At 40.1% G+C, this 144,179-nt stretch overlaps 1 protein-coding gene across 9 annotated transcripts; it reads left to right on the top strand.

The window, feature by feature from the left end:
- The first annotated feature begins 36,386 nt into the window (after window positions 1–36,386).
- Window positions 36,387–138,526, top strand: FGFR2 (fibroblast growth factor receptor 2). 9 transcript variants are annotated; one of them, XM_030569801.1, is made up of 18 exons: window positions 36,387–36,863; window positions 41,777–42,034; window positions 56,440–56,700; window positions 57,432–57,506; window positions 65,156–65,325; window positions 74,371–74,494; window positions 94,656–94,846; window positions 97,456–97,600; window positions 100,247–100,443; window positions 117,420–117,571; window positions 121,840–121,961; window positions 122,607–122,717; window positions 123,523–123,713; window positions 128,000–128,122; window positions 129,678–129,748; window positions 132,119–132,256; window positions 134,100–134,205; window positions 136,829–138,526. In XM_030569801.1, exons 2-18 carry the CDS (start codon window positions 41,860–41,862, stop codon window positions 136,991–136,993), a joined length of 2,517 nt encoding a protein of 838 aa, XP_030425661.1. In that variant the 5' UTR covers window positions 36,387–36,863; window positions 41,777–41,859; the 3' UTR covers window positions 136,994–138,526. The 9 variants fall into 9 exon arrangements, with proteins under 9 accessions (XP_030425661.1, XP_030425658.1, XP_030425664.1 ...); XM_030569798.1 differs by having other exon boundaries at window positions 100,247–100,449; XM_030569804.1 differs by lacking the exon at window positions 97,456–97,600 and adding an exon at window positions 95,709–95,847.
- The last annotated feature ends 5,653 nt before the right edge of the window (window positions 138,527–144,179 follow it).

Genomic DNA, 144,179 nt, shown 5'->3' with positions numbered 1-144,179 from the left:
CAGACAGAGTGGAAATACTTCTGAATAGCATTCGGGGGAATTTGCATGTTCATAATTCAACTTTTACAACTCTCCTGCAGGAAGACCATTCTATGTTATGTTTGTGTTCGAGGCTTTGTAGCATTAGCTCTCTCTGTGTGATGTACCTAGACTGAGATTACATCAGATCTCACAAGCTAAGCAGAGATAATCATGATCAGTAGGTGGAAAATCCAGGGTGTTGGTGATTCAGTAGGTGCACTCTTCCTCCTTAGTCAGTTTTGAGATAAAGTCCATCATTTTGCTAGACAGCAAGTAGCTGGTGGAGGTGCCATCTCTCAGATAAGACCATAGCTTATCTCTTATGGTCATTAAAATCCCCCTAGAAGAAGTTAGCTCCATTCTCCTGGCTGAACTCCCAAGAAGGATCATGGCATTTTACTTCCCTACATTATTCCCACTTGTTGACGATGTTTGCTCATAGTGTACTGACCTGAACTCCTGAGCCGTAGTGTTGTGCACTATTAAACAGCCCAGAGGTGCCACATGGCAGTGGGTGGAGGAAGTGGCAGACCCTGTATAAAGGGAAAGCTGTTATTTATACAAAGGACATTTTCATGACACTGCAATTCCTAGCCCAGCATGTCAAGGCCAAAATAATAGTGGGTCTCTTTAGAAAAGCATGTTTTATTTGGCACATTTTGGAGAATATCAGTACAAAGGAAGAAAATAAAGTTAGGTTTATGGCAACTGCTTCCGTGATCATTGGTAACTGCTTGCCACAAATAACTGCTTGTTGGTGCCTACGCATGATATTTGAAGAGATGAGTAGAAAAAAATGATACGGCATCGGCAATATTTAGTGCTATATACTGTCTAGCCACCACAAAATTAATGTAGTCGTGGCAAGTATTTATTGAAAATGAAGCTTAGTATGTTCTGGTCTTTGCTTTACAACTTTCCATGATTCAGCATATTCAGAAAATATTCTCTGCCTCCATATTCCTCACCCCTATTCTGCCTTGTCAGCCTTGGTGCCCCCTTTGTTGCCTTCTTCCTTGCTGCCTCCTCATCATGAAAACATCCTTTTCAAATCCGTTCACCAGCCCTCCTCCCCCTCACATCTGAATCAAGTCCCTCTAGTCCATGAAAAGTGAGATGGCTGAAAATAATTACGTGGCTCATCAAGATGTGTATGTGACTTACTGAGTAACTAGGTGACCCTAGCACTGTAACCCTTCTCATAGACTCATAGACTTTAAGGTCAGAAGGGATCATTATGATCATCTAGTCTGACCTCCTGCACAATGCAGGCCACAGAATCTCACCCATCCACTCCTGTAACAAACCCCCAACCTATGTCTGAGTTATTGAAGTCCTCAAATTGTGGTTTGAAGACCTCAAGCTGCAGAGAATCCTCCAGCAAGTGACCTGTGCCCCATGCTGCAGAGGAAGACGAAAAACCTCCAGGGCCTCTGCAATCTGCCCTGGAGGAAAATTCCTTCCCAACCCCAAATATGGCGATCAGTTAAACCCTGAGCATGTGGACAAGACTCACCAGCCAGCACCCAGGAAAGATCCCACCCCATCTAACATCCCATCTCTTTCACTTCACCCGCCCTCTTTTCTATTTAGCGTGACACTCCCTAATCTGCCAAGCTGAATTTCAGTTGTATGCTCTTTAGGAAATTGACTATGATTTTGTTTTTGTGAGGTGCCTTAGTGGTCTTTTGAGTACTTGAAAATAATAAATAATAGTGAATAGATATTTACTTTTCTTGATGCTTTCTAGAATGTGGGACTCTGTAACCCTTTAGTCTCCATCTCTGGTAACTGACATGAAGTGCCACAAAATTCCTTCTTTTGTGGCTGACAAAGGAGTGTGCACTGATTAAAAAACGGAAGCGGGATTTTTCAAGAGTGTGCTCTTGTGGAAATTGATGATAAAACTTCTGTGGGTGCAGTTTGGCAAATGCTGAGTGCTTTTAAAAAATCTGAAACTGGGGCTACTGTTAAAATTCAGAGCCAGTGCTGGAGTTTAGATTTTGAATGCCTGTAGAACTTTGGGGTGTGTTTTCAGTAGTCCATCTCTTCTCTGCTATATAGCAGACATAAGAACATCAATTTTGGAAAGAAAAGCCAAGGATGTACGATAGCTATTAGATTACTATTGGATGCCTTGACACCTTCTTACATTCAGAGAAACTTAGATTGTGTGTGTAACAGTCAGCTAAACTTTTTGCATCTGAGTCTGTTTTCTTTAATATCCAAGATTACGCTATTGTAAAGAAAATGAGAGAAAAAACTGACCATTGCTTCAGAAACCTCATTTATCTTGTTCATTCTACCACTTTCTTTTCAGAGTGTTCATATACAAAGAGGCACTGCTGAGCTGTTTGTGTCAATCCCTTATTGAAGATGGCAAGCATTTCAATGATGCTTAGTATCACCAGATGTCATGATGCTGCAGAATTCTAACACTTCCATGGTAAACAAGCAGTGACAATGACAAGTCTGAGATGGGGTGCATTTGTACCAGGGCTAGTGGTTGTACCTGAAGTAACAAAGCGATAATTGAACTCCTTGGGATGACATACTGCAACACAGTGGCAAAAGGATGGAAAAGGAGAGATTAGCAGGACTTGGCTTGTGTAGGATGACATATGATAACGTTATTGGTTCTGTCATTTGATGCTGGATAGACAATGCAGAAAGAAAGCTATTTTAATGGTCCACTTTAGCATATGATATTGGTAAGCTCATTTTCTCGTATTTTCTGTTCCATTCTTTCTTGCCCTTCATGTGTTCATTCCTCTTCCTTTTTCATTGCTCTTTTGCTGTTGAGCAGATGGTACAGTCTCTGTTCGCAGGCAGCAACATGACTGCAGGATTCTTTACACAGCAGAATCAGATGAGAGCAATAAATACAGTAATTCATCATGTGTGTTGTCAGACTCATGGGTGGGCTTTGAACAGGAAGGGAACTAGGACCTTGGGATTTTCTGGGATGTAATGACAACTTGAAAAGCTGCTTCTAAAGCTGAGTGAATAATTTGCAACAAATAATTTAGGTGATGAATTTAGCCTGTATTCCCACTATCACAAATTATGCCAGCTATATTTAGGTGCTGAAATATGCATTTAGGAGCCTAACAGTAGTCAGATTTGAAGGTGTTGATCTTCAGAGTATATATTCCTTACACATGCACTCATTGGCATAGGAATGTCTATGTAGATAATGGATTTTAAATGCACTCCATTGGCATAATGGAAAGGGGTGGGGGAAGCAACAAAAATAGCATCAAATGTGGTTGAAAGAATGAAAGGTCTGATAGTTCAGAGTGCACATAGTTAATCCATCTCTGAGGGCTAGAAGTGGTATGCCATTTTAAAAAGCTTACTATTTATTGACACACTTCCATCAGTCTGGAACAGCTTGAGTTTTTCCTGTCTTCTCATCAGTCTGGTAAAATGACTAATTTGAATCCTGGAGAATGCGCTTTACCTTCTCCCCTCTTGGTTACACTTGGTCCTGATTTCTGTCTATCTTATGCTTTCCAGTCTCAATTCTACCTGATTTATAGCTGGACTGTTTGTAACAGGGTGGTCTGTCCCCTTTAAGGACATGGGAGAAAGCTCATAAAGTTTACTATTTATGATCTCTTCCAGATTAATCATTGGCCAATTGTTTTTCGTCCAGATTCTGTGTGTGTTGGACATTTGCAAACCACAGGATGGCTGCATCCAGGTGAGATGAAAAAAGACAGAGCTGGGTGTCAACATATTGATGGCACTATCATTCTTATTACCTCCCAATCTCCCCTAGTGGCTTCCCAGGGACCCAAAAGGTCTAACAGGATAGTTCAGGGCTGGGAGGAGCAGTTTCCAAAATGTACTCTATGGGATTGCATTGGAAGGAAGGTACGGAATCTTTCCAAGGGTCAGCACTGGCATAGTCCTCAGTAATCTTAATAGTACTGTATGATTAGTGGAACTTCAGGCTACTGAAATGTCAGCAAGAATTGGTGTCAATCTATCACTTTGAGGGAAATGTTGAAGCCTGTAGTTAATGCTCTTTCCATGCCATAATTTGGTGAAGTCTGACTGGAAAATGAGGCAGACAGATGCTTTAATAGCTGATCTGGCATTGGGAAGGTAGATGCCTGCTGTCTAGTTTTATCATTAAGAGCCAGATTCTGACACCCTTATGCCAAAAGATTAACACTTTGTTCTACATGCAGTGCCATTGAAATCAATGGGACTATGCATGGGTAAACTGCTATGCAGTGCAAGTAAGGGTACTATAATGTCTTTCTAAGGGTATATTGACTGAAAAATAAGATTGCTGGGGAGACAGGAAGAGCAGACAGCTGATCTTTGAATGCTCCATGTATTTGTCTAATGAGAGTAATAAAGTGGGATGAGCCCGTCAGTTCAGGGTTGATGACTGCAGCGATTTCCAGGTATTCTGTTTTCTTTTGTGAGTCAATGTAAGTTGATGGCACATTGAAATTACTTTTTAAAGTGGATGAGTTGGGTGTGCAGTCTCATCAGCTATCTAACATATCAGGCAAAGACATCACAGGTTTAACTGAAGCCTCAGTCAAGTTGTGATTCTTGCAGTAGACTATTTTGTTTCTTCTAAACCTGTTAATATGCTTGTTTTTAGATTTAGATGAAGGCTACTATTTATTTTATTTTATTTTTATTTTATTTTTCTGGTGATGCCTGAAATATGTTAGGTGTGTTTCAGACCAAAATGAAGGCATGGTCCCTGCCCTGAGGATCTTACAATAAAGAGGCAAAGGTTAGGATGAAGGAGTACAACGTAAAGTAGAGTGTCCATGTAGTGCTTGGCTGTATCTTCAACTAGTAATGGTTAGTTGGCTAAATTTCCTTTGCAGCCCAGCAAATGTGGATCTTTGAGAGGGACTTAAATACAGCGATGGTAGGGGCCTAGTTGATGAACTCAAGCCTCAGGGAGCAACATAAAGGAATTAATGAAGTGAGAAGTTGACAGATGGATGGATGAGGCAGGTGAAGGAATGGACGAGGAGAGGGATGTGGTTGTAGAGTATGAATCTATTAATATGTGAAAGGGCTTGAATGTAAATGTTGATATGAAAAACAAGTAATTTCAAATCTATTTACCATTAGGATGTCAAAATCTTAAGGGGTTGTGTTCAACATTCCATCCCAAAAGACCAGTTATTCTTACCTGACTGTAATGTATAGTCAGAGGGAGCTTTAGACATAGCTCTGATAGGTGAGCACATGGAGTATCACATTTCTGGAAGGAGCTCTGCTGAAAGGAGAAGCCATTAAATACTCAGAAGATGTTTGTACTCTGAGCAGCCTTATCCAGTTCTCACTGAAGTGAATAGAAACTCTCCCCTGTACTTTAATGGGAGTTGGATCAGTTTTGTATTCCCAGAAGCAGTGGCAGGATGGTGGCAGTTGGAAGACTGATTTCTTGTTCTTACAGGGTGGAGGAGAAAACTGTGGGAAGAGAGAGAGAGAAGGGAAAGTCAAAGGGGTGAGTTGGAGAGGATGGAGATGGTGTCCATGACCTAGCAAATGGGGAAGGGTCCAAGATGGGTGGATCTGCTTGGTTGGCTTGATGGGGCATAATGGTAGCCAAGAAAAGTCACCATATAAAGCTGGTCTTCCTGATCACATTTTTACAATGTTACTTCAACTGTGATGTTTAGTTCTGCTGCTAGTGGTCTTGAATTTTCTGGATGTTATTTCTGCTAAAATCTGAATGGTTCCTCTAGCTGCTGTAATGGATGTGTCATATACTTGAAGGAATAGTATTGTCTTCCAGTGGAGCTATTAAAAAGAGTAACAAAATGACACCAGTTTTGATGTGTGTGTGAATTGCAGATAGCAACAAAGAGGTGGGCTGACAGGTGAAAATCCTTCTCCTTGATCTCACTGAGCTTGTCTTCAGTGCTTTTGGGTTTAAGATACCAAAATAGTTAATTTTGATGACATTTCTGTGGTCAAACTGAGAGTACTGACACCTAGCAGTTGCTCATATGATGTGTAAGCAAGCATCTTTTTGCGGTGCATGTGTGGAATGGTGCAGTCCTGTTAATTAACTGTTGGCGTTTATTTTGGAAACTGTTAATGGCTTTGTCTGCACACTTATTCCCTACACTCAGAAATACTGCAAACTGTTATTGTGACCTTTTGTACTGAGTCACTACGACATGAAGCTGTTTCAGAAGGAGGTAGCATTTGGTACTCTGCCAAATTCCTCTGGATACCCAGCAGCTTCTGCCAAAGCCTCCAGACCATCTGCTCAGAGATGAGATGATGTTACTTGATGGCTGGAATCAGTAAGATGAGTAATTGGCATGCAGAAATATTTGAATTTGCCTATAACTACAGTGAGTACTAGTTACAACAAAGTAGGTGAGCTGCTTCGGTCCGTTGTGACATTTCTATAATAGAATCCTAAAAGTTAGAGATGGAGAAGACTTGTTAATTCATCCAGTCATTTCTCTGAAAATGCAGGACTTGTCCCTACAATTCATTTTCTAGACTTTGGCGCAGTCTCGTTTTAAAAGCCACGAGAAATAGGGCTTCCATCATTGCACTTGGAAGATTGTTTCACAGGCTAACAGTTTTCACTGGAACTCCTTCCCCCCTACTTTTTTCTTAATTTTTTTCTCATTACTCTTATCTAGTCCTCAATGACATTTTTAAGGAAGTCACCCACTGTCGAACTACCTCTGGTGTAGCTCTACTGGTGGTAGCTCTGCTGGAAATGCCAGTGAAGATGGTTTCACTGCCATGTTTTGTGGACTGGCTGAGAAGAAGTGGAAAGATTTAGAGATAGTGTGGGGGTAGTGGAAGAGAAGTCAGAGATGGCTCCCAGTTTAATGGTCTAAGAAACTGGAAAGATGGTGGTATTGTCATCAGTGACAGGACTGACCAGTTTAGGAGGGATAGTCAGGAATTCAGTTTTGTCCATTTCAGGTTGAAGTTAACAGTGGATGCTGGAGAAACATCTGAGATGTGGTAGGGGGTGGTGGGAGACAGTTCAGGGTGGAGATGTGGGATTTGGTAGAAAGGTGAGTCATCTGCAATACAGATAGTAGCTGATGCTGTATGACCAAATGAGATAACCCAGAGAGAGTAAAGGGAAAAGAGGGAAGGGATGAGGGTTGGATCCCTCTTGGGAAAGGAAGGAGGAGGATTCCCTGAAAGAGATGCTGAAGGAACAATCAGAGGTAATAGGGAGAATAAAGGACAGAATCACTGATGTGGGTTGCCAGTGCAAGTGCCCCCTTCTGCAGTGTTGGGAAGGCAGGTTGCAATCCTGCCCTTAGAGATTTATGCCTGTTCTACAGTTGTGTACTCTAAAATGAGCCATATGTACTGCACAGTAAAAATAAAATACCAGAAAGAATAATGAAAATTTCTTCAAATCATGAGGTTCTGAAATGCAGCGTAGTTCGAGTACCATCTTGTTGAGGTTAGCTCAGAGACTGACTAGTCATTAAAACACGAGTTTCTCTGTTGGATGATGTAGCATATGAGTTGAAGATACTAATTTAGTAGAAAGAGTTAGGTGTGTGGTTCTAAATGAGTGTGGCTGCTCGTTTGTCATGGAAAGTGTGAATTCCATGCTCCTTTGTGTCAACTCTCAACTTTTACTGTAGACTCTATTTTTTAACTATAGTTTCATGATTTATGTCATTTTCATTGACGATTCTATGCCTTTTCTTAAAAATAATCATAACAAAATCACAGACCTATATTCCTAAAGGTTACACATAATGAACTATACATGTAGTTGCTGGAGATTACTGTTCCTGAGTCTCCAGTCACGGAAGCGTCATAACCACACCATTCCTAGAAATATGCTAAGTCAGTTTATAGTGGAACACAGACATTTTGTTCTGGGACAGTTTGCCTTCCTCTCGTAGTACGTATGGAACTGGAAAAACATAAGATGCCAAAAGGAGATGGGGCACAGGGTTCATAAAAAGGAGAAACCACCACGAAGAAGGAGCAGCAATGGAAGACCTCACACTGTTTTTGCACTTTTTAGATTCTTTTAAACAAAGCTGCTAAAAATTAAATGTTAAATATTAATTTTCCTATGCAAAACAAACTATGTAAACTGCCTTTTGTTCTTTACTTTGGCACTGAGCTTCAAATAGAGCATACCATGCTGCCTTCTTAAACTAACCCAAAACAATTAGCTCTAATTGACTTTTAGGCTTTCGTAGCATTGGATTCTGTGCAAGTTCCCTGCTTCCAGTAATAAGAAAAGCTTAGTTATATGAAATATAATTTGAGAGGAAAACCAAAATATGAAGACACACTTACTGAAGGTCCTACGTGGTTTTCACTTGGTAAAATATGTAATCTTAAACCAGCCGTTAAAAGAGAGGGGAAAATAGTATTTGTGGCTTTCATGATATGTCTTTTTGGATCTTGCATATTATAATGTATAAAAGTAACTCATATTTCAATGAGGAGCCATTTTAGAATGAATTAAGTTTATTATTAGCTGTCTAGTCTAGTTTGTTTGATTTGAACTGCAATTAGGGGGATGAGGGCATACTTGACATTTCTATTGAGGTAGGATGTCTAAAGCAATGCCAGTTTGGGATCCATTATAGGAAGCTGGTAAAATCCTCTCGGTATGCTTATGAACAAGAATAGCAACTTTTCATAAACTTAGCATGTAACCGCGTTGGCCACATGTGCTCCATTTCTTTTTAATAATTCTTGTTGTAAAAATGCAATTTTAGGTTGTCATAGGTATGAGAAAATGCAATTTCCACATTCACGTTACACAGCATGTCCATTTGTATTCTCTCTCCTAAGGATTATCTGTTCACATGTATACAAAAGAGAGAGAGAATCCTATCTTCAGTTGACTCAGAGCCATGTTGGTAGCAGCATGATACTGAGAGGTTTTTTATTTCTGTGCCTGAATACATAATAAGGGAGAATGGAAGAGGAGGCTCACAGTGAGTGATTTTGCCCTGTGTGATCTTGGACAAGTCACTTAGACCCTGATCCAGCCCAGTATTTGTACACATGCATATGTCTATCCCTGTTCAAAAATAGAACAAGCGTACTTAGAGACTAACAAATTTATTTGAGCATAAGCTTTTGTGGTATGCAAGCTTCTTCAGATGCATAGAATGGAACATAGTAAAGAGATTATATACACATACAGAATGTGAAAAGGTGAAAGTAGCCATATCAACTTTAAGAGGCTAATTAATTAAGATGAGCAATTATCTGCAGGAGAAAAAAAGCTTTTGTAGTGATAATCAAGATGGCCCATTTCAGACAGTTGGCAAGAGATGTGAGGCAATGACTTCAGTTGGACTTAAGCATGTACTTAATGATAATGTTAATCTTAATCTTAAATAAGTGCTCTGTTGAACTGAGGCCTTAACTTCTCAGGGCTTTCATTTCCTCATATGTAAAACATGGATAATGATCCCTGCTCACCTTTCTGGAGTGCTTTGAAGTCTAAAGGTAAAAACTGTCTCCAGGTATAAAGTATTATTAATTATATGCAACAAACAAATTGTATTTCTCCTCCTGGATTTCCCAGTGTCTCCTGTCTTCTATGAATGAGATTTTGCCATCCTTGCCTATGTTGAGTAGCATCTTTTTAGTAGTCCCAATGAAGTCAGTGGGACTAGGCATGGAGTAATGTACGACTCAAAGGGTTTCAGACGATGTCCCTGTGACAGGTGCTGGCTAAGGAAATCAGAGCCAGGCCACTGTCATGCCAGCTCCAATCAAGAAAGGGGATTGGAGCTGGCTGAGTAAGCCCGGGCCTGATTGGTGAACGGGGAACTGGCAGGAAAGAAGCCAGGGGGAAGAAGGAAAAGGAGGAGCATGGGGGGCGGGTATAGTAGGCACAGGAAAGCATTGCCTTCCCAAAGAGCCTGACATGTGCCCCCATGCTCCACCCCTAAGCCCCATCCTGCCTGCTGTTCCCTGCAGTGCACCCCTGCGGCCATGCCACCCAGCCTCCCGGTGCTGGGGCCACACCGCCTGCCCAGCGCTGGGGCCGGGGCTGCTCCAGCTGGGCCACCTGCCTGGGGCTGGAGGCGCTCTGGCCAAGCCACCTGTCCAACACTAGGGCTGGCATCTCGGTCGGGGGATGCCTTCAGGGGAAACTGGGGAATGCTGGCTGGGGTTTGGGCCCAGTGGCATGGTCCGGGGAGGCTAGGGGTAAGGGGTGAGGGTTGGGGGCACTAACCTGGGGCAGGGGCCAGTGGTCCCAGTGGGGGCTGGGCTCTGGTGGGTGTGGAAGGGGTGGGGCTGGGGGGGGCTAGCTTCCCCAAGCCAGGGGTTGACCCACTGGCCATGGGGAGAAGCCAGAGAATTAGAGGGAGTTGTGAGCTCTTCTCTGTTGGCTGCAGGCGCAGTCCTTGAGGCTGTAATACTGAAGCTGTTTGTAGCTAGAAGGTGGTGGGAAAGTGTATTGTGAATAAAGAGCATGGGTGACTGCACCAATGCAGATGGCTCTGTCTGGTTTGTGGGTGCAGCAGGGGCAGAAGCCTGGGGGCCACGCAATGCTCTCTGGCAGACCCAAATGTCCCTTTCTTTTATATTGTAAGATCTTTGGGGCAGGGACTATTTATTTCCAAGTTTTATGATATGGACACCTGTCCACTAGGAACTGGGATTTCACACAGAAGCAATCAAATGGCGGCTAAGCATCTATGTAGCATAAAGTAATACCTCATGGAAACATGAAGCAATTTTTCCTGCTAATTTAACACTAAATTAAAGTAGGAGGCATCTCTTCATACAACAGGGCAACACAGTGAAAGAAATAAAGTGGCCCAGATTTTCTAGTTAGTTGCTGGCCTCTATGTACCTTTGTGACCCAGCCACAAATATCCAGCAGAGGATTATTGTGGCATAGGGGAACTCCCTCTTTGTGCACCTGTGCTGGGTCTCCTAGCATATAGGGCAGAGAGAGGGTGTGGTGGAGCTCTCATGCACCATGGCAATTCTCAATCGCCAGGGGTCCATTAGGGATTCTCAGCTGCTGGCGGAAGTTAAAGCTATCAGGCAGTAGCTCTAAAAGACTTTGGGCCAGGGATTGTGCAGAAGAGAACCCAGCCCAATATTTGAAAAGATGAATATGTGACTAGGATGTTATTCTGTAAGTTAGTGATTCGATGGCTGTATCTATTGCTCATTCATCAGTATTAGTCAGACTCTTTCTATGTTGCTGCCCATCCTCGTTTCTGGATTGATATGAGCTACAAGGTGTTTAGGGCATATAGCTGAGCAAACTAGATATAGGCTGAATCTTAAGGCATGGCTGAATTGCAGAGAGATGTGTCCAAAGATGGCCTGAAGCTCGCTCACCTATGCAAACTTCTGGTCCTACTATAGCTCTGTCCCCATGCTGTGTTTGAAGTAGCCCTCAGCCTTCTCTAACTTACACTGGCTGCAAACAGCCACAAGGGACTGAACATTCAGCCAAGGATTAGTGTGGCAGGGGTTGTCTTGTCCACCCCCTTTTCCCTTGCTGTGCTGACAGCAGGAGTGGTATTAGAGCTCCTTCAGGGGCTCCATGCTAGAAGATCACACTTTCACCTGGGTATTCAAGTAGTGGGCACCCCATGTTAGGACAGATTTGGACAATTGGAGAGAGGAGAGCAACAAACATGATAAAAGGTTTTAAAAACCTGACCTATGAGAAAAGGTTTAAAAAAAGGCCTTGGCATGTTTAGTCTTGAGAAAAGAAGCCTGACAGGGGACCAGATAAGAGTCTCCAGATATATTAAGGGCTGTTATAAAGAGAAATGTGTTCAATTGATCCCCATGTCCACTGAAGTAGGACAAAAAATTAATGGGCTTAACGTGCAGCAAAGGAGGTTTAGGTAGATAGCAGGAAAAACTTTTAACTAAGCACTGGAATGGACTTCCTAGGGAGGTTGTGGAATCCCCATCATTGGAGATTTTTAAGAAAAGATTGGACAAACACCTGTCAGGAATGGTCTAGATTTACTTGGTCCTGCCTCGGCCTAGACTAAATGACCTCTTGGGGGTCCCTGCCAGCCCTACATTTCTATGATTGTGATTAGGGCTGGCTCCAGCTTTTTTGCCACCCCAAGCGGCGGAAGAAAAAAACCAAAACCAAACAAACCCGATTAAGCTCCCGCTGAAGTGCCACCGAAGAAGAAGAGTATATGTGCCACCTGTGTATGTTGAAGAATGAGGAGTTGAAACATACTTTCCTATAGGACAATGGACAAAGCTGGTAAGCTGAGAACATTTATAAAGTGGCCACAGTGTTGTATTAAAGTCTTAATTTTGAATATGAAATTTAAGCGAACTGGTCTGACTTCAGAACACAAATAGCAAGAATTATCTGAATTTTTGTAGCACACCCAATAAATTAGGGTTCTTAAGCACTGTTAATTATTTTCCTGTTGTTTAGCAACTATCAGTTTGTTCCCCAGCTGACTGGAGAATCCCAAAAGTATTCCTACTTTCTATAGCCACACAATTTTGTTGGAAAAAGGACCGAATACTCCCATGCACAATCACTGTAAATTCCTGCTTGCATTCCTTCACCTAAGTCCACACCGTCAAGTCTGTCTGGTATTTTTAAGGTACCTGCTGTCACTCTTATCTCAATGCCAAGAGAGGCTGGAAGTATTTGGGTCTTCATATAAAACCTCATTCTTAATGCATGCTGCTAGCTGTACTTTTTCTTGGTCCTGAACTTCAGATGGGATGACCAATATTTTACTATTTATTAATTGGTTTGCTATCTGGAGGGAAACCAGACCATCCAGAATATGCAGCCCAGGTAATTTGGGGATTCAATCTTCCATAAACAGAATTATGTTTGGGTTGCTACTTCAAGAGTATTCCCAGCTTTGCTTTGCCTTGCTTTTCTTTATTCCTTTTCCTGGGTTTTCTAAATGACTGAATCCTTCCCCTAAGGGCTTCAGAAATTTTAGCTTGTATGTCACTTTCAGTCTCCATTTCACTACTATCTACTCATTTTCAGTTTGCAAGTTTTAGTCTGTGTTCAATTTTCCTCAAGTGCAGGAAGCTTTCCAGAGCCCATCTGGTTCTCTTGAGATATTATTTATTATTTATAATCCTGTAGTGCCTAGTTGTTCTGGTCTTGGACCAGTACCCAATTTGGACTAGGAGCTGTGCAAATACAGAACAAAAAATTCTCTGCCCCAAAGAGCTTACAATCTAACTATAAGGTATTGCAGTTCATCTGTAGCCATTCCTTAAGAACGGCTTGTCTGCTTGATTTTGAGTCAGAGTTTTCCAAACAACTGAAGATAAATGCTTGGAATGGAGGTGCCAAACTGGCCTTCACTATAGCATTGATTCACTGCCAGAGCTCTCTTTAGTAAGTGTCCAATGAGGTTAAGAGTGAAGAAATGGTGTGAAATCATGGTCCTATTGAAGTTACTTGCAAAACTCCTACTGAATTCAACAGAGCCAGGATTTCATTCGCAGTATTTTAACAGTACAGAAATGCTACATGGGGGATAGTTTTTAATATAGAGCAGCAGTGGTGGGTCCTTGCCCTTCAAATGTGTTCAGTTTTAAGTATTTTTTCCAGTATCTTTAGGGCATTTGGGGAGATGGCATAGGATTTCTTTTTATGTCTGGAAAATGCCTCGCCTTTGTGGGCACTATGAGAAATAAAAAATCATCTCTCTTCAGTTGCTGTTTGGGAAAAGGCAACACGATGCAAACAGGATCAGACCCACAGTGAAGTCAGTGGCAAAACTCCCTTTGACTTCACGAGGGGGCTGGACTGTGTCCTGTATCATCCTGGGAGACATTTGTCTTCTGTTTTAAAAATAAAATAAAAAAAAATGAATGACAAGAATGATGAATAGCATGAGTTTTAAAAATGCTTTGTGGTTCAAATGGGGCCTGCTCAAAACCCCACTAAAGTCAATGGAAAGCACATGTTCAGCTTTTCCTTGGTTTGTCTAAAATTGTGTATATATTTAATTTTTTAGCAGTTTTTATACCAGTTCATTAATTAGTGGCCTTGGAATGCGTTTTCAGCCAAAGGCAATACTGGTGCTATAATTTAGCACTATCTCTCATGTATTCTGCTCTTTGTTACTAATATACTGAGAGCACATAGCAACTAGGAAAACTTTTATTCATATCCCACTAATGTGTCTGTATTTTCTTCCACAACACCCTCCCTGAACTAATTCATACAGCTACTACCCCTCTTGGCCTTCAGACACTGCTGCTATGTTGTCCACAATAAATAGACAACAAATTATGAAAGCACTTCAGGGCCAGGACTGTCTTTCTGTGGCTTGAGAATCAAGCATAACAGAGCCCTGAGCCTGAAGAGGATATCTGGGTGTTACTGCTCTACAAAGAAAATAGTATGGGTGATATATAACTTTACCGGTTCTTTGATCCTTTCAGAAATTCAAATCTGTGCTTTTACAGCCCGTAGCAGAGCGAGAGGGAATTCTGTAACTGATAAAATATGTTGTGGATATGAAATGTAATGGAGGAAAAGGTGACTATTATAAAACATTTGCCCCAAACGAAAGAAAATGGAGGGCCTGAGCATTAGGTGTTGGAGCACAAAAACCCTTTATGTGAATGGTTCAAATCCAGCCCAAGGTCAGAAATGACTTTTCATTTGTTTCTACCTGATGGCCATTTGGTAGCTCATGTGAACTGACTTTGATGACCTCCTTCCAGTTCCCAGTAGGCAAGGGTCTAATACACAACAGTGGGCTGTTGAAAGGCTAAGGACTGACTGAATATGGTGGGTTAGCTACCCTCTTACACTGAGAGGTGTCTCGATCTGTGTTGAGAGAGGTTGGTATGGCAATGTGGAGAGGTTGGTCCTTTCTGCTGTCCAAGTTGTATCAGATCTCTGGATAACAAGAAAATAAAAACAACAAGTTTCTAGGGCTTTCAAAAAAGCAGCTTTCACAAGCATTAAAACTCTTGTGAAATTATAAGGAAACCCCTTCAAATCCCCCAGAAACATTATGAGTAGCATTGAAAAAGAAAAAGGGATGATTAATATGCCCATCATAATGCAAAAGGCATAGAGAATACAGCCTCCTGAGAAACTGATTGCTTACAATTTTCAAAAGAACTTGCTAGAAGCCACAATGTGTTTTGGAAGGAACAGGGATCATATTTCAGCCTTGGATTTTAGACACACATTGTGACACCCTGTGGCAGACATGCCAGGAACTTCATTCCATAAATCACATTTCTTGAAAAGGAGGCCTCTGTGCTCACTAGTAGCAGCAGCAGTATTTGTTTCTTCTTTTTCTTGGCTGTCTCACTTGGAAGTGATGTAAAGTTTTAACCCTCGTCAGGAGAACCTGTAGAGACATAATGTAGTATGTGAGAGCTCCAACTTTTGCCTTGTTAAATGAATCTTAGTCCATATAAACACCCCCTGGAAAAAAAATAAACGCTGATGGTGCTACAAAATGGGTGTGCTGTTTTCATTTAGTTTTTTGGCAGCATTTTTAACAAGAACATTTTTGTGACTCTCAAACCAGACCCATCATCTTGGATGGACGACAGTGGCAATAAAAACATCACACATTTTATTCCAAATGCAGGTTTTGTTAGAAACATCTTACCAGATAAGGAGAAATAATGGACAAGAATATTTATTCCTTTGCTCAGAAATGAGTGAGTTCTAAATCAGGATTCAGTCTTTACCTGCACCCTTGTTTAAGTTCTTGGGTTCCTGGGTTTGTTTTTCACTGTATGCCCCTTTCCTCAAAGTGGTGCTTTTCCTTTTCTTTAATTGTGTTATAGAACTCTTTGGAACTAGACACATTCTTTACCTGGCCTTTTCATTCTGAAGTGTCTGAAGTTTAGTATGTTGTTTCCTCACAAGCTGAAAATGTTTCTCCATTCTTTGTGTTTGTATTTAAACCATGTGAGCTGTGGCAACCAATGGAATACTCCTGTGTTTAAAGTTACACATGTGCTTAATTAAGTGCTATGCTGGAATAGGGGATATATGCCCCGTTAACCTAATGTAGAGCATTGCCACATCACTGGTTCTTTTATGAAAGAGAATGATGATCTCACCACAGGGTGGCATCTAGGATGGCAGTTATAGTATAGTGTCTGCAGAGGAAAGTGCTTTCAGTCAGCTACTGAGAATTAAAAAAGCTCTTTGCTGTCAGATAAGTTTTGGATCAAAGTTCATTTTGAATCACATTCTTCAAGTATTTTAGAGAAATCAAGTACAACTGCTGACGACATTGCTTATTAAATAAAGCGGAATCCTTTAAATGCATCATTCAAATGTATAGTGAAGTGAGAGATCATGTAAGATGCTGGATTGGCAGTCTGACAATTGAAAGCCTCTGTTTATTTGTGGAACAGGTACAGCACAGGCAGCTGCAGGTTAAACTGCCCTGCATTTCTGCAGCCATGTGTTTCACCTGGGACTGGAGATCCATCATATAGGAGAGTGCAGCCATTCAGTTTCCGTACCTATTCATTCCCTGGCCGCCCTTGAGAAAGATCATCAGGGGAGTCAATTTGTACCAATTTTGCTGCCCCACGATGTTGCTATCTGTCCACTAGAAACTGCAATGAGACTGCAAACTTATTGAATGATGTAGGCATGACCTGGAATATAACATCGTTTGACTATTGACCTGGACTGGATTCAAAGGGTATGTCTATGCAGTAACTGGGAGGTGTCATTCCCTCTGTGGGAACAACATACAAGTGCTAGCTCTGCTTGAGAGAACACCTAAAAATAGCGATACACAGTGGTGTCCAGATTTTGGGCAGCTCTTCGGCCCATAGGGCAGTCTTGGGAGGCTGCTAAAGTATGCCACAGGCCTCCTCTTCCCCTGGGGAAGCCCAGGAACAGGAGGGCATAAAGATGTGCCCCTCTCCCCAGGTGCTGGGACTTCTGTGCTGCACCACTTAGAGGTACAACACATCATATCACCTAGTATCTCTACCAATCCCTACAACCATTTGGTCTCTTGAATTATGTCTCATTTCCCCCACAAATGGCTGTCTTCACGCTCTGCGACATCAGGCCAAGAAATACATCTTTTTAACGTTTAAAGTAACATCGACCAGAAATTGTGCAAATCTTGATGTTGTAGCTGCCTCAGGCAGACCCAAACCATGTTTGTGTTATATTGTTTGATAACAAAGACCAGAGCATGGAAATGAAAGGCAGCTTCCATGCAACAGGTGTGCTTACAACCTTGTCCCCCACTTTCTGTGTTTTAAACACAAGTATGCCGGCACTAAGACCCTGGCCACATTGGGGCTAATTTCCCTTTCCAGCAATCAGTAGCCTGCCATTATTGTAGCGTAATTGGTATATAATACTAGTGCAGACAAGGAAAGATGCAATTTGTGCTTAAGACAGCTTCAGCAAGAAATTATCTCTGTGGGTACAAATCTCATCTCTCTTTGTCCGCATTAGGATTTTGCGCTAGTACATCTGCATGGTGGCTGGAATTGAAGCAAATACCTTGTTATAGGAGACTTAACCCTCCAAATTCTACCTCTTTCTGCACAGAAACCCCGAGGTCAGCCCTTCCGAAAGCCATCCCAATAATATTTTGCACTTCTCACCATTCACCCATTTCTTCATATGTTAATGACTGAATAACTGTGTTGTAAATTTGATTGCTATGACAAACAAAAGGAAAGAAATGAAAAGTGTTGTTTTGCTGAGCATTACTTGGTGACGTGCAGTCTCAAGGCACTCAGTGAGTTAACTCTGCATTATGATATCATTTCTGAGCTACAAGTCTGCCTCTTTGTGAATGCCACCCAGACAAAAAGAGAGAACTGGCAAGCAGCAACATGTATAAGACACCTAGACACACCTATTGAAGCAATGCTTTGCCTGATATAGTATTTGACATTCATTTAGCCTTTGCCTATTCAGTGGAAAAAAGCAAACAGGTATTGTAGAGTTTGTTTTCAAATTTTATTTGTGAAACACCATAGACATTCTGTGAATTGCAATGCATGCACTATCATGGAAAGAGCATCTTCGTAGCACATTTTCCTGCAGGTTCCTAACTGCGTACAATACATCATTCTGCATACTAGGCTTCTGGTGGAAACAGCTGTTGCATGTATATGCTATGCTGAGCTGCTTGCAGCATTTGTGTTTTGCCCAAGTGTTTTGATTTAATGTTTCTTTACTTATACTATGCTTCATTTTATTTGCTGAGCAGTGGAAGATGCAAGGAAGATGTGACAGTGGTTTTCAATGCAAGTTCCAGATGGAAGGATCTTATAGCAAAGGCTGGTATGAGCACAGTACTGGGAGCCAGGAACTACCAAATTCTAGTTCTGACACTGTAGCCAATTTGCTGCATGGCCTCAGAAAAATCACAGCCCCAGTGTCTGTTTCCTGATCTGTCAAATAGGAATAAGGGCTGGTCTATGCTGGAATTTTGCATTGCCATAGCTAGGTCTCTCAGGAGTGGAAAAATCAGCCTAACTTCCAGTGTAGACAGTGCTAGGGCGATGGAAGAATTTTTCTGTTGACCTGGCTACCACCTCGTGGGAGGAGTTCTCCCATTGCTGTTGTTAATCCACCTCTCCATTGCTGTACTGCGCGTCTACACCGAAGTGTTGCAGCGGCACAGCTGCAGCTCTGCCACGTTTAGTGGTTGAAGTGCAGACATACCCTAAGACTAACCTACCTCACAAGGATGTTGGATGATGTAACGGAAGAAGAAAAGTACTCCAGAAGTGCTAAGTGCTATAGTTATATTATTCTGTAGACATCACAATGTAGAGGGTGAGCAGTATTTTGGAAAGCAATGACTGGGATATAGAGTCATGGTAGATAACCAGCTGAACATGAGCTACAATTGTGATGCGGTAACTAAGAGAGCTAATGCAGTTCTTGGGTGTATAAGCAGGGGAATATCAATCAGAAGTAGAGAGGAGATATTTCTTCTTTATATAGTCTTAGTGAGACCACTACTGGAATACTGTGTCCAGCTCTGGTGTCCACATTTTAAAAGGGTATTGAGAAATTGGAAAGGATTCAGAAAAGAGCTACAAGGATGATTTGGCGTCTGCAAGCCTACCTTACAATGAGAACTAAAGAAGTTCAGTACATTTAACTTACTTGAGACAAAGTTGATTTGATCATGGTCAATGAGTCTACACAGGGAAGAGATTTCTGATTATAATGGGATCTTTAATCAAGCAGACTGAGGCATAACAAGATCCAAAGGCCGAAGCTAGACAAGTACAAACCAAACATGCCAAACCCATGAACAATGCAGAAATTGGGATTATTTTTGGCTTAATTGGCTTATGAGTTGCTTGTTGGCTAGTTTTTGGCTTGTAGCTTGTTCCTTCTTTGGCTTGTTGCTTGTTGTAACTTGTTGCTGTTTTTTTTGTTTTTGATCGGCTCCCGGCAAGCAGGGGTAAGGAGGGGGAGAGAGTCAGGGGTACACAGCCGGGGGGATCTAGTCACGTAGAGTGTTGGAGTTCCTAGAGACTGGCTTGTTTTGGCCTTGTTTTGAAATGAGATTAGCTTGATTTTTGGCTTATTGTGAAAGTCAGGCTGCTTATTTACTGCGTGAAAGTTGGCAACTGTGGTACGGACTAAAAATAAGGTGCACATTTTTAACAGTAAGGTTAATTAACCAGTGGGACAATTTTCCTAGCCATGTTGTGGATTCTCCGTTGCTTGAAGTGTTTAAATTGAGACTAGATATCTTTCTAAAAGATCTTTCCTACCTCACCCAGAAGTTATGGGCTGAATTCAGTAGTTAATGTGAAAATCTATGGCTTGGGTTATGCTGGAGGACGCACTACATGACCAAAATGGCCCTTCTGACTTCAGTGGTTTAGATAATGGCATAGAGAGTTCACTTATAAAGTTTGTGGATGATACCGAGCTGGGAGGGATTGCGAGTGCTTTGGAGGATAGGATTAAAATTCAAAATGATCTGGACAAACTGGAGAAATGATCTGAAGTAAATAGGATGAAATTAAATAAGGACAATTGCAAAGTGCTCCACTTTGGGAAGGAACAATAAATTGCACACACACAAAATGGGAAATGACTTCCTAGGAAGGAGTACTGCAGAAAGGGAACTGGGGGTCATAGTGGATCACAAGTTAAATATGAGTGAACAGTGTAACACTGTTGCAAAAAAAAGCAAATATCATTCTGAGATGTATTAGCAGGAGTAATGTAAGTAAGACACGAGAAATAATTCTTCCACTCTACTCCACGCTGATTAGGCCTCAACTGGAGTATTGTGTCCAGTTCTTGGCACCACATTTCAGGAAAGATGTGGACAAATTGGAGAAAGTCCAGATAAGAGCACCAAAAATAATTAAAGGTCTAGAAAACAAGACCTATGAGAGAAGATTGAAAAAACTGGGTTTGTTTAGTCTGGAGAAGAGAAGACTGAGAGGGGACATAACAGTTTTCAAGTACATAAAAGGTTGTTACAAGGAGGAGGGAGAAGTATTGTTCTCCTTAACCTCTGATGATAGAACAAGAAGGAATGGACTTAAATTGTAGGAAGGCAGTTCAGGTTGGACCTTAGGAAAAACTTCCTACCATCAGGGTGGTTAAGCATTGGAATAAATTACCTAGGGAGGTTGTCCATCTCCATCATTGGAATCTCCATCATTGGAATCTCCATCATTGGAGATTTTTAAGAGCAGGTTGGACAAACACCTGTCAGGGATGGTCTAAATAATACTTAGTCCTCCCATTGGTGCAGGGGACTGGACTATGAAAATCGATGGAATAGTATGTTTTAGATGTTATACTGAAATACCATCTACCATAGTGGTTTGATTATTTTTGGGGGGTCTAATTAAATCCCCCTACATGTAGAAAATGTGTAAATCAGTGTTTAGGGTGAAAAATAAAATAAACTTTTCAAATTATCTGTGGTGATCTTCCTTCCCTACCCATTTCCCCCAACAAACTTGCTGTGTACTTAAATTGCCTCAATTTAGAAGGCATTAAATACAAGCTTTTCTAGACTTTTTTGCAATCCTTTGGTTCCATCTTTTACATGTCAGGTTGGGTGTCTTTATGGTATCATGCCAGGTGGTAGTTTGCCAGGGAATACCATAGATGAAATTGTATAGTGTAATATACTCCAGAACTTCATTATACTCACTTTCTGCTCACTTAAAATAGTATTTGCAGTCACGGAAAGTGGAGTTTTATTATGAAAATGAGAAAAATTATCCATGTGTTTAAGTATTTGAAGAAAGCAAAATGATTTAATGATTGCTACTGCAGGTTCTTTAGGGGGAAAATGTTTTATTTCCCCAACTGTCTATGTAGTGCCATGTCATATACAATTCTTTTAAAGGCCAGATCTTGGCCTCCACCATGGCTGCTATAACGTATGCTTCACTGACCCGTACAGGCTTCTCTTAGCATGAGGGAATTCTCCAGGTGGCACAGGAGCTCCTTCACTGCTTACCACCTCATTCTCCAGCAATCACTAGCTACCAGAATGGCCTTCTGGAGGTACAAACAGCTTAAGGATTGGTTAGGGTAGCTCTGAGCAGGATTGGAAATGTCTAAAAGTATCATTCTGTAGATTGTTGACTGAAAATCATGACTCGTTCATTATAGAAATCTAGCTATTATATTAACCTTTGATATAATCACTGTTCGTTCTGTTGGTTTCCCTCTTCTAGGGGTGATTACCACCTTGATGAGCCTTGGTCTATATTTTTGGTTTTCCTATAGGAAACCCTCCCCCAAAAGAAAATGCTATTTAAAATGGGTCACTTTTCTCTGTTACTAATGACAGCGATGAGTGAATGTATACATGAGCTGTGAATTGTCACACTTAATTGGGTTGTAAATGAATGATCTGTGTTTTAATACTCTGGCAGATAAGAAATTGCTTTCTGGAAATCTATATGGTGGTTCTTGCATTTCCCAGGATGAAGATTCTTAAGTTTATTTCTTCTCCCAAATGGTACTGAGTAATTCTTCAACACTTTTCCCCTCTCACTAGACTAGTCAGACTTACTCTTGCTAAATTGGAGAGGGTCCAGAGAAGAGCAACAAGAATGATTAAAGGTCTTGAGAACATGACCTATGAAGGAAGGCTGAAGGAATTGGGTTTGTTTAGTTTGGAAAAGAGAAGACTGAGAGGGGACATGATAGCAGTTTTCAGGTATCTAAAAGGGTGTCATCAGGAGGAGGGAGAAAACTTGTTAATCTGAGCCTCCAATGATAGAACAAGAAGCAATGGGCTTAAACTGCAGCAAGGGAGGTTTAGGTTGGACATTAGGAAAAAGTTCTTAACTGTCAGGGTGGTTAAACACTGGAATAAATTGCCTAAGGAGGTTGTGGAATCTCCATCTCTGGAGATATTTAAGAGTAGGTTAGATAAATGTCTATCAGGGATGGTCTAGACAGTATTTGGTCCTGCCATGAGTGCAGGGGACTGGACTCGATGACCTCTCAAGGTCTCTTCCAGTCCTGGAGTCTATGAGTCTATGCTTAAAACATATTATTGAACATATTATAGGGGACATTGCTATTTGCTAACTGTAAATGTCAAACAAGTATTTGTCTCAAGTATTTTGACTTAAACTTGGGGGGGAGGGAGAAAGGGGAGGGATCAATACGATCAAGTCAAAAGCAAGTTCTCACAGATAATGAACTAGTACACTGGTAGTGAATATATGAAAATGAGTCTCTGACTTAGAATCAGGCTTAAAAGCCAAGGTCTTAGAAGGTTATCTAATCCAATGCTGGATTGTTCCTCACTGCATAGAGAAGAACCTCAGAAATGCACCCTATATTATGAAGTCATGAGCCAAATCCTACTGAAGAAGACGACAGACTTTCAAAAACTGACAAAGTTTGAAATAAATTAAAATTTTCTACCAAAAAAAAATCATTTTGGGAAAGAGAGGCCATTTTCTGCTGAGAAGTGTTTGAAGGAATTTTTTTTCTCCTGCTCTACCTCTACCTCCCAAAGGAATGAGCTGCACAGTTGTGAGAGAAGAATTTACCTTGAAGAATCTTTCTTGAGGATGTGCAAGCCAGCAAGGCTTGACTCTGATCACAGGTCGATGTTCAGAGTTGGCAACTGGAACAAGGCATCTTTCTATTTTGTCAACAAAGCACATTTGATATGGAAGCCCATAATGGCGTTGTTAGAGTGAGATCTCAGGAAAGAGCTACATATTGAGCAGGGAGGATAGCTATTGGAGCAGATGGGCACTGAGGTACATGAGGAATCTCAAAATGTACATTTAGGAATGTACAGCTTTTTTGTTTTGCTAGAGCAGATATTATATTTGTCTTATACAAGTATAGGCCATTTTAAAAATTGCTTTTTGCTAACCTGCTTCGCTGAGTATACCCAGTAAATTATTTAATAAAACAAGCCTTTATTTTGTTATTCTTATACCCACTGTCCCTCCTCCATTTTTCAAGCTTATACTCACTGCAAAATGAGTTTGCAAATTGAGCAGTGTCTTCCATTTCTGCTGACAAACAGTACAACAGTTCTTGAGCACTGCAGTTTCCTCATTACTTTTTTTTGTAGGTCAGCACTGTAACTTTTTACATATAAAAAAAAATGACAGTCCAATGTAATATATTGATAGCTGACTTTGCCTTACAAACTTAAATCTTCCCTTGCAGGGACAATACCAACTTGAATGGTTTGAAATTGACTAATTAAAAAACAAAACAAACTGGGAGTGCTCTATAAATAGTGGTATATCCTGATTTTTTGTTAAATGATATTCTTTTAAATATTTTTTCCTGCTCCCTTCTTAATGTTTATGGGGGGTGGGATGGTTTCAGCAGGGGAAGAACTAACTAAAATCTGGATCCTGCACAGAAAAACACACAGGAATAACCTTAGTCACATGCTTAAATATTGGTAGGACTAGACCTTTAGCTCATTGGAGAATCTGTGCAGGTGAGGTACACTACAGAGTATCTACACCTGCAATCCTGGCATAGTACAGTCCTTGCAGGGTCCCAGAGCTCAGGCTCCAGCCTGAGCCTGAACTCTACACAGCAATTTTCCAGCCTGAGTCCCGTTAGCCTGAGTCAGCTGACCTCGGTCAGCTGCAGGTCTTTTATCCCTGTGTAGACATACCCTGAGTGCCTCAGTTCCCCACCTGTACAATGAGGTAACAGAACTTTCCAACCTAACAGGGAGAGTTTTAAAGATTGTTGATTGCTCTGATACTGCAGTGATGGGGTACTATACATACCGTATCTAGAGATAATTGAATTCTAACTACCCCTCTTCAAACACATACATGACTGGCATTATTTACTGCACAACCAGGCCCTTCAGATCTGTGGGTGAACCAAAGTCAAATGTTACAATTTGAACAGCAGTTAATTATACTTGACGACTTTGGACTGTCTTGGGCCCCAAAAAGGCAAGTGCGTCTATTTCATCTAATCTAAACCACCAGCACCATCCCTCCCCCCTCTCTGCCCCACTGCTACCTGCGCCTAAACATGCTGTACATTACTCTTCTGCAGAAATTAATTTCAGATTGTTTTAACCTCTCTGGGACTTCAAAGGGATTTCTATCTGTGTTCACTCCAGCAAGCAGGGTGTGTCCTCGCAAACTTCATGTGACAGCAGAGCATAGGTAGGTGGGAATTTGTCAGGGGGCTGCAGGTGCCTCACCGTTCTGTCTGAAAACTGAGACATCGTACAGCTAGTGAGATCTCCAGAATATCGTTGCAAAAGCCTGCAAATGAAGGGCAAGATTCTGGAGCTGTTGCTTGTATTTTGCCTTTTTAATTCTTGAGTATTAAGACACTACTCAGTGTCAGCAACAGTAGCATAATCTGGACCCAAAATCTTTAAAATAGGGGTTCTCAAGGTTTTTCACTGCATGGACCACATCTTAATATATCATGTCTTGTGGACCTGCCTCCACTCCCACTCATGAACATCACAGAGAGGAGCAGCTCTTATTGCCTCACTCACATCGGGGCACCTTGTGTACCTCATTTAATAGGAGAGCATGGGAATCTAGCTGTAGAAAGAAGGTGAGATTATCTGGGTTGCCAGCACAACCCAGTGGAGTTCTGGAGTGTTTGGATCTCAGAATTACTCCCAGAATTTCTGGTGTTCCAGTGCATTCCCTTTTATAACCCCAGCACTGGCGATGACACAGCAATGGCTTACATGGAAAAAGGACACTAGGAAAGTACTGAATGGATTTGTAGCTGTTTTTAAATGCAATTTAGCAGCTGGAAACAAGGAGAGGCAGCACCATGTGGCCAGCCAGTTCTCCACAGAGCATCAGCAAGCACTTTGCCGGCCAGTCCACAGGCTATAGTCTGAGAATGGATGATTTGGGGGGGACCCTCTGCAGACACCCTCACAACAGAAAGCCTCCCTCCACTCGGACCCTCTCTGTCCCCACTGAAGATGTCAGAGGGCATGTCTGCACTAGAAACGTAAGTTGGCCCATGTCCATGCTACCCCCTACAGGAGCTCTTCCACTGACTTAAGAGGAGTAGTGTGGGGGGCTGAAACCTGGGCTCTGAGCTCCACACACAACTCCCCACCAGGAGCCTGGCTGCCCCCCCAGACTCTCAGCTCCCTGCTGCCGGGAGCCCAGCTGTCCCCCTGAGCTGTCGACCCCCTGCTCCCCACCGCAGGCTCCCGGCTGTGAGCTCTATACCTGGAGTCTGGGAGCCTCCGAGCAGCCTCCAGACTGCACCTGCTCAGCTTCCCACTCCCAGCTCTGAGCTGGGCTGCACCTGCCTGGCTCACCATTTCCAGCCAGGCTGTGCCCTGGGCTCCCTGCTCCCCACAGTTTGCCGACTGGCTGCATCGAGGCTCTCACTCACCGCAGGGAGCCTGGTGGCTGCACTGATGGTCCCTGATGGGAGCACAGGAGCTGCCTGGACTCTGGACACGGAGCTTTCTGCCAGGAGCCAGCTGCAGCAGGGAGTCAGGAGCCTCTTGGCAGCAGCTCGGCTGGGAGCAGCTGGGCTGGGAGCCAGGAATAGGAAGCTAGGGGGCAGCCAGGCTCTGAGTGGGGAGGAGGGCAGGCACAGCCCGGCTGGGAATGGGGAACCAAGGGGTAGCCGGGCTTTAGCTGGAGCCTCCCACCTGCCCCAGTGACAGCCTGGCTTTCTTGTCAATTTCACAGCATCAGCAGGAGCAAGGCTGTAGTGTGTACACGGACATAAACCAGTAGACATTAGCTGCCTTATGTCAATCTAAATCTGTAGTGTAGACCAACCAAAGTGTCTTTCCCTGGGCAAATCACCTAGCCTCTTTGTGCTTCAGTTCCCAATCTGTAAAATGGGCATAATAATGCTTCCCTACCTCACAGGGATCCTATTGGGTTCCAGGTCATACCTCACAAGGGTGTTGGGAGGATAAATATGTTGCTTTCCCCCTTCTACCCTCAAGTCCCCATGTCACAGCCACTATGCTGCAGAGAGTGTCTCTATTTACTGGAAATCAGAGGTGCTTTTTAACAAGCTGGAAGGGGATCTGTCACAGTTTAAAAAAAAAAAAGAAGAAGAAGAGAGAGCGAGAGAGAGAGAAAATGTGACTTCAATCCATTCTTTTGAAAAGGGGACTTTATAGATTTAAGACTACTCTTGTTCCATTCTTTAAGTTACTGAAGTCACTTTATTTTGAAGTTGGAGCTTGAAGCATTTTAGGCTAATTTTAAGATTTGCTGCACTTAACTCTTCCACCCCAACTAAATTTGTAAAAATTCGTGTCAGTGTTAGAAACCTTAATCTGCTTTTTCTCTAGACATCTCTTAATCCAAAAATGAAACAGTCACAATTGTTCTTCAGGAACTGAAATGTCTGGGGGGAGAGGGAGAAGCAAGAATTTTTCATCTGCTGAAAAGCTTGTGGCTTGTGACACTGAAGTTGAGTTCTGGTGGGGGGGAGGATTCAGTCAAGCAGCACTCCTTGTGTTTATTTGTAAAATGTTTGAGTGAATGTGTGTCTCTGGATGTTTAGAGATTGGCAGCACTGCAAAATTAAGTTTGTTTATTCACAAGATATGCATCATACAAACAGCTGCAAATGACTTCCCCTCACCACTCTGCTAATGTGTACAACTTTGATAGGGACCACCCTATCTGTGGCTAAGAGGTAGTGGAGTCTCTTTGCAGGTTTGTTTACTGGTTTATATTGAGAAGACAATACCAGTTATAATGGCTTTTTGTGCTGACTGCTATCTAGCAAGAATCATATTGCTATGCTTATTAGTTCTATAAAGCAACAGGGAAAGTATGTACTTGTAGCCACGCAGTAGTAAGAAGCTTCCTAAGAATGACGGACTGATACCAGATGCTCAGCTGCTGTGAATTGGTGAACAAATCAATGGAGCTATGTTGATTTACACCAGCTGAGGATCTGGCCATCAGGCTTTTCTGCAGCACCTGTCACAGTAATAGCTAAGCAGTAGTAGGAAATCTGGTCATGTGCTACACTGAATAAAACATAGTGGTAGCTATCATTCAATGTACTGAAAAGATTCCTCAATGAATGTATTAGCAATGGTGTTACTTGTGACTGGACACCTGGATTTTGGAAGAGATCTACAAATGTTTTCCTTTGGCAGTTTTGTTCCCATCCCAACCCCACTTCTCTTAAAGGAGGATCTCAGACAGGTAGTGGATCTGTCAGTTTTTTAGATGTGAAAGATTGTGGGGATTTTTCTCTGGAATTCTCTCTGTTCTTGGTACCCGAGAAATGGAGAAGTTTTTTTGCCTACATCCTAGGTATAAAATATCAGTGGGCCCTATTTTCTTGTTCTCCAGTAAAACCTGTCAGAGAGCTCAAAAGAGATGGAAGTCACAGCAAGATTTTCCTTTGGGAATTTTCCCTAATTGCTTCATCGGGAAGATGAGGTTTGCCCCATTCCCTCACTTCCCCTGCAGAACAAGCTGTTGAGCTGGCCTGACTCCAAACCCAATGGATCCCGCAGGAAGCCCTCAGGAGACCTGAATTATTGTTGCAGAAGCCCATGTTTCAATGCAACATGCTGGCTTCATTACGGCTTTGATGCGAGCACCTCCAGGTGTGTCCTTTTGTTATTTGTTACCATTCACCCCAGCCCACCTGCTCCTTCCCAGACTGCCCACTTTTTCTGTGACCTATGCTCAGACCAGCACATAGCCCCCTGCTTGGGAAGTGTGTGGTTGCTGAGACTCCTTCTTGCCTGGGGGTGAGGAGTTCCATCTGTTGAGGGTCCTCTCTCTGTGTGGATTTTGGACCCTGTGTTACTATTTTTCCTGTTTCAGAATAATAAAGAATAATAGGGAACCTGTCCTGTCCTGGAGTTGAAGGAAGCATTTTTCCATTTTACAGTGAATCCTCTAGCAGACATTTTATCTGATCCTTGATGTGAAGGGTCAAATACTGTCCCTTGTAGCCTCCAAACAAGAGGAGCCAAACCTGTCATTCCTTCCTGCCAACCCCTCCTTCTCTCCCACCCTGAGAATCTCACTTCTGAGATCTCAAGGCAATTTGTACACAATGACAGCTAAATTGCAAAGCAAAGGGACACCACCACCACAGTGACTGACATCAGGGCTTTATGTCTTTGTAAATACATTTTCTAAAGTGCAAATGAATTGGTTGTTGCTGACTGGTGCTTGCCGTTACTATTCTCTATTTGATTTGGGGACATAGGCTAGGATAGTGTCACTTCTTACCAGTAAATTATATTTTTCCTCCAGAGGCTTAGAATCACCAATACAGCTACCCTGCTTTAATCTGTATTTTCTTCTACAGTTGCCCCCCCCGCCCCCTAGTTTTCTCTTCTGTTGTACAGAGAGTTTGTCTTTCTGGAGATTGCAGCAGTTTTTGATGAAGAGGTGTCAGCTTCTCTGTTCTCCAGAATTTAATTGGTAACGGGTTTCTGCATACTGAATGGGTGGGAGAGCTGATTTTTCAGGGAATAGCTTGGTGCCTGTAAGGCTTCAAGGGAATATAATTTACCAGCCCTTTTCCTTGCTTCAGTTCCTACTCCTGTATAAATGCTTAGTTAGACCATCATGTTTTGATCCTCTGTGCACCGTGAAGAACTCTTATTAGCTGAAGTAGTCTCTGCAGTCCAAAGTTTGTTATTTCTCTCTGCTTCTCTAGTTCTTGACTTAACATCTGTTTATTTTTATGGATCTCTAGTCCTTCACTTTCCTGGATGGCTAAAAACACAAATTAACCACTCTATATTTTTTGTTTCCCTTATTTAGATTTAATTGGAATAAATATCCCATTAAATATTGGCAGGATAATTTAAAACATTTACTTATTTTCTTCAGTAGATTTTCTGTCTGTCTGTGGGCTAGCAGTTGGATGGGCTCTTCATACTACTGGTCTGCAGCATAAAATATTTTGAGAAGCATAGAGACTGGAGGAGACTGGGATGTTGGGAGGGGAGCTGGTTCATGAGATGATTTCCCACTTACGCAGTGGTCCAATGACTGAAACAACTGGAGAACTCTTGACACAGGATACTGCTGAACTTCCAACTGAGTGCCACGCTGGCAAGTTACCAAGAGTCTGAGGGTTGTCCTTGGAGCTAGTCTGAGAGGCACTCTGTGTTGAGTGTCTAATTTGTCTAGGCCCACCTTACATGTCTCAGCATGTTCTTCTTCATCTTAATTAGATTGATTTTATCTGTTGACAGCTCTTGGTGTGATCTGTGATTGATGGCTGAAGGCAAAATACTCAATGGCAAAGAGAGTAGCGCAAGTTGGGATAAGCCACTGCTATGCTCCACAACTTCATTCTAAAGTTGGCACTGACTGGATCCTTCTGACAACTTTCTGTTATAGGATTCCAATCAGAATTCCTTAGGGTTTCCACATACTCTTAATAGATTTCTCAAAGTCAACAGCTTGTGTGCTACTTACTGTTGTTCTTAGCATTGATGATTATTTCAGATCTAATGATCGCCAGGTCTGAGGCTTGCCTTCCCAGGCATGAGATGGAAGGCATGGGCACACACCAGGCTCTGCCATCCCTGTCTGTCATGCTTTTTGCTGGAATGCATACCTTGATCTGTTTCTGTAACTTTGCTTTCTAAGAGGATAGGTAGTTGGCTGATCGCTGCCCCCCTCTGATCTGGAGGACCAGTGGGCCACTTGCATTTGGTCCCTACTCTTTGACCTGGCCAGCCTGGGTGGCACTTCCAGGAGTTAAAACTCCCACCAGTATACTTCTCAGGGTCACTAGAACATATTAGCCTTCCTGCCATGACAAAGTGCAGCCCCTAGGGAAGGAAAAGCTTGCCATATTGAACTGAATTTATAAAATTCCCTTAATTGAGGATTAAGCCCAAAGTACACTCTGACAGCCCTGCCCTTGTTAATCTAGTGTTGCGTACTGTGGTCATCAGATAACTCCATACTTGCAGTGTTGGATGTAGAATCTTTGGCTCCAAAAACACAGGCCTGAACTTGGTGAGCTAAAAAAGAAGTGGCTGTATCTCAAAGGAATGTCTGTATATGTGAGCTAATCTGAAATATTCCTTCCACTAGAGGGCAGTGTTACACACCTACCAACATCCATACCTTTTACTACAAAAGCAGTGGTAAAAGAGTCCTGCCCTTCCTGCAGCAACACATACACCTCTAATTTTTTTTTTGCATAACTGTCATTCCAATGAATATCTAATTACATTCCCCTGAAATCAAGCTTCTAGCCTGCTTACTTGTATCTACTATGTGAAACATTTCCTGGTCTATTTTACTTTGCGGTCATGGAATCTGTTGAACTATTCGTCTGTCTATCGGGCCCTCATAGCCAGAGTTTTAGCACCTCACAACTGTTATTAAATTGTAACCCCTCTGAATCACTGAATGTACCAGTATTATTCATTAAAAGATTGAGAAGATGGTTAGGTCCTAAAGTTACCTGCTGTCTCATAAGTGGGCTCCTCAGAGTATTGCATCAGTAACAGAATATTTATTGGTGTTTACACTGAGCTTTGGTGCAACTTTAAAATATAAACTGCAATGACCTTGTAGTCAGTACTGAAGGACCGTAGTGCATGTGCCCTATGAGAGGAGACTGTGTATATTTGTTTACACAAGATTCCATAATAAAGTGAGGATTTTATTTTATTGAATATTTGTACTATGGGTAGTGCCTAGAAGCTCCATTGTGCTAGGTAGTGTATAAACACATAATAAAAGTTGAAGTGTTTCCAATCTAAACAGACTAGACAGACAAAGGGTGGGAGAAAAGAAGGCTCTATTCTCTATTATCCCCATTAGCCAGGTGAGGACCTGAGTCACAGAGAGATTCAGGCCATGTCTAAAGCAGTACCGCTACAGTAGCGCCATAGTAAAGATGCTTCCTATATTGATGGAAGGGGATTTTCCATTGATGTAGGTAATCCACCTATTTCAAGAGGCAGTAGCTAGGTCGATGGACGAATTCTTCCACTGACCTAGCTGTTTCTATGCCCAGGGCACAACATTTTTCACAGCCCTGAGCAACATAGGTTGGTCAAGCTAATTTTTAATTCTAGACCAGGCCTAAATCCAAGGTCGCATAAGACACCTGAGACCTCTAGTTTCTTAATGTAGATCTAGACTACAGCAACAGAAGGGGCTTTTCCATAAGAGTAGGCAAGCCACATTCCCAAATGACAGTAGCTAGATTAATGGAAGCATCCTTTCATCAGCCTAGCGGTGTCTATACCAGGAGTTAGGCTGGCATAGCTATGGCACTTTTATACCTCGGAGCACAGCTATATTGACCTAAATTTTTAGTGTAAATCACTACACCCATCTTCCTCTTTAAATTTGTCATGCAACAAAGTTATACAAATAATTTTTTAAAATAATTCTGGAATCCTTTAGGTAAAATAAATATACAATATTCAGCAGTTGTCAAGGAAGGTTACATGATTTACAATCTAAAGAATGGATAGCCAGACAGCATCTAGCACAATGGAGCTCTGATCCTTGGCTGAGGTCAGTTGGCATTACAGTGAATGCAGATAAGAGATGATCATTTGTTTTTGTCCAAACTGTCTTAATGCATTAGCTAAAATAATTGTATTTCTCTTAGTAGACTCTGCTGTGGCATAATGAAAAGGGGTAGACCAAAAATTGAAAGGTATAAGCAATTACATTGCCACAAACCGTAGTTTAAAGAAAAAAGGGTCTTACTGTTGCTAGATGCTTAGTATAGCTTTATCTTCTTGTGAATGGCAAGCTGGAAAACTCTGACTATGCTCTTGGCATAACCTGCTATTGCACGATAATTTGATACCCAGTCCATTTCATGCTTTGATGTGTAATGACTGGTTCTGCTGGCATTAAAATAAAGAAATTCTTACCACAATTTTTCAGCTGTCCAGCATCTTTATTGATGTTACAGTCTAATAATTTCAGCCTTATGATGGGCATTGTCATTTAAAGAACAGCTTTAATGATAATCATTTATATCATTTGAAGTGACTTCCATCCCAAAGTATCTTAGAAAATATATATAGCAATCACTTCACTTACCATTGGAAAAAGAAGGCTGAAGAATGCTGAGGCCAAGATATTAAAAAATGGATGCTTGAGGTTGGGTTCTCAAATCCATACTTAGGCATCTAAAGAAGCTGCTATATTTGCAAAGGTGCTGAGCACCAAAAATGTCCATAGATGTCAGTGGAAGATGCAACTCTCACTGAAATCGATGGAAGTTGTAGGTGCTTTGAAAAACAGGCATATTATTTAGGTGCTTAAATATGGATTTCGGGGCCTAATTTTAGGTTATATTTAAAACAAATCTTGACCCAAATGTCTAATAGTGCACAGCATTATTAGACAACATTTTAAGACAAGACGTGAACAACTTACCCAAATTGGAGAAATGGTATGTGGGCAGGTTGTAATAGCTGGAGTTGGCCCAGGATACTCACTTAACTGGAACTAACATTCCTACTCATTTGAAAACTGCCACGGGAACTTTTAGGATTAAAGTGGTCCATTTTTAGGTCCTAAGGGCTGTAGTTAGACCACATTTGATGATAGATAGCTTGTAGAGTGTAACTGCATTACATTTCAAAGTTGGGGTGAGATTTTCAAAGGATCTGAGGGAGTTAGGTGCCCAATTCACATTAGCCTTCAATGGAAGTTGGGCACCAACTGCCTTTTGGCCTTTGAATGTGAAGGTGTATGGAACCTGTGTTTTGGCTCATCCCGTTATGAACGGTGGAAACCAGGACCAGGTACAAGTTTAAGTTCAGATCCTAGTTTCCCCAAAGTCTGAGTGGCGTTCAGATCTAGAGCTTGGACTCAACTCATCTCTAATTACAGTTGTGCTTTCATCTGGAATTTGAATCTGAATGTTAATTATATCAATGTCTATTTATGAAGTGGAGAAACAGGGAGGTGGATGACTGAAGTGACAAAGATTTCAGAACACTGAAAGATTCAATTTAACTTTCTGCCCCCTCCCTCCTTCCCCCATCTCTCCCTCCCTCCCGCTCCCCTACTCTGCAACTTCCTTCAGTCCATATGCTAGGAGACAGTACAGTTCATGCTTTTGAAACTTATGGTGCAAAGGAGTATTGATGTCCTCATTTTCCTCCTTTTCTATTGAGGTATCATTACCAGGATGTAAGAGCTTTTGAAAAACCGGGTGACTACTCAAGACACTTTCTAAAGGGGGAAGAAAAGGAAAGAAAATAGAACTCGGCAGGGGGTAGAAAGATTCTGAATGTGTGCCTCTTCTGACTTTTCTTTTGCTGGAAACCTGGAGCTGTTGTTCCTATTTCAGCTCAAACTGTCTTTTAGTTGTTGATGGCTTTACTGCTCTTGCTCCTGAACCTCAACAGATTGGGGCTTATTTACCTATTCACACTCCACTGAGGAACCTCGTTAATATGCTTATTAGCCACATCATTCTCCTGCCACAGGGTTGACAAAAAAGATTCCAGCCACTTTGAGAGAGAGAGAGGGGTGTGTGTGTGTGGGAGGAGAATTGTAAGGAGATTATGCTTCCATTCAGCAGCCTAACTGGTGTGAAAGGCTCCCTGGGCCCACTGAAATCACTTGAAGCCTAAATATGATGACAGAATTGATTTTTTTTTTAATTTTACACATGCTTTTGCTTTTCTCAGGTTGAAAAGTTTTGCCATAGTGGGCCAGCTTGCAAATTGACTCATTTAAGAGAATAGGGTGCTGTTGATAGATAGCTGCCGTCTTTTCATCCCTCCCCAAAATAAATTCTGAGACCTGTTTCCAGACATAAAAACAGATGTCCTTATCTGTCATTTTCAGTGGAATGCTTCCTTTTCGTTCTTTCAGAATATGCAAAGGTATTGATGAATGGCGAAACTGCCGTTTCCTGTGTTGCCCAATAATTTATGTGAGAATGCGCTGAGTGTTTTCAATGGGCAATGGACATGCTTGGAGCTGGAGAAATTGGATCTTGACTGTGACATCTCGGCTTCTCAATTAGATCATTCCAATGTCCATTACATTAGGGAGAAAATTAAGAATTCCAATCAATTACAAACTTGTCACCATCCCTTCCATAGCTTGTCTTAATGATGGTGACAAGGTAAAAATACTTCCTGGGAGACCTGTACATATAGTTGTGAACATCTGAAAATGAGTTTCTGATGTCTCAAAGTATGTGAACAGAGAGATACTGTGTTGTGTGTTCACAGTCTTCAAAGAGCCCATTTGTCAACATTGCATGCAGCTTAGAAAATGTGCGGTAGCGCTGTGCTTAAATAAGCTAATATTAAATTGATCAACACTCTAATTTAATTTGAGGCAATTACTGCATATTGATCTTGTTGTCAAGCTGATTCCACAGAACAGGCATTACAGAGAATCCATATGAATAACCTTTTTGTTATTAGTATTTATTTTAGTAGCAGTTTAAGATGTTTGAATTATGCATTGTTGTTAAATCTGTGTGTCCAGGCAAATAACTTCTGCTGAACTATTTGATCAGACTCTTCTTTTTTAGAAATCAGGAGTGCATTTCTTAAAGGGGCACTGTCAGTGAAAACCAGATACTAATGTTATGTTTCATACAACAAGGCTTTGCAAAACCTAAGGTTGATTATTTATTTATTTTATTGTGGTCGCTCCCAAAGGCCCCAGTCAGGATTTAGGAGCCCATTATGGGAGAGGCTATACACACAGGTAGATGCAGTTCCTGTCCCCCAAACTTTCTCAGTATAAAGTTTTCCATTTATTTTCCTAATTCGTTTTTTTGTTTGAATTTAAACCTTCCTCTGCAGTGTTAGCAACCCAGACTTTTCACACTGTGCTAGTGCATGACAGCCAGAAAGTGAAAGTGACAAAAAGTAGGACTGAAATTAACAGGTCTGTTTTCCTTGGCCAGACTGAGCAAACGAAGTTCATAAAAAAACAGCACCAATGGTGGAAAAATACATTTATTTTTTTTTACCATTTTCAGTTTTAACGATCAGAAGTGTTCTTGAAAACATAAGTAATGATATTTTTTCAGTGTTATTTTAATGGATGATGCTAAAAAGTGCTGAAATTGCAAGGGTTGATTGTCCTATGCAAGCTACCTATTTTACTGCTTATTTAGAATACCCCTCAAAGCTCAAATCATGACATTTAATATGGCTGTTTTTGTGCAAGATTGTTTTCCCATGAAAAGTTAGGGTCCGAAGGTCAGCAAAACCCTTCAGCACGTGCTTAGCTTGAAACAGGTGTCACTGCCCATCGCCTTCAATGAGAGAAGGAGAGCACGTGATACAGTGCGTTGCTGAATCGGGACCTAGCTGGATATTTTTTTTTTTAAATCAGCTTTTACCCATAAGCTTTCACCTGTGTCTTTTTCACTCTCTTCTTCCCAAGGGCATACATTCTCCCAGGAATATTATACATTATGATGGATAGTCCCGGTGCAATTCAGTACTATTTAGAGCTTGATCTAATTGTCAACTTTCTGTGGACTTCACTGGGTCAGGATCAGTCCCTGTATGAAACAATTAGAAGAGGTTAGGTAGTTTTAAAAAATATCCTGGTATTTTAAACGCGATCGGTTTCCAGCATGAGCTGGGGGAGGACTCGCCTAGCAGACAGTGAGCAGCAGCACAGGAGCCTGTAAGTTTCTTTCAGTGCAGATTTTTAAGGGGGATTTTCTCCCTGCTCATTTATTTGTGCCACTTGGAGGCGTTTTCAGAGAGAATGCTCTAAAAGAGAGAGGGAGGCAGAGAAATCCCCGCTCCGAGTCCCTGTGCATCGAAGGGGGAAGAGTCTGCAGAGTTAAACATTGCCTGGGACGGCTGTGATTGGCAGAGGAAAGTAGAACTGTCCAGGAAATGGCTCGAGTTTCAACGAGGGGGGAGTGACCAAGGGAGGGAGGAAGGGGAGAGAGAGGAGTGTGTAGGGGGAGGAAAAAAAAAAGGTTTGTAGACTTGACAAAGCTTTAGAGATTACAACCGGAATTCTGAATGGAGTGGACCTGGACCTAGGACTTTTTTAAAAATCCCAGCTATGCCGTTCTGTTGGATGGAAGTTACTCTTCCCTTTCCCCAAGGCTGGATCTCCTCTCTGAGCCCCTAACTGGAGAAGTGAAGGAAAGAAAAGTTTTGCTGATGATTAAATCGAAGCTTATTTCGTTTTAATCTTTTTTTTTTAAATCTCTTTTCTCCCGGCAACTTGCGTGCGAATTGCGCGGCTCAGGCGCTCCTGTCCCACAGCCTGGGTTTGCCACCGAAGGTCCGAGCGCCTGAATGTGGAATAACCAAGGCACGATTGTTTTTCTTTGGAGAAGTTTCCCCCCCAAGGGAGCCTGTCTTCGTTACTTTGATTCATCCTGCGCGCACGCCTGCTGCAGGGGGAAAGCAGATCGCTTACTCGGAGCCTTTTCATTCAAGGTAATTGCACCAGCGGTGGGTGGAGGAAATAGCGCCTTAACGGAGAGGGATTGGGGTCGCAAGGACTCGAAACGCAGCAAGGACGGACTCCGTGGCTCCGGATCCCTTTTCCATCTCTAGCGTGTCCCCTCCCCTTTTATTTTTACTTACAAACGGTCCATGGGCCCCATCCACTCCTGCCTTGCACCCTGTGCAGTCCTGTCCACACCAGCGCAAACCGCTGCGCCGTTCCCACTGACAATAGCTCTGCGCTGGTGACAAGCCGGGCAGCGGCGAATCTGGCTCTGCCCTAGACTCGCAGGAACGTGGAGTTCTGGGGGTATCTGCAGACACCCCCCCCCATCTTAGCCAGCCTGATCTCAGCCCTGCGGGTTTATTTAACGAGGGTGGCTTTTGTTTTGGATTGAGGGAACTGAGGCCAAGCACCTAGAGAAAAAGTCCAGTGGAGGGACACCCCCCCCCGCGCCCGAAGAAGAGGCTTGATTTTGAATGTTTGATCATTTTCGTACAGTGGCCTTTGGCTGTGAGCGCCCGGTAGAGCGTCAGTGAAAATGCGCATCCCTCATGTATCATTTCTGCTACTACAAGTAAAATAAAAGAGATTACCTCATCCACTCCAAGGCTGCATTTTTTGTCTTTATTGCATGTGGACCTGGTCATCTTTGCTGTTAATTACAGGGAAGCCTGACAAACGTTAACACTCCCTTATTTTTTCTATACAGGCTTTATCCCTTGCAATTGAATGCCATTTTTCACACCCAGTTCATAGAAATCCACTTCTTAGTATTCAGCGGTTACAACAGGATCTAAATTGGCAGGCCTATCAGTAAATCATTATCATACTGTTAATTAAAGGGGAGCTAATCTTGGGGGGGGAGGGCAAAATAGAGTACTGGCTTGCAGTAAAAGTGGGGCTAAGTCTTCCAGACCCCTAACAAGTTAAAGCTTGTGTGGCAGTTTTTTAAACCTGTCTGGCTGTAGAAGGCCACAGTGTAAAATCAACACATGGAATCTTTTAGCAATAGTTGCAACAATCTGTGTCAATGGAGAGAAGAATTTTGCATGGAGCTTAGTGAAAATGTGGAGCAAAAGTTATTAAAATCAAAAGTACAAGACGTTCCTCATCTAGCCTGGCATGATTTAGCTACTTTTTCGTGTTTTTTTTAAGCGATACATAATTTCCCCTTCTTAATGAAATATATATTTAAATGTAAAACTGCCTTTTCAAACAGTGCCCTATTATGAGTTTGGTGTGAAACGCTATCAAACATTTAAAACCTCATTGTCTCCTTTGTACCAAATCCCTGTAAATCTTCCACTAGCCTTTACTCATTTTCATCTGAAAAGCCTGTCTGAGCTGAATAGACAGCAATCAGTAGCCTCGGTACCTCTCTCCCTCTCTGGAATGTCAATTAAAATGCAGCTTCCCCCCACCCCCGGTGGCAAAAGACTCGAGGAAAAACAGGATAGTCCAGGAAAGTAAATGAAAAGTTCAAACAATGAAGAGTACCACCGAAACTGCTAGCCAATTCCCATTAGTCCTCTGGGATTCATGTTTAATAGCTGTGATACTCAGATTTACTTACAGCCTGAATTGAGATGAGTCTTATTTCTATATAATGTATATGACATTAGCTCAATTATACTGTCACTTTTTAACTGCTATACAGCTCATTCCCAGCTGATAGTCATATGATTTTCTGGAAGGAGAGATCCATACTTGATTCAGATTTTGGTATCCCCTGATGCCTAGCTGTTATAGTGTGCAATGTATTGATTTGGATAACATGCTCTGTACAAATTGCAATCTCTCTGGGAAGTGATAAACATCATATACACAACAATGGGACGAGATTAAAAAGAGCTCCGGCAATGGAATTTAATTAAAGCCACTGGTGTGTGTGTGTGTGTGTGTGTTTAAAGTTGAACTACAGCTTGGAGGAATTTGGTTGTGCTCCCAACCCAGGTTGTTTTCCCATGCTTGTCAGTTGGGCAAAGAAATTTGGGCAGGTATGTGACGAGGTGAAAATTGACCTGATGAGCGGGTGGCAAGGAGAGCGATCAATCATTGGAGGCTGACAACTCCTCCCCAAAGTGTAGGCTGAGAAGAGAGACAGAGTTCCCTTTCAAGGGGAAAAATAAACACTACGTGTGGCTTTCACTGAGTCTGAGACTCCAGGAGGGATTATGGTATTGTAGTCAGGAAGCCAGAATTGTAGAGGCCAAAAGCATGCTGGGGCTGTGTTCCAAACATTGAGCTAGAGGTACATAATTATCCAAAGTAGGAGGTCTTTCCAAATTCTGAAGAATTGTCCACCAGCAACAGTGGCAATTAAAGTATGAAAAGAATTTGGTTTCATTTCATTTTTTTCAGGCGGGGAGGACTGCTTTGAGATGGGGGATTCTTGAACTGCTTTAACATTTTTTGGTACCTGACATGTTGCAATGCAGATTGCTTAATGCCTGGATGCAAATCTCTGATTTCAGCTTTGCTGTTAAATTGTAAGCAGAGATCTGCTGCATTTTAAACCTGCTTTGCACCACAGATTAAGAGAGCCTATTGTCTACTGGCAAATGTTCAGATGCAGAGACCATGCTAATACTCAGGTGTGAAGGAGTCTTGACAGAAGCCTAGTGTTGCTGGACCGAAGAATGTTTATGATGAGAGCAGGAATAATTTATACACTTTAAAACCTTTTCAGGGGTTTAATGTAGCCTAAAAATCTGTAATGATTAAAATGTGACCAGAGTTAAATTATATTCCAGACCTGTTTTAAATACATTTAACATTTTAATGTGATATGTTTTCTTTCTTGCAATGATAGTTTACTTGCCTGTGATTATAGTTTACATTTCTATATACCCTTTAATCAAGTTCAAATAAGTCTTTATAGAAATTTAGTAAATTAGCCTCACAACCATCCTGTTAAGTCATTAAGTATTGTACCCATTTTACATATGGGTAAACTCACAAAAAGTGAGTCAAATGGCAGAGTTAGGAAGAGAGCCAAGGTACAGTATTCTGGTTCCTGTGCTCTAATTGCTAGACAGTCAGAGACAAAAGTTACTTAAGCTGGTAGCAAATTCACTCCTGCTTTGCTAGTACTTATTTAAACATTTTTTTCAGATCCTCTTTACAATCATTCCTTGCAGTGATCTAGTGTTTGTTTCATTGAAGGTTTAATGACAGCTGTTACAATATACATTATGAAAACTCATGCAATGTTTAAATTTCATTTCACAGAGTATGGATGTGCATGAGATAAGGAGAAAAAAAGCTGTGGCTTGAAACATCATGTGTTAATTAGCAAAAAGTATTCTGCAATTACATTTTTAAAACATTTAATACATTTCTGCATCTGAAACCTGAATTACTCTGTGTAGTATCTGAAGGGGCAGAAAATATGATATCAACATTTTCCCCATTTAAGGCAGGATGGTTGGTTTTATGCATTATATAGCTGAAACAGGATATCTGAAGACTGACAGACTCTGAATGAACCCAGTAATACTTATTAAAGGATGAATCCATGTGTCAAACTGTTTAAATGCTGAAGAACCAGGGTGCTGAATTTGTTATGGATAGATGTTTTGGAGAAAGTTCCATTTAAAAAAAAAATATTGGAGGATGGGAATGGGGAGAAGAGAGAGAGGGACAATGAAAAAGGAATTTCTACCTTTTTCATTGTCCCTACCACCACTGAAATTTCAGTTAGGACTTAATACAACTAAGATTAGTCATTAGCCAGGTCACACAGATCAGAATTAATGATGCAGTTACTTGATTTATTCATTCCCTGAGGAGTAGTCTTTGTGTGTTTGGGGGCAGGGGATGGAGGGAGAAGAGAGAAGTTTGTGTCTGGTCCAGTTGTTAAACAACTCTGTGTTGGTGCCGGCATTTTGATCCATGCCTCCGGATATGTCATTGTGGTGATTACCAGGTCCATTGTGGGAGCTGCAAGTTTCCTTGGTACTCCATTTTTTCCAGTACATTGGTGTTTCATAAAGGGTGCTCTTCATCCTTTTAAGTGGCTTGTTTTAAAAAGATTGAAATAAGCTTATTTTTCTTGCCTGTATAACGTCTACTAATGCACATCTATATTCTGTCTCAAGGAAGTCTTTCTAGATACCTGTGTATATATGTACAGTCTGTGTATATATGTGTATTTATATGTATACTTTGGGTGTAAATAAATAGAAATGGTAGATCATGTGTGATCTCTAGCAGAAATGTATTTTTGTGGCAAACATTATTCAGATTTTTATTTTCCAAAACACAGTGAAGTTAGCAAGTGCAGCTGCAAAAACTGGACCATTTTAATTGTCCCAGTCATGCAGACATTTGCACTGACAGTGAAGTTAATGCAGAAGAATGTAAATATACAGGAGAGTTGGAATCCCAAACATAAAATAAAATCTCAAGGAAGATCTAAGTAGAAATACAGTATTTTAAAACTTTTTGCCATTATTGGTTTGTTTTAAAACTTAGCTGACCCAACAGCTATATAGGTGGGGGACCAAAAGGCCATGCAAACTCAAACATATGTTCAAACAATAGCAAGAATAGAATTTGTATAATTGTGGTAATTTTGTAGCATTAAGGGTTATGCGTCTGCACATGTGTGCCTTTTGTATTTCTTAGCAAGCTGTATGTTTTTCTGTGATTAAAATAGTTCTTTAAATATGTGCTGAGAAACAATTTTGTGAAATCAAGAAGGGCTTGGTTATGCCCGAGGTGATGATGGAAACTGTTAACAGAAAATGAAAAATCACTCACTTTTCTCATGCTTTCAAAGCTGTAAAACTATTTCCCCTCCCCACATCCCTCCACACCCCTTGGGTTTTTGTGAAGATTTTCAACTGGCATTCAAGATGATTTCACTGACACTGCTAAATCTCTCTCTTCCCTACAGCAGCAGCAACAGTTTCAAGTGAGAAGCTTTTTATCAAGGCTGAAGGCACTGCTTTCAGCCCATGCTTGTGTAGAAGTGTTCAGATGGGATTAAAGTCCACATGGATATATGGAAAAGGACCCGGAACTGGCACTAAAAAGATGGTCAGCTGCAACTCGGGTTGCCTTATATGCCTGGTGGTGGTCGCCATGGCCGGACTGTCTGTGGCTCGGCCATCATACAATTCAGTTGTTCAAGACACCACTTTGGAACCTGAAGGTAAGGCACTCTAGAATACTTCAGCTTCAAAATAAGTTAACGGTAATTTGAAATGGTGCCTGAAATATAACTACATTAGTTTATTTGCCCAGATAAACATAGAGAAAGTGTCAGGTTAGTCCAGAAATAGTTTCATGTATTCTAATTCTCTCCCTTCCAAATATGGGCTCCGATCTGGCAAACCTGCATATACTAAACTTTATGTAGGTGAGTTGTGTCAGTGACTTCACTGGGACCTTCACTCGTGTGTAGTGTTAAGCACGTGAGTATATGATTGCAGGAATGGGTCTGTGGTTTCCTTTATGAGAATTCATCTCCTAGCTGAATGGAGCCACTGTGTTTGTACACATCTGTTACACATTCTGAGCTTTAGCTTTTATTTATATGTATATATAAAAGAAGCATAAATGTTTTTTAAAAATCCCATTTATTTTTCATCATTTCTGCTGATTATGTAATTTTCCATTCACTCTGCTAGGAGAATGAAAACGGGTTACTCAGTTTTATTTTTGTTTATGGTCAGTTTCCGTTATTGTTTCTAATGCCCCAATACAAACTCTGGAGTGTCTGGTTTGCAAATCCTACGGGGGAATGATTAAATCCAGAGTGTGTGTGTGTGTGTGTGTGATTTGCAAACCAGACACTCCAGAGTTTGTGCTAATATATTTAGTTTGTGTTATAGTGTTATATAGTTATTTAGTTATATATAGTCTGGATTTAAGCATTCCCCTGTAGGACTTGCAAACTACACACTCCAGAGTTTGCGCTAATATATTTAGTTTGTGTTCATATATTAATTCCAGTGAAAACAAAGAGTAATGGGAACATTTCTATTGATAGTATGTTTGATACAAACAAGTTCTTATAAAATCTAATATTTTCAGTCTAAATGTATCAGATACTATTTCTTTAGGGATATCCTTGTGCCAAACTGCTTTATTTGTTGAATTTTAAGAAGGTGTTTTTATTATAACATGTTTATTGTATTTTAAGTATATTTTTGTTATGCTGTACAGCACCCTCAGTGGCCCCCTAAGCACCTCAATAGGGATGGTTCTTTCTTAATAAAGTTATCTTGTAATACACTGCACTGATACATTTCTAATAACTGGGCAGTCAAAGCAGTCTTTTCAAAATAATTGTGTATTGGCCACTTCCTATTCCACAAGCATTGTTTAAATAATTTGGCCTCTGTCTGTTATATTGTTCACATACAAGAATACAGCTTTGGTTTTCTTCAATGTATTTTAGTGCTGAACTTATTTGTTTCAACCCATTATGTCTAAAAATAGGTTTCACCAGTTAGTGAATTTTAAAAATAAATTCCTAGTACATTCTTATAGAAAAGTGAGGTTGAATTATTTAGATCTAAGTGCTCTCCCCTTGTGTACATTCATAAAATATTAACAAAGTATTGTAATATTATAGTCTGTCATCAATAGAGATTATTGGTAGCAAAGTAATTTTGCTCACGGTAATATGAAAATTAAAAAAAAAAAAAGGGCCAGACTCTCATCACTGCTTAATGGACCTGTTTGTTTAATAGCCCATTAGGTGCTTTCTTGATTTTTTGGGAGCATGACAAAATCATGAATGATTCTGCTTTCACGTCTGCTGTTTATGGCAAGGCCTTATGGTTTTAGGGTTAATGCAGCAGGAATGTGATTTCATTGCAGGGCAGTATAGGAAGAAGACAAATGTTTTCATCTTACGGTCGTCATCATTTTTCAGTTTTCTAGGGAAGAAATAACCATTATTTTTATTTTAAACTTTCAAATCTAAAATATGATGCCTACAAAATGAGTATCCACTGGGTGAAATCTGGATCTTATCAGAGTGTAAATTATTGAAAAGAATATCACTTACAATAAAACAATTTCAGATGTGAGAACACTGAATTACTTCCAGCAAAGCAAAAATAGGCTTTTGAATTAATGGCATAATAGCTTTCATGTTGCAGAATAGAGGGAACTGTGTGAGATTATATTGGAGATTTGAGAAACAAAAACTCCTATTTGCTTATTTCCAATATATCTTGGCACTTTGGGAGCTATCTTGGTTCGTTTATAAAGCAACTGGCTCACTGGGGCTCGATTCTGACTGTGGCCTCTAGGCAGTACTGTAATAAATAATATTTACACAGTAGACTACATCTATCAAAAGCAAGCCATTTTATCTTACAGTGTCATATATACACACTAAGGGCCCGATCCTGCCAGCAGAGTGCTGGAACTATTTGGTAGTGGGGGTGCTGAGAGCTATTGAACCGAACAGTAAACCATGTATATGAGGTAAGCCACTTCAGGCTAGGGGATGCGGCCGTACTCCCAGCAGACCTAGTTCCAGCACCTCTGCCTGCCAACACTTACTGCTGATTGGAGTGCGTCCTACCGCAAGTCCTAGTAAGAACTAACATTAGCAGTGTTTGCAGCAGCAGAATGTTAAGGACTCATTTTAAGCCTGCTTGTGTGTCTATAGAATTATACCCAGCACTAAACGTTACAGGGGAGAGTAGTTCTGAGCAGGGGGGGTAACACAATCTCCACTTTCGAATGATTGTGATATTTAGAAATAAGTATATTCGACAGCATATAATGGAGTTCTTCTGTTATTGCACACTCACACTATGCAGTCTTTTGATTGTAGCCAGCACTTAAAATGCAGGGGTGGGGTGTGGGGGGAAGTTGACCGCACACACAGGGTTACTTTGTGAACTGAATAATTAGTTTAGACACAATTTGATAAAGGGCAAGCTAACCCTTGACCTTCCCTCACCCAAGTTGTCTGTTATGAAGCCTGCTGGCTAGCTAATTTAGTCCCCGCCATGCAGGACTTTAACACTGCGCTCTGTATAGCCAGACTCACTATTTCCACCTTTTCCTCACAAATTCAGGAACAATTGTTTTTAATTTTGCTCTGTTTTTAAAGCCCTAGTTTAAACTCTCCATAAGGCACAGCCCAGTTCCAAGCCCTGTGAAAAACACAATAGTTTAAAATGAGTCTTAAAGTATACTCAAGAGAGTCAAGGGAGTAGCAGGGTATACCCATCTGAAGAGATTGTATCACCTGGGGTTATTATCCTTATGTTAGACACACAAGTGACTAATAATTCGTCATTTGATATTTAACTCAGTAACAGGTATTCACTGATAGTAAATGAATGTAAATACCAGCTGGTGCAATTAAATACCTAAAGCCGTTCATTAATATCTGTAAAGTGTTTCATAATGCACTGGCAAAGAACTGTGCTTAATGTTACTGTCACTTGATTAATACAGTCCAATCACAATTAAATCAAGTAGCACAATCCAATCTAAGTCAGAATTCTTTTAATCACTGCTACCCAACCTTGATTCGCCTGTGGAGGGACCGAAATCGGAAATGAAAAGAAGAACAAATAAAAATAAAAAATGAGTTTAAGTCCCCTATTATGCAGGTTGTGAGGGGAATCCAGCAGAAGAACATATTTTAACGTAGCTTTTATTTTTTTCCCTGTTGAAATCCTCTTCTTATGCTCAGGATTGCAGGAGGTATTCCAGAATGCATAATTTTGTGACACTACAAATACTATTAGTAGCACTGACACTTTTGGTATGAGTCAAGTCACAGAATGATGCATTTTGGGATGCTTTCTTATCTAAAGAAATAAGAGAATTTCAGAGGGAAGAAAATGAGTTCCAGTTTTTCCCTTTTAAATTTTATGCCTGATAGGTGCAAATAAATCTCTGTTTTAAACTCAGTTTTCACCTGAGTCGTGCATAGTGTAACTATAGCACGTTAGAGCAAAATTGCATCCATTTCACTCAGCCCCAATGGTATGGAAGCTCACTGGGTAAGAAGCACTTGTCAGCATGAATAAACTATAATTAAGAGAAAAAAAGGCAATTGGTATTTCTGAGACGAGTGTGCAAGTGGCCATGTTGTGTTTATGTGACACCTTCTGAAACACTCACAGTCATGAAAATGAGCTCCAATATTTAAAGAACAGGTTTAATTTTTAAATATAAGCCATTAGCTTTGACTTCTGTTAAACTATACTAAAGCAGTTTAGAAAATGGTCTGATGGCCTCTTACACTCGAACTCTATGAAAGTCTCACACATATTGTCTAATCACCATGGGTTCTATTGCTCTGGGAACCCCGGGCACCCTGAGTCTTGATTCATACCCTGGGATCTAGTAAGATGATCCTCAGACTCCATGTGTGTGTGTGCCAGCTTGCCACTCCTGAAGTATTGTATTTTTTGGTTGGTTATGGTTACATGGTTCCTGCTCCCAATTTAAAGGCATTGTGGAATGGCATGAAGCATCAGAATCCTCCTTCCTACTCCTCCTCAACACAGAGAAAGGAGACCAGCTACATGATGTACAGAGATGTGCCCTGTTTATGAATAGTACTGGGGGATTCCTTTAGGTCCCTGTGCTAGGGATTATGGGACGGCCTAGCATCTTCTCTAAAGGTTATCTTATTTCACTGCAACCTTTGGACCTTTAAAAAGACCAACTTAGTTTTAGTTTTAATCTGCTTCTCTGAGCTCAAAGAAGGATAGTTAAAATTACACTTCAGCATGGCTACAAAGATTTTCTCATCTGCCAGTGAATTCAGATTGGTGGTCGGTAGGTGATAGGACAATACAAAATACTTCAGTTTGGTCTGCATGCTTTGTAAAAGGCAAGGCACTATAGATACGTGAACAAAAATAATTTTGACTTGATAAAACTTTGAGCCATTTATAGTGAAAGTCATGGACATTGAGGCCTTGTCCCCATTAAAGGATTAAACGGTGGTAATAACAGCCCATGGATTCTTTTTAGTATGGCTCCAAGAAAATCCAATGGCTGGAAGCTGAGCTCAGAAAAATTCAAATTGAAATTAAGATGCAAATTTTTAACTGTGGTAATGAACTACTGGAAAAGATTTATCAAGGGATGTGGTAAATTCTCTATCAGAAGTATTCTTTACAGCAAGATTTAGCTATGCTCTAGTTCAACAGCAAGTTCTGAAGCAAGAATTGCTGAGTGAAGTTCTATGGCCTGTTATACAAGAAGTCACACTAGATGATCATGAACATCCATTTTGGACTTAAATCTATGAACCTTTAGCATGGACAAGGCCTAAATCTACAGGCATGTGCGTATTAAACTGCTGTATTGATCACACACTAGCATGTGTTAAAACTTCAGCACATCAGCTATATTTGCATTTTTTTCAAAGTATCGGAAACAATTGCACATCGTAGGCTAATTTGCTACATTTTAAATCCTGTCCCTTTTTTATAATCTTGGGGTTTACTTTTTGGTTTTTAGTTTTTTCTGGGCCAAAACCATTTCAGACTGGTTGAGTTCTTTTTTTTCTCTTTAACATATGACTAAAAAACTAAAACAATTCAATGGATGTGCATTTTTCTAATTTTAAAATAGTTACTCCTCAGTAGAGAACTTGTAACTACATTTTAGCCCATACTTAAATTTGTACAGGCAAGATACAAACTCATTAAGACAGAGTTTGCAGTTGTGTCAGGATTTTTATTGTAACTATGTGAGGTTGTAATATATATGAGACAATGGGCTATTATAGCACTGCAATAATAAATGTGGCATGATTCGTAATGAATATTTTCTACATCTAGGTTTCCAGCGTCAGTAGAAGTAGATGAATCCCCTGCCTTCTATATACAAATACACAAAGATTAATATTTGCTTAAAATAAATGTTTAGTTTGGAAACAGACGGAAATATAAAGAAAATACTTAACTGTACTCTAGTGCCTTAGTGAATCACCACTCCCTTCTGGTCAGGCTGAGCCTTGCACTGTGTCCCCTCAGCCCAGCTGGGTGTTTAGTCGGCCCTTTTGGTTTGAATCTATACAGTAGCACATCCTTGGGATAAGGACGTTAACTACTATACCTCTGTGCAAGGGCCTCCCCTTATATATAGTGGGGGGCACGCTGGCTGGTCCTTGCCTTCAAGGCTCTTGGAGGCCCCCTTTGATCCTAACTTTCTGTTAAAGGGGAGTTAAGGTGACCCAGGCCCATCCACTGCACTATCTGCAGCTCAGGGCCCTTAAACCAGGCAGGCAGAATCAATCCTCAGCAATTCTCCTGCTGTGCCCATAGCTCCTGCTTACCTCTAGGCTTCTTCAAATACATCTGCAAGTCTTCACTCACCACTGAAATGCAGATATTTCTGTAATACATTCAGGATTAACATGCAGGTCTTGTTGTAAATCTATAGCACATCACTTATAGGTGGTAGATACAGCATCTTAAGTTAGCAATTAAAGAAAAAATTGACCCAATTCACTAATATTACCTACTGCCAAGGAGAGAGTTCTGAGACAGAGAATCACTTTGATATTTATTTATATTGTATTAAAAATATCCATGCCTTTTAAAATAACTCTGGGACAATCAAGCTGTGCAGATATCTAGACTGTGTAACTGCCTCCTCCTGTTACCTCATCTTCCCTTCCCCCAAGTGCTATTGTTTGTTACTCTCACTGGTTGCATCTTGTTTCAAATTCAGTCCTGACCCTGCTTTGAGAGCTGCAAAGACAGATCCCTATGCTCAGAGCCCCATTGAAGCCAGTGGGGCTGTGCACAGGTGGAGGTGTCTGATCACATGCAGTACATTGCAGGATCAGAATGTGGACTATAAGTTCTCTGGATAAGGAACTATCTTCCTGTGTGCTAATACAGTTCTAGCGCATTGGGACCCTGATCCTGACTGGGTCCTCTAGGTACTACAGCACTATGAATACAGATATATGATACCAGGCTTTAATGCTGATTAACCAAAGTAGTTATATTTGATTAAAAGGCCTATGCTGACAACCTTAGGTAGCATGTCAGGAAAGGGAATGCTCTGAAAAAACAGCCCATCTGGGAGTAAAGTGGGAGGTAGAAAGACTAGTTTACAGATGCTGCGGCTTAAAATACTTAAAGCAGTGGTTCTCAAACTTTTTTTTTCGCAGACCACTTGAAAATTGCTGAGGGTCTCGGCGAACCACTTAATGATCTTTCCAAATGTTGTTTGTACTGTTAGCTAACTATTGTAAAACACTTCGGATAAAAGTGCTATCTAAAAAAATTAATAGTTAAATTTTTTTTGTTCTACAAATAAATAGCACACAACTCATATTTTAATGTCAGTAGTGTTACCTTTCTGATGTGATCGATGTGCCCTCTCTCCCCCACCGCAGCAGCCCCCGAGCTGGAGCTGGGAAGGAAGAGGGTCTCTGCCCTGCCACAGCAGCCACAGAGCTGGGGCCAGGAAGGAGGGCTGGAATTGGAAAGGGTTCAGAAAAGGGCCACAAAAATTATTAGGGATATAGAACGGCTTCCATATGGGAAGAGATTAATAAGACTGGGACTTTTCAGCTTGGAAAAGAGGTGCCTGGGGGGGGATATGATAGAAATCTATAAAATCATGAGTGGTATAAAGAAAGCAAATAAGAAAGTGTTATTTACTCCTTCTCATAATACAAGAACAAGGTGCCACCAAATGAAATTAATAGGTAGCAGGTTTAAAACAAACAGAAGAAAGTATTTTTTCATGCAACGCACTGTCAACCTCTGGAACTCCTTGCCAGAGGGTGTTGTGAAGGCCAATACTATAACGAGGTTCAAAAGGGAGCTAGATAGATTCATGGAAGAAGGTCCATCAACAGCTATTAGCCAGGATGGGCGGGAATGGTGTAACTAGCCTCTGTTTGCCAGAAGCTGGGATTGGTTGACAGGGCATGGATCACTTGATGATAACCTGTCTGTTCATTCCCTTTGGGGCACCTGCCATTGGCCACTGTTAGAGGGCAGGGTACTGGGCTTGATGGACCTTTGGTCTGACCCAGTATGGCCATTCTTATGTTAGGATAACAATCTACTAGTGTGTCTAGCTACTGGAGTTATTACTTTGGCTCCAATGATAGGGATCTGTACTTTGGAGCTGAAGGTCATAGGTTCAAGTCCTGCTGATGACATGTTGTTTGGTCACCATAACTGCAGTATAATTAAAGGATACTTAATAATGTAACTGTTGTGACTCACAAGAACACGCAGTGCATAGCTAAACCCAGGAACATGTAAGACTTGGCATTTCCCATGTGTATGGTGTACTCTTGCAGCCATAACTCAAGGCTCACTTCTGTGGTAAGGTTCTTTCTACTGCAGTAAGGTGGACTATGAATGCTGGGTGAAATTCTCACTCCCTGTGCAAAGCCTGAACAAATAAGCTTTCTCAGGGGACCAACACAGAGGTTCTGTGAGATGCAGCCATCACTCTCCAACCTGAAGGCAGGACAATGTGACACTGAGGCAGCCACTTTGCAACCACCAGTCCAGTGCCTGAAATAGTTTCTGTGTCCCACTATGCCCTCCCTCATCCTTTTGTAGGGTTTGTAGCTAGATACTCTGTGTAGTTTGGCCACACTCCATTACTTCATTGCCTCCCCAAGAGCCTGCTAGGGCATCCTGTGCAGTGGGCCACCCTGTACCGTAATGCCATCACCTGCAGAGCGCTCTGGAGTTCCTTTGCAATACACTTCATGTTGTCTCGAGCAGTGGAATGGTGTCATTTCTGTTCTATTCTGTTCCCTCCTTAGCCGCGTCGGGAGAAATGTGACTTTCACACATGGTGAATAAGAATCCTTGGTAATCAGCTCTTTTACAGAAATTGCAGTTATTTATTTTAAATGCTCTATTCTGCCACGCACGATCTACATCCTGGTATTCACTGCCACGACTAAATAGAGCTGAAAGTAGCTGTCTGCAGGAGTATGCAGCATTACTTCCAACCAGTATTACTTGAAATCGAAGTAATCACACAGGGATTCATTTTAGGTGTGTTTCTGAGGCTTTCCTCTTTGCTAGTAGGATCTTCAAATGTTGGAACACTTTGCTATTTCTCCATCATTTTTTTTTTTTAAAGTCCTCAGTGCTTAGGAAAACAAGTCAGTGCCGGGTAATATTTTCCCCTTCCCATGATGATGATGGGAAATCTTTCTATTGGAGGAGATTCATTTTTTTTTCTCCCTGTCCTAGTGTGTGTAGCATGTGAGAGACATTATTATGGTCCTGTAGGCTCATACTATAATTACTCACTGTTGCTGTAAAGCATGCACTCATTGGAGTATGAGGCATACCGAACATGACATCATAACTTAACTTGTTTTGCAAGTTTCCTCCACAAGGGCAGAGTAACTTTCCCTTTTGAAATGGCTTCCTACTGTGTATTTTTCATCTCAGAGCTACAGCTTGTTTCATCTTATCTCATTGGTGGTACAGCCCTGCACACCTCAGACTAGCTGAGAAGCCCACTTCTTTATAGACTAAAGATCAAAGAGTTAAAGGATGCCAGAAAAAAATCCCTCAATTTATGGGAATCTGTTTCTTAACATATTTTGTAAATGAGGCTATGATTTGAAATACAGTAGTACAAGTAATTTTGTTCAGTAGTTTCTTTGAAAGAGAACTGGAATTTGTCACACTTTTCTTCCGTCTGTAACTATCAGAATGAAGTCCAGTTCCCACTCTTTGGTGCTATTTATTTTTTAAAAACTTTTGCTTCTGATTGTACTGACATTTTAATAATTTCTTTTTGAGGAAAAAATTACTCTTTGTGGCGGAGGTGGGGAAGAGAGAGAGAGACACAGACAGGATAGGGTGGGATAGCTCAATGGTTTGAGCATTGGCCTGCTAAACCCAAGGTTGTGAGTTCAGTCCTTAAGGGGGCCATTTAGGGATCTGGGGCAAAAATCTGTCTGGGGATTGATTCTGCTTTGAGCAGGGGGTTGGACTAGATGACCTTCTGAGGTCCCCTCCAACCCCGATATTCTATGACTGCAATGTATTTGGAAAATAAAATATGGCAACAGAACAGCTGGAGAAGTCTAGCTGGTGCCTGGCCTAAGGTTTTGAAAAAAGACTGGGACATGGATGAGAGCTAGCTGGCTGAAGCTCAATCCAGACAAGACTGAAGAAGTTCTGGTAGGTTAGGGGAGGCAAGTGGAAGATGTGGCAAGAATGATCCCCGCACTATTAAGTGAGGGGTGGTGGTAGTGCCCGCCCTTTGTGAACTGTGCTTCTTGATCTTTACCTGCTGCCTGTTGGTTTCCGGAGTGCTAAAGTTTTGTTTTTGACTTACGAAGCCCAAATGGTTTGGGACTTTCAATGCCTTATTAGTGACATAGATTCCAAGGCCAGAAGGGATTACTGTGGTCATCTAGACTGACCTCCATAGAGCCTGGACAATTCCTAGAGCTTATCTTTTAGAAAAACATCTAATCTTGATTTTAAAATTGCCAGTGTTGGCGAATCCATCATGACCCTTGGTTAAGTTCTTCCAATGGTTACTTACTCTGTTAAAAATGTGCACGTTATTTCCAGTTTGAACTCGCCTAGTTTCAACTTCCAGCCAAGTTGGCTCTTTATATCTTTCTCTGTTAGATTAGCCTTAGGATAGCCACTCTTCCCATCCCATAATGACACAGCCCCCCTCTCCCCAGTTTAAAAGAGAGGGGGCTGGCAGCAGAGTCTTCTCTGTGAGGGCCTGTCAACCTTGCAACCAGCCTCTCTGATTCATCACTGCAGGCTGGGTCTTTGTGCTGCAGAGAGTGTTTGGTTATTTACTAAGGCTTTTGAAGTGGAAGAGTCTTGACTGGGGGGGAGGGGGATAAGGCTTTTGTGAAGGTGGAGAGCTTTTGGGGAATCTTTGCTGGGACTTATTTATTTATTTTTTTTTGGGGTGGGATCTGTTGTTAGCTAATGATTAGCTTGTTTGACTCTAAGTAGGATATCCACATTCTTAGCTTGTTAATATTTTAATAGATTTAGAAAACATAATAAAATGGATATATAAATCTCTTGTTTAGATTGGTCATGCCATAAATGGAAATGCTGTTTAGAATATAATTGAATTCATAGTAGTATGAAAATGAGCTGTGGGAATTTCCATAGTCCTCTCTTCTGGCCACTTGGCTCTTAAGCAGACAGCATTTACACCATTTGTTCAGGATGGTTGGTTGGCATAAACCATGCTGAGAGACATGGGGAGGGCGGGGTTAGGGGGAAAGACACCCAAGCCTGTTTGTCAAACATGTATCCCAGAGGTGCCCTGTTTTGCAAGGGACTCCCCCTTGCTTTTTCCCCAGCTATGTTGTCATGGATGTGTTCACGCACAGGTCCTTCTTTTCACGTCTGACCTTAAAATATTGATGTAACTGTCAGTAGATGAGTGACGTGAATGTAAAAGAAAAGGAGTCTCTTTTTCAAGAATTGAGAATTGAACTGCACTTCAAAATCCTTAAAAAAATTTTTTTTTTCGAGGGTGGAAGGACAGATAGTTACATTGCTTAATGCAGCACTGGAGGTGCTCAGATACCACGGTGATAGGGGTGATATAAGAACCCGAGTACTATAAGATACAAAGAGTGTTTGGCTGCCTCCGTCTTCCACACCCGATTGAGTAAATTGTCAACTTACAAACTTGGCCTTAGGGGCCAAATTGGGCCTATATACTATGGAGCTGTGTCGGAGGGAGGTGCCACCCTCTGCAATTGTGAAGATTTCCTTGATGGTGGGGAGTCATAGCCTTGCCTTTTCCTCACCCCTTTTGGGGTGCCAAATGTCTGGTAGTATTGAGCCAGCCTTGTGCTTGAGGGAACTATAAAGGCTGCAGCTGAGGCAAACTCCAGGATGCAGGCACAAGAGAAGCCAAAGTTCCTTATGCCCTTGTGCACCCATATGAGGTTGGGTTGCAGGAACAGCCCCAATGTGGGCCTAAGGGCCAGCATTAATGGGGTTACACAATGTGTGAGTGCAGAAATTGGCCCTGTATTCCTCGCTCTAAATCTCATCTGAGTGTAAAAATATTTATTAACTGGGTGCAGAGTACTTGGAGAGGAGGGTAATTTTGTAGACTACTGTAGTTGGCGGGAGCAGTTGAAACCTGTTGACCTTTCACTATGAAACTATTGGACAGGATAGTGCTTCAGTGTCCCACCTATTCCCTGTTTGCATTTGGGCACCAATTCAACACCCAAACTGGAAAAGTTTTATAGGCAAACATTATAAAAAGTGGCAGTCTTAAGTGCTGCTATAAACACAAAGCCTTACCTGAAATAGCTCACTCCTTCCAAACACTGCTTATTTCATGACAACTCTTGCTGCTTTACCTTCCTGCAGATGATATTAATAGAGAATAATGCACTAGGTCAAGGATTACTAATTTGTACAGCTCAGTATATGAGCTGTCCATTCTTTGTTGGCTTATTAGTAATTTTTCTTTTAGAGCTGTGGTTAAATATGACTTTTGACTTGTGCTGAAAGATTAAGTAGGATAGCCATTTAAAAAGAATTCATTTAAGGATGGAGTTTGAATATGGTTTATCTTTCATGGCATGCAATCACAGTTGGAGTAATCTGTATGGGGAGACATTGCAATGGGATCCAGAGAGCCCAGACTGTTTGCTATCTTGAACTGTTCAGTAAAAAAAAAGGGAAGGCTGAATAATGTTATCAACACCTATATTGGCATTTTAAAAATTTAAACAAAGTCATTTTTAAAGACGTCTGTAAATTGTTGGCAAAGAGTAATTCGGTAAAAGAAATTTACTGTGAAGATAGAGCCCACTACAGAAGCTACAGAGAAGTCCGTCAACTCTTGTACTGCAGAATAAATTTGTCATCTTGTTTGTTTTGCAATTTCAGGTAACGTATAAAAAATCTTTGGCACTAGGATGTGAGTTTTCTAGTTTTCTTGGGTTTAATCTTTACTGATATGAAATATATGTAGAAACCACTTGTCCTCCATCTGGAGATCACTTTAGTAATAGCACTATTTGGTGCACTATGTTTAACCTGTATAGTGGATCCGTGGAATTGTTAGTATGCTAGCAAGACTAAAGTGGGTGAGATAAAATGAGTTTGTAAAAAGTGTCAAGCGGTATTATAGCTCTTTGAAGACTTTGGCTAAAGACTGTTGTTCCCAGAAGTAAGAGTTGACATCACCTGTTTTAAGATGATGCTTGGCTCCCAACTACAAAGTATGTATATTTTATGTATACATATAGGCATACTGCATACTTGGTGTTTGCATGTTGAAGGATATTTGTTGGGGTTCTTAGGAGCTGGAGAGCAGCTGCTCCACATGACACACCCTCCTCAGTATCCATGATGCTCCCCTTCTTTGCTTGCGATTCCGCTCTGGAGAAAGGGAGGAGGAGTACAAGTGTGGAGGAGAGTAGACTGTGGCTACATAACTGCTTCTGGGAGGAGCCCATGGGTACAGAGGGACCAACTCCCTATGCAAATTCCTCCATACAATGAAGCCTTAGGCTTTGTGGGTTTCTAATTCTCATGCTCTAGGTCTCACAAGAACAGGAATCTGTCCCACTTGAGGGGGAAATACTGATGTAACTGTGAAGTGAATTTTCAGTGTTCTTTTGGGTTTTATTTTGGGAGAAGATGATTTCTCTCATAAATACAGAAAAACAATTTGCATATCAAATTTGTTTTAAGAAAACAGCTGCTGAAGTTCTTGTGAATATCCTGGTACAGTAAGGGAACAGAAGGGTGAACTGTCTGATCTTGAGTTTGAAAGCTTCACTCACATGTCACTAGGTGTCCACATTCTACTCAGGAGAGAGCGTGAAATAAGAACTGGAGAGAACCAATTCAATGGAAAAAAATGACTGTAAGCTGGAGCAGAGAATGGGCAGTATGGAAAACAAATATAGAAAGTCTGAAAAAGGAGCAGAGAGGTGCCAGAGAGAGGGGATAAATTAGTCATGTATGCTGTGTATAAGCAACGGATTTATGCCAGCTTAGATTTTGTTCTTGTATCACCTTATCACTATTCAGAACCTCTCAGGTAGAAAAATGTTTTGTTTCTATTTCTAAAATGAATTTCTCTTGGGGAAAATATTGATTCATTTAAGTACAGGGATGAAGTAAATGTCCTCAATTTTGAATTAGTTTTGAGAGTCACCTCCCCTCCCCAAAATTGCCTTGAGATCTTCAGAATCTCAGACTCTGAGACATTCACCTGTCCAGAATTAGAATAGTTTGTAGGCAGCTTTTGGTTAACACACAATAAGAATGTTACAGGATTAACATACAATAAGAAACAGTTGTGTGATGTGCCTCTTCATAATCACACGCAAAGCTGTCCCAATGAAGAGAGGAAGGACCACTGCTGCTTTGGCAGGGACTTCCTTTGTGGTTTACTGTTCACAAGTAAAATGTGCTCCATAACTGCATGCCTTTCAATTTTATGAAACAGCTTGCTGGGAGAAACTGATAATCAAACATTTTCTTAACTTAATTTCTGTGGATGAAAGGGGCCTTCACTGACTTTTGTTGGCAATTCTCTCCTTTCCCTTTTTTTTCCTCCTTCCTTCCACTTTTGCAGAGCCACCAACCAAATACCAAATCTCTCAGCCAGATGTGTACTCAGCACTTCCAGGCGATCCGCTTAAGTTACGTTGTCAGTTGAAAGATGCCATCATTTGGACTAAAGATGGGGTCCAGTTGGGGCCTAATAATAGAACAGTGATTAGTGGGGAATACTTGCAAATTAAAGATGCTGCACCCAGAGATTCGGGCCTCTATGCTTGCACTGCTGTTAGGACTACAGAAAGTGATACTCTATACTTCATTGTAAATATTACAGGTGAGTGAGCTGAACACAGATCTTTCATGTAGTAGTAATTTTCAGTATTAAAACTATATGAAACTATATTCTGTTCTAATTTGAAGAAGTCCAGTGAGACACAGAGTAGGATACACAGAATAGCCTTTCATATAGTGAAGTTTCTAATATTTTCCCCTTGAGCCAGATCCTGAAAAGGTGTAAATTGGCATAATACTTCATTTACTTCAATGGCCCTATGCTGATTTACACCAGCTGAAGATGTGACCCTTTGCTTTATGTGTAAATTAGTGGATTAGATTACACAGAGTGACCACAATGATAAAACTGGCTGTGTAATGTATTTAAATGATATGATTTTATAATAGAAGTATAAGCATATCCTAGAACAAACCACGCAGTTCTGCATGTTGCTGTGTTACCTGCATCCTATAATCTGTCTAGTGACAAATCATTCCTGAGACAATTAGAGATTTTAAGAAGAAAAGAATCATAATTGGAAAGAAAGAGATTTTCTGTAATTAGCAGCCTTGCTTTGAAATCTTTACAGCAATTTCAGGATTATTACTCAGTTTTAATAGATTTTGCAAGAATAATACATATTTTATGATAGGGTTTGCTGCTCATTTAACTTCTGCACATTTAAAGAAAATCTAATCCAGATGTACCTTGTTTAGGTGTTCTAAAGTGTAGGAAATTGTGTGTGCTACAAAATGCATCATATAAAAGATATGGTCATCTTTAATATGCAGATACTCTTTCATCTGGAGATGATGAAGATGACAATGATGGCTCAGAGGATTTTGTGAATGACAACAACCATATGAGTAAGTAACAACTGGCTGCTGGAGGTGACTGGCAGGATTCACGTGGAAAGTAGTTGCTTTCTAACCTTTTGCACTGTCAACTACTTGGCTTCTTGGCTCTTCAATGCATGTGATATCAAATAGCAATAACTTTTCCCAACTGTTTTCTCTGTATAACGTATTTCATGACTCTGAAACATGAAAATAAACTAACATCGTTGCATACCCAGTTTGTTTTACTGGTCTGTTCTTTCTATCTTAGCTTATCATTAACTTTTTAGTAGTTTTCCTTCTTCCTAAATTAAAGTTAACCATTTTTGTGTTATGGAGTCCAATTTATAAACTATCATCCTCTTTCACTTTCTGCTCTTGTGTCTGATTTGAAGTTTAAAGAAAAATAATCTGTTTGAGAATGAGTTTATTAAAAGGTGGTTTGGAACTATTTTTAACTGAACCTTAATGGACCAAATCCTGCAGCCTTTACTCAGGCAGAAGTTCTACTGGAAATAATTAATGGACTTGGAGACAATGGGATTTATTCCTGGAGTGAGGACTGCAGGATTTGATCCCATGGAAAGCACTTTCTCTAATTAGTCCAACTAAACTTGAACATTTATGCTACTCAGTTAATGTGAAAGTGGGTTAAGAGAATCTGAAACCTATGTGGACATTAAACTTCCTTCCCTTTTGGTCATTTAGAGAGTTATTAATATGGCCTAAATGGATCAATCACTAGGAGCAAAAATATATTCATATTGATATCTTATGTGGCTTCACGGAATTATTATCAAAGCCTTGTGGATTACTGGTAGTGTGCCATTGTGCACACTTTTGTAATATCACTGACTTAAAGAACAAACACTGTTACATTTCACATTAACTTACTTAAAGATCATGCATTAGAGGTGTCATATTGTTACAGTATGAAGCAGTCAAGCAGTACATTCATTCTTCAGGCTGCTTTGTAATTAGCTCTCCCTTGGCATATAATACACTGTGAAACGTTAGATGCTATTTAAATTATATAATTTCTTAGCTGACTGTTTGGCCCCTGCCATCTGTCAGTGCGATTAACCCAGTCTGATTCACAGGTGCATCTTACAGTGGCCGAGATTAAGCAGCTCTAGGCTGCATTGACAAAGGAATGTGGTGGCAAGGATAACTGACAAGTTTGGAAAAGAGACATTTCCTTTAAAAACAGAGTTTCATAGTCAAAGCTGGTGAATATAGCAAATGCATGAGAGCATAATTCTGTGTTGCGTGTTTTAGGGAACGTCCATATTTAAACTACCATCTTCAAGTTTGTTTTACACTTGCTGAAAAGATTTTTGTGGCATTTTTTAACAAGTTAGTCAGTACAGTGGAGCTTCTGAACCACACTAATAACTGTGGGAGAGACATTTGATGGAATGAATTTCGTGAATGACTAAAGTCAGCAAAGAGGCAAAGTCCAGACTGCTTCCTCACAAAAGTGCTTTGTTTGCTTATTTAACAAGTTTAATTTACTACTATTATTTATATGTTCTGTAGTGTATTTTGCCACAGTAGTGACATTCTTGTAATATGAATCTTCATTGTAGGCCACTGCTAACTCTGCTGAGAAGAGGGAGAAAGACCGATGATTTTAGGATGTCCAGATTAGCAAGGTTCATTTGCATTCTTGCTGCTCAAAATGACACCGATGATGTAACCTTAGACTTTGCATATTAAAAACTCATTTTGTGTAGCAAAATAAAAGTTTTTTTTTAATTTTTAGGTGTAAACACAAAGAAACAGAATATGTGATAAAACAGACAACTGTTAGAGTTCTCTTTAATAAGGCTTTCACAGACTGCTCTGCCGGCCTGCAAATGGAAGCTCTAGAAAGACACTTCTTCTAGGTCGTCTTCCTGGTTCTTGCAAGGGTGGGGAAGGAAATGGCTGCAGTGCCTTCTCAGGAAACCAAACCATGGCATTCTCAATCCTGGATGCTTAGAAATAAAGCAAACATTTTATGTGGTTTTATTCACTACTTTTAAAAAATGTCTTTTAAAATACTATTTATACGTTTCTTTGGTTACAAATATATTTTATATGGCCAAAGTTTTCAAATGAAGCCACCTAAATCTGTAGATAAATGCAGTCTTATTTCAAAGGTGCCAAGAACACACAACTCCCCTTGCTGTTCGTGGGTGCTGCAAGTGCTCAGCAGCTTTGAAACCAGGCTGCTTTTATGTAGGTGACTAAACATGGATTTAGGAGCATAAATGTAGGCAACTAAGTTTGATCATTTTGGCCTATGTGCATTTTTTTAAGTGAAGGGCATGCGTAGCGTATATCATTCTGTGTTTGGTATCCTTACATGTTGACAGATTGTTGAACTGTCAGAAAACAGTGGGGTAGATTTGTCCCAGACAGTCTCCTGAATGGGTTTCTATTGCTTCCAGCATTTGTTTAAGTGATTAGTGGCGCTGGGCTGAATGTACTAGAAAATAAAATCCTCTCTCCACGGAATAGCTTTGGTGGCAGTTCAAGCTTCCCCATCACTGACCTGATAGTCTGCCTCCATCCTGGTTTTGAGGGCCACCTCTAAGGGCTACAAGGCTATTGGTCACAAATGCTGATTCCGGGCCCAGTCTTGCAAGTCATAAAATGCCTCCTACATGGTGCTGAGCATCCTCAGCTTCTCTTGGCCTCAATGGGAGTGCATTGCCACCATTTGCTGCTTGGTCACATCATGTTTTAGCTCTTTGTGCTCATTGCTGAGAATGCTGACATGAGTATCAGTTGGAATGATTTGTGTGATGTGGATGCTTGTCCACAAATAACTGGACTGAGGCCCCCAACTGTCATTTCACATGGGCCACTGAACGACCATCAGGCAGGTCACTTCTAACTTGGACTGAATTCTAATATATGAAAGGCATCATATCCCAACGTAGTCCTGTGAACATCCAGTTCCTCCCTCTCCATCTCCTTTTAAACCATTTCCCTTCAGTTAAATAGTAATATATTGGCATTATGAGCGTTTGTTTTAAAACAACCTGTATTTAAACCTGAAGTCTTCCTTTTGAAACTTGAAGAATATCCAGAAGCATAAGCCATATAGTTATAAGCTATGTCTGTCTATAGGGTGATAAGTGATAAAAAGGTGCAAACAATCAAACTGCAGAGAATAGAAACCCTCTCAAGGGAGCAGCGAAAATTGGATGTCTAGTAGAAGTGGTCTTTAAGTAAAGCTCAAATTCAATTGCGCTGGAAACCTTCGGGATACTTTGAGGTGGTCACTTAAACGGGGTGTTGCCTGCTGGAGGTAGTTTTTAGTCAAGCTTCAGTGCAGTTGACGTCTTTTATATTTGTGTTTATTGGATGCTTTTTGTAGGACTTTGCAAATCCTGAAGCAAAAGGGTCCTCTACATTGTCTAATTTCAGGTTTGCATGTTCGAGATTTGCCTGATTAGCTTTAATATGTCTGTAATCAAGGGAAGAGCAGGTCAGCAGAATATTTTCTTAGCTAACATGACTTCTAAAAGTAATCAGTAATTCTCACCAGTTCATCTGTGAACTTTAAACTGATGTACTGTAACTACCTGTATGCATTTAAGTGTCTAGTTAGCAAAGATCATATGTGATCAGTATCGCTCATAAAAAGATCCTGCGGAAGTATTAACATGTATTGAGTCTTGGTTTTAGTAGATCTGTGTAGAAGTGTGGACTCACCCCTGCAGCGCCTCCTGCTGGTGACTTCCGGGAATTAGCTCGATTTCCAGCCCAGAGCACCCTCTGCAGGCCGGTGATCCACTACTGCTTAGACCCCCGTGTCCCTCTTTGGACTCTGGTGCCCTGTTAGCTGGGATGCTGCCTCATGGCAGTAAGCCCTTTCTCTCAGGTCTCCCCTCCCCAGGAAACCCCCACCCACTATCCCATCCTCACCTCAGTATATAGCTACTGCCATTCACTGTCTAGCCCCCACGCCCTGGGGCAGACTGCAGCATCAGCCTATTCATCACTGGCAAGGTTGGGTTTGGACCTGCTGACTTTGCCTACCCCTGAGCTGCCCTCTGCAACCCCCAGTACCTGTTGGCCTTATGCTAGGCCAGGCTTTTCAGGCTGGAGCTCCCCAGCTCTTCTGCCTTTCCCTAGCCCTGCTCCACTCAGGTACCCTGTCTCTAGCTCCTTGCAGCCAGACCCTTCTCCTTTTACAGGCAGAGGGAGACTGCCTGGACTTCTGGCTCACAGCCTTTTATAGGGGCCAGATGGGCCTGATTGGGGCATGGCCCCAGCTTAGCCTATTTTCCCTCAATCAGCCCAGGCTTCTTGCTCCCAGCCACAGCCCTCCCCTGGACTGTTTTAAGCCCCAAAGGGCAGGAGCGGGTAACCACTCTGCTACAATCTGGTAAAAATTATTTTTCCGTAAGCTAGTAAAAAGCACAATTGGTCAGAAGTTAATCTAGAAAGGAAGAAAAGCGGCCTTTTTCTTTGATAATTTCTTCTCCTTAATAAACCAAAACAAAATGAAGATGGATATTACAGGTCTGTAAATGCTTCTGTCTCTTTCTTTTTATTTCTGGTTTAAAAAAAAATTGGCATGTTGCTAAAATATTTCTCAATGATTGTCTAAGGAAATACCATAAAACCCTTTGAAGGATTGATTATTAACACGAAAACATATGTCTTAGTGCAGTAGAAATATGCTAATTAACTAGAAATCTAATTGCCCAAACTGGCATTGTTTTTGGGACCCTTCTTCCAACTAAGGTCTGGATCCTGATTGTCTTGGTTCCACTGTGCTGGGAGAAATATTCTGCAGACAAGCCTCCCAGGAGGACTCAGTCCAGCCCAGTAAATTGTGGAAGTTTCCTTCATGACAATATGGAAGGGGGAGGAGAGTCTGCAATTATGGGGTTCCACTGGGTAGCTGCAAACCTTGTGCGCACATGAACATGCACCCGCTCTCTCATGTTCTGTGCTTGAGTCAGTGCAGGCCGTGGACTTGACCACAGCCCATGTGTTATCATTAGGCTTGGCAGAATTTGATTTTTATTTTTGATAATTTCGATGGATCATATTAATGTTTATTTTGAAGCTTTTTCCTTTTTATTGATTTTAAAATTTTCACAGTTGCAGAAATTATGGGGAGGTTAGACAATAATTATTTAATGACAGTAGATGCTGTGGTTCAAACATTCAAAGCTTTACAACTGTTAAAACACAAATTTTGAACATCACATAAAAAAAAACAAAGTAAATATCCTTAAAACAAACTCTGATAAACTCTCAAGCAGATGCTTATTTTTAAAAGTTGATTATTTTCGATGGAAATATTTTTTCATTGGTTTATGTGTATGAAATAAATGTTTCCTGACATTTACCAGTAAAAATTGAATCCTTCCAAGTCTAGTTATAGTATTGGCTGTGAAGCTGCTGGGTTGGTGCTACACACATGGTAGGAAGGACTGCACGCACTCAGCTCTGTAGGTACTCAGATATCTCAGTGAGGGGCCCAGAATAAATAAATGGCCAGGTAGGTAAATGGATTGCTTGTAAAAATCAAGTTTAATCTGACTTCAGGAATCATGGATTTGGCCCAGTGAGCATATCTGTTTGATCACATTGTGCAGCCTTGTTGAATATGTTTAATGGTGTGGAGAAAATATTCTTTTTATGTATTAGTACTTTAATGTAATTCTCCTTTTGCTTGATGTAGTTTTAATGTAATTCACTTTTTGCTAAATGAAGTAAATTCCTTTAGTCTTACGTCTTCAATTTGTTGAAGGAGCCTTTGGTGTATAAGGTAATACTGTTTTTAGCGGATAATTTTAATGGTTTTTTCCTCTGCATCTTTATTCACTTTGGATCATTTAGCAATTTCTTGGTCCTGCAGTTTAATTCCAAATACTTATATGTTACCTGATCTTATGTTTCAACTACATGTGCAAATTTACTTTGCTTTTCTAGTTCATTAATTTTAATGCTAATTGCTTCTGCAGGCTAAAAAAACCCCACTTATCGTATCTAGCATCATTTTAAGACTTGCTTTTGGAATGTTTTTCTTTATGGAGGAGAGGTGTTAAATAAATTATTTCTCTATTTCTGTCTAGTTGTATTTTTATTTTGACGGGGGCGGGGAGGTCACAGGATTTCTGAGCTTTTACCAATTGTAAAACGTGCTATAAATATTTGAAGAACGGAAGAGTTTATTTATAGTGGAGTGCTAGACTGTTAATGAAGGAAATGAAGCAGGGCTGTGAGAAGTAGAATTATTTTTCTAGACCCCTTTAGTCCTAAAAATTCCATGCTAATCTGATTGATTTCAGGAAGAAGCCATTGTAAAATAAATTAATATTTCCTACTGTTAAACAGATATTGATTTTTTTTTAAACAGGTAAGGTGGCTTAATTAAAACTGTGTTATGAAACCACTATGCAGTTTAGCCCAAGTGGTACACACTCTGCTTGCGACAACTAGATCTAGTGTAATAGAGATGTTAGGGCAGTTCAAAATTGAGTTGAACTGACAGTGTGTGGCAAACTGGTACTGTGCATGGCTTATATAGACAGTGCTAATAGACCTCCATGAGTCATGGGCATCAGCTATTATCTATTTATCTATGCGTGTGTGTGTGTGTGTGTGTGTGTGTGTGTATATATATAAAAAACATGTAATTTTTTTTCCAAACTCCGCATTCACAGGGTAAAAACAGACTGGTTTCAATTTTTTTTATCACATTTATGATTTTGGTACATGATATATTAAGGGCCCACTTTTTAGACACCAGAAGCCCTCTTGCACATATTCACATATGACATTTATTTATGTGTGTGAGCACTGACTGTAACTACAGATGGAAGTGAGTATCTGGAGGTCTAAACATCCATTTGAGTGCAGTAATGATAGTCATCCATGTAAATGTAGGCTTGCAGATATGTGAGCATTTTTGTACAACCACATTGGGCTTTTCTATCCACTGAAGTTTTGGTCTGAAGGATCTTGACAAACTCATGATAGTGAAGAAATCCAAAGGTTGCAACTTTGTCCTTGTATCATCCATTTTTTAAAAATCAGGTAACCTTTAATACAGTTGCTGCCAAATTGTGGCTGAATGCTGCACACTCTTCTTCCCACCTCCCCCCGCCCCCCCCCCCCAAAAAAAAAAAGGCCATGTCCTGATGAGAAAGCAATTTTGCTGACTTGAGTCTGGCTCTCCTCCAAATCCATACTGAGACCACCACTCTGCAAACCCTACACAGCAGAGTGTTCTTGGACAGGGTCTGCCTCTTGCTATTGGTGTACTTAACTGATTTGGCCACCCGCATCTTCTCAGATAATTCATTTTCCTGACATGGGAAGTTCTGTTAACTGAGCTGTGGCCAGTCAAAATACATATGCAAAAATGAATTGAGTCCAAATTTTCCCTTTGGCATGTAATGTCTCCCACTTTTAGATCCTTGTAACTTCTGAGACTTGGTGAAGTAAATTAGAGGTATAGTTCTCTTAATCATAGTGAGTCAGCAGCAGAACTGTGATTAGAAGTCAGAAGCATGTGACCCCCACTCATGTGCTAATTCTAAACGACACTGTCTCCCACGGACAATTTTTGCAAAGCCAGAAGTGAAAACTTCTGGCAGTGGGAAGGGAGCTCAGAACAGTTTGTAGATACTTATTGTTGAATATTTAATTTTTGGAAACAGGAGCGCCCTACTGGACACACACTGACAAAATGGAGAAAAGATTACATGCAGTCCCAGCAGCTAACACTGTCAAATTTCGTTGCCCGGCTATGGGAAACCCAACACCAAGCATGCGATGGTTAAAGAATGGAAAAGAATTTAAACAAGAGCATCGCATTGGTGGATACAAGGTAAGATTGCATTTTATTATATTGCCATTTCTCATCTGCAGTATGGGTCTGATCCAAAGCCTGTTAAAGTCAATAGAAAATCTTTCAAAGGACTTTAGATCAGGCTTTGAATCACAAAAAGTGTTCTAAAGAAAATTAGTTCATCTTGCCTTTCTTCTGTCTATTTTGGCCATTATTGAGCTTGCAAGCTCAGTTTTAAAACTTTTTTTTTTTTTTAACAGATTCAGTCTCAGAGAATATAAATATATTTGAAGATACTTTTGAGGGCTTATTTGGAAAATTAAGAGAAAAATAACTTTGCAGAACATGTTTTTTACAGATCAGATCTTAGCAGCCCAAGCTTTCACCTCTAGTATCCTGGAATATTCAGCGGCCTTGTTAAATACAACAAACTACATTGGTGATTACAGAGAGTTTAATGAACGAAGGGTCGGAAGTCAAAAGTTATTATTTTCTGTGGAGTTTATGGTCTGTGAAACTGAAATGGGAAGCAGAGTTTGAGGGAAAGTAACAGCAATTAGTTACTTACTTACAAGGCTTTGTTTGAATTTTAAATAGTTTAAGATAAGAAGTTTCAGTCTCAACTAGTAGTTACTGATTAAAAGGGAGGTTTAAGGGGGCCAGGTAGTGCACTGGTATAGTGCACTAACCTTTAACCTCTGGAGCAGGTCAGATCAGAAGTCAGAATTTGGTCAGTGTATCCTAGCCTTTGTTGAACATGAATTTGTTCATACACCAGATTGAATGTGTTTGAGGGGAAGTGTCTGCGCAAGAATCATAATTTCCACCTTGCCCCACAGCCCCAGGCCAGCTCTAATCCAGCATGGCATCTGCCACAGCCATGCTGCCACTGACTTCCTTAGACGCTTCTAGAAATCCCACCCCAGCAGAAGAGTTTCCAGACATGCGCAGGAGGCAGTAGTCTACATTATGGCAGAATCCTTGTCTCCTCCCACTCCCACCAAATCTATATACTGGGACTGCACAGTAGGGTCTTTAACGAATGGGGGGATCATGGCATTTGCCTTTAGCTAGTCTCTTCTCCCCTGCCTTCAAAAAAAAAAAAAAAAAAAAAAGCAAAGAAAAAAAGTTGTGATCTGCACACATAAGCAGATGGGAGCATAGAGGAAGTCTTCATTATGGGTGTATTTACAGGTAGACTTATGTAAGGAGTTTCCTCATCCTTAGCACAGTCTGTATCCAATTCATGTCAGCATCTCCAGAAAAGCTTCTGAAAATTGCTTTGATAAGGAAATGTCTTCATGGATGCAGAGACTTTCTTGAGCATCTAATTAGATTGTTTCATATTTCTTGAGTTGAGAAGTGAATATATTGATTTTGAGTTGTAAAACTTCTGAATTCAGTTTGATTTATGAAATTTAGTGTAAGTAAGTGTACAGCATAACAATGCCAAGGAATGTGGTAAATACTTGTTTCACTTTCTCAGGTTTTTTCCTCCTTTTGTCCTCTGGATTCATCATTTAAGGTATTTTTTCCTAAGAATTGGGAGAGATTAGCTTAGCTTTTTGTCCTGGCATTTCATCCTTCTCCTACTTTGTACCTAACACTGTAGCACTTTTTATTTGAGGATCTCAAAGCACTTTCACACATATGAAATAGCTGAGAGAAATTAAATTACTTACTCAAGGTGACACACTGAGATAGGGCTCGTATACATTACCCACAGGATCAGATATTCTAGACATGATAAATTGACCACTGAGCACTCTCCTCTTGACTCTGGTACTCCACCAGAGTGAGAGGCGCGGGCGGAGTCAATGGGGGAGCATCAACTGTCAACTCACTGCAGTGAAGACACTGTGATGAGTAGATCTAAGTATGTCGACGTCATCTCTGTTATTCACTTAGCTGAAGTTGCGTAACTTAGATCGATTCCCCCCGCCCCCATGTAGACCAGACATTAGAGGCAGAGCCTAGACTAGACAACAAGAGCCCAGATGCCCAGCTCCCTGCTCTAACCACAATGTACTTCTTCCCTACTCAGATTGATGTAATCTTATTATTGCTTTACAGGCTAAAAGATTAAGGTGCTTTGTCTTGAAATGCCCTGCTGTAGCAAGCACGCATATTGCCTCACGTGCTGTTGAGTCAGATCATCCCTATTGCAAAAATTTGTTTCCCAGGGCTAAGGAAGTCAGATTCTAGGCTCCCCTTTTTCTTTTCTACCCAGATACCCATAGAAGGTATCAGTTTTTCCAGTATTTGCATTTCCACAGAGTTAACTCCTAGAAAATTTCCCTAAACAAACATTATTTCTTCAAGAGTTTTCAATCTGATTTGCTTACTCCATAAATTACTGTTCCTTATTAGTGTACACTTGGCAACACCTTCTGTCTTTCACAGTACTATAGTGTGTTAATGAATAGGCTATAATTCGGTGGTTTACACCTTTCTTAGAGTTGTTAGAAACTGAAGCCAACTAAGAAACAATTAATCCTGTCTTGGAGCATAACAGTAGCCGTTTTTCAGTACTAACATTGCCATTGTTTGAACACTTTGCACCATGTGGGGCGGGGGGGAACATAGATATCTAGCCTAAAAATATTAAGTGGGGTTAATTAAATTTTGATCGTGTGTACAAAAATATATGTAAAAAATGCATATATACCACCCACCCACACAAATCACAAACACGTATTTTTGAAGCTGATATAAGACAAAATAAAGTATATTCCTATAAGCTTAAATCATAAAATATCCTACCCATTTTAAGATTAACAGAAGGAAAAAGAGGGCAGTATTATGATTTCTCATAGCAAGCATATATTAAATAAATGCCTCCAGATCATTTCGTATTCATCATTGTCCTTCAGTAAGCAGTCTTCCTACTTGCCATAATTATCTTTAGCCTAGATTATGACAGTGGTCTTAGTAAGCAGAGTAAATTGTGCTGCAAGATTGTGTTACAGAATGAAGTCAAAGCAGATTTTTGGGAGGTATTACACATTTATTCAAAATAATTCCTCGAATCAGAAAAACTTTGTGCTCTACCAACAAATAAAGCTTGGTATGCACTTTGCAACCTCAGTATGAATAATTAAGTAGGGCAGGAAGACATTTAAGACATGACTTTTTTTTTTTTTAATATATATATTGCTCCATATTCAACCAGGTATGACAGCATCTTATGCTGACGTTAGTAAATTGGATTGTATGTAAAGTCTTTCAGGGGCTAAAGTACATAAAAGCTTACTGCTGTAGAATTTCATACGCCAAGGTATCCAGAAAGACTTAACTGATCTAGAATGGTTAGAAGAGAACTTCCGCATCCACCATTGCTACTTGACATGACAGTCTGTGCTTTTTTTCTTCTGGCAGAGCCAAATAATCTGCACAGATATAAAGAGCAGACAAGAGGAAGGAAAATGTAAAATTGTTTACTGGTCCTCCATTCCTCCCCACATGCTTCTTTTTCCTCCCCTCTTGAACTAAGGAAACTATTATCTTTTCTTTTTGTTCTCGTTATCGCAATCAGATAGCAGTACCTAGTACTTTGTTCATCTGAGGTGTGTGGTGAGTCAATTTTCACTCAAGCCTGATAGCAGAATGGGTATCTGTGTGAAGGGAGGTAGGCTCCAGAAGGGAATTCCTCCACAGTGAGTAACTTTGCTTTTAAACACCTGGAAATATAACCTTTTATGGTTTTCATGATATCCTCAGAGTTCATATATCAAAGAAAAATGGCCCCTTACTTTTCCAAGCCTTTTTGATCCCCTCTGCCCCTCTGAAATGACTATGGTATTTGCTAGGTCATTTGAAGAGATTTTGTAATTTCTCAGTGTGTACTTTAAAAAGAAAATATACTCTGTGTGAGATCACAAGACCCTTTACTTTTCTGTACACCACCCAGAAAGCAAATTTACTTCTATCTGTTGTTACTGTTTAAGTATTAACAGGTGTTTGTTTTCACCACTGCGTTTTGATAAACTACATCACCACAGCCCTTTTCACACATTTAAGTTCAGCTTGGGTAAATATAGGATAAACAAATAGTTTTAAAACTGTAAGAACTGAAAGAGTATATAGTTTTTGCATGTACCTTTTTGCATTAGCTCTGTGGAACTGAGTATCAGTAGCACAGAAATTGTAAAATACTTTCATGCTATACTATTGATGCATGACTCATTGATCGGTTTCTGATACAGAGCCATGCTAGTTTCAGGGGTTTGGTTCAGACTCTCCTTTAATATTTACATTGTATTTTATTTTTAATCTGTGTATCTGAAACCCCATAAATTTTGGAAGGGTTTAGAATCCCAGTCCAAAACCTAAGTTGCTGACTGGACATCATCTTTATAATGGGGGCAAACCAAATCCCCAGATCTGAACACTAGGGAGGGGTTAAGTGCTTTGAAATCTGGATCTGAATTTTGTGGCTTTGGTATTAGTCTGAATTCACATCCTGTATGAGGAGGTAAAGAAACACAATATGTTTCAGCAATTTAGCTGATCCCTGGAACTCATTGAGGGGCTAAAAAAATTTTATGCTAATGAGTCATCTCAGTTATGTGTCAGCTCTAGTCATGGAAGGGGTTGTTATTAGAACATGGCAAAAACCTATTGAGGGAGCAAGTTTACTCTAAAAAAAAACAACAAACCAAAAGAACATTTGCCTGTTTTCGCAGTCTGGCAAGCATAGTGCAAGTGTAATGAAGAATATAGGGCTTGTCTTTGTGAACAATTTAATTGTGTAGTCACCACTATTGTCTTTTCTCTCCTCTATTTAGTTTCTCTGCCCAATACTTTCAGGGGAAGATAAGCAACTTAAATGATGCTGTCATCTTTTTAGGGCTCAATGCTCATTTTTCTACCCCTCTGTTTCCCTCCGACACACAGCTGTCTGCTCTCATTTTCACCATGTTACAGCAAACTTCGTCTTAATGTTAAATATTTCTCTCAATTTTGTTTTTCAGTGGAAAATTGGATTTTTGACTAACCATTTTTTTCTGTGAAATGACTGCATTTTGCAGATGATTTTGACTTTTTTGTTCAATAAACTAAATACCCCCCAAACTGAAAAGCTTTTGATTCAGAAAGCCTGCCCCAGTGCCTCATGGGAGTTGTAGTTCAGTTGGCTCATGCCTCCTATTTAATTTATGGGCTGGATTCATCAGCCAGACTACATCCCTTATGATGCACCATGGCTAGGATCTCCCATGAGGCACATTAGCAGCATGGCTGAATAGAAGTTTTTTATTTTAATTTTTTTTGCTGAAAACTCAATATTTTCTGTGTATTTATGAGTGTGTGTGTGTGGGGGGGGAGGCTCATTTTCTGACCAGCTCTACTTAATATTACTTTTGGTTCTATCAGCATTGAAACAGTTTAGATTTCCTATTAGAATAAAGGTGAATTTGTATGGTTTTGATATGGTGCCTTGTGAGATTCTATTTAAAAAAATTGAACTGGCTGTAATAGGACTAGGACATGAATCAAAAACTTGCTGACAGACTAAGCAAAAATAGTACTTCACTGATTTGGTTAGAGTGCTATTGGGGGTCATGCAAGGGTCACTGTTGGATCCTATTTTCATTAATGGTATTGTAAAGAAAATAGAAAAAAATTGATGTTAAGGTAAGGGGAGCTGTAAACACTTGAGCATAGAAAGAAAGTAAATGCAACCTGAAAAAATGCAAGGTGGTGTATGTGGGAGGAAAATACTGCAAAAGATGGCTATAAAATGAATAGATGATGCTTGGAAAGCAAAAATACCAAGATAAAACTAAACTGAGTGATGGATCATAAATTATAGACATCGGCTCGCAATGAGGTCTGGTTTCAAAACATTACAGGCCAGGATGTGATAATCCTTCTGTATACAGCTGCAATTCCAGAGTGTTTGTTTGGAATATTGGGGTACCCCAGGTCAAGAAAAGGCCTTGATAAACTGGATAAAGTGAAGGACAGTAAAGCTGGTATGCTGAAATAACTTGAAGGGACTCAAAGAGAGCTTTATGTTGGCATCACTAGAAATAGTAGGGTGATAATGGACAAGGAAATATTGAGGGTGGACAGTGTAAAAAAAAAAAAAGTTTCCCTAGCTAAAGATTAATAAACAGTGTATGGAATGTTCTTCCAAAGAGAGTTACTGAATCTTTGTCGCTGGAGTTATTCATATTCAGTGGTACAATTCACCCCTGTGAAGGCCAGCACAAGGCTTGTGTCCTACATAAGACCCACATAGGCCCGATTTTAAGTGGAAATTAAGTGCTGTTTAGATCTTGATCTGGCCTCCTCCACAGGGGCCAGTTTCATTCCCTGGTCGCCTTAGCTCTCAGGTTAAGATAGGTTACCTAAGAGTGTGTCAAATTTTCTCACCTTCTAGTGTAACAGTGTACAGCACTCAGTAACAAAGTGGGACCACCTCAGAAACATGGCTGACCTGTTAGATTCTAGGGATGATTATAGTTAACCATTCAGGTCAGTAATCTTCATCAGGAGAAATGTCCATCAATGCAGGAGAATAGCTTTCCCCATTCCATTTACAACATGGAAGCAGTGAGCCAACAAGATAAATCAAGTTAGCAGCCAAAAATTTGATTCTGTGACAAGATGTCATAAATGCTTTGGGCATCTACAGCAACTGATTAGTTTAACTTAGAGGCTTGAATTGTGTGTCTAATCTGGAGATACAATATCTCTACCCTCTGGGATATGAGAGGATATTTCCACTGTTGCTTTTTTATACTGACATCAGTTACATTCACGTTGTAGCTATAAGCCTGATTTTCCTATCAAAAGTTACATAATTGATGGTATTTTCTTCCCAAATTAATTATTTGAATAGGTGTTTGTTTTGTGGACCCACAATCTGTTTGTCCTGTTTTGATATCATCTAGGCTAAAAATTCTTGGTCTATTCTGGGAAATAATCCTAAAAATATAACTTGGAAAGGCAAAAAGCAACGTTTCATGTTTCTTCCTCCTAATAGAGGCCATGAAGTAGTAAAGCATCCAGGATAAATGGCAATTGCCAACATTATTTATTGGCAATATGACAGTAATATTCTTCCGACCCCAAAAACGTAATGTGCAAACTGCTAAGCAGCATAAAAATAGAATATAATATTTATTATAAACTCTTGATACTATGAAAAATTTGTAAATACTTAAGAGAACATTATTCATATAGAACAAATTAACAATTTTGCATAGAGCCAGCACAGAACCTATAGCAAAGTAACTGTTGTAGGTGTAGCAGCGTGTCTGCAAAGGTTTGAATTTCACTTGTAGGGGCAAATACTGAGCAGGCTTCATTGCCCATGGTAGTAGGCTCTAAGTACTTTTCCACTGCACTGGCAGATTAAACCAGCAGAGAACCAGTACGTGGGCACTCCATGTTCCCTGAACCCTGTGGAGCAGAGCTCCAAGGTAGTTCTGCGCACAGCACAGGTTGTAGGGGGAAATCTGGGCAGGCCTAGCATGTGATCACTATATCTATAAGTTTTATGAATCCAGAGACCTCAACCCCCACCTGTTTGGGAGCAGCAACAGCTTTCCAGATGCATGCTGGTCACTGTAAGCTAGGACTGAAGATTCTGGTCCCATACTCTGTGGCGTTTCTGAGTGGTTTGGTTAGTGTTCAGGCCATTCACATAGACTTGGACTTTCTTCCAGGATTTGGCCTTTTTAAAGCACATAACCAAAGTGACTATTTCCTGGTAGATAATAAGTAGCTGTGAAGGTACAAGGCAAGACAAAGAGTCCTTGACTGAGCTGATAGTTCACTTATATAAAATGCCTGAACCCTGGAGGCCATTGGTGCTGTCACCAACTTGAAAGAGCAGAAAGATATAAAGAAAACAAAATACCTTTTCATGTGCTTTAAAGGGCAAAGCTAAACTGTATGGCACCATGGGTACAGTATTGACAACACTAATCTCTTCCTGACAGATGAAGACCAGTATAATAACCAAAAGGAAAGTAGGATTTCATACCTACATATTTTCACTTGAGTCCTTACTAAGCTTCTTTTCTGCTGTATAGTATCTGACAGTATCGCTGTAACCCTTAAAAGTTATTCTAGAACACAAAATTGTGGAAGGGAGAATTCACTGTTTTCCATTTTGCATGATTAAAATTACTCAAATTCATGTTTACAGCACTTGACTTTTCTAAACATGGCAGGTGAGACAGGTGGAGGTTGTTGGGGATCCTGGGTAGTGAAGGGCAGACCTTGGATATAATTTTCATGATATATTTATAGTTCATAGAATTGAACAGAAATGTAATGACTCAATCTAAAAGTTAGAAAGTTTTTGAGTTTATCTAACTATATGGTAATTTCACAATACCATTTTGAGGTTTTTTTTTAATTCCGGCGTAATTTCCTTTTTTACCTTCCAAAAGTTGTCATTGCAACATTCAGATGGATTTATATTTTATATCAGACAGGAATTTTTAGAACTGTTTTCTTGAAAAGATTCTCTGTTGATATAAATTAGATTCCTAGAATAATAGATCTGCTTGAGTATGAATGTTGCACTTTGGTTTTTTGTTTTGCTCTATAACAACTCTGTATATGTAATGCTATGATCAGTGGGCTATAGAGCCTTTGATATCACTGGAAAAATCCAGCCCGGGCTGCTAAAGTGAGACATCCAATACCATCAGATAATTGTTGGAGGCAGATGTGAAAATGTCTTGGTAATCTAAATTCAGTTTCTAGTGGACTGGTGTCTATGTCATAAAACCATAATCTGAACTGGTACTAATTGTTGAACCCTTGTTGTCAGTTGAAATAGAATGGCTGAGGACTGAATGTGCATTGAAGACTATTTTTCCAACTTAAGGGTGAAGTATCTTGGTAAAGGAGGATGTGGCAGCATTCACTGCTATTGCCTATGCTGAAGCTGCTCTGTGCATAAATAAAGGATTTTGGTCTCCAGAAATGTCAATCCAGCACTGCCGTGGCTTTTTAAAACATTTGTGTAATGGAAACAAATATCTTCCTTTTATGTGGGAAAGACAAGTACAAAATTGTGCTATCAACTTTTAAAACACTCTCTTATTGAAATCCTATCAGGTACGAAACCAGCACTGGAGTCTCATTATGGAGAGTGTAGTCCCATCTGACAAAGGAAATTATACTTGTATAGTGGAAAATGAATATGGATCCATCAATCACACGTATCACCTAGATGTTGTCGGTGAGTAAAATTCTGTCAGCTACAAGAATTTTTTTTAAAGTAATGGCTTAATTTTATTTCTTTATTTAAAACTAAATGTAATGGATTTTTTTTATTAATTTTAAGGATGGTTTTAGGGTTGGATATAAGAATGTAACTTCTGTTCTTTGAGGCTATTTCTACTGCCTTGCAACTACAGCAAAACCTCACTGATCACACACCTTATACACAAATTCTCTCGCACACACTTACACTCACACAATAGTTTCCTTGCGTCTCAGCAAAGATGTGGTACCCAAGTGTATGAGATCTTATATTATGAATTTATTATTGTTATACAATATGCTACAGTAGACTTACAAGTGCATTATAAAGTGTAAATAATTCAAATCTCACTGCATTTGTCAGAATTGTCACATGGTTCTCTGAACTACTGTAATTATAGCTGAAAAACAATCTTCCTGTAAAGGGTCAGATCCTAATCTCTGTTACACCTGTGTAACTCTAGAGTGTTGGACCTGAAGTCAGTATAATTAATCTGGATTTACACTTGTGTAATGAGATCAGAATTTGGTCTGTGAAGTGCTGATATCATTTATTGAAACATAAAGGATAAATGTTGTGAAATCATTTAGCTGATGGAGAATTTTTTTTTTTTTGAAAATTCTTGTCAGTACTAAGGCCTTCATTTAGGAGAGCACTTAGGCACATGCTTCACTTTAATCATGTGCTTACGGCTTACTGACTTCAATAGGATCGAAGCACATGCTTAAGTGCTTTGTTTAATTAGGGCCTAGAATCTCAGGACCCAATTCCGCCACACATACTCATTCTGAGCAGTACATACTTAAGTAAGTAATGGTACTCAACATGACTATGGTGATAGAACTGGGTCCTTAGTTTCTAACATATGTGAAAGTAGCTCATGCTAACACCAGATGGTGAAAATGATGTGGCCATCTGAAGCTTAGTGAATAAAACCACTGAGCATTCAGCACTGAAAAGTAACTTTGGGCAATTGCAGGCCAGTTCTGACTAGAGACAGGTGGTCCGTTCCATCTCCTGTTAAATCAACAGGAGTCTTAGCATTGACTTCGGATAGGGATCAGACCAGCAGTGACCCATTTTTGTCATTTCTATATTCATTCATTGTATTTATACAAATAATAGTGCACCCATCACATTTTCTCTGGTTACCTGTAAGTGAATTAATAAAAAGCAATGCTGCGTTTAGATCACAACTGTCCAAATCTGCAAAAAATTCAACCCTGCATTCAGCTGTGAATACAAATACTTTCCAAGAATACTTAGAGGGTGAGATTTTCTAAAGCATCACGAGGGTTTAGGAACATATCCTGTTGATGTGGGGACTTTTGAATTTCCCACCCTGAGAGAACAGAGGAGCTTCACATCTCTTCAACAAACTTGACCTATCTGACCAATAGAGACAGAGAATGCCCTCGAAGGAAGATGTCCTTCTCCCAGACATTTAAATTTAAAAAATTAGTTAATCTGAGCTGTTTAGCAGATCACTGCTGTAGCTTTGGTTCATATGAAGGGAGATGCAGTTTCTTATGGAGCTAAGACCCAAACAAATGTTGGGCCTTTTACAGCACTAGCAACACTTCGTAGTCTGCATAGAGAGCACATTCATACAGTTGAGGTGAGCTAACTTAGTGACAAAGCCATTTTTGTTTGAACACTTGTTTAAACAAAGTTTATTGAGGGTGCAGCACCAACGGCTGCCAGGAATTGTAGTAAATTGTATTACACATGGCTCCATCCTTTGCAGACCAGCTGGTGAAAGGGTGCAGTCGAACCACATTAGCTCACCAGGGAATGCTAGCAAAGTAAGAACAGAGTGGTACTGATTTCTGTAGTGATTTTCTTTTCCCTTCAAGTCCTGGCTTTGTTCCACTTTGCTTGAGGTTACAAAATGTTTGTAGCAAGTCAAGGGGGGAAAAAAAGGACCCTTTTAAAATGCCTGGAATTTTCTTAGCTGAAGTGAAACTGATTAAAAGGCGCCAAAACTGGCCAGTTTCACATTGACTGTGAACCCTTTCACCCAGTTCTCTAGCAAATGTGTTCACCATGGATAATGCTGTCACTTGAGTAAATATTTGCCAGAAACCCCTTACCTCCTCTCCCCTTTAAGCCTTTTCTGAATGTCATGCATTCAGGAATATTATGCAGAAGTTTATTTTTCCTGGCAGTAAATCACAGTGGCCTGCATGAATGAATGGAATGGTAACAAGGATTATGTCATTTATATAAATGTCTATTCCTTTCCTATAGAGAAGCAGAAAAGTAAATAATGAAGCCAAGATTTCAAAAAGTGATTAGTGATTTTTTGGTGCCTCCATGTTTACGTATTCACTTGAGACACCTCATTTCAGATGATGGGGGCTCAGCACTTTCCAAACACCAGGTCCCTTTCATGTGACTCGGATTGGGCACCCAAAATCAGTAGTTACTTTTGAAAGTGGCAGTTCATGTTTTTTGGAAGCTAGACATTTTAGCATTTAAAGTGTGCATAATCATGTTAGTCCCCTGTGTGTGTGTGTGTGTGTGTGTGTGTGTGTGTGTGTGTGTGTGTGTGTGTGTGAAATGTTTTTTGGGGGATGCATGTAACTGCTGCATTTCTAGTTTGACATAAAGTCCTATATGTGCATGTACAGACAGACGTTTGATTCAATGTCTGCTGAAGCCACTATGAGTCTTTGAATTGATTAGGACATTGGATTAGGACCCTTGGTTGAATGCATGTGGATGGGATTGCTGGAAGGGGGGTCAGGCAGATTTCTGTGGCTGCTGAGGTACTGAAAGCCACCGCTGAGTGTGGTGGTTGGGCAGGAGGCAGAGTGGAGGACTGAATTAAGCCAAGCATAGAAGGTGACCTCTGTCAGCCCTTTTCTATTGTATTGGAGTATTTCTACGGAAGTTTGGTTTGTTCTATTCTGCTGTATACATTTTCAGCTCTCATAGAGTTAAGGAGGGTTGTGGATGTGTGTTGAGAGTCAGTCATACTCCTTGGTATGTTTAGCCATTGGTGATCACCTCTCACAAACTTCAGACCATAATTTTCAGCCAGGTTGTAAGCTCAGAATGTTTGAAAACTGTCAGCTGAAACTCTTTTGAAATAGATTTTCCTAAATGGTTGAACTGGTTCCAGAGTTGATTTTTGGTGTAAGTCATAAGGAATAGTATTAAACATGGCACTCTATCGTAATAAAACGAGCAGCTGACTGTACGATGTACTGTAGAGAAACCTCTGATTATGTCACACTTTTTTGGGAGGTATCCCAGCAAAATTCATGCCAAATAATGACACAATGCTAATTGGGAATATCCATTATTACTCGAATCAAATAACTTTCCAAACCCTGAACCCTTTTCACACATAGAAGTCCAGAGCCAGCAGAGCATGAGAGGTTTTCAGTCAAAATGTAGGTGTGAAGTATAGTCATTTTTACTTGTAATTACTTGGAAGAACGTTATAAAATAAGGACTCAGTTGGCTCAGACATTCTCATTCAAATTTACAAACCTGGCACACAGTCAGACTGAATTTCTTACAGCAAGTGGGAATAGAAATAAAAGTAGCAAATTATTAGCCATCCATATATCGCAAAAGACTTGGCCATATTTACAATGATAACTTCTAACTGTACAGTAGAGCTGGTCAGGAAACTTTGATGGACAATGTGATTCTTGAAATGTTTTGTGATGCCCCACCTCCACAAATTTTTGACCAGCTCTAATGCAATTCACATCACTGCAGAGAGTCGAGCAAACAGAATAGACACCACATTAGCTTTCACAATGGGACTTAAGTGGTCCCTGGGCTTTGGGTTGGTCTTTTGCCAGTGGGTGAATTTCACCCTGAGAAAATTAGGTTGCAGTATCAGCAGATCATGAGGATTTATTACAGGCCTGACACATTTTTTAAAAGTTCTAGTATAGCTCAGTTGTTTTACACACACACCTTTTCAACCATCCATCTCACCTTGTAAACCAGGAAGTGTGTTTTCTGGAAACCAATGCTCTTTCATCTCTGTGTCTCCCACTCTACTCTCCAGAGCACCAGGAAAACATCAGTGAAAGAGTTAGTTGTATTGTCAAAGGGCTATCATCTTTTATGATCTTCAAGCATTAAATAAAACCCTACATGGTACTTAATGTTACCACAGAGGCGGGAGAAGGCGTTAACATCATGTAAAATGTGACTGTGCTTATTTTTGTTGATGGCAACAAAAAGTTGAGTCCTGAGGTTTGATAGTGGACACAGAGCTGTATGTCTGGGACTCCATGGCCTGTGGGAAGGATTCCATGCCCCTAGAGATCTCGCAAAACTCCCTGTATAAATCACTATGTTGAGCTTTATCTAGAGGAGAATAATTATATTCTTATTTATTATGGTAATGCCGAGAGCTCCAAACAAGATCAAAGACTCACTGTGCTAGGCATCGTATGTACAAATAGTAAGAGTTGACAACTGAAATACGTAAAGGATGGAAGAAAGGAAGTATTATCATCCCAGTTTTATAGATTGAGAACTGAGGCACAGAGAGAAATTAATTTACCCTAGGTCTCACAGGAAGCCTGTGGGAAGCCAGGAATTGAATCCAGTTCCAAGTCTCCTAGTCCAGTGCCTTCAATTATAAGACTATCCTTCATTCTTGTAAATTTTAGCTCATCAGCTGTTACTAGAGTTCAGATGAATTACCTTTTTATTCTGCTGCATTTAATTGCAGGTAGAAACTTTTATTTATAGGAAGCTCACAAAACAGATGCCTTCCATGTATAAAGTCATTCAGTCTAAAGGGAGAATGATTGGAAATTACAGTTATCATATACCAGTTGTATGTAGCAAATTCAGACTATAGAAAGCAACATGGGAACACAGCAGCGCTGGGGCTTTTATATAATTACATTGTCATTATCACCAGGGTGTAGCTTGGGTAGCAGTTACTCTCTTTAAGCATGGAAATAATTTTACAACTAATTGAATTTATATTTTAACAGAAAAAAAGAGAGATTCACTGAACATTCAGGCTGTAGGTTGCAATTTGTCCTATGTAATGTAATTATCTAGGGAACCAAAGATTGGTTAGGTTTCAGTTTAAGTGCTTGACATTATCTCATCTACCAGGTGTTATAAGCAGCTAACAACTGATCAACATCCTCAAAGAATGTGTAGGAAGACTATGCCGTTTACTATAAAATTAATAGAATTTGTCAAAAACACCTTTTGTCTTTTTTTAAAGGTACTATTGCAACCTGTTTAGCTGGTTATTAATCAGTCCTAAATTATCCAGTTGGCTCATACTTGTGGTTCAGTTTTTGTTTAATAGAATATAAACAGAAATGCAGTTGAGTACCTTTAGCTCTACTCTATTACCATAATTACTATTTTCAGATGAAAATGGTGGCAGAATAACTTCTCCATGAGGAGCCATTTAAAGTGTTCTGTTAAACACTGTTCTGCTTAAAACCCTTTGCCCTGATCCTGCAAAGACTTATGCCTGTGAGTAGTCCCATTGTCTGATGTGTGTAAAGTTACATACTGAAGTCTTTGCGGGATTAGACCGCTTATTTTTTGAAGCAAATTTTCTTAACTATGTTACGTTATTAGACCATCGAAGATTCTAAACAGCCAATCTGCTTTTCACTATTGATGATTGTTTTCTTTTTTGTATGTCTCTTTGGGAATGAGAATGAACTTCACTTTTGTTTATAGTCAGGTTCACTTTCAGGTTCTAGTGTGCTGTAATGTTGCAAAAAACACTGCAAGGGTGTTTTTTTTGTTCCTTTTTAAAGAGGCATATTTCCATTTTGTTGTTTCTAAATTCAGGGAAACCTATCCATTGATCTTAGATTTTGTAAACACCTACTTTTCAGAACCTAAGGGCCTATATCCCTTCAATTTTTATTTTTTTTAAATATAGTATTCAGTTTATATGTAGGAGCAATAATGACTTAAATTGTCTAAATTTATAGCTTCCCCTCTGTATCATCCATGTCTGGCAGGAGTTAAATGTATTACAACCAAGGTAAAGGTATTACAACCCAAGCCCAAACTTGCATTTCTGGCAGACATGAATGAAAGTTGTTGACTAGATCTTTACATGAGCATGCTTCAGCTTGACATATTCACCTGAGTGCATGCAGCCTGGGACATGATGGGACAGAGACTGAAAGAATGAAGGAATACATACTGCCCTCCGGTATTTGGTTAAAATGAGAAGGAAAGAAGGTTTTATTCACTGTACTCATAAGCCTGACTGTGGACTTGTTATTATTATACTGCAGTTTATCCATGCCTTCATAATTAAAGCTATCAGGAGAAAGTGTTGGTGCTCCATCTTTCTAAGGCAGATGAGTTAAGTACCATGCAGTTTAATGGGTGAGATCTCTTGGATGAGATGTGGAATTCTGTGGGCACTGCAAAGACACTAAAGATATAAAAGGAGGTTTTCCCTGGCAGCCTTCATGCAAATAGCACTCTGCACAACAGGGAGTAGAGGGGACATGTGCCTTTTACTCCAGATGTGGCTGCATTTCAAAAGTGTTGAGGATTTAAAGTCATTAGATTAGATCATCATTGGATTGCTACCATTCCCAAGGTGCTTTAGTAGCAGGTGCTGCATTTTAAGCATGGAAGTACAGTTAAAGCTGATTTAATTAAACTTTTAAAGCCCCATTTTAATAGCCCTATTAAAAACCATAGTTTGTGAAGAATTTTGGGATATTTTAGGAGGAGAAATGCTCTATAAATAAAAATTGATTTTTCCCCCAGATTGTTCTTTGAAATATTTCATCCATTCAGGTCTACTGAAGAACAACATTGTTAGTGTTAGAAGTAGAGCTGAATGGAAAACTTGTAATGACTGACTACTTGTATGTTTTTCTTTTTGCACAATGTTGGCAAGCAGATTGCAAAGTTCTCAAATGTATTAGTTATTGGAAATTATTTCTCACCTTCACAAATTATTCTGTCATAACAATAGCCCATGAACAGCTTGCTACAAATAGTCTTGTCATAAACAGATAAGAAAAGTTAATAGCACAGAAGTACTTTATATCTCTTTGACTATAGAGGGTTAACAAGTTCAGTGAGCCTGGCTGTCACCTGACCAGAGGACCAATCAGGGGACAGGATACTTTCAAATCTTGAGGGAGGGAAGTTTTTGTGTGTGCTGTTAGAATTTGGTTGTTGTTCACTCTGGGGCTCAGAGGGACCAGACGTGCAACCAGGTTTCTCTCCAGTCTCTCCAATACAGGCTCTTTATAGTTCAGACTAGTGAGTACTAGGTAGATAAAGCGAGTTAGGCTTATGGTTGTTTTCTTTATTTGCAAATGTGTATTTGGCTGAAAGGAGTTCAAATTGGTATTTTTGCTGAAAAGATTTTAATTTGTACTTGTATACTTAGGCTGGGAGGGTGTTCCCAGTGTCTATAGCTGAAAGACCCTGTACCTATTCCATTTTAAATTTACAAAGATAATTTTTACAGTTTTTCCTTCTTCAATTAAAAGCTTTTCTTGTTTAAGAACCTGATTGTTTTTTTTATTCTGGTGAGACCCCAGGGAACTGGGTCTGGATTCACCAGGGAATTGGTGGGGAGAAAGGAGGGAAGAGGGAGAGAGAGGCTGATTTCTCTCTGTGCCAGGATTACATTCTCTCAGGAAGAGTCTGGGAGGGGGAAAGAGAAGGAGGGAGGAAGGTGAATTGTCCTCTCTGTTTTGTGATTCAAGGAGTTTGACTCACACAGTGATCTTCCAAGGTAACCCAGGGAGGGGAAGCCTGGGAGAGGCAAGGGTGGGGGAAAGGGTTTACTTTCCTTGTGTTGAGATCCAGAGGGTCTGGGTCTTGGAGGTCCCCGGGCAAGGTTTTGGGGGGACCAGAGTGTACCAGGCACTGGAATTCCTGGTTGGTGGCAGCGCTACAGGTTCTAAGCTGGTATTGAGCTTAGAGGAATTCATGCTGGTACCCCATCTTTTGGACGCTAAGGTTCAGAGTAGGGAATTGTACCATGACAAGTCTCTATTTAAATTTTAAAATTCACACTGTTGGTTAGTGTTGTGAGCTAGCTGGTATTGTTTCTCTTCTCTGGTTGGATGAGGCACATTAATAACCAACGCAACTTAAATTTCAAATGTCAGTTTCAAGTATAAATTTGTTTTCAGTGACTATTTGAGCATTTGATCTTAACTTTTTTTTTGGCTGGGTATTTGTGCTAATAGAGGTACTTGGGTTTGAATATATGCAGAATACTTCCATGTCCACATTCACTTTCAAATTCAAACAACTTTTTTCTGCTCTTCACTCAGCTCTACTGAGATGGCATTTCCATCAAATACACTTGGCTCGGAGGATGGAGATGATGCTTCTGAACCTCAGGGGAGGAACGTGTACATCTGTCAATTAATGTGCACCTCTAGCATGAGGAATGTAGTTTGTTTGGGTTATTTTTTAGTAAACTCGTAAACAATTGATAGATGTTCAGGTGACTGGAAATAGCTCTGGTGCTTTTTCATGCAGCTGGTTACCTGTGAAAGCTATGCTGTCCTGCCCATTAGAATGCTTATGTTAAAAGTCAGACAAATCTAGAAGGGAGATTAATAGCTGAAGAAGATTACATGGGAGATTTGTCTTTGGTACATCTATAGATGTAACAAAGACTTTGTATTTCTTTGGTACATGCTTTGTCTTTGGTACATCTATAGTATGTTTGGGCCCAGACACGGCCAGCTTAAATGTTTTCTATTAAAGCTGCTTCAGTTTTGTTTGTTGAAGCAGTGGAGTTAAGTTAAAGGTGATGAAAAAATACATGTTTGCAGTTGGCCCATCTAGGAGCTGCTGTGCCTTCCCTGATGAGCCACTAGGAACTGTGGACATTTCACACTTTTCGGGATCTGATCCAATATTTGGAACAGACTATAGATTCCATAGTGCAGTACAGTAAGAAGCGGGAGAAATGTGGAAACATAAAAGAACTCAAAGAGTTTTAGTGGTATTTTCCTGTCTACTTTGAAGGCAGTCACATTTCAGGGAAGGGAGAGTGTGGAGATAGAAAACATGGTGGAGCCACACTAATAATAATTAATACTTTGCATTAAATCTCACAATACCTATGTGAGTTAGGAAAATACTATTATCATCATTTTACTGATGGGGAAACTGAGTCACAGAAAGGTGGTGGTTTGCCAGAGTTCTACAGCAAACCTTTGACAGAGTCATATATAGAACCCAGCCCTGTGCTTTCTCCACAAGACACTCCCTTCATCTCCACCATCATTGCCATTATTAAGTGGTTGCGTGCTGACTGGGGGCTCACTGCTACCCACAACACAGAACACAAGGAGCTCCCCCAAGGAGCTTTATGAAACATCTGGAAATGGTCTGGACAGTAACATTTTCCCCACTTTCCAGCCTTGTCCAGGAGAAGTTACATGCTGCTTTTCACATTCTCTTGAAGTTTTTTAGAAGAAGCAAATCAGAAGTAATTTCAGTGGAAAGCTTTTCATTGTTCTGCTTCCCATGTTTTTTTCAGACCAAAATGAGGCATTTCTCCTTTGCTCAGATGTGTATAAAGCTGTTGCTTATACATATAGCCTATCAGGGATACCACACGTGAACTCCTAGGCGTAGTAGGGCAGATGTGAGTCTTTTTCCAGCTAAGACACTTCCTCACTCTGGCAAGGCTGATGAAATGCGTACTGTGGCAGACTAACAATAGGGTGTTGCACTAAGGATAGTCTAGTATTAAGTATTACCTTGTGTTGACAACTTAGCATTTCAAACAAGAACATTCATGTTGCATGCTTCAGTTCTTGACTGTGTCTTGACCTGTCTTTTTTTTTTTTAAACCCTCTGTTACACTCATGATTTTAAAGAACAGATTTTATTTAATTTTGATATGACTTTTATAAGGCCCTGATCCAAAGCCTGTTGAAATCAGTGAGAATCTTTCCCCTGACTTCACTCAGCCCTTATAAAAGTGACATTTTTCCATGTAGTGTCAAGTTCCACTTTATTTTGCTACAGCTGTCTTATCCCCACCCTGCAGGGAGCTAGTGAAGTTTTAGGGCTTAATCCTGAAAAAGTTTAGGCACATGGTTAATTGTATGCACCTGAGCAGTCCTTTAGGAGTCAATGGGAGTACTCAGGTGCATACAACTAAGCACATGCATAAGGATTTGCATGACTGAGTCCTTAGTCTTAATTCCCCTTCATGCCCTTACATGTCAGGGCTCCCACCTGGAATAAATCTTGAGAGTTGCAAGCACTGACCAGAGTCTTACATTTTAAAAAAAAAAAAAGCTTCACTGCTTGAAAAAACACAGCAAGGTGCTGGAAGGTCTATGGTAAGTGTTGCTATTTACACTGAGCCACTACAATTAAATCTAAACACACAGGGTGACATCAGTGGGAGTTTTGTCCACATAGAGAGTGCCAAAGAGGGATCAATATTTCAAGTCTGAGGCGAAAAGTAAAAGGAAGAACAAAAGAGTTGAACACATGAGTCATTTTTGTAAAGGGTAGAAAGGTATTGTCATTTTCTCAACTGACCTGGATGTGATTACTTTTAAACCAGGAAGACAGTTTTCAGATGGCACAAAGAAACACGGTGATAAATACTTTACTGCATACAGTATATCAAGTGCTCCAAGTTTTTGTAATGACATTATATATTTTAAAACTATCATTGTTTAAAAATCACAGGTAACCCCAGTGAAGCCATTCAAGCTTTTCTTAAAGTTGTGAGTCTCATAATGTTACCTAGAACTCTTATTCAGTAATCAACTTTAGAGGAACAGTATTGCCCCTAACTCTCCAGTGTGGTATTCCAGTTTTATGCCAGTGTTAACTCCATTAGCTAGTGTCAAACCAGAGTACTTCAGTGGATGGTTAGGCCCTGAAATTAGAAATGTCAAAGCAGTGAAACAGCAGCAGAAAGAAACACCCCAGTCTTACAAAACTGGAGCCACTAAACTTTTGCTAGGTTGGAGGAACAAAGAAGATGGCGAAGAAAACGTAGGATAAAGACTTTAGTCCCTGTCAGCACCTACATGGGTAGACCTCTGTGCCTGCATGAAGCCTCTGACTTCATTAGGGCTTCTCGAAGCACAGGGGTCCTCCCACATGGAAACAGTTGTGGGATTGGGGTCTTAGGTATTACCTCTTAAAGGAGTGTTGAGCTGATCAGAAATGTTGTATACAGAGAAAAGAGAAGAATATGATCAAAGGATGGAGGGCACATGTTTCTCTAAAAACTTAACAAAACAATAATTACATAATAAAAACATCTTCTAACAAGTCCATACTTATCGTAACTCATAAGAAACTGTTGCTGAACAGTTAAGCTGTTTGAATAATTAGTAAAAATGCATTGAGGAACAATTATTTTATCATAGATGCCAACACTGGTAACAAATTATATGACCAGCTCCGATTAACTAAATTGGTCCAAACCAAAATCCATTGTGCAAAATCCGTAGTCCATTCTGCTTATGAGTTGCCTGTGAGTAAACAGCTCTATGGCAGGGATATTCTTTCCAGTGTTGGTAATATTTTCTTTAGTTTACCATGTGATTCTCTCCAGTTTAAATTACAGAGTGAATGATTATTTTATATATAAAAATAGAGCATTACAGTTCATCAAAGCTTCTGAATTGGGTATAAACAGAATGCAGTGCTTTGTGAAACGAGAGAAACCAAACTGATACGCTGCTGGTCGAAGCTACTCAATCCCTGGTTCAGTATATATATATAATATATGACATTAAGTACTAGAAGTACTTGCCTACACCTGCTTAGTTGTCGCTAGTCTCCTGAAGCAGCAGCCATCCCTCAGCTTTACTTCTGCACATTATTGAGCAAGTGCAATGGAATGAATAGTGTTTTCCTTCTAGCATTTCAGTGACACAGGTCCCCATAAAGCATTGCTTAGTTCTGGAGTAAGGAAATTTAGGCATGGATTGCCACCGTATGAGCATACACTGAGGGAGGAAATCTCTGTGGACAATCTGGCCTGGTCTACACTACGCATTTATACCGAATTTAGCAGCGTTAAACCGAATTAACCCTGCACCCGTCCACACAACGAAGCCCTTTATTTCGATATAAAGGGCTCTTAATATCAATATCTGTACTCCTCCTCAATGAGGAGAGTAGCACTCAAATTGGTATTGCCATTTTGGATTAGGGTTAGTGTGGCTGCAATTCGACGGTATTGGCTTCCGGGAGCTATCCCACAGTGCACCATTGTGACCGCTCTGGACAGCAATCTAGAGTCGCATGCACTGACCAGGTAGACATGAAAAGCCCCGTGGACTTTGAATTTCATTTCCTGTTTGCTCAGCAAGGAGCACTGATCAGCGTGGGCTCTACGGGAGATACTGGATCTGATCGCTTTATGGGGAGACAAATCTGTTCTATCAGAGCTCTGTTCAAGAAGTCAAAATGCCAAAGCATTTGAAAAAATCTCCAGAGAGAGGCCACAGCAGGGACTCAACACAGGGCTGCGTGACAAGCATAACAGAAAGCCAAAGAATCAAATGGATGCTCATGGAGGGAGGGAGGAAGAAGGGGACTGAGGACTCCAGCTATCCACAGTCCCCGCAGTCTCCAAAAAGCATTTGCATTCTTGGCTGAGCCCCCAATGCCTGAAGGGTCAAAAGCATTGTCCCGGGTGGTTCACGGTATATGTCGTCAATTTACCCCACTCCGCCCATGAAAGAAAAGGCAAACAAATCATTTCTTGCCTTTTTTCATTGTCTCCGTATGTCTACTGCATGCTGCTGGTAGACGCGGTGCTGAACAGCAGCATCCCCTCCTCTTCCTTTCCTGATGGTAGATGGTACAAAAGGCTTGGAAACCCTCCTCATCATCCCGTGACTGCTGCTGGCTGGCCTCGGTGAGGTCGGCCGGGGGCACCTGGGCAAAAATGGGAATGACTCATGGTCATTCCCAGCAGATGGTGCAAAAGGATTGAAAACTGTCCTCTTCATAGCAACTGGGGGCTGAGCTTCTCACCCCCCCCTTCATGTCTAATGATGATTCTATATTGCCTGGACTATCATAGCAGCGGGAGGCTGCCTCCCCCTCATTTTATCTCACTAAAAAGTCAGTGTTTCTTATTCCTGCATTCTTTATTACTTCATCACACAAATGGGGGGACACTGCCACGGTAGCCCAGGAGGGGTGTGGGAGGAGAGAAGCAACTGGTAGGGTTGTTGCATGGGCACCCCCTAGAATGGCATGCAGCTCATCATTTCTGTGTGATATCTGGGGCTCTGACCCGGAGTGGCTGTGCTCTCTGGTTCTCTAGTACACTTGCCCCATATTCTAGGCAGGACTGACTCTATTTTTAGACAAAACATAAAGAAAGGAATAACCTGGGGAGTCATTCCCATTTTTGTCCATGTGTCCCCGGCTGACCTCAGCGAGGCCAGCCAGGAGCACCCATGACAACAGCAGACGATACAAAAGGATTGATAACTGTCATTGCCAATTTCCAATTGCAGATGGTGCAAAAGGATTGATAACCATCGTCGCCAGTTTCCAATTGCAGACTGTGATATAGGGCTGGTAACTGTCTCTGCTACCTTGCAAAGGCAAATGAATGCTGCTGTGTAGCGCTGCAGTACTGCGTCTGTCAGCAGCATCCAGTACACATACAGTGACAGTGACAAAAGGCTAAACAGGCTCCATGGTTGCCATGCTATGGCGTCTGCCAGGGCAATCCAGGGAAAAAGTGCGCGAAATGATTGTCTGACGTTGCTTTCATGGAGGAAGGACTGAGTGATGACATTTACACAGAATCACCCGCGACACTGTTTTGGCCCCATCGTGCATTCAGATCTCAACCCAGAATTCCAATGGGTGGGCGAGACTGCGGGAACTATGGGATAACTGTGGGATAGCTACACACAATGCAGCGCTCCAGAAATCCGCTAGCCTCGGTACATGGACGCACACCGCCGAATTAATGTGCTTAGTTGGCCGCGTGCACTCGACGTTATACAATCTGTTTTAAAAAAACGGTTTCTGTAAAATCGGAATAATCCCGTAGTGTAGACATACCCTCTGAAGTTTCTCTTAATCATCTTGCTAGTTTGATCCCTCCTATGTCACTCTACCTAGGAATATACAGCCCGTGATCCTGCAGATCAACTTGAGTGCAGCTGGGGACACAGGGCCATCTGAACTCTCCACTCTGGCTGGAACTCCCATGGCCATAGCTTCCCTCAGAGCCCTACTTGAAAGAAGATTCCCCAATTTGCTGGAGCAGAGAAGGCTCCAGCAACAATTAATGCAGCCTGAGGCTTCATTAATTTTTGGACATATTTACCATTGATAGCTGAGGTGTTTGGCGATGGACAGTGGACGTCTCCCATGGCCTTTCTTTTTCATCCCTTTCCTTCACATCCCTGGGGCCCTCTACAGCATCCAGAGTGAGGGGCATAGAGGTGTGGAAATTAGGATGAAAACAGCACCCTTCACATGCACCAACCAGCAAATTTGTCCGTGGTGGATCTCCAACCTTCCTCCTGGCCTTTAGAAACTCTTCTGAAAATTCATCAGACCAAGTGAATTGTAGTCATATATCTTAGGGACTCTTTAAACAAAGCTTTCTAATGTCAGTTTTGAGTGCAGAAGATAGGCAACTAGCTTCTGAAAATGAACTGTTAATCAGAATTAATATTTTAAACTATAGCAACAGAGAATTAAAATGATCAGAAGAAACAAGTGCCCACATCACAAAAACTCTGTCAAAGTTGGCAATAAATAGCATGTTTGTTACAAGGTTGGAAAATGAAAGACAGCTAATGAAGTCAAGACCAAACATGAGTTTAGGGAGATCCTTGAAAAGGCAGTGAACTAATGTTCTTCTGCAACTTGTAATTAGCAAGCCACATTTAGCAGGTGACTGATCTTACTGAAAATAAAGGTGCTTACATAATAGTGCTGATAATGGCGGGAGCTTTGAGTATCACTCACTCTTGCAGACTCATCTCAATAGCTGCTGCTGAGAAGCTGCAGAGGTACTCACTCCACTCATGTCCAGGAAAGGAAGAGGCTCCAGCACAGTTAGGGTGATCAGGCAGCAAATGTGAAAAATTGGGAAGGGGTGGGGGTAATAGGAGCCTATATAAGAAAAAGACCCAAAAAATGGGACTGCTCCTATAAAATCAAGACATCTGGTTACCCTAAGCACAGTCATCTGAAGGGGCAGTTATCTGCAGGACAGATCCTGTATCTGTTGCTCTGTAGAGGGAAGAGATCCGGTGTCCTTCCACCCCCCTCCAACCCCGCACCCAGAGCCTCAGGTTCTGCCGGGTCTGGGAGATCTCATTTCCTAACCAACTGCCTTCCAAAGTGATGTTCTGCAGGAAACTCCATAAGGTATATCTCGTGGACTTTTCTGAACTTCCTGGCTCCCTTCTGCAGATTTCTCTGCTGGAGGAAGGCAATCTGGCCTGATGCTTTAATGTTAATAGGTTCAGTAATGCATCTGTTAAAATATGACCCTTTCTTATAAATTTGTGGATATTTTTGTTTGTTTCCAAATTGTTTACAATCTCCGTCATTTCAGATCTCAGTTCTATTATTCACTTCTATTTAGGCAATCCAACAAACTGGGCAGGGGAAAACAAACTCTGAACATATTTATATATTGGTATGTAATTTAGATATCTTAACTTTGAAATAAGGCATTATCTACACTGATGATCATTGTGGCTCTGCCTCTTGTAAAGGAAGTGATTGAACTCTAGTGAATGATTGACTCTTTAGATGTTGACCAGAAACCTACTTCTTTGGAAGGAGGAATAGGCTTTTCTTTCTTTCTTTCTTTCTTTCTTTCTTTCTTTCTTTCTTTCTTTCTTTCTTTCTTTCTTTCTTTCTTTCTTTCTTTCTTTCTTTCTAACTCTGAGTTACTTATTGCCACATTCTCTTCAGTTACTGAGAATGAGCCATGCTTTCTGTTTGTAAAATATTACAGTGTTTGACTTCAAGAGGAATTAGAAGGAAAGTAAAATTTAACATGCTTTTGCTCAAATTTATATTTTTCTAGCATTGGACTTCCCTAGTTCCAGATCATTTTAGAGAAAAATGTATTTTATTATTTCAAAGCGATGTAATGTGAGTTACTAAAAAACACTTTAAGAAAGCAGAATTGGTCTTTGAAATACCCTGTAGACCTGAATTTTCTTCAGTAATTAAATATCTGAGGGTTTGTGTTAATGTGTCGGAATAAAACAATTTTTATGGTGCTAGAAATGCAGTGTTTAGTATGCCTGAAAACATTAGGACATCTTTCTACTCTCTAGGGCTTTCCCCCGTGTTATAGCAGATGATGTTGACCTATTTTTTTGCAAGCATGTTATGTTAGGACTGGGAATGGAATGCTATAAAATTTAAATGATCAGTTAGCAAAGATTTATTTCCCAAGGGCCTGATTCACCTCTCTATCACACTGGTGTAAAAGGAGGAAGTATACCAGTGTAAAGCTGGTATAACTGAGAGGACAGTTGGGACCAAGTTGTTTTTATCAAAATATTTACTATTTTGAGTGAAATGATCAAAACCGTATATATTCTCCATAATTTAGTTTATCTAAAATGCTTAGCTACAATTGTTAGATGATAAAAATAAATCTACATTCTTAAGTATCCATCAGATAAGCTCTTTATTTCAAAATTAGTTCCTGTTAACTTTGAGGGATATTTTTGAGAGAGAACTTTCAACTCTTTTGTCTATCTGTATTGAGCAGATTTCATAGCCTGATGATATTTGAGCAGCCAACTGTCAACATGGGGATAGCTGCGTACTAATGTAAGGCTTATGTTTTAAATGCACATATTGACTTGGAATTCATAAATGAGCTCTGAGATAGCATATAAAGATGCACAGTCTCTGATTAGTTTTTGCACATTGCATAGAAACAGCATATGAAATTTTAGCACTTTGATGGAGACTTTCCCAAAAATATCCTACACAGAAATATAGTCAGCAACATGGTCACAATTTTTCAATTTTACTAATTTTTCCATAGTTTTCTATCCTACATTAATAAAATACTCTGTTTCACATGAAGTAATTATCTAATGCCCTGATCTTGCACCTTATTTAATGAACACAGACTCTAGGATTTACACAGAGCCCCTGTGACTTCGTATCATGTAGCTTGACTTCAGCGAGGCTCCATGCATAGTGTGCAACAAGTGGCAGGATCGGTGATTAAGCTTAAGCTGCAAAAGGTCTGAATCATAGAGATCAGTTCTAAATCTGTGTAGTCTGCCTGTCCAGTGGAAGTAAATGAATAGGAGTTGAACAAACACTCATCAGCAGTTTATATCCCAGTGTACAAACTTTAATTTGCTTCTGATTCATTTAACTGAAATGCATTTAAGGACTTAGCAAGATGAAATTTCACAAATCCTTACCCCCATTTGACCTGACTCTCTCAGTAATTTAGGAGCAGGAATATAAACATTGCTTTTACTTCTTTACTTGGCCTTTTTTTTGGAGGGGAGGGGGGTTGACAGTCATCAATAAAAAATTAAATTGTTGATGGCTATTGAGATAAACCAAACGTGTTTTGTGTGTTGATGCTGGCGTAGTAGGAACTTTTCCAAGATATTTCAGGCCTCATTCTCTGGTTTGTTTAAGGGCAGAGAGTAAGGTCACAAAGGAAATCAAACCCTGATGTGGAGAAATGAAACATGAGGCCTACTGACTTTTAAAAAACATTTTAAATAACATTCTCTAAGGTTTCATTTTATACTGAAGGCAGCTGTAATAAGTTTTGGAAGATGGTGTAAGGTTTCTATTAAAGGGAGACCATGCTTGCTGTTTCTGTACCCAGAAGAAGGAGCAGGGGAACATGGAATTAGACCCTATTTAGCATAAGGTGAGAAACTTTATAAGTTCTCTCCTGGACTATAAAATAGTAATTTATACATTCTACTGTAATTTACAAATTAAATATTAAGCTGTTCCTAGGCCTCAGAAAATAACACAGATAGCCATGGAATAATTTAATAACTGCAACACAAATGCACTTTTTCCAAAAGTAAAACAAGACTGCTGCTTTGTAGTACACTGCCAATGTTGCGTCAGTGAATAAATTCCCAGTAGATGCTTGCAGCATGCCAAATATATTGGACTGTATGAAAGATCCCATTGTTCAATGGGCATCATTATTTGCTATTACACTCACAATGTTTGCTTGTGAAACAATTTATTGGAAACTAGTATGTTTAAGAAAGAACACTTGATTTGAAATTCAGTTGATTTCACTTATAACATTTAAGCTCTTATAATGCATTGCCTCTATAAATATTTAGGTCCATTATTCTTTTCTTATCTTTTAAATAAAATGTTTGGAAGGGGCTCTGGATGGCTCAGGAGATTTGGCAATGTGACTTTCACTTCTAATTCATGAGTTCAAATTTGAGCTAGGTCAGTATTAGCTGTAAATATTTACCATCCAACAGCTATTTAATGCCTTAAATGAAGTGAGTTACTGGTCGTAGTATCATTTCTAATAGGTATCCAGTTTACAAGAAATGTCTCTCACAATTAGTACCACTTGGAACCCCTGTTCATCTCAGAAGAAAGGGCAAGAGGTGGATGGGTATGGAGCGTATACTGCGTTCACTTCTAGACTGCTCAGAGTTGAGGAAGTTGAATGATATACTGTGAGGAAGTTTTCACTGTTCCTGTCAATTATGATGTGTGGATAATTAGGAGATTTCAATGTGCAGGGCTGTCATTAAGAAAACTTTAATTGACACTAGGGTGACCAGACAGCAAATGCTAAAAATCAGGAGAGTGGGTGGGGGGGGGTAATAGGAGCCTATATAAGAAAAAGACCCAAAAAATCGGGACTGTCCCTATAAAATCGGGACATCTGGTCACTCTAATTGACACCATATTCAGGTGGAATGGTTTTAAACTTTGCCAGAGTTCCTTGTCCACCCAGTGTAGCCAATGGAAGCTTTGGAAGGCTGTTCCTGTCACAGAAGTCAATGAGAAGTTTGTCATTGACTCCAGTAAGTACAAGATCAGGCTCTGTGCACATAAAGAATGTAGAAGCAGGCTCCAAGAGTGAAATCCTGCCTTTGTGGCAGTCAAAACATCCATTGACATCAATGGAACCAGGATTTCATCCCAAATCTTTGCATACTTTAACAACTTTCTGCTAGTGACAGTAGTATATTGACTCCTCTTGTAGGTTCACAGACTGTAGAAGTAATAGTTAACTGACAGTAAACCCATTGCGGTATTGAAGATAATTCCATATTCCCTATAGCCAGGGGCGGCTCTAGCTTTTTTGCTGCCCCAAGCACAGTGCTTGCAGGAGGTCTCCGGTCCCACGGATTCGGCGTACCCCCCGCTGAATTACTGTTGAATCCATGGGACCGGCAGACCTCCCACAGGCAAGTCGCCGAAGGCAGCTTGACTGCCTCCCTCGCAGGGACTGGCGGGCTGCCCCCCGCGGCTTGCCACTCCAGGCATGCGCTTAGAGCACTGGTGCCTGGAGCCGCCACTGCCCATAGCTATATTTAGAATAGGAAGCAACTTTGGTATTTCTGATGCTGTAGTTGATAAAAGTTGACTTTTGTTCACTGTGTTTCAAAAGTCTACTTAATTTTTGTTCATCTTATGCCAAGAGTTTGATGCCTATGCAGCTCTTTTAGCGATGCCTATAATAACTTCATTCATTTTAGAGCAATGATTATTTAATTTTTAAACGTGATAAAACTTTATTTTTTTCCTAGTTTTATATTAAGTAGAATAAATAAAAACTCAAAAGCCTTTGTTTTGCTGAACTGTAAAGTAAAATTGATTTTCCTTATTCTGTGGTGGCCCAACCTTGAAAAAATGCAAATTTTGTTATGTGGCCTCTTTCCTGTCCCCCCACCCCCCGCTTCCTCTCCCACCCTTCTAAATGGGTATTCTTTGTACTACAAGTGTAGTACTCAAGTGATCTCCTTTGAAGTGTAATTTTTGTTATACATTGTGGCTGCAATGTTATTTCAGAGGAGTCAGCCAACAGGCGTACAGGGCTTTTTGGCTTGAGTTCATAACAGTGTTCTTGGCAGCACCGCGTATTTATTTATGCATCTTTATTTTTTCTCTGTCTCGCTCCCACTCCCCATCTCAACAGAACGATCACCACACAGGCCTATTCTCCAAGCTGGCCTTCCAGCAAATGCCTCTGCAGTGGTCGGGGGTGATGTGGAGTTTGTCTGTAAAGTGTACAGTGATGCTCAGCCTCATATTCAGTGGATAAAACATATAGAGAAGAATGGCAGTAAATATGGGCCAGATGGATTACCATATCTTCAAGTTTTAAAGGTGAGGCTTTTCGGCACATGAAGTAGCTATTTGGCTCATGGAATATATGTTGTGTGAACCCAACAGTTTTGAGATCAGGTCTTCTGTTTTCAAGCTGATAAGCTTAAAAAAAGAACATATCTTACAAATGCAATATTATGCTGAAATTTGCTGGTTTAAATGCTAATTGCGCTAGCTTATGGAAAGTCTGTTGTTCTTCCATGGTTTCTTAAATCTATCTCTAAAATAATTTATGCATGTTTTATTCAAAGAAGTGAAAAGCTGCTAAAAGAACTTCAATGCTATTTATTCGTAGAGAGCATCCAAAGCAAACCAAAGAGAATCTACTCCGTCTCTCACATTTCTTGAGCCTCTTCATTTTAAAGGCCCCTTAGTAATGGTGAGATCTGCTGCCAATGACTGTTGGCAGTGCTGGGTTCTCTGGATGTGGAGCCTGCAGAGATGTCCATTTTTCACCAACTTGATGGGGCATATCAATGGCACAAGGTTATTCTTCTTGGCAGACATTCTAAGTTCGTTCGTTTAAGGAAATTCTCTGTTATGAAGTTTTCCAAACTGGTTGGCGATGCCAAGAATCCAACCAGTTGGCTTCCAGACTGGTCAGCTATATACCATGTTATTCCATTGAACTAGTATACCAGCTCTGGTGCTCTTCCTTTCCCCCAACCCGCTTCTATTAACAGCTCCTCTTAGTTACTTCTAATTAAAAAACCCAAAGAACAAAAAAAAATGTTTTGACACTGGTGTTTACACTAAATGGAAGGTATGTTCTCATGGAGTGTTGGTGGTGGGACCATAAACAGAGTAATGTCCATATTGGGCAGCAGTTACATTGTTCTCCTATGTTATTGGTCTATTCTAGCATTCGGGGATAAATAGTTCCAATGCTGAAGTGCTGACGCTGTACAATGTGACAGAGGCGGACGCTGGAGAATATATTTGTAAGGTCTCCAATTATATAGGGGAGGCCAACCAGTCTGCCTGGCTCACTGTTACAAAAGGTAACAATGTTTTTTAAAGAAAGCTGGATGTGTAGAAGCTGAAAAAAATGGTGCTTTGGGAGACTGCAGGCAGCTTGTAGGATAACTCTTTGGCCTTGGTATATTTATAATCCTTTGGTGATGCAACTGGTATTACACCAGCAGCCATGGAAAAATTCTCACAATAGTCTCTGTTTGTGCTCTGTGTTTTCTGAAGTTGATCTGTCTTAACCAATTTTATTCTCTCTTGTATTTGATGTCTGTCTCTGCATGCAGGTTTGTTGTTAATGCTGTATATTTCATCAGAAAAAATACAGGGTGGTATTACATAATATTAAGGTCTAATTTTTGCTGCAGCAAATATATAATATTTACATATGTATATATCAAGACACACATACAATTAGCATATTTAGTCATTTCTGACTTTCTACATTACATGCACATAAATTGCATGTGATTGATTCCCCCCCCATTACTTTGTTACAAAATAACTATAATTTAAAACACAAAGGCTTGCAGCATCATATTGACAATTTATACCTGAAATGATTGGAAAAAATGATGGATAAAATTTTGCTCAGTCTCTCCTTCATTTACTTTAGTTTCTATTTTTGTTTTAAAATTGTGTTCTCTATATGTCTGGCCTAGTTCCTCCTAGAAGTCAGTGCAGCGCTTTACCCCTGTTGAACAGTTTGCAGGATCAAGGGCTAAAAGTTTCTTTCTGAATTCATTCTAGCTGTAAACGTTTGGATAATCAATTATACAAAAAATGACGTGTGACGTGATCAGTGTTGTCAACACGAAACTTTCAAACAACATTGTTCAGGCATCAAAGATCATGAGATTTGTTTACATGTGCTGAGATTTTTTTATATATATATATATATATACACACACACACTTGGGTTCTATTTTGTTTGCCTCCTAATTTTTTTAACCTTTAGGGCTTTCGAGCTTTTCTGCACAATCATGGGCTGGTAACATGAGGGGAAAAGAAGAAGTAGCAGCTGAGATTCTCAAATAAATGATTCTAGGAGATGGGGTTTTAAGAAAAGCACATCATGAGGCTAGATAATTGAAAATGGTGAGACTTGGCAGCACAGCATAATGTGCCATATTTAAATACAATACAATGGAAAAGGAATTCTTAGGGCCATATTCCACTCAAGATAGCGAACAAGTTGTTTGTGTAGCTGAGGTCAGAATTTGCCTCTTAGGTTTCATCTGTTCAGTGTTTATTTTTGTTTGGCATTATTCTCTCTGGTAGCTGAGTGGTACCAGTTACTGTCCTACTTTGTTTTATCTCTGTTTTTCTTTCAATCTACTTTTATTCTAAAAAAAGAGGAAAGAAAACTAAGTGTTGTGGGTTAATTTTTCCATGTCATTTGATTGCATGCATGTTTAGGTGGTGAGTTTAGGTCTGGTGAAGGGTGTTGATTACTCTCTGAGGTGAGCTGGGACCTGTCGGTAAACGCCTTTTGGATGAGGGATTTGTGGATGGGGAAGGAACTTTGGATCTGCACACCACTGACTTCACAAAGTGCAAAGCCCTGTGGTTCCATAGCCCTGTCCACAAGAATTCCCACAATGTCTAGCTTTTCTCTTGCTTCCCTTTTTTTTTTCTAGGCCGCCGGTGTTAACACCACGGACAAAGAGATTGAGGTTCTCTATATACGGAATGTAACTTTTGAGGATGCTGGGGAGTATACATGCTTGGCGGGTAATTCTATTGGGATATCCTTTCACACTGCATGGTTGACAGTTCTGCCAGGTATACACTTCTCTCTTTCAGTGGTTTTTCCTCTCTTATTTTCTTTGTTGATTGCTGCAGAATTAGCACAGCTTCTGTCTCAGAACTGGGGCTTTTATTATCCTCAAAGTTCTTAATTATTGTTCTTTTTAAAGAAAGTTGCCTTGATAAGTCTGTGAATGTCTTACAGACTTGCACTTAGTCTGCAGCTATAAAAAAAAATGTAAAGGACAAATTGAACCACTATCAGGCTTAATTTAAACATCTTTGGATTCATCAAGCATTAATCAGAAATTTGAAGGAAATATATCTTCTTAGCGCTTAATGAGATACTGAGAATCAACACATTGATCATCACAAACTTTTCCCATGAGATGAAATTCAAAATTACCTTGGTAATTTTGAAACAAATTTGGTCATTATAAAGTATGTTTCCACGAAATCTCTAAGCCATTTAATATGATTGGGTTCACTTTTATGTATAACCTAAGTCTCTTGTGAGAATCATTGGGTCTAATTTTAAAGCCAGCAGAATGTATACAGAAGCAGTGTATTATATACCTTGGGAATTGGTTCTGTGCCTCTTGCAACATTGCATGTTTTAAGAGAATGAATAGCTAATTTGCTTTTTACTGCAAAGCATGTCCTGGAATGCGGAAATTGATGTTTTTGCTTAGGAGAAACAAACATCAATGCGCTTTATTGCTTGACAATTGTTAGCTGTCAGAAAATGTAACCTTTTAGTTTATTTCTATGCTAGTCAAACTTTCTTATGTATAACTGTTAGCTATAATGTAACTGCCTTGATGTTACCTTTGAGATAACTTGAACTATCTGTGGTTTGCTGGGCCATTATGTACTTGAGCATTAATTAATTCTTAATCCTAAGAAAAAGGTGCAGTTATCTGCATGCGTGTCTTGCATAATTGTGTAGTTATGGTTTGTGCTACACAAGGGAAACGTTCTTAATATCTACTGGCCATTTTGTCTTTATTATTAAAATGCACTGGACAAAACAGTTCCATTATTTCACTCGCCTCTTGCCCAGTGAACTGACGCCTGCATGGTTCATTCATCACTAAGCAGTCAGACAGTGCTTATGCTGAGCTTGCTTCTGTTAGCAGTGTTTGCATTTTGCAAGTGACTGATTAGCATCTTTTAACCAATTTGCTTGAATGAAATATGACGTTAACTGAAGACAAGGTACAAGAAAATGAAAACTTGGATGTGCACTGCTTGCAGAGTGACCACTGATTGCTATGGAATGCCACTTTTTGGAAGCATATTCCAGATAAAGACTTAGGTAAAGATGAACTTAGAGTATTTGCATATGTAACCGTCTTGAGGATAACTTCAGAATGGTTTCAGTAAGAATTGCTTACAAAAAGACACACATAGACACAGACACAGACACACGCACACACAAACCTATATCAAAATAAGGACTAATCTTATTGACCTGTAACCACTGATGAGGTTAAAAGAAAAAGTGCTGTGTTAGTATGAAAACTATTATGTAGGTCTGACTGAAGGAGAATCATTAAAGTGTATAGAAAGCAATTCAGTCACCATGTTTGTTTATTTATTCTTTTTAGTCTGAGCCTGGGCTCTTGAAAAGAGCCTAAGGGAATCAGGCATCCAACTGAAATAGAAATTAAGCAGTTGGGCAGCTAATTCCTTTCAATTCATTTAAGAATCCCAGCTTGAGTTAAGAAGCACACTTATTGTAAGGGGCTGATGGAGCCTGTATTCCTTGTGCACTTCTTTCCAGATGGAAATCTTGGATACACAAGCAACGCAGGCTCATGCCCAAAGTACGTTCTGTTTTGGAGTTTATAAGCAGGGGCGGCTCCAGGTATTTTGCTGCCCCAAGCACGGCAGGCAGCCTGCCTTCGGCAGCTTGCATGGGGAAAGTCTCTGGTCCCGCGGATTCGGCAGCATGCCTGCAGGAGGTCCACCGAAGCCATGGGACTACCGGACCCTCCGCAGGGATGCCGCCGAAGGCAACCTGCCTGCTGCCCTCACGGCGGCCGGCAGAGCACCCCCCTGTGGCTTGCCGCCCCAAGCACGCACTTGGCTTGCTGGTGCCTGGAGCCGCCTCTGTTTATAAGCCTTTCTTTTAGCCTAGCTAAATGAATACGTGTTTGTCTGCAAATGTGCATTCAGCTGGTTAGCAAAGTTAAATACAGTGCTCCTGTGAATTATTTTGACTAAATCTGTCATTTGTTGCTATCAGAAAATTGGCTTAACTATTTATTCATCTGGAGCGAATTATGTGCCTCCTCGAGAGCTTGGCTTAAAAGTCAGAACTGGAAAACAAATCTAGATGTAGTTTTAATTTTTAGCACTAAATTCACAATGAAGCAAAATGAGTAATCCCAGCAACTATATATATGTGTAGACATACACAGACCGACAGACAGACAGACAGACACTCACACACTTCAAAATTGTCTTGAACCAGCAATCTGGAGAGGGAGACCAGTGTACTGGTTATGAGATGTTCTAAACAGATTCTTTGGCGATTGACAGTATTCTGTATTTCATGAAGTCACTGCATGAAGTCCCCATGTAATTTTATGTTGTTCCAATTACTGTACTGATACATGTTTGTGCCGTGTGCTAACTCTGTGGCATGATTGTTCCTCCTCCAAACTTGCAACCTAGCTCCTGATGAAAAAAAAGAGTATCCGTCATCCCCAGACTACCTGGAGATAGCCATTTACTGCATAGGGGTCTTCTTAATTGCCTGCATGGTGCTGACAGTCATCCTGTGTCGCATGAAGAACACTACCAAGAAGCCGGACTTCAGCAGCCAGCCTGCCGTGCACAAGCTGACTAAGCGCATTCCACTGCGCAGACAGGTAACAGAAAGTAGATAAAGAGTTTAAAAAACTTTTACCCTCTCCTGAAAAGAAAAGTGAGCGAGAGAGCCATGAAATCGATTTGGAAGATCAGAGTTTTGATGTAAATTCAAATCAGTTGTACACAAAATTGCCATACAAGAGTTGGTTTCAGTGCCTAAAACTCTAGGAAGCCAGAATATGGAGAGCCTCATCCTAAATGTAGAGTATATGCCTCAAGGGAAGAAGAAAGCAGGGTGGGTGGCAGGGGAAGGGACATTAAAAATGAAGCATGTTCTATATTAGCAATCCACAGGGGAGAATGCACTTGATGCAATTATGGCCTGATCCAATGCTTGTTGAAGTCAGTGGAAAATTTCCAGCTGGCTTCAAAAATGGTCATCACAACAGATCCTTATTTAATTTTATTTATAATTTTGTTTCTAAGGTACCTATCATTGTAGTAAGTGCATACAAGACAGAAAGAGGAAATTTTTAGGAAGCATTTCCAGAGACTGAGTGGGAAGGAATTTCAGTACATCATAATGCTAACCAAAGACCCAGAAACAGCTTCAGAAATACACAAGAGCATAATCAAATAGTAGGGGAGAGATTAAACAAATTCTCAAAGGCAATTTGATTAAGCTGCGGATGCATTTGGAACCTGGCCGTAGGGAAAAACTAATACCAAATTTGAAACATACATCACAAAAAAAAAGTCATGTGAAACATTCGTTGAATCTGTTAAAGCAACTTTGGCTCATCATTGGCAATAAAAGTCTCCGGAGAGGGCACTACCAGGAACTACAAACTAATCGAGCAAGTAATAGGCTTTTTAGCTTTGTCATAAGCCCATCACTTGCCAAACTAGCAAGATTCCCCCACACTATTGTCTTTTAAAAGACTTGTTTCTTTTGAGGTTGTAGTTTAATATGTTTTGATTTTCTTGCTATAAGTCTTCAGAAGAAATGGGCCTAAGCCACAAAAATTCACTCCCAGATTTCCAGTGCCTCAGGGTTCAGAGGTGTCTGGATTTGGGGGTTTGCTTCATTATAAGAAACATAGGGGCCATTGGCAAAATTTAGATTCAGATTCTGGTTTCTAATGTTGATAGGTGTTTGGATTTGGCCCAGCTATAAGATTAATAGTTTGTACAAAATTCCCATTGTTTTTGCAGCCTGTTCAGAATATTATATCATTTGTAATAATGTGTGTCCCTCAGAAAGTTTGGTTTTTCAATGTGGATAAGCATATAGAAGTTTAGATTCTTATTGTGGGAATGAGTCTTAATTTAGTAAGCTACGCTTTTCTGTTTTGTTTTGGGTACGTCTACACTACGGGATTATTCCGATTTTACATAAACCGGTTTTGTAAAACAGATTCTATAAAGTCGAGTGCACGCGACCACACTAAGCACATTAATTCAGTGGTGTGCGTCCATGTACCGAGGCTAGCGTCGATTTCTGGAGCGTTGCACTGTGGGTAGCTATCTCATAGCTATCCTATAGTTCCCGCAGTCTCCCCCGCCCGTTGGAATTCTGGGTTGAGATCCCAATGCATGATGGTGCAAAAATAGTGTCGCGGGTGATTCTGGGTAAATGTCGTCACTCATTCCTTCCTCCATGAAAGCAACGGTAGACAATCATTTCACGCCCTTTTTCCCTGGATTGGTCTGGCAGACGCCATAGCATGGCAACCATGGAGCCCATTTTGCCTTTTGTCACTGTCACCGTATGTGTACTGGATGCCGCTGACAGAGGCAATACTGCAACGCTACACAGCAGCATTCATTTGCCTTTGCAAGATAGCAGAGACGGTTATCAGTTGTTCTGTACCGTCTACCATGCCATTGTAAATTGGCGATGAGATGACGGTTATCAGTCGTTTTGTACCATCTGCTGCTGTCATGGGTGCTCCTGGCTGAGGTTGTATCTAAAAATAGAGTCAGTCCTGCCTAGAATATGGGGCAAGTGTGCTAGAGAACCAGTGTACTAGAGAGCACAGTCGCTCCATGTCAGATCCTGCAGAAATGATGAGCTGCATGCCATTCTAGGGGGTGCCCCTACAACAACCCCACCCGTTGCTTCCCTGCTCCCCCAACCTTCCTGGGCTACTGTTGCAGTGTCCCCCCCCATTTGTGTGATGAAGTAAGAAAGAATGCAGGAATAAGAAACGCTGACTTGTTAGTGAGATAAAATGAGGGGGAGGCAGCCTCCAGCTGTTATGATAGTCCAGGCAGGACATTAAACGGTGCGGGGGAGAGGAGCCCAGCATCCCGCTGCTGTGATAGTCCAGGCAGTACAGAATGTTTTCTTTACACATGAAAGGAGGGGGCTGATGAAGCTCAGCCCCCAGTTGCTATGATGAAGACGGTTACCAGCCGTTCTGTACCATTTACTGGGAATGACTGGGAGTCATTCCTATTTTTACCCAGGTGCCCCTGGCCGACCTCACCTGAGGCCAGCCAGGAGCACTCACGGGCTGATGATGACGATGGATAGCAGTCGTATTGTACCGTCTGCCACCGGGGAGGAGAGGGGAGGGGAGGGGAGAGGGTGCTGCTGTTCAGTGCCGCAGCATCGCATCTACCAGCAGCATGCAGTAGACATAGGGTGACATATAAAAAAGTCAAGAAACGATTTTTTTCCCTTTTCTTTCCCGGTGGGGGAAGAGGGAGTAAATTGATGAGCTATACCCACCACCCCGGACAATGTGTTTGACCCTACAGGCATTTGGAGCTCAGCCAAGAATGCAAATACTTTTCGGAGACTGCGGGGACTGTGGGATAGCTGGAGTCCTCAGTCCCCCCTTCCTTCCTCCATGAGCGTCCATTTGAATCTTTGGCTTTCTGTTACGCTTGTCACGCAGCACAGTGCTGAGTCCCTGCTGTGGCCTCTGTCTGGAGATTTTTTTCAAATATTTTGGCATTTTGTCTTCTTGAATGGAGTTCTGATAGAACAGATTTGTCTCCCCATACAGCAATCAGATCCAGTATCTCCCATACGGTCCATGCTGGAGCTCTTTTTGGATTTGGGACTGCATCGCCACCCGTGCTGATCAGAGCTCCACGCTGGGCAACCAGGAAATGAAATTCAAAAGTTCGCGGGGCTTTTCCTGTCTACCTGGCCAGTGCATCCAATTTCCAGAGCGGTCACAATGGTGCACTGTGGGATACCGCCCAGAGGCCAATACCATCGACTTGTGGCCACACTAACCCTAATCCAATATAGTAATACCGATTTCAGCGCTACTCCTCTTGTTGGGAAGGAGTACAGAAACTAGTTTAAAGAGCCCTTTATATCGATATAAAGGGCCTCGTTGTGTGGACGGGTGCAGCGTTAAATCGGGTTAACGCTGCTAAAATCGGTATAAACGCGTAGTGTAGATCAGGCCTTTGTTTTTGCTGGATTTCTAGTTCTTCTGGGTTACAAACACTGTGAGAGGAACCTTTTATTGCAATATTTTAGTCCTCCGATTCTGAATACAGGAAGTGCAGAGGTTCATAGAATTTGAATAGGGAGGGAAAATGCTCAAACTTTTTTAAACCTTAAATATTTTTGGTTTCCTCTTATGGTCAAAGATGTGTGTCAGTTCTGATTTTGTTTGAATCTCTTTGCTCATCCCTAATCATTGTAATTCTGTTTCTAAACTTGCTCGCATTTGCATTTGATTGCAAATGAGGAGAGAGAAAGTTTGGTGTGACCCCCTAACGCACTGCCAGTTAAGCCTGTGGAATGTGATTGATTGATCAGAAAGAGTCATGACATGTCTCTCTTCACCACACAGATGTATATTAAAAATTCTATGTCAATTGTTCTTCACAAAGAAGGCCTTTTAAATGTAGCCCCTTATCCAGAGAAGGAGATGTGTATCAGCTCCTACAATAAAAGACATTTATTGGAATGTGGCCTGAATGACAAGAATTGTACTAAAATGTTGATGACAGAGAAAATGCCATAGGAATCCTCTGCGTGCCTTCACGGTCACCAGCCAGGCTTAAGGCTCATTGTGAACTCATTTTTTTCTGACGGAAAATACTTTTGGACTGGTGGTTTGTTAGGTGTCCTTTTGGTATGTGTGTGATATCCTGTGCCAATAACTGCCCTCAGTTTAATCATTTGTCATCAGTAGTGAATTCTTCATGTGTTATACATTCTCTGCTGATGGGTCAAATTCCCAAGGGGCTGATTTAAGCATGGGAATGAAACTGGCAAAGAGGAGGAATTAGTGAATGACATCTTCTCTAGGTGGGAAGAGGTGTACTGCTGAGTACCATACTGCTTGGTATTATTTAGTGAATTTCCACTACATTTTATCCTTCTACACATGTAAGATTTTTTTTCCTACCAAAATTCAGCTGTTTCCACATTCCAGAGAAATTATAGGGTCACAATGAAGTTAATCAGAAAAAATTCTTTACCCTGGCCTCACTGTGCTCTGGTACCTTCTTTTTGAACAGGAACTGCCTATGAGCCCAATGCCGTTACTTAGTTACAGCAAATTGAGCCTACAATGTGTTTTTGGCATTCTGTGTGGGAATAATTATTCACTAGTTTGGGAGGTGAACTGCTTATGGGATTAGGTATTATGACACCAGTCAGAGCATAGATCTCAAATAGTCACTTTGTTGGGCAGAAGAACCAAAGTGGAAGATTGAACATCAGTAAGAACTTTCACTTGTTTTGTGGAACAATGTTATGCCTTTTTAATAAAATAGATGACACTGTACTTTAATGTTCTGCACGATAGGGTCCCATAGCTTGTGACTTGCCAGGGTTACAAACATACTAATGGATAAGTAGGAACGCTGTCATGCCTAGCAAATTTTCCAAGTATTGACTACAGTAATGCATCAGAAGGAAATATTTTCAATCCCTTCTCCTTTGTGTGTTGTGAGAAGGGAAGGTATTTTACAGAGAGACATATTTTAAATCAGGTCCAGCCGATTGCGGCTCCCACTGGCTGCAGTTCACCGCTGCAGGCCAATGGGAGCTGCTGGAAGCGGCTGCCAGTAAGTTCTTGGCCTGCACGGCTTCCAGCAGCTCCCATTGGCCTGCAGCGGCGAAACACAGCCATTGAGAGCCGCGATTGGCCAGACCTGCGACGGGGCAGGTAAACAAACAGGCCCCGGCCCACCAGGGGCTTTACCTACACAGGTGGCAATCCCAGTTTGAGAAACACTGGGGGAGGGATAGCTCAGTGATTTGAGCCTTGGCCTGCTAAACCCAGGATTGTGAGTTCAATCCTTGAGGAGGCCATTTAGGGAACTGGGGTAAAAATCTGCCTGGGGATTGGTCCTGCTTTGAGCAGGGGGTTGGACTAGATGACCTCCTGAGGTCCCTTCCAACTCTGATATTCTATGATTCTTTGAAATATGTGTAAATTAATTTGATGAGCTTTTCAGCTGGTCTAGAAGTAGGCTGTTGATTCTAAAACTATGGAGATATAGCAAATGTATTTGTAATGATAAAAAGGATAAATAGGTTAATTGATCTGAGGGAAGACTGAGTTCACCAAATGGAATAACATCATTCAGAACAATGTTATTTGATAGGATTAAAAAAGAAGAGAGAGAAAGAAATAGTTCAGATTTAGGAAGTTAAGATTAAGCATAATGGGGGATAGCTGAGGAGTAGAGGAGGTCAAACATAGTATCTGTTTTTGAAAAGGGTACCAAAGAAAACCTGGAGAATTATAGACCAGTCAGCCTAACTGCAATACCTGGAAAGACACTAGAACAAGAACCTCATAGGACAGGATTAGAATTCAAAATAAACTTGACAAATTGGGGAACTTAGTCTAAAATCAACAAGATGAAAGTCAATAAAGACAAGTGCAAAGTACTGCACTTAGAGAGGAAAGATCAAAGGCATGACTACAAAATGGGGACTAACTGGCTAGGTGGTGGTACTGCTGAAAAGGATCTGGGAGTTATAGTGATTACAAAGTGAATATGAGTCAGCAATGTGATGCAGTTGCAAAAAAGGCTAATATCATTCGGGGGTTTGTAACAGAAGTGTCATATGTAAGATATGGAGGTAATTCTACTTGACACTGGTGAAGCCTCAGCAGGAGTACTGTGTCCAGTTCTGGGTACTAGCCTTTAGGAAAGATAAGGCTAAATTGAAGAGAGTCCAGAGGCAAGCAATCAAAATGATAAAAGCTTTAGAAAACCTGACCTATGAGGAAAGGTTAAAAAAACTGGTCATGTTTAGTCCTGAGAAAATAAGACTCTGGGGGAACCTCATAAGAATCTTCAAATATGTAAAAGGCTGTTATAAAGAGGGTGGTGATCAATTCTTCTCCATGTCCACTGAAGGTAGGACAAGAAGTAATGGGCTTAATCTGCAGCAGGGAAGATTTAGGTTGGATATTAAGAAAAACCTTTCTAACGTTAAGGTTAGTTAAGCTCTGGAATAGGCTTCCAAGGGAGGTTGTGGAATGCCCCCATCCTTGGAGGTTTTTAAGAACAGGTTGGACAAACATCTGTCAGAGATGGTGTAGGTTGACTTGGTCCTGACTCAGCACAGGGGCCTGTACTTGACCTCTCAAGGTCTCTTCCAGCCCTACATTTCTATGATTTTATAATATTTCATGTAGTATTGATCTGTGAGTTTGATCTTCAGCCCACAAATACTCACACAAACAGTTCTGGATAGGATATGGCCCAAAATGTTTGTCTTAATATATCATCAGTCATCATCATCATTCCCATAACGGCATAGGTCACTGGAGCACCATCACTGATGAGCAATCAGCCAATTGTCTCCACTCCTGACGATTGTGTGTAAGTGCTTGAGTCTTCGTGAAGTCCATTCCTATCCAATCTTTTATGTTATCAATCCATCTCTTCTTCTGTCTACCTCTTCGCTTTTCCACTGCTGCCGCTGTTTGCACAGTTCTTTCCCAAATTTCGGTCTTGAATCCTTCATTAGCCATGATTGCTCCCAAATACTTGAACTGTTTCACTGTCTCCAGCTCTTGTCCACTGACGGTGATATGTGAGCTGATCCCATCACATTTATTTGTCATTAGCTTGGTTTTCTCTGCATTGATTTCCATGCCATATTTTTGGAGGTTTCATCCAGTCATTTCACAAGGTTGGCAAGTTCATCTTCGCTGTCTGCCAGGCCATCAAAGTCATCAGCCAACCGAAGATTTGAGATTGTTCACCCCACAATGTAGACTGTGCATATGTGATCTTCTAGGGCTTCAGTCATTATGCACTCCAAGTAGATGTTGAACAGTGTGGGTAAGAGAAGGCAGCCTTGCCAGACTCCAAAGTGGCGTGAAACAACTCTCCTATTGTGTCATTGGCAAGGACTGCACCGCTGACCTTGGCATACAGTTGTTTAATGGTCAGAATAAGCTTACAACCAACATTGTACTACTTTATGGTTGCCCAGAGAGCTTCGGGCCATACTCTGTCAAACGCCTTCTTGAAGTCAACAAAGAGATGGTAGATGTCCTGCTGGTGTTGTAAGTACTTCTCACATAGAACATGAAAGTTGAAAATCTGTTCTGTGGTACTTCTTCCAGCATGAAAGCCAGCCTGTTCTTCAGCAATGATATTCTCCACTTGTGGCTTCAATCTGTTTGATTTGACTTTCAACATCACTTTGCTGGGATGGATAAATAAGCTTATGGTCCGGTAATTTTGATACAATTGCAGGTTGCCTTCTTTGGCAGAGTGATGATTAGTGTCTGTGTCCACGTGAAGGGCCACTCACTGGTCTGCCAGATCTTGTTGCAGATCTTGGTGAGTACATCTGTTACTATTTCTCCTCCAAATTCATCAGTTCGGCTGGGATGTTGTCAATGCCTGTAGCCTTTCTGTTCTTGAGTGATTTCACAGCTGTCTCCACTTCTTCACGTAGTATTGGAAAGTCATTCTCCTCTGTTGAATCTGGGCTGTCTAAGACACTGGGATCTCTATTTGTCTGGTGGTTGTACAGATCAGTGCCGTAGTTTTTCTACTTATTGATGATGCCCCTTTCTTCTGTAAGACGGTTCCCTTCTTTGTCTTGAATTGTGTTAGTTTTGGTCCATCTTTCCTTCGTCAGATCTTTTACAACCTGGAAGGCTCATTTGCTATTTTTATTATTGATACACACTTCAATTTTAAAGCATTGTTTTTCAATCCATATCTCCTTGGCCACCTTCATTCCTTTCTTGATCTTTGTGCCAATTGCTCTATATTTATTAACTCCCTCAGTGCCATTCTTGTCTCTCTTAATATCTCTTCTAATGTCACACATTTGCAGTATTTCATTTGTGACCCATGGTTCTGTCTTCTTACGATGTTTCCCAAGAACGTCCATTGCTATCTCATTCATTACAGCACATTATATACATTGCATTCATTGAAATTGTTGATCATTGTTTCTACGTTTTCCTCTAGAGCAGGCAGTGGGACAGATTTTCCACCAATCATTGCTTGGAATGACTCTGCAATGTTTTGGTCTCTGAGAATTTCTAAATCAAACTTGGTTCTCGTGAACTTTGGCCTGACAATTTTCCTTAGCCTCAGCCAAAAATTTAGCATCACAAGATCATGATCACTTCCAGTATCAGCCCCATGGAAGCTCCTTGTGTTAGCTCTGTTAATCCCAGAACAAAGATGGTTTTGCACTATGATGTCATCAACCTGGCTGTGATGTAGACCATTAGGTGTGTGCCATGTTGATCGTCTGGATGCTTTATGTGCTCCTAATATGTTTTCAAGAACCAGATTGTTATAGCTGGCAAACTCCAAAAGTCTCAATCCTTTCTCATTGGTTACCACATTACAGAAAGGGCCACAATAATCTCATCAATCTGCTTGTGCATCAGTACCCACTTTAGCATTCCAGTCTCCTTGTATAATCAGGATATCTTTCTTGTGTACCTTATCGATGATGTCTTGGAGCTTATTGTAAAAATCTTCAATTTGCTCATCATCATAGTCTTTTGTAGGGGCATAGACTTGTACCACTGTGATATTAAACAGTACTACCTATGGACGGATGAAAATAAGCCTGCTGGACATTGGGTAGCATCCTAATACTGAATTCTTAATATTTTTATGCACAAGAAATCCTACGCCATTGACATGTTTGTCCTCTCCACTGTAATAGAGTACATGGCTTTCTCCCGTTATTGCCTCTCCAAAGTTCTTCCATCTGACCTCAGAGATTCCTAGAAGGTTCCAGGTGTATTGTTCCATTTTGTATGCTAGTTCTTCCAACCTCCCTATTTGTCTCAATATTCTTACATTCCATGTGGCTATGGTGATGTTATCTCTTCCACAGATCTTCTTTGTTGGGGTTGCAGCAGCAGTGTACTTGTCACGTATGCCCTGGTGGGAGATGGGTGGCGCGGTCATTATTAATCCAGGCTGCGATCAACCCGGTATGGACAACATTGACTTGCTCATCATATGGTGTGTCTTGGGCAAATTTCTAACCTGGCAGAGCCCATCCTTCTCCATGCAGCCCCGGACCCACAGGGTTGTCTTAATATATACTTTTATTGTAAAAGTATATATTATTTTGGTATTTCTTTTATATTGTTGGCTGTCTGCAGTGAAAGCTGCCTTGCCTAGTAATGCTGTTCAGGTGATTCTTTGTTGTTTCATTGAGCAGAAACTCTTTCTGAAAGTTGTATGGCCGTTCAGTTTTTGTAAATGTCTTGAATGCTTATAACTACAGTAAGACTCCTCACTTAATGAATTTGGTTTGTATTTTCTTAGGTACAGTTACTCAGATGGGAAGTATCATCAGGATTTCTGTCAATAGCTGATTGCATTGCTTACTTACTAATTATGCATGTGACTTCAGATTAGCTTTTAAAATGAAGTGTTCAAAGAGACAGAAAGTAGACATTCACTGCTATACCCTCACAGTCTGCATTGCAGAACTGACAGATCTAGGCTTTAGATCTGCATAAATCATAAATGCAGGAAAACATCCCTTCATAATCAATTACTGAAAATTACATGCTCTTCCACAGCTAATTTCATCACATTAAACTTGAATTACCATCCAAGATTTATTTATATTTTGATACCACATACAGTATATAAATTATTTTTTTCTGAACTGATTAAATTCAGTGCATTCAACCCAAGGACAACTACTTCATTATAAAGACTCACTCGGGTAGATGCATAAGGGGTAGAGTGAGTGGAAGACTCCTTGCTCCGCATTTTAAGCTTGCTCGGGGGGGGGGCTATCCACAGAGTCTAGGGAGTTAAGGGACTATACAAGTTTGATAGTGAAGTTGGTTTTAGAATGATCCTGCAAAGAGAAGAGATGGAGTAAGAGCAAGGTCATAACTGCAATCCCCTGTGTAATATTCAGTGAACCTACTCAAGAAGGAGTGGGGAGAATGTGCACCACGCTAGCCCATTTAAAGGTTGGTGCAGAGGATCCTTTGCATCATGAATTGTGACTGAGTAAGCCAAAATTCTGCCTTGGGTTTTCACTACAGTACAGTTTCTCTACGTCTCCTTAACACTGGTCTTTGCCTTAAAGACACAGTGTAGCCTTTAATATTTACACCATAAATCTCTCAGATCATTACACAATGAAACCAAAACCTGCTGTCTCACATTGCTGAAATGAATTCTCCATTCTGAGCTTTGGGGCATATCTCAGCAAAGCAGCAAGCTCTGGGATGAGGTTGCCCATGTCTCCAGAAGCATAAGGTAGCAGTGATCTACTTAAAAAGGGATATATAATATGTAAGAAAATGTGTGTTTCCTACATACTACTTAAAAAATTCAAGTAGGTTAAAGCTGCTGTAATATGTCATTGACCTTCCCCTAGGTGGAATATTCTTCACAGTTATATAGTGCCTGATAAACAGAAACACTTGATGTAGATTTCAAAGGCTTATTTTTGCTATTACAGAAGGAAGGAAAGGCCATTTTAAAATAGTTGACTAACCTCAGAGGGCCTCCTCTGACCAAGGGCCAACTCAGTCTGCCTTCCTCTTTTCTCAAGCAAGACTTTTATAGCCCTTCAGCTCCCATAACTTCTCACAGTGCTCCAATTAATCAATCAAAATTATATTCCCTGCGAGCCTGGTCTATTCCTTTCCTTATGACTAATACTGGGGAATCCCTCTAGTTTTCACTCATCCGTCATACCCAGGCTAATTCACTTTTTATTTCATATAGAGGTTAGTCAATTACATAGTTACTGTATGTATTAAACAGGTTCAGTTATATCGAAATGGAAATTGGCAAATAATTTCATCTGTTTTTCTGCAACATTATTACAGTTTTCTGATTCAAAATACTTACAGGTTTACAGTTTCTTCCAAGTTTAAATGTAAACATGTTTTTAACCTAGTAAAACCGTGGACTGCAATCCTCTTTTAAGTAGACAAGCAAATAATCAAAGTTAGAGACAGTTGTTTGTACTAATGGCATCCTATCAATGAAATAAAGTTCTGAAAACCCATTTCAGATCATTCTTTGATGTGCATGAGATATTAACTAAGTAACACACCGTTTTATTCACACCTTCATGGCACAGTGTCCATTTAAAACAGTAGTGGCTATGATGATGAAGTAAAATATCTGTTGGCTCACAATAACCTTTACTCAAGAGTTCTGCAAATTGGTGTTTTTAGTGTGGACTGGTTTTGATTTTTAAGTTGCTACTAAAAGTGAACCTGATCATCACCTATGAATTATTCTACCTGCCAAGCATCAAGAGAGTCACTCTTGCTGCATTTACCAAAACACTGGGGACTTAATGGTGCCCAAGCAAATTTGGATGGAATGTTCCAAATTCCATTTATGCTTTTAAACTACTTCTCTCAGTAACTGCTTGCCACCCTGAGTTCTACCTATTTGTGGTTGTGGAAAATTTTCTGAATTCCTGGACACGTGCCTGATTTTGTGAAGTATGCTGTTCACTTACATGTCATTTCATTGCTTTGTATCAGTTAAGAGCGTCATGCATTTAGGGATTAATAATAAGAATTTTAGATATACATTGGGAACACATCAGTTGGAAGCAACAGAGGAGGAGAAGGACCTTGGAGTATTGGTTGATCACAGGATGACTATGAGCCGCCAATGTGATATGGCTGTTAAAAAAGCTAATGCAGTTTTAGGATGCATCAGGCAAGGTATTTCCAGCAAAGATAAGGAGGTGTTAGTACCGTTACATAAGACACTGATGAGCCCTCATCTGGAATACTGTGTGCAGTTCTGGTCTCCCATGTTTAAGAAGGATGAATTCAAACTGGAACAGGTTCAGAGACGGGCTACTAGGATGATCCGAGGAATGAAAAACCTGCCTTATGAAAGGAGACTCAAAGAGCTTGGCTTGTTTAGCCTAGCCAAAAGAAGGCTGAGGGGGGATATGCTTGCTCTTTATAAATATGTTAGAGGAATTAATATTAGGGAGGGAGAGGAATTATTTAAGCTTAGTACCAATGTAGACACAAGAACAAATGGGTATAAACTGGACACTAGGAAGTTTAGACTTGAAATTAGACGAAGGTTTCTAACCATTCGAGGAGTGAAGTTCTGGAACAGTCTTCCAAGGGGAGTAGTGGGGGCAAAAGACATATCTGGCTTTAAGACTAAGCTTGATAAGTTTATGGAAGGGATGGTATGATGGGATAGCTTAATTTTGGCAATTGATCTTTGATTATCAGCAGATAAGTATGCCCAGTGGTCTGTGATGGGATATTGGATGGGATGGGATTTGAGCTACTGCAGAGAATTCTTTCCTGAGTGCTGGCTGGTGAATCTTGCCCACATGCTCAGGGTTTAGCTGATCGCCATATTTGGGGTCGGGAAGGAATTTTCCTCCGGGGCAGATTGGCAGAGGCCCTGGAGGTTTTTCACCTTCCTCTGCAGCATAGGGCATGGGTCACTTGCTGGTGGATTCTCTGCAGCTTGAGGTCTTCAAACCACAATTTGAAGACTTCAATAACTCGGACATAGGTTAGGGGTTTGTTATAGAAGTGGATGGGTAGGGTTCTGTAGCCTGCTTTGTGCAGGAGGTCAGACTAGATGATCATATTGGTCCCTTATGACCCTGAAGTCTATGAGTCTATGAGTCTCAGTTAACACAGAAGGGCAGACAGGCATTTGTAAATAGTAAGTGATATAGGGTATGGATATAAAGGGTGAAATCCTGACACCATTTAAGTCGATGAGAGTTTTGCCATAGACTTCAGTGGGGCAAGGATCTCACCTAAGGCATCTACTCCTTGTTGTAGAAGTATAGAAAACAATTAATTTGTGCTGTACTGATAGAGTGCTAGACTCTTGACAGACAAGTATAAAGACAGAATACTGCCCCAAAGATCTTTCAGTCTAAAATAAACAATGTATAAACAAAGTAAAGGGAACAAAGAGCAGTGTGACTAAATGATGAAGAGGGACTAGCATCTTGTGAGTTTCACAGCTTTTGTTTCTTTCAATTTATGTTTGGTGTTTATCATTCGTTATTTTGATGACTTGGCATTTTGGTCATGACCAGGGATTAAACTGGAGACTTCTAGAGCTAAAAGCATCAGCCCCTACAACTTGAGTTAAAGGTCTAATTTTCTGATCTGGGAGTTGTATACAGAATTGTATCCTCAGTGAATCAGGCACTTCTGCTGAATGGACTAGGGTTTATAGGGCCTAGGAAGAAGTGTTCTTTAAAGAGGGAAAGGCATAAAGGATGATAGATTGGATCAGGGAGGAATTTTCAGGCACAGAAGGAGGTCTGGAAGCCAGAATGAAGGAAATTAAAGGGCTAGGCAAGGGAGGAGTGAAAGGAGTTGAGACAGAGGGGCCAAGAGCTAGATTGTGCAGGTCACTGAAGGTTAGCGCAAGGAGGTTTGCATTTGATGTGGAAGACTGTGGGAAGCCTGTAAAAGTGATTTGAAGAAGGACTGGATGTGGTCAGAGTGGCAGGCAAGGTAGATGCCTTGAGAGAGAACATTTTGGGCAGATTGAAGAAGCCTGAGCTGAGAGTATGGAAAGCATAACAGGGAGGGATGAAATGGAAAATTATAGTGGCTTGGGCAAGGGCCTTGGCAGTAGGGATGTAGAGATGTGGGTGGATTCTGAAGATATATGGAAATACTGATGGAAGTGTGAGAAAGAAGGAAAGAGGGGAATCAAGGGTAACATTGAAGTTATGAGCCTGAAGGACATATGGGATAGCGGAGTTGCTGTTTTCTCAGATTGCTCTGTATATTTCCAGTTGTGCTATCAGTTCATTTTACGAAGTATAATTTTTAAAAGGCACTTGTGAAGGGAAATAGATAAGTAAAAGTGGAACTCAAATTCTAATCCTGGGTCTTATACTGACTTGCTTTGTGGCTCTGGGCAAGTTCTTTAACCTCACTGTGTTTGTTTCCATCTGCAAAATGGGGATAATTATCCTTAGCTCACTGTAGTGTTGTGGGGACTCTTTGGTTAAAGTGCATTCACTGTTTAGTATAGCTGTGTAAGCAGTATTAATAATGGCCTATTCATATACCAAGTGGGCAAGGTATTTATTATTCCTTAGTGCACAGAGTCCTCTGTGCCATGTATTTGTATCTTCTATAAATGGATAGTGACTTTAATGATGTTGAGGAAGACAGACTCATTTGTGTGTAAAAAGACGACTTTAATTTGAGTCACCTGTACCCATATACACATACCACAGATGCAGAAGTTGGAGTTGATCCATGGCAACCAGATTTCTTTTGAAGGCAAGTTTGTCAATCAGCTGTAAAATGGAATGGTTTCCTTATATGTTAGTTTGTTGAAAGCAAACCACAGCACCTCTCACCCTGTTTCTAGACATAGGCAGCCCCCAGGGAGTTGCATCAAGAGGCCAAATCCACCTGATGTCACATCACAGTCATGGGGATCATCCCCTGAAAAAGACATTAAAAACAAAACAAAAGAGAATGTCCCTCTTAGGAGACCCGAAGTCATGATTAGAAATGTATTTCTGAGACCCTTAGTCATATCAAAATATACCATGTTGAGAGTATCATTACCCCCACCATATCCTCCACCCACCTTAGAATTCTATTCCTAGGCAGTAAGCAATTTAGTGAGTTTTGGTATTGTAACTATACTGGAGTTTAATACAGGTGGGAACCAAAGTGCAGTAGCCTGATGTCACAGAGGCAGCAAGGATGCTGTGTGTTTTTCAGTGGCATTCACAGGATTATGTTTTTCTCTCTCTGGATGAATCATGATGGTTGGGAGCTGCTTTATCTATAAGAATTTTTACATTTAATTGTGTTGCTGAATATCTGGAACAAATGTGAAATATGAAATATTCCTCCTAATACTATACACCTGCCACATGTTATTCAGCCGCATGTGAACCTTGGGCTGAGGATTGATCTCAAGACTCCTGCTCCCTACTATGATAAAGATCAGGTGTGTTAGTCACATTGATGTGTTCAGTCTCTGGCTTATGATGGGAGCAAGCCATGCCACCCTCGTGGACCTCCTGCCAGCTGATTTGTGAGGATCGATATTGATGGCAGCGTTGAAAGAGAACCTCCATCCAACCCTACCAACAAGATACTGGGTTTCCAGGAAGACCGTCAATATCTGGAGGAAAAAGGTGGACTCAAAACTAAAGACAGACAGGGTGGCAACAACACTAGAGATGCCTGAGATGTGATGAGGTCTGGGGGAGAAAAATCGCTATTTTGTTTTTAAATTATCTTGCAACAGTGAGATTGAACAGCAGTGGGACACGTGCAAGGGAAATGCCATATGTAAGGTGGCATCTTCTCTTTATTTTATGCAGAAACTATTTTTATCTCACAAATGTAACCTGTGACATTGCTGGTGCTATTTTTGCTTAGAGTGTAGCATTAAAGGCCTCTAACATTATACTGTGAATTCCTGAATGTTTGTCATGGATGTTTGTATACCACAACTGAGGAGCTGTGAATCTAGCCATAGAGCTGGGGAGGGGGGTGAATTAAAACCTGTTTTCATTAAAAAAAATAAAAATAAAAATGCCAGAGTTCCTTTAGTTTTGCAGTATTTGAAATTGAGTCATTTTTCATTCCCCCCCCCCCCCCAAAAAAAAAAAGTTTAATGGATTGTTTTTAGTATTTTTTTAAATAAAAATATTATCAATATGCATATTGAAATTTTTCACAATCCAAAAACTTGTTTTTTAGTAAACCAAAAATATTGATAGCCTTTTTGATATTTTTGATGATCGGTTAGGGAAAAAAACAAAAACAAAAAAAAGCCCTAACAATAAAACACATTACATTTTCCCTTGTCCCCCAAAATGAAACATTTAATCAATGCTGACAAGTTAGTTTTTGTGAAAAGACCCACTGAAATCAATGGCAGTAATTCCATTGACTTCTGTGAGGTCGGAAATTTACCCCTCTTTTGGTTGTGTTTGTTTGGAAGGGGATTGGTATTTTTTAACTTCACATTTATTTATTTTTTTATTTTGTTGCATGCAGCCCTATGCGATCTTATGTGGGATGTGTTATAAATATAATTATTAATTTAATCAGTTGGGGGTATGGCTCTGAATCTGTCCTCACAACAGGATTTCTCTGTATTCTGTTGAGCTCCCAAACTACACTTGCTTAGTGATCCCAGTTGAGCACCAAGTAAATAGAAATTCTTAGAAAATAAAAATGTATTCAGGTGTACATAGATTAAAAATAATAAAAAGGACAACTAAAATGAATGTCAATGTTTCAATAATTCATCATCTAGGAAATGGAAGAGGAAAACTCATGCCAACTAAATGAATAGTGAGTGTGTTTAAACACTTAGCACTCTCTACAGTTTTCTGCTTGTACTACCTACTCATCCTTATTGGCAATTGAATTAGAGTCAGTGCTTTATTTAGAAGGAAAGATAAATATGTCCAAATGAAGTGTGTGATGTCATCCACTCTTTATTTTCTTGAATATCAGCTGGTTTGGTTACAATGTATTGCCATTGTCCAATAGTCGGGCCAATATTACATCTTCTCCTTTTGCATCTTGTATTCCAATAACAGGTGTCTGCAGATTCTAGCTCCTCCATGAACTCCAACACGCCTCTGGTGAGGATAACCACTCGTCTCTCATCAAATGCTGATGCCCCAATGCTGGCAGGTGTCTCAGAGTATGAACTGCCAGAGGATCCAAAATGGGAGTTCCCCAGAGATAAGTACGTAGGCTATTTTCATTAACACCACTTACAGACATCTGAAAATCACAACATGGTATTTTGAAGAGGTTTTCTTTCCAAATCTCTTCAAGGATTACTTTAGTTGTATGTATTTTCCCTAATATGGTTAAATGAAAATCCCAAATATCTGAACCCTTTCTTAATGTCAAATTCAGTTCAGTTTTATGAATCCCGTATTTATAGTTCTGATTTATTCTAAAGTTTTCAGATGTCCCTCAGAGACATTTAGATAACTGTAGTTCACCCTGTAGAAAACTTTAGTAAATCCATATAACTATGACTTGTTAGTAGCAAAGGAGTAAATCTTAATTGTGAGTTAGCAATGAGCCACCAATGTAATATACGCCATCATATGCCAGCAATGCCCCTCTGCTATGTACATCGGCCAAACTGGACAGTCTCTATGGAAAAGGATAAATGGACACAAATCAGATATTAGGAATGGCAATATACAAAATCCTGTAGGAGAACACTTCAACCTTCCTGGTCACACTATAGCAGACCTTAAGGTGGCCATCCTGCAGCAAAAAAACTTCAGGACCAGACTTCAAAGAGAAACTGCTGAGCTTCAGTTCATCTGCAAATTTGACACCATCAGCTCAGGGTTAAACAAAAACTGTGAATGGCTTGCCAACTACAAAATCAGTTTCTCCTCCCTTGGTTTTCACACCTGAACTGCTAGAACAGGGCCTCATCCTACATGACTGAACTAACCTCGTTATCTCTAGCTTGCTTCTTGCTTGCATATATATACCTACCCCTGGAAATTTCCACTACATGCATCCGACGAAGTGGGTATGCACCAACGAAAGCTCATGCTCCAAAACTTCTGTTAGTCTATAAGGTGCCACAGGATTCTTTGCTGCTTTTACAGATCCAGACTAACTCGGCTACCCCTCTGATACTTGAGCAATGAGCCAAAAGTTTATACAGTCTGGATCAGTAATAAGTAATATCTCGTTAACAATAGTTATAGTTAGTGGGCAATCAGACCCATGGGATTCCTTTCCATTAAAACATGTCTCCTAATCAATTTGGATAACTAATAAATAGAAAATTTAGTGCAACACTAATGGAGATAATAATCAGTTTGGGCCTATCTGGAACTTTCTTTTTTTGAATAAAGCTATTCTGGAAAATCTATTCTTAGGAGTATAATAAAGCTGAGTATCTACAAGATGAGCTGGAGCATAATCTTTACCATAAATATCATCCAGAGTTTAATTTGTATACATGAGAACTATGAAATATTAACACAGGTAAAACCAAAAACATAGAGTAAAGTTAGTATTAATTAAAAAAATCATTAGGTTTGTTTGAGAAATCTACTTGTTTTTACCATGAACAGTTTCCTTCGTAAGATCAGGCTAATAACTATTGGATAGAGGAGTTGTAATCATGTATGTTTTGAGAACAGTTATGGAAATTATTTGAATTATGTAGCCAAAACCTGGTGCAATACACTGTAATTGCCACCTGCAATGTTCTGGTCAACAGTGAGGGTCTTTATGCATAATTTTGTCAGCCCTCACCCTGGGGGGATTCACTAAATGTGGAACATTTTAGAGTGCTAAACATTTAAAAACAGTTTTCAGCACAAATATAGGTGGAGCTCGTTTGCAATGAAAGGAGGCTATTTAGAGGCATTTTATTAGGTTGGGGGGCAGCAAGCACACAATGACAGGATTGTTATGCTGGTGCTAGCAGTGCAACAACACATAAATTAACCATTTTCCAATGCAAATGTTTGTTCTCTGCCAAGACCTTAAATTCAATTATAGTTCTGGATAAAATGCAGAATGACCTCAGCATAGCATACCCTGCCTTTCAGTCTTTGTACCTTTTCAAGCTAGCGTGTACACTAAAAACAGATCCAAAGCATATTGATAAATTTTCACTAGTATTATGGTTCAATTAAAAAACAATATTTGAAGAAAGTCCATCAAATTGCCCCAGCCTGAAATCTCTTTCTATTGCTTTTCCTGTTATATCCAAGGAAATAGGTGAGATTTTTAAATCATTTAGCACTGGTCTAATGTATTACTGTTCACCACTGTGCTAAAAACCCCTTTTACTTCAGTGGTAACAGATAGAAACCAATGATCAGTGCTTTCTTCTGAATAGCCCACCCTATATATCTATTAATATGAAATAGATGTTACTTCCAAAAGTGAACACACACAGCTTCAATAGCAGGTTTTATGGCCCTGTATATCGAGAGCCATATTTGGATCAGACATGCCAAACCCATGAAAAAAACGCAGAAATTGGGATTGGTTTTGGTTAAATTGGCTTGTGAGTTGCTTGTTGGCTAGTTTTTGGCTTGTAGCTTGTTGGGTATTTTTTGTTTTTTGTTTTTTGATCGGCTCCCAGCAAGCAGGGGCAAGACGCAAGCAGAGGCAGGGGGGAGAGAGAGTCAGGGGTGCACAGCGGGCCCACCACAGTCCCAGACTGCACCCGGGGGAGATCAAGTCACACAGAGTGTTGGAATTCTTAGGGATTGGCTTGTTTTGGCCTTGTTCTGAAATGAGATTGGCTTGATTTTTGGCTTATTGTGGAAGTCAGGCTGCTTATTTACCGCGTGAAAGTTGGCAGCTGTGATTTGGATCCCTTTATTCACACTGAATAGCAGCAGCAAACTCCACAAGTCGTCTCATTGATGCCAGTGGGGCTGCATGTGGAATAAAATACTGCTCCATGTGAGTAAAGAGAGCAGAGCATGGCCCTTAAGCATTGATTTTGTAGTTCTGCAGCTTTGGGTAAACACTGATGTTGGCAGTGAACTCTCTCAAATCTCCTAGTTTTGGAAATTGTTTTTATTTATTTATTTATTTATCCCCCCGCCCCCAAATTTGAGAATGAAATTTGTCTGTTACAGTTTAGTGGGTACTGCCTCCTGGGTGTCCTGCCCACACTGCATTTTACACATGCTGGTGACCTGGATACTGAATGTTCTTGGTAAAATCTTTTGTGGTCAAAGTATTATGATCAAACATTCCTTTCCCCAGCCCCTAGCTAGGAGACTCTCTCATATGACATCTGGGGCAGGAGAGAGCATACAGCAGGGAAATTGTCCCCACAGAGACCATATTGGGACACAGCTCTAGGTAACATCCCAATCTCTTCCCCTAGTGAAAGGGGCTGAAGGAGTGGGAGCAGGCATCCTACGGCTGATTGGAGAGGGCAGATTGCAGGGGAGCACTTTGGGAAGAGGAGGTGCTGCTCCTGAGAGCACTTACACCAGTAACCGGCCAGCCAAGAACAGAGGCTGCTTCTGTGTAAGTGGTGCCAGTGCTCACAAGGGAAGAGCAGAGCCAGGGAGAGCCATCAGCACTGGCAGCTCCTGGCAGTGGTTCAAGACTTAGAGGCATTTAGAGAGAAGCTTTCTGTATGCTCTCACAGCTGCTTTACCCCCACTCTCTCTGGACTAGCTGCTTGGTCGTCACTGGCAGTTTCCCCTTTCCATACCCTCTTGCCAATGTCTTCCTTCTCTTTTCCCATAAGCAGAAAGTTGTCTGGCCACCTCAATGTCCCCAACCCTGGAGCCTTTAGTGGGAAAAATGGGGGTTGTGACCCAATATGGTGCCTGTGGGGCACTGTGTCTGTGCTGCTTTCTCCCTTCAGCTCAAGATGTCATTAGAGAGAAACTTGTTTCTATTGCCTCCAGACGGTGGGTTTATACCACATGATTCACTGATATTTAAAAGATCCCCAAAGTGTTGATATCACCCTTTAGCACAAGAATCATTCCAACTCCAAGTTAACAAGTAGAGTTGAAACCAAACACAGAGCCACACACACAAATAAACCCTTTCTCATCACCCTGCACTCTGGCTGGAAAAGAAGAAAAATGACCATATTATAGTGATGTGAAAAGTTCAGCTGCTGTTGGCCAATCTGAAACATTGCATTTTAGTTAAGCAATTTTTAAGGACTACAGCTTGCGAGCCCTGTAGATCCGACCAGCCAGCCATTAGATATAGTTTGTTGTTCTACGTAAAAGGAGATTTCAAAAACTGGTTTAGTAACTGTTCGGGCAGTCTTGGATGCTCACTGTGGTGTCACTAAAAAAAACATGACACAGTGTGCATGAAAACTGGTATGCACCAGGAGTCTCATTTGTTCTTTATGATAAATGATTCATGCCATAGCAAGTTGTTGCAAGCTTTCTATATTTTGCTCTGGAATTTCACTGGCTACATCCCTTAACCAGATGCTGTGTGCTAATCCTCTGTTTATACCTCTAGGCTGACACTGGGTAAACCCCTTGGAGAAGGTTGCTTTGGGCAAGTTGTCATGGCAGAAGCAATGGGAATCGACAAGGACAGACCCAAAGAGGCGGTTACTGTTGCAGTGAAGATGCTGAAAGGTAGAGGGGGGGGAGGGGAGGTGGTAATTTTTATCAGGAAAGTTCTTTTGTGGCATCTGAACTCTAGCATTATAGGGGGTCAGAGTTCACATAGTTGACCTCAGCCTTCAGCAGTTTTCAGTATAAATCCGTACCTTTGACAGCCTATTTATTTTCAGCAATGTGTATTTACAAGCAAATCAAAGTCTTGTTAGAACGGTTCAGTTTTCTTGTCTGTTGGTTTCATTCACAGGAGAGACGATATATATTTAGATATACCCATCATTTTCCATTTCCAAGTAGACAGGTACATGTTTGTTATAAACTGAGCTATAAGATTCAGAAAAGATGTAACTGTTAATTGCTTGAGAGTCCAGTTCAGGTTTTGCAGTGTCTTGGCAATCTCCCCATATTTTTTGCTTTTTCCTCTAAACATAGAATATTATTGAAGGGAGGTGTGGGAGGGGGCGGCTGGTCAGCCTGTTTCAACAGACTGAAACTACTGCTTTTCAGGTCACATGGCTTTGTCACATGACATGAATCCTAGCAGCTCACATCTAAACCTGTGTCCTTTAGATGATGTCACATGAGCTGACAAATGGCTAACAACCCAAGTTAAGCTGGCATGCCAGAAAATGTGAGATGAACTTGTTTTCTCTTCTGCAGATGATGCTACAGAAAAAGACCTATCTGACCTGGTGTCAGAGATGGAGATGATGAAAATGATCGGGAAGCACAAAAATATCATCAATCTTCTTGGAGCCTGTACACAGGATGGTGAGTAAAAAGCAGAAAGCTAGCCACTGCTCTCATTCAAACAGGTCTTGAAGTGTCTCATTTATCATCATTTTTCAGTAGTTTGTAAGGAAACAGTCATGCTGTGATGGGATTTGCAGATATTTCTTTAGCTTAGCAGCAATATTTTAACTTCCATATCCGATTATAAACAGGCTTTGCAGCTGTAATGTTAAGAGGAATACTATATAGTGTGAAACCTTCGTAACTTATTTCTGCTATAGGGATAAGTGTTTTTTACAGCAGTTTTACACCCTTTATTCTGACACTGTCCTGTTTTAGTGAAACTTCTAATGTGTAATTTGGAAGGGATCACTTTACTCTGTGAATGTTTTAGCACTTTGTTGTTATAAGCTAATTTTGAGGTATAAGGGAATCCAGAACTGTGTAAAGTTGACAGGAAAACTAACTTTTTTTTAAAGCAGTGTTATCTTTTGGGGGTTTCATGCAATTTTTGTTCTGCAAATGTTTAACGTGCAGGAGACAGCATGGTCTGAAAGGAATAAACTCAAGGTTGGGATTTAGGAACTCTGGAGTGCTAATGCTGGCTCCGCCACTGACTTGTGGTGTGGCCTTGGGCAAATCACCTAACAATATTACTGCCTCTTTTTCCCTATCTTTAAAATGGTATTTGCCAATTTTGCAGGGCTGCTGTGAAGCTTGGTTGGTGAATGTATGTGTGTACAGTGCTGGGAAGATGGAAAGCACTATATAAGATTCTGTTAAAAATCATTTTACCCTTTGTCCCTGTTTCAACTCTCATGCTGCCTGTTCTGTTTATCTAAAGGGCCGTTGTATGTGATAGTTGAATATGCTTCTAAAGGGAATCTGCGGGAGTATCTGCGAGCACGGCGACCCCCTGGAATGGAATATTCATTTGATATCAACAGAGTACCAGAAGAGCAGATGACATTCAAAGACTTAGTATCATGCACGTACCAACTGGCAAGGGGCATGGAGTACTTGGCTTCACAGAAAGTAGGTAGAAATAGGCAAATGCTGCACAAACCTTCTGGGAATATTTGTCTGATGCTTTAAACTAATTCACTTTAGTTTTAGTCTGACCCCTTTTGTGTTAGCTAGAGAATGTATTTACCAGCAGAAATGTTAATGGAGGCCTTGTTCCAGCAGGTGCATGACTTTATGCACATGGTAAGTCCCATTGATATCAATGGTACTCAACTCGTGCTTAAAGTTATGCTTGTGTTTAAGTACCTGGCTAAATCAGGGCTGGGGAAAATTCCATTTTAAGTAAATACTGGAGAATATTTCCCTGAAATGAACTATTGAATTCATAAGCACAGGCATTCACCTTATTATAAGAGTTGTGTTCCTCAGTCAGGGAACATAAACATGCCATGTCGCCTAAGTTTCCAATTAAATCTGTTAACACAGTTCAAATATGCTAAAGAATTGGACTCTGTTTCCAAAATTATTTGGAGAATGATGATAACCATACTGAGAAAATCTTAAACTGCTCATGGATATTTGTGAACAGAAGAAGTGAAAAAAACCCTGAATACATTATTCACTGCAAATTATGCACTCAACTTTACTTAAAACCAATACTTGTCAACGGAGCAAACTTAGTTAAAGAGCATATTTACTCAGTCCCTAGAGACCTACTTCTGGTAAAAAACCTTCTCAACCTGTACTTTGGATTAAATTATAATTAGGAAACTCTTAAATAGTACTAAAGAGTTCTGTGGCACCTTATAGACTAACAAACGACATGCATCCGACAAAGTGGGTATTCACCCACGAAAGCTCATGCTCCAATATGTTTGTTAGTCTGTAAGGTGCCACAGGACTCTTTGCTGCTTTTACAGATCCAGACTAACACGGCTACCCCTCTGATACTTAAATAGTACTGTGTAACCAACCCAGCAAACACACCATAGTGCTATGCTAATACAGGGCATTAGGAATAAGATGGGTCCTGGTTGAGACCTAGTGCCAGATTCTCTAAGGCTGACAAGGAGATATGGACACCAGGTCCTTTGCATATCCACCCACAAGGACAGCCAGAGTATGAGTCTCCAGTCCTGCTATGCAGGGAGATGCTGACTTTATTGCATCTCTGTGCCTGCACCCCTGTAGATCTGGTCTAAATTTGTTTTATCCTTACATTATGAGAGACTAAATGTCCAAATACCACCTTGAAAACTTGGAAGGCACTCAAGCTACAAGTGTGAAATTTACTAATGGAATTCATGTGAGTGCAGGATAAGCAAAACACCCTAGGTGCTGGGGCTGGTATAAATTATTAGTGAAGCATCTGAGGCTAGTGTAAATTATTAGTGAAGCACTTGACTGGATGTGACCCATAGCCTTTTGGTGGAGTGGTCAACTAAAGAAAGCAGGCAACTAGTATGAAAGGAAAAAAATGAACCTCTTGATTGACATGTCTTGTGCAAATGAGTACGTTCTAGGAGCAGAGACACCAGAATGCTATTGTAGGATACTGCTAGGAAAGCCATCTTTCCCCTTCGCCCCACACACATAGGCCATTTGACCCTTGAGTTAGTCCCAGTCCTGGAAACACTTGATGAGTGTAGAACTTGACAAAAGGTGAGGCATTGCACAAGGCCAAGAGCAGAGAGAAAACAAAGGGAGTATATAGTAGGATTATGCATTCCAATTCTTCAAAGATCTCACTATTTGTGTTTGTATTTCATTAGCTCGTTTTCCTTCAGGGAGCCATTTGTTGAGCTGCCATAATAAGAGAACTGATTATCTTACAGTGTTTCCACCATCTATGAACTGAGACACTGTGAGATGACCAGATTCCTTGTTATTTCAAACCAAAAAATGGCTCACTGTGGTATTAAAAAAAAATCCCATGAAAAATGTAAATGCAAATTTTAATCAACACACATAGTATATAGTATTTATGGGTAAAATTTTCAAAAGCATCTAAGAGATTTGGTAGCTCAAGTTGGGTTTTAGGTGTTCACATCCCATTAATCTTTACTGGGACTAAGGTTCCTAAGTACCATCATTACTTTTGAAAAATGGGACTTAGGCACATCTTAAAATTTTACCTTAGATCCCTTGATGCCTCTTCTCCAAATCTTCCAACCACTCAGTGCGTGGTTCTCAGAATGTGTCATTCCATGGACCACAGTTTGAGAATTGTCAGGTACATAGACATGGGTTTGGACCAGATCAAAAGGGACGTGGAGCAAATCGTCACAGCAAGGCAGTCAGTAACGGAAATAATCATATATGGCTATTTATAAGGGCACCATTTTGATGGTGGGAGGCATGCAAGAAGCAGTGTTGGTCAGGGGCTGTTTAGAAAATGAATGGCAAAAAAGGGGCTAGAAGTTGTATTGGCGGAAGGTGTTGGGGCGACTGGCACCTGATGTCCCTGATCAGGTTTCCCTAGTCTGTGAAGGAGAGAGGAGAAGGAGAGGTCAGGCCTGCACAGATTATTCCTTCTGCTGAGGCCTCCTTGGAATAGATAATTTTGAAGCTCTGTCTCTGGAAACTCTGTTTTGATGGCTGATCATGTGTGTGTGGGCACAGTTGGGACCTGATGTCCTCCGTCAGGCTTGCGTGCGGAAGAGTGCAAGATGGGCAGGCAGGCAAAGAGAGAGAATTACCAGGGTAAACTACAGCATATGAGAGTCACTTAATATATAACATATATATATATACACCCGCTCGCCTCAAAAACTGTGATCTACTGTATGGTACCTTAACAAATGGTTTTGCTGAGGACATCCGTATAAGGAGGGATGCCCAAAGCTAGAATAAAGAGATCATCCAAAAATAACCCAAAATAAAAAGATAAGAGAAAGAGGAGGGATTGAACTTCAGGAGAAGTAGGATATCCTGGCGAGAAATCCAAATGGAATGTTTCTCAACATGTCTCTGCTGCTACCTTGTATTACACGTGACAGAGCTGCTTAAACATAACGTATCAATCAGCAACAAAAACTTCCTTTTAGAGCTGGGAAAGGTCAATTGTAAATTTTCAGGAGGGAGCTTACATGAAGTTACAAGGAGGTAACTTTTAATCTTCAACATGAGGGCCTTCCCAAAGGCAAAACATCCTCCCCAAATTGTATTTTACAAATTAAACTCTTTTAATCCAGTTGATCAAGTAAATGCACACATTCCAGACAACAAACACACACACACACCATTTGACAGCCTCAGTTTTTTGTGTTGCATGGTATGTGTTTTTTTATTATTATTATTTTAACAACTTTTATATAAAAAATGGTTACACTTATTGACTGAAAGGTATTTAACCAATTGTTTGACTATACTCATGGGTCAATTTTAAAAATGTTCAAGAGATGAAATAACTGAACCTAGTCAAATCTACCCTCCTTCCGGGAAGCAATTCTTAGCTCTCAGCATGTTCACCTTACACAGAAGGTGTGCTGCAAAAGGTGCACATTTCAGCCAGCAGTATTTATAGTATGATTTTACAAATTACAAATTTATTTACACATCATTAAAATCCAACCGACCAGTTTGTAACAGTCCTTTACCTTGTTGTTTTGTTATGTACTTTTCTTGTCTCTGTTTTGGATAGTACATTCCAAACCAATTGAGCATAGAGGTACATCCCAACCTGTGCTAGGTCACACCATTCACATGTCTTGGCTTTGACAGGCTTTCTATTTTCTAATGCCAAAGCTGACTTCAGCCTTGCAAAGTGTTGTGGGATAGTTGACATAGAATTATGTGAAGAGCTTAATATATTCAGTTAACGTAACCTCACAACACTTACATATAACATATATCTCATTAATACCATGCATATAATACCCATTAATGTGGTGTGCACTATGATATAAATGCATAGGCTAACACACTGCTCCAATGTGTCAGGTTGAAACTTTGTCAATCCAGTGTAATATGAAAGAGCCAGAATAGTTAAACACTCATTATCAGAATATATATTTAAAAAGCTGGAAGACTTATACCTGTAAGTGGCTCTGATATAATGTGATGGGTGAATCACAGAAGGTTTGGTTCAGTTAAGGTAAGCATCCAAGTCTTTGGATATGGCAAAATTGAGCTGAAAATCTTTTAAAAAAAACCTGGCTTTTCAAAAAGATTTTTCGAGCAATTCTTCAAACTGGATACACTGAAAAAATAGACATTAAAATTGTGCTCCAGGTTGTTTTTGATTATAGTATAGTAATTATCATGTGCTGAATGCACCTTCTGCTTCAAGAAAATCTTAAGAGAAAATGAAGTCATGTATTGAAGCAATTTAATTTTTCTTTTTTCTTTTTCAGTGCATTCATCGAGATTTAGCAGCGAGAAATGTTTTGGTAACTGAAAATAATGTAATGAAAATAGCAGACTTTGGTTTGGCCAGAGACATCAACAATATAGATTATTATAAAAAGACTACTAATGTAAGTGGATTGCAGTCTTATCTCTTGAATTTCTTTCAGTGGGTCATTAAAGTAGTGTGATTATAATCCTAATGGACTTCTTGTACACCAGCCTAACTTTTAATCACAGAAAATAAAATAGTAATCAAAGGCATAAGCATCTCTAACCACTTTTACTAAGCAATGAATGTTATCTGTTTGCACAACCTGAGAGAATGTATATTACATGATTAATTATGATTGATAAAATTCAGTATTGCTTCTTATAGGGCCTGATCCAAAGTCCATGGAATCAATGGAAAGATTCTCATTGTCCTCAATGGGCTTTAGATCAGACCCCGGGGCAGCTGGAAACTTTTAGTAAACAGTAAAATGTTTCCTTCTGGTACCTGAATAATGTACATTACTGTACATATTTTGGGTTATACTTGCATTGTATTCAGGTTTGTAAACACTTTCGTTTGGTGGTAGCAAAGTGGGATTGGAGTCAGGAGAATGAGTTTCATTGCCCACTCTGCTACAGATCTGCAGTGTGATCTTGAGCAAGGCAGTTAGGTCAAAACAGTGGTCACCGATTTGGGATACTAATTTGAGATGCCTTGCACCTAGTTTTCAGAGGCCCTGAGCAACTACAATTCCATTTGAAGTCAATGGGAGCATTGCAAAGTGCTTTGTGATCCTCTGATTCAAGTTGCTATATTAGTGCAAAATATTAATATAATGTATTACGTTAAATTGTTAATTCATAAAAATGAGTTTCTAAGCTACCATCCATTGCACTTTTAAGGGCTTTGTGTGGGCAACTCCATGCTCTTTATCATGGAGGGAATAGAATCCATCATCAATCTTGGGGCAAGACATAGCCCCTCTGCAGAGTTGTCATTGGAAATGCCCAGTCTCTATTCCTCTGCAGCTCCACTGTGCCCACCATGCTTGGGTTTGGGCCACTGGAGCAGGATAAATGTGAATCCAGTAGCCCTAACTTCACCTGCCAACTAGTCCCAAAGCTCAATGGTTTGAGCATTGGCCTGCTAAACCCAGGGTTGTGAGTTCAATCCTTGAGGGGACTATTTAGGGATCTGGGGCAAAAATCTATCTGGGGATTGGTCCTGCTTTGAGAAGGGGGTTCGACTAGATGACCTCCTGAGGTCCCTTCCAAACCTGATATTCTATGATTTGCTGAAATTCATCTGTTTGCAGAGGTTCCCAGGGGCAAGGCCCTCCCATATGAGGCTATTGACTCTCTTCACCTCTTCCTCCTACTGACAGGCAATATGGGGGATACATGGCATGTAAGGGTTCTTTCTGTGGATCCTCTGTGTCTTAGCTAATTTTGTCTGAAAAATTTACATCTATTTATATGAGCCCGGGGTCTGGAGAATATCGGTCTTTGTTTTCTCTGAGACTACCGAGGTAAACAGTGTGTTGTTTTGTTTTTTCATGCCATTAACCTTTGTTTTTTTATAGTGCAGTTTCAAATATTTTAGAAATCCCATTGCTGAATTTGCCTTGTGAATAACTACAATTTTAATTCAGTGTTTCTTATTTCTCACCCACCTCCCTGTCATGTTTCCAGGGCCGGCTGCCAGTAAAGTGGATGGCTCCAGAAGCCCTGTTTGACAGAGTTTACACACATCAAAGTGATGTGTAAGTAACTTCATTTTCTGTAGCCTTTTTTTATTTTATTTTTTAGTTATAGTTTTGGGAATCTTTATATCTTTTGCTGCTTTCCTTAAATCTTAACTGCTTGCTTCCTCTGTTTCACACATTAATAGAAGGAGCAGGAGCCGCCCTTAGAAAGTGAGGATTTTATGGTAGACTGCTAACCAATGCTCTGTTACTAATCTGCCTGGCTTCAAAGCACATGAAAGGTGGAGAATGCTAACCTCCTTCTGTCAGTGTGGAAGTTTCCCCCCCCCATTGAACTTACTTACGGATCTGCAGCTACAAAGCATGTATCTAATTTGCTTGGCTTTGGGAATCTTTGGAACTTCCTTTTATTTTTTTTTTTAAAAGGAAATAATCCTGAAATTTTCACTTGTTGAAATTTGTGCTAAAAATGGCTTTGATTTAGGTAAAACATACAGTGGGCTTAGTTGAAAAGTTCATTCTGCTTTAGAGGTATTACTGCTTCCAGAAGCATTCCCTATTTTAAGTATGAGGAATAACTGGAATCACTAATACCTCTAAAACTGGAACAAACTTTTTAAGTTTCCCCACTGTATCTAGCTGGCATAACCTCTTGGGGTTTGCTCTACTTTCTTTGGAAGTTTTCTAGGATAATTGTAGCACTTCTTATAATTCTGGGATTACAGTTTGAAACAAAATAAACTCTTTTATGGTGTACATGTTTACTGTTTTCCAGTTTCTTTGTTTCCTGTGCTTTGGTTTGATTTAAGCAGAAGAATTCTTTTTCTGTCACTTTGGGTCTCAGAATCACAGCACTAGTTGACACTACTCATAAAGATTTAAGCATTGCTTTTGTTGCATAGTCTTTATACAGTGCTGATGGAAATTGCACATTTCTTTATTTTTATATGAAGAGTTATTAACCCCCAAAGGGCTTCGTACTGCACAGCACAGACATGAGGAATTGCGCATATAAGCACAAAGTATAAAAAAAAAAAAAGGCAGGATGGGAGGAGTCTGATCCTGCACTAGTCAGAGCACTTGCATCTGTAGATAACCTCCACTTGGCACTTACACTGAAGTGCAACAACCATATGCACCTATGAGGAACTGTAGGATTAAGACCAAGAGCCAAGATTTTCAAACATAGATAGTGATTTTTGGGTGCCTTGACTTTTGAGGCATCTGATCTGCAGAGCGTGCTGAGCACTCACCCTGTGAAAATTGGGGCACCTTTAACGTGTGGCAGGCTGGGCTCCCAAAATCGCTTGTCAATTTTGAATAACCTAGTCAATGTGTACTCATTTTAAAAATGTTAATAATGTATTATGTACGTTTGCCTTTCAGGCAGTTTTTTTTCATTATTTGTAAACAACACTATTAACACAAGTTGATGGTACACCTCTACTCCGATATAAGGCTGTCCTCGGGAGTAAAAAAATCTTACCGCATTATAGGTGAAACCGCGTTATATCGAACTTGCTTTGTTCTGCCGGAGTGTGCAGCCCTGCACCCCCGGAGCGCTGCTTTACTGCATTATATCTGAATTCGTGTTGTATCGGGTCATGTTATATCGGGGTAGAGTTGTAGCTGATTTAGTTTTTTTGAGAGAGAGTTCATATTTAAAATAGAATTAAATTTTAGCAACTTTTTTGAGCAAACTTGCAATAAAAGTTGCCATATGTCTACATATAGTCCTTACCTTGACAAATATATTTTATCTGTGTATATTTTTAGTAGTCTTCAAGTTTGCCAAGGTTCTGGGACCCTAAAAGCCCAGCTCCATAGCTCCTTGGGGTTTCCTGCCTGGTTTCTTACAAAGATTGGCCAAAAGTGATACATTGTTGTGGAACATTTTGTTTTTAATGAATTGGCATTTTCTGACTGAGAAATGTTCTGTCATAACATTTCCAACCTTTTCTACAATATATGTATTTTATAAATAATTATACCGTAAATTACAGTTTCAGTTTTATTTACAACATCCCTATTCAGCAAAGCCCTTATGCACATGATTAATTCTAAATATGTGCTTACATCCCATTCAACTCAGCAGATGCATAAAGTGGCAAATACATAAAGTTAATTTCATACTTAGCTATTTTTCTGAATAAGGATGGACAGCTGAATTGTGGCCAAATTTAGGACCAGATTCTGCCATTGTTTCTCTCATTGAGTAGTTCCTTATCTGATGAGTCATCTCAGTGAAATGAGAAGTATTCGAGGAGTCAGGTTCTGCACGGTAAGGCTGGTGGAATCTGGCCCTTAAACACAGAACTACTGTAGAAAGTAACAAGGAATCACTGTTCTCTGTCTCTTTCAGGGATATGCCTATGCTTTTATAGGTAAGATTAATTTAATTATGCACTGTTCCCTTTTATTCTGTAGTTGGTCATTTGGTGTGCTGATGTGGGAGATCTTCACTTTGGGAGGTTCACCCTATCCAGGAATTCCAGTGGAGGAACTTTTTAAGCTGCTTAAAGAAGGGCACAGAATGGATAAGCCTGCCAACTGCACCAATGAACTGTAAGGACCATTATTTACCAAAGTAATACAACACTAGCATAGTCACACAGCTAATACTGATTTGAATCCCATGCAGAATCCAACATTTTGTAACCTACTTAACTCTATAAATGGTAGCATTGCATATAAAAAAGAAATTGTTTCAACATGTTTCCAGGAAATGTCTGACACAGGATAGACATTGACTCACTTAACTCTGGTACTGTTGAAAAACAATTTAAAAAAAATTCTCAACGAGTCAATCTTTGGTATATTTGTTTGGGTATACTCAGTCCTAGCGTATTAAAATCTATTGGCAAACCATTCTCTGCATTTGGTGACAGAGGTATGAATATGACCCTTGACTGTCCTTGCTACACATTTCCCCCTATTTTGTTCTCTCCACCCACAAGATCCTTTGTAGTATCCATCATTTCTCCAGCCAAAGAGGCGGAGGTGCAAGAGTCTGTGTGCACCACTTATTAATCACCCAGCAGGATAGAATTCTACCAGCCACTTTCCTGTTGTCAAGAGCCCAGTGGGTCACTAGGAGGTACACCTACCCTTTGTCCTCTTAGGAAGCCAGAGACTTGTGGAAGTGCACAGCATACACACAAGGTCACCCTGTGGCCCCTCAAAATATTTTATTCAGATGAAAGATATCAGAATGCAAAGTTAATGGTACATACCTGCACCATAGCATTTTAGCTCCCCAGTCTAGGCAAAGCCAAGCATTGAATTAACTCGTTCTGGCTGTGTTCTTGTGTACCTGCAGAATGCTGTACACATGTCCTATATCTGTTAGAGTGCAGTACAAAGGGCAGAGCCATTTGTTAAGTATATAGTTCTATAATAATTTAACATGATTGGTCCAGTCTGCATATGAAATAGACCAGATTTTTAGAAATGCTGAGCACCCGCAATTCCATTGGCTGCTCCTTGCCTGTGAAAGTGGGGCTGTATATGTCTAATGAATTGTCAGGCTTATGACAAAATTCCAGACGTGTCATGGCAAATGTCATGCTCTGCTTGCATGCCGTTTTTCTGAAACAAGTAGATCTGCCCTCCAAGCTATACCCTGGGTAATGTCCAAAGGTAGGCATTAAATCAGAGGTCCACAAACTGTGAGGCGTCCCCCGTGCAGGGGGACATGGCAGAAAATTCGGGGGCCACGTCTAGGGCCTGGGCCAACCCCAACGGGAGTGGGAGCACCACCTGGCTCCATTCCTGGCATTGACTGCCGGCCCAAGGCCCCACCTGCCAGCCCCAGCTGCTGATCCCACACCTGGAGCTCTGCTCCTGGTCCCCCCACAGCTGTGGCCCCAGCCTCAGCCCCCTTACCCTTGTCTGAGTCCCCCGCCCAGAGCCGTGGCCCTGTTCCTGGCCTCAGCTCAGAGTGGGGGAGGGGGTAGGGACACAGACAGGGGTAAGGGAGGGGGCACAAGGTAAAAAGTTGGGGCACCACTGCATTAAATTGTACTTCTAGTAGAGGAGAGCAATAATTACCATTCACAGAGACTTAAGTCCCTAATTCAGCATAGTACTTAACCATGTGCTTAACTTTAAGCACCTGATTTAGCTCCGTTGAAACTGATGGAATTTAAGTGCTTCCTTGAATCTGGGCCTAAATGCTGTGATCTAGATGTTGGGTTTTCACAGTTATTTGCAGTGGTATAAAACTAGAAATGCAAGCTCATTGCTAAGCCCTAATTTAACAGAAGTGAAGTGTTGTACAATGACCACACTGAGGTCCATCACCAGTGCTCCTAGGCACTGCAGTAATACAAATAATAATAATTGTGGATTAAATGGACAGGCAACAAGGATATATAAGGTTAATTAACCCAGTGAATTATTTATACAGCTATATGATGATGAGAGATTGCTGGCATGCAGTGCCTTCGCAGAGACCAACTTTTAAGCAGTTGGTAGAAGACTTGGATCGAATTCTCACTCTCACAACTAATGAGGTAAGTAAAATGTATTCACTTCCTAACCAGCAGATCAGAACATAAGGTTCACTAGATAAATGTAATGTATTAGAAATAGAGCAGAGTTTCATAGTTTATTATTGTTCTATTTATCAGTTTGCCACTGGGGTCTCACATAGTTAAACTATATGTTTTTTCTTCTAGAGGATTTGATTTATGTAACAAAACACACACGGACACAGACACAGATACACACAAGCGTTTTCACTTGTCCCTCTGCATATTTCATAATATTTTCAGCATATCATCCAGGAAAATGTGTGTGTGTCAGGGAGTATATTTATATTTCAACGTTACAGCTTTCTGTGTGGGAGAGATTTAGAGTTTATGCTATTCTGAATGTATCAACTTAGTTTGATTCTCAGTTATAGTAGTTAGGTCAGAAAAAGCAGCCGAGGTAAATGGCAGATTTCAAATTATCTGTCTAGGAATTAATTTGGATCATTGAAATAGTTCTGCTGGGAAAACAAGAACCCAGAGGGGAATATGGAGAAACCATCCAATTCTACAAGGGTAACATCGAGCACCATTCCTGTTAGCAATATACATGACGCTATTTTATTTCTAAACCTTATTTTCAGAGGTCTGAAAATCTCTATTAGTTGTAGCAAGCAATGCATTAAGATATACAGATAGGGATCATTTCAGTTCTTTTACCACTGCAAAGCTACCAAAAAGTTTAGTGGTTTGGTTTGGATAAATGCTGCATCCCTAAAAGGAAGAGAGGGGGCTTAAAGCCATCTTTGCACCCTCCCGATTCTATGCTGCTCTAGGGGCCACAGAGCCTCCCGAGGCCTATTTGCCTGCTAACCTATGGGCTGCTGAGCTGCCCATAATCTCCACAATGCTACGGCCATGTCCCTTTACCCTCCCTCTCCTGCACACCACCTGCACTGGGGCTTGCCAAGGGGTCTTTGGGAGCAATCTTATCACTGTATTCCACCAGGCCAGCCCCAGTAATCCTCCTCCAGCTTGATATGAGGCTTGTAGGTCCCTTTACACCACTTTTACTCTGATATGTGGTGTAAAGAGGCTGAAGTAGGGGGTGAAGATCTCAGCCCAGATGATTAATTGAATTATGTGAAACTCTTGGATATGCGAAATTGGATTAGAAATCTCATGAGAATGAGTGCTCTCTCTCTCTCTCTCTCTCTCTCATGTTCTGGTACTTCCTGCTTCCATTTGTGTCAGAAATTTCCAGATCATTCTGGTGTCCTAGAGCTGTTTCCCTAACATACATGTGTATCCTGTCTTCAGACAGCCACAGAGGCCAGTTTAAAAAAATTGCTTGTGAAATATGAAGTTATATTAGATCAAAACAGCAGTCTAGGAACCATTTTGTTGCCTGCTATATGTGTGTGTGTGATTTAAAACCTCCATTGTTGCTCTCATTTTAAAGCTATCACCATAAAGTCCTGACACTTTAAGATATGATTTTGAAAAATAATTTTAATCAAATAATTAAATGAAAGTATCCATTGCAGTATAAAATACTGACTGATAAGATTTGTCTCGTCAGGATGATCATAACTTGTGGTTTAGCAAATGAAGAGATAGCATTAAATGAATACAGCTGCCTTTCAGAAGTTGAAAGAGAAGGAACATTTCAAGGGAAAAAATAACTTTATTCTCCTGCCAAAATTGCCGTTTCTAGCAAAAGTTGTTTAACCCAAACCTTGGATTAAACTGAAATTATTTCCTTTTTGTTATACTGGTTTGGTCATGGCTATTCTAGGACGGTGGTTATGAACCTTTCCAGACTGCTGTACCCCTTTCAGGAGTCGGATTTGTCTTGAGTATCCCCAAGTTTCACCTCACTTAAAAACTACTTGCTTACAAAAATACAAAAATGTCACAGCACACTAATACTGAAAATACTGGCTTTCTCTCTTTGTCTGTATGAAATTTTGGTTTGTACTGACTTTGCTTGTGCTTTTATGTAACCCATTGTAAAACTAGGCAAATATCTAGATGATTTGATATACCCCCTGGAAGACCGCTGCATGGTACACAGAACCTCTGCTCTAGGAGGCAATAACAAAGAAAAGAAAAAGAAAGTGGCAGAATATTTAGTGTAGAAAACCCAAATTCAGTGAATATGGTTTTGTTATTTTTCATTTCAGTTCTCATAAGTATGCTAGTGCAGTACATGTTTAAGTCTAAATTTAAAACCAGATAGTCAAACTAACCAAAGGAATATAAAAATGGAAGTATCTTTTTCTCCAAATCATTACCATATGGTAGAGAAAAATGTTTCTATTTAGAATGAAAATTTCATTTTTATCATTATAAGGAAAAAGTTCTCTTCTGATGTGGTGAGCGTGTTTATTTCTACTGATGCGGTTAATGCTCGTGTTATTGGAAATGACACGTCTGCCTTAGACTGACTGACTGACTGACTCTTTCTTTCTTTCTTTCTCTCTCTCTCTCTCTCTCATGTATAGTCAACAGTCAATTTTGAATGTAGCTGATCTTTCTTAGCATAGAATTGCCTGAACATTTTTTGTCTGTGAAATATACGTACTGCATGACAAAGCCAAATCATGTGGCTATGTGCTTTTGTCATTTTTATAAATAATATTATCTCTCTCTTCCATTACAGGAATACCTGGACCTCAGTGGACCTCTTGAACAGTATTCACCCAGTTATCCTGACACTAGGAGTTCGTGTTCTTCAGGTGATGACTCTGTGTTTTCTCCTGATCCAATGCCTTATGAACCCTGTCTTCCCAAGTACCAGCACATAAATGGTAGTATTAAAACATGAAAGAAAAGCATTCGTATTCCTCAGAGGAATAAAGAAACAAGAATGCCAACCCACCTACCACAAGTAAAGAGCTCTTTTCTCCAGGACCCTAATGTTTCTGTTTGTACATATGAAATAGAAGAAGAAGAAAAAATATCTTGGAGGAAGATGGTCAGAACATGTGTAAAGAATTATATACTTCGGAACTCTTAAGCAATTCCAAAAGAAGGAGAATGTTTATGGGTCACGTATGGACGTACCTCACCACGTCAATTTTCTGGCTCACTGCAAGCTGCAATGGACTTTGTACCATGGACCAGTTGGACTTAAGGCAAACTCTGGGTTTGTCTTTTTTGTTTATTTTGTAATATTTGGAGAAAATATATGTTGGCGCACACTTACAGAGCACAAATGCAGTATATAGGTGCTGGATGTATGTAAATATATTCAAAATATGTATAAATATATATTATATATTTACAATGAATTATTTTTTGTATTGATTTAAAAATGGATGTTCCAGTCCACTTAGCAAATTAGTTCTTTTTTTTTAACAGCTATTTGCTAAATGCTGTTCTTACACAGAATTTCTTAATTTTCACCATTCAAAGGTGGAAAATACTTTGCTTTCAGGGAAAATGGTATATCGTTAATTTATTAACTAATTGGTAATGTACAAAACAATTAATCGTTTATAGGGTTGTTTTTTGTAATTTAAATGGCATTTCTAAGCAGGCAGCACAGAGATCTAGTAGATATATTGCTCAGACTTTAGTAGTTGTCAGATCTTTAAAAAAAGAAATATTTACAGTATATAACTAATTTGGGGAGAATTACGCTTTTGATTTATTTGTGTTTTAAACTTCAGTGCCAGATGATTGTTCTTATCAATATCAAAATTCCCCTATTTTTTTAAAAATTCCTTTAATAAGAAGGTATTCTGTTTTCTGTATGTCTGGTTTTGTAGCTATCACTAAAGCATGTGTGACACTTTGAACAATATTTTCTAAGGCCAAAATAACACAATCGTTCTATGGAGAGAAAAAAGGAGAGTCTTTAATGGGTTCCTAAAGTAAGGAAAGACCTTAACTTGTGTATAACCATAGCAGAATGTACTGCTCTAACGAGAGCTGAGTTTCCACTCTGCCTTGTTCATGCATCAGATTAACTAGTACTGTCTTCATTGACTTGATAATGGGTTCCAGATCTTCTGGCCTGATAGTAGCCTTTCAGGCTGTTCCTGTATTGTAACGTAAGTTAAAAAGAGAGAGATTTTTGTAATGACAATTTGCCATAGGAATACTACCATCCTTTTAAGGGACTAGTTCATGCTGGCTCCAGTATATTTTTCCAAACTATTCCTTAATATTACTTTCAAAACACCCATTCACACTGATATAGCCATGCAATACGAATGCAAATTACACTGATTTGCTTATTAAAATTTTGGGGGAAAGTATTAACATCTGTTAACTTTTGTACTGACAATAAAATGTTTCTACAGATATTAATGTTAACATTACAAAATAAATGTCATGCAGCTTATTTTTTTAATCCTATGTGTCTTACAAAATGGTTTCCTGTACTTAAAATGATGGGGCATATTAAGTAATTCTTCTTGCTGGCTTTACATTAGATCTCAGACTAGCAAAACATTCTTTTAGTGCAAGGGTTTGTACACAGTCTTTTCATACATGTAAGCACTAGTCACTTTACTTACCTGAGTACAGATATATATTGAGCTGAAAATGTTGTATGATTTGCCCAGGTAACAAATTGATGCCAAGAAAATGTTTGGTTTCTGAAAATATCTTGCTATTTGTTCCAGCCAGCATATATCCATTGCTAGTAAGCATTTATATTAATATTTGAATGGTATTATCCTTTGTGTCAAAGGTTGTTGTGAAAGGAAAGGAAATTGCCGTGAGTCTTTCATTTTTGCCCTACATTCCTGCTTTGATATCTTATGCAGAATTTTAGGAATAATCGGAGCTTCTATCTAACAAACGTAGCAGATGGAAAGAAGGTCTGTCTAAATTAGAATTTTGAATTATTTCCATGGCAAATTATTTCCCCCCTTTATTAGTTAGACTTTTAAATGCTACCTATCAACCCTAGATTCATATACAAAGCGTAAGAGCTAAACAAGTTCTGATGCTTCAATTTAATAAGAAAAGTCTTTGTGCGCTAGGAGAGGAGTTTGCCATAGATGCTGTTTTTTCATAGCCTCTTACACACATCACAAAGCAAGTTAATGTTTATGTATAAACCTTCAAACATTTGTTTTGTATTGCACTAGCACCTAGATGCCTCAGTCTTATTGTGCTAGGTACTAGGTATAACCAATAGATGTTCAGTGCCCTAAAGAGCTATTTAGATCCATGAGGCATCCATTGCCATCCACTGCTATGCTTGCTCCAGACCCAAAGAATTCATAAAATGTCCAGTAAATATCCAGTTGTGGCACCTCAGTTCTGTTTTGGAGAGGCTCTTCTTAGGGGCCATGAGAAGAAGCATTTTTTTTGTGTTTTTTTTAAAGACTCTTCCCCACTTTCAGGCCATCTTTGAAATTAAACCATTCATAGACTCATAGAAATTGAATGGAAAAGATCTATTAGGTCATCTAAACTAGTGCCGGTCAGTACAGGATTTTTCCCTATGGCATATTTGCTGCTGCTTTGTTCATTCTTGCGTAAAATGTCCCAAGGATTTAGGCTTCCACTTCTTACTGTGTGAAATTTTCTACAGTTTCATAAATCTGACTGTCAGGGCTTTTTCCGATGTATGGAATACATTCTTCTCTTTACCTAATTTCATGCCATGACTTCTATTTACATTCCTTTGTACTACCCTATTTCTTCTCTATCTCTTGGAGGTAATTGCTGCCCTTGGAGGCAGACATTTCTGAAACAGAATGCAGCAGCGCAGAAACAATGCGCAACTCCTACATAAGAGCAAATCTAGTTGGAATTGGAGGGGCAGTTTAAGCAGGTAGAATATAAATATTCAAGTTAGAATTTGGCCAGGATACAAGAGCAAGCACCTTTTAATCTTGAAAAAATTGCCACGGCTCTTTCATGAGCAGGTCAGAAATCTGGTTTTACATCTCACGTGAAACATGGGACCACTACCACTACAATGTCTCCTCACAATAGACTAGAGCATGACTCAAGAAGTGACTCGGATGGAAAAGTTTCATGTACTGAATATCCATCACTATTTGCTGTAGCACCTAATTGTTTCTAGGTTGTCTCCCATCCAAATACTGATTTAGCCCAACCCCGCTTAGCATGTGAGAAGACAGGATTATGATGCAGGATAATATAACTGCAGTCTATAAGGAGGTTTCCTTCACTTGTTTTCATTTTTACCTCTTGTCTTGTTTTTACCTCACATTCTTTGTTAGGATGTTACACTTCATACTGGTCAAAACCTAATTTAAGACACTGAATACCCAAAATTATGAATGAAGGTCAAAGATGGGGGGAAAGTTTGGTTTCTTGTTCTTTAAAATAATATGAGCACTTGTTCTGGAGATCTTATGGGTTCTAGCATCCATACTTCAGAAAGAAATTTGAAAACATAGGAAATATTTCAGAAAAGAGCCACAGGAATGATTAAAGTACTGGAGAACATGCTCTATAATGGAAGAGGCTTAAGAACCTTAAGACGGTTAGTTTATACAAGAGAAGGTTAAGAGATGACTTGATTGTTGTCTACTATTACCTACACATGGAAGAAATTTCTGAGAGTAAAGGGCTCTTTAACCTAACAGAAAAGGACATAACAAAATCAATGGCTGGAAGCTGAAGCTAGACAAATTCAAATGAGACACAACACACACCTTTTTAACAGTGAGGGTTATTAATCTTTGGAACAATTTTCTTTGGGATGTGGTGAATGTGCCATCACTTGGTCTTTAAATCAAGACTGGATAGATTGCTAAAGGATATACCATAGCTGAAACAGAAGTTATGAACTTGGTGCATAAGCTGCTGGGTGAGGTTCTAAGGCCTATGTTATACAGGTCAGACTAGATGATCACAATTGCTCTTTCTATGAAAGGAAAAATCCCTGTCATGAAGAAACTGAATTGCAAAGCTAATTTCAGCTGCTCAAGTAGTTGCAAGTGAATATCAAGCATCTCATTAAATAGGCAGCTTTCTTGCAGAATTTTGTACATTACATATTGAAACTGTTGAAAAAACTTACTGAGACACAAATCTCTGGGGGAGAAGTTCCAGAAACGTTCTTGGTGTTGGTTTTTCTGTTTTTTTGTTTTGTTTTTTGTTTTTGCTGTGTTTTATGAAGTGTGTATGGAAACTTAAAAAAAAAATCTAGACACAAATGTAAAACTGATTAGGTTACTAGTATCAGAAGAAGAAATAGTAACCAACATTTTTAATATAAAGAAACTTCTTATAAAATGGAAGTTATATAACTCTCATGAGCTGATTGCTATGAATAATTATTTCTATATGGAAAATAGAATTCCTCATGAAATAAATTTGTTCGCCTAAAAAATATGACATGCAGTTACAGCTAACAATTCATGTTAAGAAGGTTGGTTGTTAACCCTGCCTCACCTATAAATATGGATACAGAGCATTGGTTATGAGTTTTCATAATACTCATATGTGGAAATGAAATGCAGGTTAAGAAGTCAATTGGTTTTGTTTGTGGAGAAAGTGAGCTTTCTTTCCTCTTCTTTTACAGTTGCAAAATCCTTGGTTAAGTGTGTTTTCTATATAACTCCTAGCATGGTTCTTGTATAATATGACCTCAGTTTTGGAGAGGAAGTCTGGAAAACTACTCTTTTCCTTCTTGTATTCATCTGTAGGATGCCCTGCACATTGCAGTTTAAGCTTTAGGTTTAACAAAAAAGGTCTGATCTCCAAATTAATAGCTGAAAATTAATTTCCTGCTAGTGCTACTAGTAAGGAAACGGAGAAGGTAAAATACCAAATGCAAACATAATAAGAAATTTAAATATTGAAATCACCCAGAACATATTTTTATTGCAGTTGGCAAAATAGGTGGTTGATGGATCCAAGTTAGACTTAATTGACTGTACAAGGGTAGGAGTTCAGGCTGAATCAGATTTTGAATGTGATGACATCAGAATGTTGTGAGCTGTTCTCAAGGTGTTTTGGATGCATCTCAAACAAATCCAGGAAGTAGGCCACTGGACCTGACCTAGAACACAGGGGACATGGTTGAATGTGGGGGGATTTGAATCTGATTCTCTCCCACGACCTCTTATTCCCAGCCCCCTAAACATCTAAGGAGTTCCAAGTTCAAGATTCGTGTTTGGCTTCATTTATAATGTTTAGAGGTGGCTGGCAATTTTCTGGCAGCACTTTCTGTTAGAAAAACAATTCAGTCGAAATTGAAACTTTGGACAGTGTTGATTTTGATTAAATTTTTGTTTAGAATTTTTTTTAAATGAAGAGTTTCAACCTTATCATAATGGAGCATTTTTAATTCTTGTTTCAAAATGACTTTTCCTTTTAAAATTTATTTTATTTTATAACTTATATGTAACATTTTAAAAAGTAAAAATTAAAACAAGACACCTTTTGTTTTATTGAAACTGTATGCTTTGGCCCAGTAAGTTTGTTTGTTGTGTTTTTTAAAATTTCCTTGTGTGGGAAAATTAAAAAAATTATATATTTTCCAATTGGGAATTAAATCAGAATTTCTGCAGGAATTTCCAACATTCTGAAATTTGAGTTTCAACCTGCTCTAATAATTTTTATATTTCACAGAGCTCCTAAAAAAAAAGGGGGGGAGGGCATTTCTGATGTGTGACTGTGGTAATGCATCAGTCATTAAGGAACACAAGACAGATGCTGCCTGAATGTGTTGTGAAGGGAAGGTGTAAATTCAATTCCTCCATGCATTTCCTGGAACACTACTTCAAATGGGAGTCAGTGGAGAGGAGGCAGGGCCATTCCCCCTTTTCATCAGCCAGCAGAGTGTGCTGAAAGAGTATGCTGTATCCTCTGAAAGGGTCTATTATTGAACAGACTAGCCTATACTCTGAGGAAGTCTGGGAAGAGGTCTAGTGCTTTCCTTGGAGCAGGGACTCTGTGCTGCTTCTAAAGTGGTGCAGTGCCTTGAAGCTGTTCTGATGCAATAGGGAGTGGATGGAGGAATAGGAAAGGAGACCAAAGTCTGCTTCCAATGCCCCTGCCATTTGGAGATGTCCATGGCATATTATATCTGAGCAAGGGAAAATGAAAATTGATGGAAAAATCTGAAGTGCCAAAGACTGTGTTTTTAAAGACATTTGAGAGAAGAAGGTAGCCAAGGTGCACTATTTTGTCTAGACATGTTTCCCTGGCACAGCTATAATTTTTTAGGCATATTCTGCAGTATGCAGTACTTTCTCTTCCAAAATTATGTTGCCACAGAGTGGTACAAACAACACTACGTAATGCTAACTGCTGAACTGAAGACAGTGAGGGCTCTTAATTATTGTTTGGCAGTTCACAATACTGAGTTAAATCCAATCCTGGAATAAGTGGGACCAACGCCTTTGACAAGAATGGAGCTGTACCTTCTTGTACCACAGCTGAATTTGGCACATTGTCTTTTAAACCATAAGACATCCATAACATTTGAGGATCTGGAAAAATACGTTAGTGCCAATGGTTCTGAAGAAAGCTCTAACCATTCATGCTTGAGGTTTACATGTGATGATCTTTACTGGGAAAAGAATCAAACTGCAATGGAAGAAGGATGCCTTTCTTTGCTGACCTATGCAGCAGAATCATAAATTGCATCTCTCCGCTTCCTATAATATTAGGTGAGTCTTGGCCCCACTGAAGTCTGGCAATTGACTTCAACAAAGCCGAGATTTTTACCCATTATTTTCATCATGAACTGTCCTTGAGAGTTTCTGGCGGTAGTAATGCTGAAGGTAAAAGGAAATGTGACACAATGAGTTAATGGAAAAATTGGGAATATCTTCCCCCCCCTTCCTTTCATCTATCCATTCAATTTACAAGATAACATTTGTATTGTGCCACAGATGTCACACTCAGTGGCATGTATATTGTCTATGTAGATGGGTTGTATGAGTCTTAATGGTAGAAACTCGTCCCTTGTGATGAGTAATGATTCCCTGGTGTAACTTAATCTCTGAACTTCCAACACACACAAATTTGGTACAATCTTCATTGAACAATTTACACTGGATTCA

The sequence above is a fragment of the Gopherus evgoodei genome, chromosome 7 (assembly GCF_007399415.2).
Source record: "Gopherus evgoodei ecotype Sinaloan lineage chromosome 7, rGopEvg1_v1.p, whole genome shotgun sequence".
In the NCBI taxonomy this organism is placed as follows: Eukaryota; Metazoa; Chordata; order Testudines; family Testudinidae; genus Gopherus; species Gopherus evgoodei.
Note: the sequence above shows the minus strand (reverse complement) of the source record. Positions and strands in the feature narration are given on the sequence as shown.

Bases quoted from the DNA above. Each gene is read 5' to 3' on its own strand.
- FGFR2 (XM_030569798.1), top strand. From the start codon at position 41,860: ATGGGATTAAAGTCCACATGGATATATGGAAAAGGACCCGGAACTGGC. The intron at 94,847-97,455 runs GTGAGGCTTTTC...TTTTTTTTCTAG, and splicing joins CATATCTTCAAGTTTTAAAG to GCCGCCGGTGTTAACACCAC. The intron at 122,718-123,522 runs GTGAGTAAAAAG...GTTTATCTAAAG, and splicing joins TGGAGCCTGTACACAGGATG to GGCCGTTGTATGTGATAGTT.